The sequence below is a fragment of the Dipodomys merriami genome, unplaced genomic scaffold, assembly GCF_024711535.1.
Source record: "Dipodomys merriami isolate MVZ:Mamm:240054 unplaced genomic scaffold, mDipMer1.0.p SCAF_14, whole genome shotgun sequence".
Classification (NCBI taxonomy): domain Eukaryota; kingdom Metazoa; phylum Chordata; class Mammalia; order Rodentia; family Heteromyidae; genus Dipodomys; species Dipodomys merriami.
In genome coordinates, this window is record NW_027202715.1 from 34,715,880 (window position 1) to 34,830,835 (window position 114,956).

At 38.7% G+C, this 114,956-nt stretch overlaps 1 protein-coding gene, 1 non-coding gene and 1 pseudogene across 3 annotated transcripts; 2 read left to right on the forward strand and 1 right to left on the reverse strand.

Moving 5' to 3' along the window:
* Positions 1 to 24,931: 24,931 nt before the first annotated feature.
* Htr7 (5-hydroxytryptamine receptor 7) lies at positions 24,932 to 99,053 on the reverse strand. 2 transcript variants are annotated; one of them, XM_070021173.1, is made up of 3 exons: positions 98,384 to 99,053; positions 29,217 to 29,972; positions 24,932 to 26,574 (listed from the first exon to the last, which is right to left on the reverse strand). In XM_070021173.1, exons 1-3 carry the CDS (start codon positions 98,941 to 98,943, stop codon positions 26,532 to 26,534), a joined length of 1,359 nt encoding a protein of 452 aa, XP_069877274.1. In that variant the 5' UTR covers positions 98,944 to 99,053; the 3' UTR covers positions 24,932 to 26,531. The 2 variants fall into 2 exon arrangements, with proteins under 2 accessions (XP_069877274.1, XP_069877275.1); XM_070021174.1 differs by having other exon boundaries at positions 29,212 to 29,972.
* On the forward strand, positions 79,234 to 80,333 carry LOC138825791 (ATP-binding cassette sub-family F member 2 pseudogene; annotated as a pseudogene).
* Positions 87,015 to 87,151, forward strand: LOC138826251 (small nucleolar RNA SNORA46). The gene has a single exon (XR_011371606.1). It is a non-coding gene; the product is annotated as a small nucleolar RNA SNORA46 (small nucleolar RNA).
* Positions 99,054 to 114,956: the final 15,903 nt, after the last annotated feature.

The following is a 114,956-nucleotide window of genomic DNA, read 5'->3' on the forward strand; positions in this document are numbered from 1 at the left end:
AAGGTCTAGGGGAATGGCATTGCTGCTGCAATCTGCCAGACACAAGGTCACAGATGGGAGGGGACTTCATGCTTAGCTCTGAGAGCTGGCTGACAGGTCCTTTCTACATTGTGAGCAGGTGAACACAGCTGGCTGGCTCTTCTTCATGCTGCTACTAGTCAGATGGATTTCAGATGACAAATACAGTGTGTCTGTGATTGGTCTACTTTAGAGATGCCATTGCAGCCATTGCAATTTCCCCTGAATCATTTCAAGTGCTCCTGGTGAATGCCTGAAACCACAGATAATGCAGAACCACAAACAGACAATGCTTTTCTTTTCTTTTTATTGTGAAAATACCGTTCACAGGGGTTACAATTACATGAGCAAGGTAATGAGTACATTTCTTATCAAGCATTGTTGCCTCCTCCTTTGTTTCCCTTTCCCATCCCTTCCCAACTCCTCCCCCCACCTTCCCCCTTTCGACCCTCCCACCCCCCTACCCCCACCCCCCCACCAAATGTTTTTTTCTTTCTTTTGATTGTTTCTAGCATATCTATAAGATGATTTCTCTGTTGCTTTGTATGTCCTCCCCCACGGTATAACCCCTGTTTTCACTGTATTTGATGTTGGTATAATTTGTGAAGCGGAAGGGGGAAAACTTGTTTAAATAGGGATACAGGTGGACCCATTGCAACAATGAGATGTAGAAGACATTATGTCGAAAAACAAACTTTAAATGCTCTTATTTTCCTGCCCATATATCTATACCTATGGTAAAGGTTAACTTTAAAATCAGGCATCGTAAAAACTTCAAAGTAGCTCATCAAGAAATAAAGGAGAGTGTAACAATGCTCCATAGGAAATGGACTCATTACCTTGCTCAAGTAACTGTAACCCCTCTGTACAATATCTTTACAATTAAAAAATATATATTAAGAAAAAATTCTCAAAAAAGAATAGAACAACATAACAATACAGTGTAGCACAATTACTTAAAATTTCTGAATTTTGATGTCTAGAAATTTCCATTTAATATTTTTGGACTGAGCATGACTATAGTGACAAATCCCAAGGAGGGAAATTGTGTCTAGAGATCTCTGCTTTAAACTGGACCTTAGCAGAGAATTTCTCATATATCCAACTGAGTTCTGCCACAGCTGGGGATATCTACAAAGATTAAAAGTGTGGGCCAGATCTGCATTGTGAAGGGAATCTATAGACTCTGCTCTTGGGGGCCTCCCTCTTTGGGTAGAGAACACAGTTTTGAGGCAGGAATGCCTCATACTTTACAGGCCATTGGATTCTTTCCTTAAATATGAAGACATTAGTCTTTTTCCTGTTTTCTCTGACAAAGGTTCTTCTGTCCCTTGGAATAACATCTCTGAGATCAAATGGACCAAAAAGTGCTCTCCTCTTCTGAAATCATTTATGCCATGGGTGCAGTATGAATATTGTTCGGATGCATCCCCCAAGTACATGTGCTGGGGGTTTAGCCCCTCGCATAGTGATGTTTAGAGTGCACCTCTTTAGAGAATGGAGACTGTTAAGAGCTCCTCACTTACTGAGGATGGTGATCACAGAAGGAATTAAGAGAGTTCATATGGGACCTTAAGTTACTCAAAAAAGAGTTGCTGCAAAAATAAAAGCAAGCCCAGCCCTCTTTCAGGCTTCCTTTCTCAAGGTGTGATCTCTCCTCATACTCACACCTATGCCCTTCTGAAGCCACCTGCCACTAGGTCCTCACTACAGACGAGAACCTGCAAACATGTGAGGTAAATACACTTGTTTTCTTTATAATGTCAAACCACCTCGGGTCGTATAGTAAAAATATTTGTTATAGTAACAAATACTGACCAATACAGGCAATAAGTGATACCATTGCTGAGGCCATTTCTAAAAACAGCTGAGACCCTCTACCAACCACTCAGCTGATCATGTTTTCTATCAATTGACCACTCATAATTTTGCCTCAAAAAATAATTAGGATACACATCTAAATTCATGGCATCGAGGATATCATATTCATCATATTCAAAGCTGCTATCTTGTGATTTGATATAGTATCAAGAACATTTCAGTTTCTTATTTTCTTCTATACAGCAATCACTTAAATAATTGAAACAAATTTTCTAAGTCATATCCTTCCTTATTTATTCACAATTACCCAATCAATTGAAGTGCTTTCCTGTACTTTTCAACCATAATATAATAAGTGCTTTAATCAAATAAGCTTAAAGTTTAATCGATTCAGACTTCTATGACTATGGAAATGTTTTAATAATCTAAATTAAAAATCATATATAATAATTCAATTGGTCCTTCTAATGGCATTTGTTAGTTCTAGTAGAGTATTTGTCAAGGGGTTAACTTTCAGTGGTTTTGTATTATATTTAGCAATAGTCCTCTTCGTTAAACACAACATAAATTTTAACATCTATTTAGATTTCCATATCAACAAAAAAAAAGCACAGCCAATTTACTTATTATTGTAAATTTCAACAAAATTGTCTATTGTTAATAACTATTTCATTTCCTTATTGCAAGCATATGAGTTTGCTTATTTCAAAGTCATTTCAAAATTCTGTGGCTCTATTACAAAAGTGCGGTCCCTGTCATCAGTCTGTGGTTACACATGCACAATAAGGACTTTGGACTAACACACACTGCCATAAAAGTTTCAACTAGATAGTGTGTATGCACATTTGTGTATGTGTGTATGAGTACACACTTGTGTGTGCGAGTGCCCACATGTGTGAAGTAATGAATAACCTCTAAAATGTTTCAGAAAAGCAAACTACTATTTCTAGGTGGGAAAATAATTACAAATAGATAGTTTCAGGTACAGAAGGTTTTTGGAGGTTAAAAAAGCTAGGAAACCACTGCTCAGATCATATCTCAATTCATGGAGACATCAGATGGTATGAATTGAATGATCTTTTATCCTGATCACACATTCTATTAACCTTTGGAAAATCAATTTAAAAGTAAAAATAACTTGTGAGTCATGTTTACTATCAAAAATACACTTGTCATTAACATTTTGAAAGTATAGAAAAGTATAAAAAAGAAATTAAAACTACCTATAATGTCAGCAACCAGAGATTACTAATAAGCTCAGATTTAATCAGTGCAGGTCTTAATGCTTTGATTTGCATACATATACATAATATACAATCACATACAAGGTCATAAACATATAAATGTTTTTAAGTTAGGATTCTACTTTATATTTCCATTTCTACTTGGAGTTCTCCAATCAAATTTACAGCATTATTTCCTTTGTACATTATTAGTTATATTTTGGTTTTTGTTGTGTGTGTGTGTGTGTTTTAATTTTTTATTGTGGAAATACCGTACAGAGGGATTACAATTACAAGGGCAAGGTAATGAGTACATTTCTTATCAAGCATTGTTGCCTCCTCCTTTGTTTCCCCTTCCCATCCCTTCCTATCTCCTCCCCGCCCCACGCCCCACCCCCGTTCTGCCCCTCTCTCCTCTCTCCTCCTCTCCCCTTCCTTCCCCCCCCAAAGTTGTAAAGTTCGTTTTTTCAACACTACGACTTGTACATCTCATTGTTGCAATAGGTCCACCTGTATCCCTATATAAATGGTTTGTTTTTGCCCTTCCCCTCAACAAATTAGAGCAATGAAAGCAGGGGTTATACCGTGGGGGAGGGACATAAAAGCAACAAAGAAATCATCTTATAAATATGTTAGAAACAATCGCAAGAAAGAAAAAAACATTTGAATACTTATCTTGGGGTTCATTTCACCTAACATCAACTTATCTGACCTTTTCTGCTTGTCTCAGACATATACTAGTTATTCATTGCTATAAAACATTCGTTAGTCTATAAGCTCCATGAGCAAAGAAACTGCATCTGTCTTGTTCATTGTTTATTTAACCACTTTTCCATTGTTTGACATTGAAGTGTTTCCACTACCATAAACGGTCCATTATCACTTATTAACGTAAGGATTTTCTGACTTCCTCATTCTCTGACAGCTAACTAAAGTTTCTATTTTTCTAACCACAGTCTCAGGGGGAAAAATTCTGTTTTGCCTAAATAATTCTGGGAGTTTTGCAATGCAGACTAGGTAGGAAAGAGGTAAAGTTAAAGTCAAAGGACAAGAGGTATATTGTTTAGGATGAGAGGGAGAAATTCCTCATTATTGTGGAACCAAAATGTAAGAACATCTGTGTGAGAGAATAAGATGGGATAAAACTTCCTCACTGAGTTTTTTAAAATTAATTTTATTGTCAAGGTGATGTACAGAGGGGTTACGGTTACATATGTAAGGTAGGGAGTACATTTCTTGTCAAACTTGCTACCTCCTCCCTCATTTGTCTCCCACTTTCCCTTCCCCCAATGCTCCCTCCAGTTGTAAAGTTCATAGTTCATTCCCAACATGTTGTCTTGTGAAAATCACTGTTGCACTGGTTCTCCCTTAAATACATACTCAGAAACTGAAGCGGACACAGGAGTCTTTGCCTACCAGCCTCCATTCTTGAGTTTTAGGATAGTAAACTTCTGAAATAAAGATCCCTCAGGCTGGAGATGATGGTTCAAGAGGTCCACCCTCAGGCTGGAGATGGTTCAAGAGGTACAGTATCTGCCTAGCAAGTACAAGGCTCTGATTTCAATCTTCAGTACTGCCAAAAGCAAAAAACAAACAAACAAAAACAACAAACAACTTTCTGTGGCTTGACATCATTAGCTTCTTCCTCACTGTGACAGGTGTACAGTGAGTAAGCACTGCAAGATGGTGTAGGAAAGACAGCGCTCTCTGCATGGTAGACGTCCCACCTGCTGTCTGAGCCCAGCACTGTACTTTCATATCCTACCTGGAGAGGAGAAAGCAACAATTGGGAAGTCTTTGTGGGAGATTTATTCTCTCCCAACAATGTGGAAAACATTTTTAACCTATTTTCTTGCACCAAACTCATTCCCTATCTAGCTACAAAGAAACTGAGAAAAAAATGGATTTTGTGTGTCCCTATTTCTACTATCACTCCCTATTCTATGAAATCTTGGTAGAATATTTCCAGGGTATCATTATGTTTCCCTAGCAAAATGGTGGACATAAGGCCCACTTAGAGCTATTTGAAGTATCAGTCCCAGTATTGTAATCATGGACAAAGTGACAGAGGCTGCAGTTTATTCACCCTGACAGTCAAACATATAAAACCAAAACTTTATTTATTCCTGCATTTTGAACACCACTGGAGTCTGATAGGTCTTTTATATGAGTTGGATATTCAGCTTTTTCTTCCTATTCATGATCTATCCACCTGCTGCCTACACAGCCCTTTTTGCCTGTTACCCACTATTATTTTTTTATTACCGATAATCACAAGACCCTAACAGAATTTTAAATTACTTTGTGATTATGTTTGCTTGTGACTGGCTCAAACTATCAATTGTGGGGGATGGTTTACAAAAATACCATTAAGATAACTTGACTTGTACATAAACCTTTATCCTATTTTTATTATCTTGTTAGGCCAAATCCATAGATAAGTTACATATTTTAAAATATTGCAACACAAACTCAGTCTTTTAATTAATACAAAATTATTATCATATGATAATCATCTGATTTCGGCTTTAGAAAATAATGCTCTCAGAATTAAAAATAACGGCAAACACAAGAAAGCCCTCACTACCCAGTGTGGCATTAGTGGTAAAATTAGATGGAAGAAGCTAAGCATGGATAGATGAGAAAAATCCCAACAAGACTTATAAATGCTGTATTGAACTTCACTCATTGACAGCCTCAGCTGCAGGAGGAAGGAAAGAAGGAGACAGGGTTCCTACCATTGGTTCAGCCTTCTGTTGTTTATTTGGTTTCAGTTAGTTAGCTCAAATCTAGGTTTTAGTGGACACCAATCCTTCTACCTCCTACCTCTCCTGTGCTTATCTCTTTTTCTCTACATGGTGATGTCTCTGGGACTCCACAAAATAAACTATAAGTTTTACCCAAACCAACCCATAAAGCCTTTATAAAATTGTCTGTAAGGGTCTTGCTGTCAAAAGAGACAAATTCTCTCAGAGAGAGTTTGCTTATCTCCTTGCCTAAGGAAGGAAATAGGAAACTTAAAGAAAGAGAGATTTGTAGTGTTTACGGGGTAGAACAGCTTTCTTGTACTGTTATGGTTAGAATAATTTTTCTGCAGTAATATTTTCAACTATAAAAATGAAGTCGTTGCCATATTTAAAACTTTTCATTTCAGGTGCAGCTTACATCTCCAAGAACTTTGTTCTTATTCCTAATTATTGTATTGCTTTAGAAATACATTCTTGATGAAAATACTACCTTTTGTTAGCATTCAAAATTAAGGTACACAGAATTGGCCTTCCATATCTGTGGACTCCATTTGTGTGAATTCAACTAACCAATGGTTTAAAATATTTGTGAAAAGAATGTGTCACATATAGATTTTCCATGTCATTGTATCCGAAACAATGCAGTATAATGCTACTTACATGGCATTTGTGTTGTATTGGGTAGTAGAAGTAACCTAGTCATGATTTAAAGAACATACAAAAATCTGCCAGGTATATGCAAATACTATGCCATTTTATAGACGAAATTTGAATTGGCAGATTTGAGAATTCTTTCCCCTAGAACTGTATTGTGTAATGAGATGACTATATATGAAAGAAACAAAGGCACAAAATTGGCCAAAGAGAGGAACCTTACAGAGTAGTATAAAAGTATGAGAAAACACTTCTAATAAAAACAGAGTAAAAAGATTATCTTAATTTGACACCAGAGCCAAAAACAAATAAAACTGGTTTTAAAAAGCCACTTATGGAAGATAAATCTTGTGAGCAAATTATAAACAAACACTGTCTATTTAGTTAAATAAAACTTCTTTATTGAACCCTTACCAGTTTACAGAGAGAAGTGAAATATACCAAATATGTTTTATAAACATGACATTATTCTCAAATCTTATTTTTAAAAAAAACAAAGCTACTAACCAATCTGACTTAAGAATACTGACTCAAGAAATACTAAAAAAAAAAAATTAGGAAATAGAATTAAATTAGATTGAAAGAATATCATCATGAATAACTGTCATTCTAGTCCTAAAGGATAATTTTCTATTAGTAAGCAAATTAACATAATAGACTCCCTTAGCTACCCCAAACAATATTTAATTCCAAGTGTACTCTTAATTTTATAAAAGGAGGATAGGAAGGGGAAACAAAGGAGGAGGCTACAATGCTTGACAAGAAATGTACTCATTATCTTGCCCATGTAATTGTAACCCCTCTGTACAGTATTTTCACAATAAAAAAAGTTCTAAAAGGAAACAAATTGTAAAGCAGGCTTTGATAGGTACTGCAGGAATACTGTTACATATTTATTGTAAATCAAAGGCCAACATTACACTTAGTAGAGGAACAATGAAACATGTCCATTGAAGTTAGAAATAAGGTAAGAATGTCTTAGATCAGTACAATCATTTAATATTGTTCTGAATAATATTCAAGCCTATGTAATTGATCAAAGAAAAGATGACACTTGTAATCCCAGCACTTGGGAGCTAGAAGCAGAAAGATTAGAAGCCCCAGATCAGGTTGAGAGAGAGAAAGAAAGTGAGAAGGGGAGGAGTACTAAAGGAAGGAAAGGAGGGAGGGAGGGAAGGAAGGAAGGAAGGAAGGAAGGAAGGAAGGAAGGAAGGAAGGAAGGAAGGAAGGAAGGAAGGAAGGAAAGGAAAGGAAGGAAGGAGGGAAGGAAGGAAGGAAGGAAGGAAGGAAGGAAGGAAGGAAGGAAGGAAAGGAAAGGAAGGAAGGAAGGAAGGAGGGAAGGAAAGAAGGAAGGAAAGACAGAACGAAAAGAAAAAGGGAAAGGAGGGACTTCAAAATTACCATTATCTCCAAAATATAACGATAACACATTTTTAAATTTTCTGCAAATCCCAGGGGGAAAATATCTGAACATTTTTTAAACTATTAAGAGCATCAGTAAGGTAATTCGTTTTGAAATAAATACATGAAAATGAAATTTCTCGGGCTGGGAAGGTGGCTCAGTGGTAGAGCGCTTGCCTTGCATGCTCGAGGCCCTGAGTTCGATTCCTCAGCACCACATAAGAAAAAAGAAAAAAGCCGGAAGTGGCGCTGTGGCTCAAGTGGTAGAGCGCTAGCCTTGAGCTGAAGAGCTGAGGGACAGCGCCCAGGCCCAGAGTTCAGGCTCCACGACCGGACCCAAAAAAAAAAAAAAAAGAAAATGAAATTTCTCTCTTTCTCATGCCAGTGATAACCCATAAGAAAAAAAAAATCACATTTTCATAGCACAGTTAACAAAAACAACTGTAAGCTGCATATAAATCCCAAGCCGAATCTTAACTGAATTCTCTTAGAAGTTAAACAAAAAAAATCTGAACTAATATAAAAAATAACCAAAATTACTACAAGAGGACTAGGAGGAAGGATGTATCTTTTCCTTGTGTTTAGCACTGGTAGGAAAAACCGCAACAATATAAAAATCACATGGGAAGACATACTACCCAAACATACAGCAGACAATCTCAGAAACAGACTCACATATGAGAACTTAGTCCATACAAGACGTGGCATTTTAAATAACAAGTGAAAGAGTTCATTAAATAATTTGGGATAAAGTGACTAGTCTTAGTCTTATTAGGGGAAACAAATTTCATTATTTGCAGTTAGATTCACATTTCTGGTAAATATAAAAAGTAAAACAAATGTAGAAGGAAACACTTTTAATAACTAATAGAATAGAACAATACTTTCTTGACACCAACGTCAGAAAATTCAGAAAAATGAATTGACATACAATTTCCAGACAAAAAAAGACAAAATAGGGCAATTATGGTGTTTTAAATAAAGGAAAACAAGCAGGATAAATGATGGGTAAAGACTATTACCACTCCAAAGACTATTATTACTACAAAGAGCTCTTATAAATCTCTACCCAAAAGCAAAATTGTCACAGTATGAATAAGCCATTCCTGAAAGAAAATATAACAGACAAAAATGCAGAGTCCAGGTTTCTTCATTTTCTATCAGCAAACTGGAACAATAGTAAAGAAATCTTTTAAAACCCATAAAATTGGCATCATATATATGACAAAAACTGCACACAGGGAAAAGAGAAAGAAAATTAGTATAAGCTAAGATTGTTGATAAACTGAATGGTTTCAAACTTTCCAGGAAGCATTTTTTTCCATCTGTATCACAAATTTAAGTATTGTGATTTTTTTAGAATCTCATCCAACTTGACAATCTCGTCTCTAGAAATTCTCCACAAAGAGATAATTATACAATGGGGAATACATATGCTTACTGTTTTACTCATAAAAGCAAAAATGAAAAGATAAAGCAAAATGTCTATTGCTAAATGGTTGGTTAAGTAAATGTGATGCTCTGTACAGTTATAAAGCAAGAGCATAGCTTTTGTATATCAAAGTAGGAAAAACAATCTCAGCATGTATTTTGAACAGGGAGGAAAATAGCCTGCGGTGTAGGACAAACTTCTTTACAAAGCATTATGTTTATCTATACCTGTATGTATATCTCTTTGCAGTCAGCAATCTGCAGATTTATCTCTGGCAACAGCTCCATAGTTTTATTGTCTTATTAGTAATTTGTTTTATTTTGTTTTTAGGTTGCATTTGACTTTTTTTAGTCTTTGACATTTGTCATCTTAACTACAAAATATTAAACTTTTTGCAATGAATTTGCCTCTCCACCAAGTTTACAAAATCTCTTTATTGCCTTGGTTCTTTTAGCCCTATTAGTGCCGACATAACACATCAATCCTATATGGAGCAATTTTCCTTTTTTGTTTTTTTTATTGTTATTGTAGAGTTGAGACAGAGGAGTTACAGTTAGTTACATGAATCGAATCAGGTAATGAGTAATGAACACAATTCTTTTTGAACCATGTCTCCCCTTCCACCACTCTCTCCTGATTTTTTCCCTCCTGTCCCCATCCACAAGATATCTAGTTCATGCTCCACACAGTGTCTAGTGAGTACCACTGTTGTATTTGCTCATCCCTGCTCATCCCTGCCCTCCTTTACCCTCCCAAATACAAACAAACAGCAAAAAGAAAAGAAAAACAGCAACAATGGCAACTAAAAAATGTCTCTTGTTTCCTTTTCTTGGACTTCATTTCATAGAATATTATTTTATACGATCACCTGCACATAGCTTTTGAGACTTTGTCAAACACTCCTATACATATCCTTCTATGGCCTCGGGGTGTGAATGTCTAGAGTAGTATGTAATTTATCATGTCTATATGGCACAATTTTTTACATTTTCTTTCACCAAGATCTTAAAAATTGATGGCATTAGCCAGGTGCTGGTGGCTCACACTTGTTTAATCCTAGCCACTCAAGAGGCTGTGATCTGAAGAGTAAGGTTCAAAGGCAGCCAGGGCAAGAAAGTCCATGAGACCACCAGAAAACTAGAAGTGGTGCTGCGGCTCAAAGTAGTAGAGTGCTAGCCTTGAACAGCATTGCTAGGGATAGCTCCCAGGCCCTGAGTTCAAGCCCCACAGCCAACAAAATGAATAAATAAATAAATACATAAATGAATAGATAAATACATACATACATACATAAGTAGATGGCACCCACATTGCTGTAGGCTAAAGGGCTACTTGGACATGGTAGCATCAACTTTGCATATACAAACTTGTTCAGTTATTCACATTGTGTCAACTGTATTAATTACATGCATTGCTGGCACTGTATCTGTTGAATAAATTGTCATTTATGATTGCTTTGGTAACTAATAGCACATAACAAATCACCTCAAAGCTCAGTGACTTAAAGTAACAGCAACCATTTTCTTATCTCCTAGTTTCTGTAGGCCAGACCAGGCAGTCCTACTTAGAAAATCTCTCATGAGTCCACAGTTCCATTGTGGCTGGCACAGGAACAGTCAGACAAGTGGCAGGATCAGGCTGGGAATTGGCAGAGAATCTATATGCAGCTTCTCCATGTGCTGCTCCTGGAGCCAGGTCAGTCTGAGTATTCACACAGCATGGCAGTAACAGTATGCTGCAAATGCCAACACAGGGGCTCGGGGCTCTACAAGTGGCTGAAAGTTATCTTTTCGGACCTAACTTTGAAAGTCATATATCTGTCTGTTGCATCTTTTTGCTGACACGTCAATTGAAAGCTACCCTAGATTCAAATGGGATGAATTCAAACTTCCCCAATTCATGTAATAGTTGGAAAGATTTAGAAGCATGTATAGGACAAGAGATATAAAAAAAAATCTGCCACAAAATGTTTTTGCAAAGATCAGACCATTGTTCAGCATTGAAACATAAAGTTATTTAAAAGCCAGAAAGTTATTTCAAGATAAAAAATACTTGATTTTGTTATCTAATAGTTATTTCAAAATAAAATTCCCAAGTGATAACGGAACACTGTCTCACAGGTCCATCAGAAGAGTATTTTCTTAGCAGCTGCACAAGAGATGTCTTCGTTGCCTTTACAAACCTGCTTGCTTCGTTTCTCCTTGCGCGTCTGTCTTTTGGATGATGTAGACAAGTTCCTGTCTCTCTGGCTTTGAGTTATGCTGGGCTGGTGGAAAGACCTGGCAGGAAAGAAGAGGTAGAGAAGGAAGGAAGGAGGAGGACACCCACAGCCCTCTTTCATCCCTGTGAGCTTACCTGACCCAGGTAAGAATTGGAGCCTGCCCTTCCAGGTGTCTATAATGTCTTTTGTAGTTCGGTAATAACAGTCTCTCAGATGCCAGCCCCAGGTGTCTGCCCTTCCCTTTGTGGGTTTCCTACAACCTTCTAAATAAATCCCTGACTGGTAATGCAATGCAAAGAATAGTACCACAACATAGAACCAACTGTGCCTCAAGATAAAGTGCAGCTTTGGAACTGTCTCACTTTCCTTTGTGTTAGCAGGATGAACTGAGATGCTCTGTCCAGAGTGCGGGGTGTGCTGTGGACATCAAGAGGAAAGCTGAGAGGCATCAAGAAAAGCCCTTGTTATACAGCAGCACCAACATTAGTTCCTTAGGACAGGGCAAAGACCTGCTGTCATTTTTGCAATTTGTAAATACTAACTTCATTATAGAAATATAACTTGCAACAAAAATCACCCTTTCAAGGTAGTGATTTTAGTACAGCTGCAGAGTTGTACATCCCTTGCCACAGTCAACACTAGAAATATACTACCTTGAGCAGTCTGTGGGTTGTGCTGCATCTATTAGCCTCACCCCAATGTTCGCTGTTAAAAATTTCTTTGTTGGCTTGTTCTTTTGGTTTTCTTTTCCTTCAATTAACTTTTATTATATATATATATTACTTGGGCTTTTTTCAAATGTATTATTAAATAGCTTTACCAAGGAGTTTCCTTTTAACAAAGCAGTTTATGAATACAATATATCTTGATCAATGTCAACTCCTTTCAACAGTCTTACCCATTCCTCTCCTACCCACTCCTCCTCTCATTCTTCTCAATTTGGTAGGCTATACATTGGACCTTGACTGCATCGATTCCCTTATGCTACAAACATACCTTAAATGATGTTTTGTATTTCAATCTTACACCTGATCTTAAAGAATTTGAGCAAGACACTGAGCGCTGGTGGCTCACGCCTGTAATCCTAGCTACTCAGGAGGCTGAGGTCTGAGGGTCACGGTTCAAAGCCAGCCCAGGCAGCAAAGTCCATGAGACTCTTATCTCCAGTTAATCACCAGAAATCTGGAAGTGGCACTGTGGCTCAAGTGGTAGAGCACTGGCCTTGAGCTGAAGAGCTGAGGGCCAGAGCCCAGGCCCAGAGTTCAAGTCCCACAACCAACAAAAAAACAAATTGAGCAAGACTCAGATCTTTCCTTGTTGTGTATTAGAAATGGGGAACAAGAAGAAGACAGACAGACAGGAGTTACCAACAAGAGGTAGAAGAGCTGAGCATCAGTGACACAGTGACTCACATCTGAAATCCCATATACTTAGGAGGCTGAGATCTGATAATCACAATCTGAAGCCAGTCCAGGGTAGGAAAGTTCATGAGTCTCTCCAGTTAACCAACAAAATCCAGAAAAGAGCTGTGGTTCTCAAGTCGTAGAATGAAGACCTTGAGCAAAAAATATGGACAGCACCCAAGTTCCGAGTTTAAGCTGCAGTACAGGCATTAAAAAAAAGAGGTAGAGGGTAGTTAACCAGAAATCCAGCTGGGAGAGATGGTAACAAGTGTCATGGAATAGGACATGGGTTACTCCCAAAGCACCTGTGATCTCAGATATCTAGGGAGTAACAAAATAATGGGACTGCCTTTTGTCACATGTGACTGTCCCAAGAGAGAAGGAGACTACTGAATACCAGGACACCTGGTTTTCTTAGCCATTAAAGGTAGATTTCTTTATTGAGCACTTTTGTGCATGAGCCAATGTTAGCCACTTCTATGCATTTTAATGATGGGAGCAAGCCAGAACTTCCCAAATCATCTTTCAGTCTTAACAGTCTCAGCAATGTCAATAGTCCCAGTTATACCAAACATGTAACATATGGAAAATCAAACCTATTCTTTCTAGCTAGGATGGGTGAAGGGACATTTTCTGGTTTTCATCTGATAAACTGCCAATTCTTTTATAAGCAGTGAAAGAGAATATGCAGACTCCAACTGGAGGTTGGAAACTGCTTTAGAAAAGTGTAATTAGTCTGACTGTTCTTATCTCCTCCTCCTCCACCTCCTCCTCTACCTCCTTCTCCTTGCTGCTCCCCTTCTCCTCCTACTCCTCCTCACATCCTTCTGTTCCTCCTCCCCCTCCTCCTCCTCTGCATCCTCCTCCTCCTTCTTTCTTCTCTTTCTCCTCCTTCTTTTTTCTTGTCTTCCCCCTCTACTTCCTGTCTCTAATGATGTAGGTTGCTTTTCCATGCTTTCCCTGTCACAGCAGACTGACATCTCTGAACCCATAAGAAAAATTATTCTTCTCCCTTAAATTGCAGGTATTTTAGTCATGACACAAGGTAACTGGCACAGAAAGCTGGTGCTTTCAAGTACCTTCCAGTGGGATTGTTCCATCTGGTTTTTAAGCCTTTGGAACTTGTGGGAGGAATCTGGAAGAGTATAGCAAATCCTTTGAGTGCTGTAAACAGATATTAAATGGGACATTCTGGTAGGAACTCAGAAGACTGAAATTCCAGTAGATAGAAATGTATTCATTGCCTTACTCATGTAACTGTAACCCCTCTGTACAGCATCTTTACAATAAAATAAAATTTTAAAAAAGAAATGCAATAAAATGATATTCTAATAAACACCCTCACACTCAGTGTATCAAGCTAAAGAGAAAGATCAAAATGTGGAGCATGAAGACCAAGCTTGAGGTTTCAGGTGAGAATGAGGACTTTGCCCTAACTAGACTGGAAACAATTCATGCTACATTGTGACAAAGAATTTGGCTACATTTTACCCATGTCCAGAAACTTTTAATGAGGCTGAATCTTAAAGTAATGGATTAATTAATTAATCTGACAAAGGAAATGTCAGGACAGTACAACATACAGGCTGTGGCATGGTTATTACTCCCTGCTTTTAGCAAGATTTATCGTGAGAACAGGAAACAAAAGGCAGGGAAGAAGGTTTAGGGGGGAAAGAGAAGAGTGAAGACTTGCAGCATAGCCAGAAAAAAAGCAAAGTCAAAGTCATGGACATGAAGAAGTGCAGTTGTTAAATAAATTAGTGTCATTAAAAAAAGAAGCCAATACACATTGCAAAGTAGGACATATTGAAATACATATGAAAGTAGGCCAACAGAAAGCCAGGGTTGGATTCGGGAGGGATGAGGAGAATGTCAAAAGGGGTGATACTGATCAAGAGGCATTGTACTTGCAAGTTGATCTGTGGAATGGAAACCCCTTTGTACCACTACTTCAGGATAAGAACAAAGGGAAATAGACCTTAAGAACATCTCAAGAAACTAGCCAAACAGTACCCTTTTTGCAGCCTCAAGGGTATGAAAGCATAAACTCATTTGAAGGACTTACTCTTGAGAATTGAGTAGCATCCTGGCAAGCAGGGCAAACTAGGAACTAGTTTCACCATGGTTTATTTCACCATGCTCAGGCAGCCAGACATTCAGAGACAGCTACAGCCCTCCTCCTCTAAGGAGGCCTGGTTACCAATCAAGTGGCAGCCGTGGTTGACATCATCCAACATGCAGAATGCAAAACTTACGTGGTCACAGTAATGTAAAAGTAGCTAATAAAATTCACTACTGCTGCATAATAAGTAACCAAGTCGATAAAAATTCTAAGTATACTTTAAAATAATCTGGAAAAGAAATCCGTTAACTTTTAAAATAAAAGTGTTGTTTCAAAATGGCTGCCAAGTTAATGTCAACAAAAATGAATTACATCTTTTCTCAATAATTCCAGAATCTTCCTGGGCAAAATGAAAATAGATTGGGCTACCAAAAATAAAGAAAATAAGGGATTAAAAAGGATTACAAGGACAGCCAGAGATTGGCATTCTCTGTGCCAATCATGGGGGGGGGGGGGTCATGAAACTCTTCTATTCTTTCTCCTCTTCTTCCCTAGAATTTCTTTGACACACAAAGATTCTCCAGCTCTACAATATTTATTACTTACCATCTTTCACTTGGTATCTGTAATATCTCTTAAAGGTTGCCAAAGTATCCCACCTCCTTTTAATGGAAATGCCTTCAGTATAACAATTCTTAGTGTTTCTAATATAAGAATGCAATATATTTAAAATGAGGTCAACTTGGAAAAAAAACAATCCCCTTTTGAGGGCTTTTGACTTCATTTGCTAGTGGATAAATGAGCCTAGTTGTGGAAAATACAAACATAAATTTAATCTTTGTGTTATTTAGCCCCTGCCTACAGCCATGCAAGTAGGGAATGATTACCAGTAGCAACCCTGGGTAAATATTCCTATGAATTCCAATTGCCCATGTCTGATATATGAGGCACATACTGTGTCATAATTCCAAGGTTCAGAAATATAGAAGGTTATAACAGGTTAATAAAACAAAATGTTTACTCTGAAAAGCTGAACTTTGAGATTTAGACACAGAAAATCTGGAAGAGTCTTTGAACTATTCTTTCAGTAGAAGGTTCCTCTTTGGTACACGTAGAATTTTCTTGGTTAGTGGTGTCAGAAACCCACCTTGAATGAACAAAATAGAAATGTATTATTTCATATGACTGGGGAAGTGACTAGAAAGTTTGGGGTATTACACAATTGGATATGTGAGGACCAAGAAGAGAGATCAAATGATGAGCATGAAAAAATACCATTTCTGGTATTCTCCAGGAAATTTACCCTATTCCATAACCAAGTCCCATTTCAAAAGCTCAATGTATGACCATGCTCATGGGTCCAGAGTTCCTCACATTTCCAAGAATCACTGACTACTTCACAAAAGAACCTCTTGCTAAACAATGTGAAATTTAAATCAATTAATAGGGCCCTACGTTTTTAGTAAGGTAGAGAGTTGCTCTTTATATTTTTATACATTTATAGTACTGAGTCATAAATAAATGTAGCTCTTATTATACACTAGAAGGGCCAAACTGGTTTGATGCCTTCCATAGAATGGAAATTCAGCGGTTAACTTCTGTACATGAAATACTCTGGAAATATGTCAAAAGTAAGAATGTGTGGTGTAGAGAAATATTATTGGATAATTATAAGTTAGTTGGGAATCAGAAGAGTAAAAGAAATTCAAGAATGTTTCTCCCAAAATAAGTTGCAAACATGAAAATGTCATAAAAGTTAGTTCCCTACAATACAAATAAATACATAAGCAACTGAAAATTCAGTAAACCCATGAGCAGGCAATTCACAAAAGAGAAGATCCAAATGGCTCATAAACACATAAAGCATTCAGCTTCTTTAATAACAGAGGAAGTGCAAACTTAAAACTACAAAGTGATAGCATTTTACACCCTTTCTATAAGTGAAAATGTAAAACTTGATAATATGAAGTGTTTGAGAAAATGTGAAAATAAGATAGCTCTCATACACTGCTGTTGGAGTAAAACAAGGGAGTGGGACAGTCACTTGGAATTTGCAAGATCTAGTTAAGGACACACTCTCTCCCACATAACAAGCTCACTTTGGGCATACTACAAAACTGTTGGGCCTCTACATTTCTTGCACATGTACTCCATAAAAATGATTTTGGAAACTATGAGCCACTTGCAAATGTTTAAATATGTCTATATTTAAATTTTAGTCATAAAATTACTTGAAAAAGAAGGAATTTTGAAGTGTATAAATACACTCATCCCCAGCATTTTCAGGAGACTAGTTCCTGGATCCCTCAATGGTGTCAAATGCTGCAGATGTTCAAGTTCCTTATATAAAAGGTGTAGAGTTTCTATGTAACATATGCGCAGCTTTAAACCAATTCAAAGTTACTCATGATGCTTACTACAATACTGATGCTGCATAAATAATTGTGCTGCATTGGTTATTGAATAAACAACATATAAATTATACATCTACAATATGTACAGAAATATCTGTATATGTCTAATATTGATGCAACTGTTTCCCAAATATTTTTAATTTGCAATTGGATGAATTCACTGACATGCCACACACAGATATGGAGGACTGACAATACTGATATTTATGTAATAAAACTGCACTGTCAGTCTTTTAAAAATCTATTCAAACATGTATCAGAAAATCATTATCACATAGCTATTTGAATATATTAATATTTCTTAACAATTGACTTTTACCTATTTATGTTAACTTACATTTTTATTCTACATTACCCCTCAAGTTTATCCTATTGTACTGTTGTTTGAATGCCTTTTATTATCACTCTATTAAACGTCTGTTAGAGATAGGCATGCACAGTGAAAACTATTAAGATTTTATTTTCCTGTGACTTTAAAACTGAGTGTAAATCATTTCTCTGATTTAAAAACATTATCAATAAATTATTATTTTAAGTAGAAATCTAAGTATTACCAATTTGTGTTCAATTAATTACTACAAAATTACTATTGACCAAAGCTGAATGTATCATACATTTTGATAAGTATTAAATGTAAAACTTTATCAGAAATGAATATTTTCATGAAAATGCTAGGACAAGTGTTCTTTTCCACTTAGTTTATGTATCCAGAAATGGTTAGAGCTTGCTGGCAAAATAGAAGGATTCATTGTAAATTAATACCAACAAGAAAGGAAGGAGGTCCCTAGTAGAAAAAGCATTGTCAGGGGTTGGGAAGGTGGCTCAGTGGTAGAGTACTTGCCTTGCATGCCTGAGGCCCTGGGTTCAATTCCTCAGCACCACATAAGCAGAAAAAGCCAGAAGTGGTACTGTGGCTCAAGTGGTAGAGCACTAGCCTTGAGCTGAAGAGCTGAGGAACAGCGCGCAGGCCCAGAGTTCAGGTCCCACAACTGGACCCCAAAAAAAAAATTAAACGAAAAAGCATTGTCAGCAATAGATTGATAGGTGTATTGTTTACATAAAATCAACCACATATACTTGATAAGTTACACTAATCTATTAAGTACATGATAAGAATAAACAAATGAGATAAATTGGTTAGTGGTAACCATTATCAGGACACTTGAATCTAAATTTTAAAATGTATAATATATATAAGATAAAATGTATGTACACATATAGTATCCAATAATCTTTTGGCACAGGTAATGGAAATAATTCTTCTACATTTGTGAAAAATGTTCAAGAAAATATAAAACTTTGGCTTACTTCCAACATACATTTGTTTTACTGAAAGGTATAATGGTGATCAGCAGGAAATAAGTATGATATTTTTACCTGCTCCTCACTTAAACTTGCAAATAATGCAGGTGAACCAAAACAGAACCCAGGGAATAAGAATGGGCTTCTCATTTTAATTCCTCCATATGAGGAACTCAAGATCTGATACTCAACAGATTTGTGTTTGCCAGGATAAATAAATCAAATATATTAGTATCACTCTCTATGTGCGTGTGTGCTGTGGTGAAATGCAAATAAAAATATTTTACCTTGGTGTTTTAATAAATGGTAGTATGGGGTTTGAATTCAGGGCCTTGTTTGGCATGATCTCTACCACTTGAATTACACCTCAGCCCTTTTGTCTTAGTTTTTATTAGACAATTTTGCTGTGAAACTGCATGTGCCCCTAGAATTTATAATATTTTAAAAATATCCAAAAATCTGTGCTTTGAACAATCCAAATGGATGAATGGGAATTTTGCCAAGTCTTGCCTTCATTGATTTAATTAAATGAATCTAGTAAATTTTTTGTAGGTAAGTTAAGAGCCAATATTTAAAACCAAGCTGCAATTAAAGTCATAAGAGCCTGGACGATAAGCAGTATGAAGAGAAATCTCTGACTCATGCACTCAAAAAAATTTCAGGTGTTAATTTTAGCTCCTCTTCCAAAATATGGTCTAACATTTCAGACAAAAAAAAATTGATGAAGAATCTGATGGAACAATGAAATGACTTTAAATGTTCTTCACTGAAACTGCTCTCTTGGACTGCAAGAACAGCCGGCACTGTCTCACAGAAACAGATTTCTACAAAAGACCAGGAGCCGGGGGCGACTGGAACTCACCCTGACAAATCTCAGCTGTTAGCTAATTAGCCTCCCTCATTTTGTTTTAATATGCTAGGGAAATCCTTCAGTTCTCTGCTCAATGTTGGCAGGAAAGAGACCCAGCCCAAGTCCTGTAGGTGGGTTTGGATAACAAGTGCTTTAAGCTTCAGGGACCCCAAGGAAGTCCCTTAGTAACAAAACCACCATAAGGTTTTCAGCATCCTACTCAATGGAGAAGTGTACACCATGTGATCTGAGCTCCACCATGTGAGCTGTTATCTCTACTACCAATTTACCACACTGATCTGAAACTTCCTGCAGGAAATTGCTTGTCTCAAAATAACCATGTGCCTTTTTAAGAAGAGGATGTTGCCCTGTACTTGATTAATTGGGTGTTAGTTAAGAGACAGCAGAAGGTTGGATTTGATGATGAGTCTGTAATCCCAGGATCTCCTCCAGAGCCTGAGGCAAGAGGACCAAGAGTTTGAGGATAGCCTGGGCTATATATAGCAAGTCCTTGTCAAACAAGGAAAGAGGGTGGAGAGAAAAACCAAACAAGACAGCAGAATTAGAGAGAAATGGAACACACAAGGTAGATGTTTAAAGGAGTGAATAGAAAGGAATGCATTGTAAGTTGTATTAGAGTGATCGAGAGAAAGCAAACCAATAAGAGATCTACTGAAAAAAGTAGGTAAGAGAGAAGAGGAGAGGGGAGGGAAGGGGAGATTGGAAGAGGGAAGACCAGATTGAGAGATTATGAGGAATAATTCATGATTAAGAATGCTGAGAAATCCTGTGAAGAGCAAGAAATGTTCTTCTGTTTGGTTGGAAGCTAAAGCGCTTGAGTATCAATGGGCTAATGATCTCAGCTTACAGCTTTGCTCTCTTTCAAGAAGAGAGCAAAGTCAAGAAGGCAAATTCTCTCTCTCCTCACCTTTCTATTCAGCCCATGCACATAGTACACTCATGCAAATGCTTACCTTATCTGGAAACACTGTCACAGATACCCTGAAACCAAAAAAATTACCTATTACACACAGAAGTATTTCTTGCCAAGTATCTGCTACTTTGGATTACTACTTTCCCTCTCCACTAGTATAGTCACAATCCCTTTCTCTTCGCTTTCTGCAAAGTGCTGAGGACTCAATGTAACTGTTATCTACAAATTTTCCATTTTGTGTCAACCTCTTTCACTTTTCACATTAGCCAGAGTTCATATTGCTTTTACATTTGCATTGATCATCATATCTCTGTTAGCTTGTACTATATAAATAAAGGGGAAGAGTTGCTTAATATTTATTTAGCCTGGCAAGAACTTTAAGAGCAAAAATTTTATATCAAGTAACTAATTTCTCCAGAGAAAGTGTAAATGACACTGTCCAATTAAAGACACTTATGTCTCCCTGAGTTGGTTCTCAGTCTGCAAGTTCACACATAATGCCTAACAAGGTATTTCTCACTCAACGCTTAGAGTGAATAATGACATCACAATATGCATGGCTCTGAGTATTTTCCAAATGTGCTGACCCCCTGAGTTTCCAAATGGCTTCTTCGTGTGCTGTTAAGGACCATCTGGCTAGCTGTAGATAAACAAGTTTCAACATATGGGCCATAACACATACACAGCTCTGCTTCATTAGAGCAGAAAATTAAGAAAAGGTCACTCTCTTGATATAAGGGACTCATGCACAGAAGCAGTACTGTGTGGTGAAGGGCCAGGCCCAAAGTGTGTACAGAAGAGTTTAATTCTGATTTCTTCTGCCACTCTCTGGGCCCACCCCTTTGTTCAGGCCAAGTCTCCTCAGTTCCTCATACAAAGCTTAGGGGGAAAAAACATTTATAGATTCTAAATTGCTAGCCCATAGTCTAAGTACTTGGAAGGGGGAACAAAAGCAGACCATGGTTTAGGTTGCAGGGAGGGAGGAGTGTTCTGAGCTGGTGAAGAGAATAAAGGAAGTGGAATACTGTTCAAATAGATTATCTGGAACTTTGAAAAAGGAACTTTGAAACATGTTGGGGCTGATGTGGAGAATAGTAGGGGGAGTAATGGGGGTGTAATATTGATTGGTACAGAGTATAAACATGTAGAGATGTAACTATGAAATCTTCCCCACATAAATAAGGAAAAGGAGGGGTGGGGAGTTCACAAGACTCCACTCAACCAGGGGCTGGATGTGGTGATGTATGACTGTCATGCTGAGATACTTGAGAAACACAGTGGCGGGATGCAGTGGCATGTACCAGCCATCCCAATGACAAGGGGAAATATAAATAAGAGAATGACAGTCCAAACCAGCCTGACCATAAAAAGCAAGACCCGGTCTCAAAAATAACCAACCCAAAGCAGGGCTGGTGGGGTCACTCAAGTGGTAGAGTGCCTGGCTAGCAAGTACAAGGTCTTCAGTTCAAACCACAGTACTGCAAAATAAAGAAATAAATCACTGCCAAGTCAATTCTGAATTTCTGATACATACCTTCTCTCTTCCTTTTTCCACTTCATTTCCATCCTTCCTTTCTTCTATCTTTCCTCCCTCCCTTTTTTCCCCTCCGACCCTGACAGTGGCTCGTGCCCATAATCCTAGTATGAGATTGGGAAGACTGTTGTTCCAAGACCAGCTCTGACAGAAAATTCTGGAAGATTCCATTTTAACAGAAACAATTTGGGCATCGAGGGACATGCTTTTGTCATCTATGGTGAAGAATGGCAGATTGAGATCAGATGGAGTCCCACGCAAAAAATTGAGATCTTTTGGCAAAATGACTAGTGGAAAAAATGCCTAGAGGTATAACTCAGCAGTAGAGTACCTGCCTAGAATGTGCAAAGTCCTGAGTTCAAACTCCAATACCCAAAAAAGACAAAGGAAAAAGAAAATAAATATTATATATATATATATATATATATATATATATATATATATATATATAGTATGTGTGTGTGTGTGTGTGTGTTCCCAGCACAATGCCACGTAAATGAGGAAAACAATGATGAAGAGATGTTATCAAATAAATGAGAACAGGAAGAGTATCCCCAGATAGAGAAGGAAAACATGTGCAAAGGTCCTATAACAGTAAAGAACATCATCTATTTAAAACAACTCAACATTTGTTGTCCAGGTGTGTGGCTCATACCTGCAATCCCAGCTTCTTGAGACGTGGAGATCGAGTACAGTGGATTGAGGCCATTAAAGCAAGAAGTTAGCAAGAAGTTGCTAATGGATCAAGAAAATGTGGTATAAAATACACGACAGAAATTTACTCATAGCTCGAAAAGAATGATGTGATATCATTTACAAAAAAATGGAAGAACCTAGACAAATCATGTTAAATGAACCAAGTCAGGCCATGGAGAGACAAAGGATGCACATTCTCTCTCATAAATGGAAGCTAGAATTAATTTATAAATGTACAGGTAAAGACTCTGGGATGGTATACACGTTTACACAAATTTATTAACCAAAACATGTAGAGTCAGAGGCAATCGCAAATGGTATAATTCTTTAAAAAGGCTAACTTTCAGCCCAAAGAAAGAAACACCAGGAAACTGTTCATCAAAAGGGAGAAATCAAGAGAAGAGGGGAGAGAAATGAAGAGGAAGGGGGGAGGAATGCAGTCTTAAAATGCAATGCCTATTGTATAAAATTAAGAAAGTTGAGGGAAGGTGCAGGGTTGGGGGATGGGAGAGAATGATAAAAGGGTGACATTAATCAAGATGCATTCTCTGCATAAACTGCTTTGATGGGTGCCAATTCTTTTATATAGCTACTTAAAATAATAAAAATACATTTTTTAAAGTTAGCAAGCCCCTATCTCAATTAATATCCAGGAATGGTGATGTGCATTCAGAGGTGATTCCAGATACACAAGAGGCCATAGGTAGAATTGTGGTCTGAGGTTAACACTGGACAAAAGTTCTAGCCTTAGAAATGTTAAGCAGGGTCCAATACTAGACCTTACCTGAAAAATAACTAAGCAATGAAGGAGAGTGGCGTTAAGGGCATGGTGCCCATGGCGGAGCACCTGCCTAACAAGCATGAGGCCTTGACAGCAAAGCCCATGACCACACACAAAAAACTCGTGACTATTGATATGTAGTGAATTAAGGAGTCCGCTGATAATTCAAATGTTGCAAGGAAAAATTCCACCATCTCCAAATACTTACTATACTGGCATAAACTAGCCTGCATTTTAACATTTGTATTGAGTTCATTGCTACAACCAATTAATTGAACTATAAAAAATATGATCATCAGATATATATATCAATATATCAATATCTATATAACTATGTATAGCTAGATATAGATATAATAAGCATCTCAAGGACAGGACACCATACTAAATGCTTGGAGAGTTCTGAAACAGTTTCCAGAAAACTCAGGAACTCCATGGCAGGTGTAAGTTTAATATTTATAGAATAAAACTAATCACTAAGGCATCCATTGCTTGGTTACTATGTCTTACAAGTGCTCCACTTCCCAGTACTCAGCCTTGCCAGAACATGACAGCTGATACCCTAGAGTGAGAAAAGACATGAGTCATAGTAGTCCTTCTTGTCTGAACATTCACAAAATATATGTAAACTGTTTACTTCAATGACTTGTCTGGATTCTTAGTTAAAACAAGAACTGCACACACATATTACTACACAGGAATAACAGTATTAATTACTGGGTGTTTTTCTCACTCCTTTTCAATTGCTACCTTCTTTCATCTGCATGCCATATATGGAAAGCAGAATGTACACATGAGTTCCAGCCCTGAAGCCAGTATAAGCAAAGAACTCAATACTAAGTCACTCTCTTCAGGCAGGATAAAGAATCAATTTGAAAAATTAAAGTCCTCATCAAAAATTAAACATATTTGAAGCTCAAATTAATACAGTAAAATGTAAGGCTCTCTCTTATGTGACCAGAGATAAAAAGTTACTCATGGCAAGCTCCTGAAGTAGTTACCAACTGATGATCTAAGATCAGCCTGATGACAAATTCCTTATGTAACAGGAGCCCAATTAATATTCATTAATCAAATCAAGAAATGAATAGCCATCATTTAAAAAGTACAACATTACTAAAAGATGACTCCTCATGTTGGAACACAACTTAGTAGAGAAGTATCAACTACCTATTAAGGACTTGTTACTTTGTTTTGCTTTGTGTTTTGTTTAAGACAGGGCCTTGAGATATGGATCAGGCTGCCCTTGAACTTGAAATTCTTGTGCCTTAGCCTTCCAAGTTCTGGGATTATGAGCGTGCAGCACTACATTTGACTACTTGTTGAGATTTTTAGCAAACATATGGAGTGTGCGCCCTGCCATTCTTTGTAGAATAACATGCATGACATCAGACTTTTCATTGAAAACCATTACTTAAGTTGCTTTATTACCGCTACAAATAATCTTTATTTGATGTAATGTAATAAAACATTTTCAAATTTAACAACATGTATTTGACCATAATCATTTAAATTATGAGTTGTAAGTATACACTGTCACTTTAGCAAATCTGCAGTTCGGGAATTTGTACAAGCTTTGTCTGACAGAACAGTGTCCACCTCCCCTCGCAGGACAGGCAGCCCTGCCCAGCATGTGGCCAGGAGCAATGTCAATGACAGCTGGAAGAAGTCCATAGTCCACGCTGGAATTCCATTTAGTCCTCCAAGAGGACAGACGGACCTCTTCATGGTCGGAAAATAATACTCTCTTTCAATTCTCTTTTATAAAATAAATAGTTTGCCTTCCTTTTTTCCCTTATAGTTATGGAATTCTTTTTCTGATGTAAGTCTTTTCCTCTCTTCAGATCAGAGTTAGGACATGGTACCATTACAAAGGTAATGCTGGCCACAAAGGAACTCTGTTTCTTTCCCTGCCCTTAATGCCTACCACTTTGTATTGGAAGGAGGAGGGGTTGGGGGAGAGAATAAACCAGGCACACACATTTGATTTCAGATACAGAGGACATAAAAACAACTTCCCTTGATGATACCAAATGGTGTTCTGGGGCTATTCCTACAGTGGTCCAGGTGATGTCAAATTCACCCAATGATTGCACTTGAGTTAATGTGTTCCTACTCTGTCTCCAGAAGCACCTAACCATTCGTGGAAACCCAGTTATTGCCTTATGGATCTCACAAAGTCCGCAACACAAAGTTACGGACCTGCCCCAGGGGCTCACTGCACCCTTGTAGATGAGAGTGAACAACATGCCATAATCATGTTAATATACAATGTGGTTACGAAGCACTCACTCTTCATCCAAACTCCTCACAAAAGGAATCCCCTTGCCACTCAGGGCCTCTCTGAAGCAGGAGTGCACGAAATAGCTATTTTCAGATTTTTATGATTCTCTCCATCCTGAGATCTATTCCTGAGCTATACCATCACAATAAGGAAGTCCACAAAGAAAGTACATGGTGAGACGTCACAGAGACCCTGCAGAAAAGCCAAACGATTTGACGGAAGCTTTGAAACAAACACTGCTCTGAGGAATCATTTGTATTAGCTGATGACTGGGTTCTGTTTTCTAACATGACATGCAACATATTCAACACTACGCGTACCGCAGTTTGCTTGAAAAGAGACCCTTCTGTCAGAGCACAAAATATATTTTTTTTGTCTTATGAATGATTCCTGAATATTCATCACGATGCCTAGACTCAGAAGCCAGGGAAGTGTGCATTAGAACTTTCTCTCATTTGCATGGATGTGGACAGATGCAAAAGAAAGCACCAGAAACTGCTTCCCTTCTGGAACTCAGTTCTGTGAGTGTGCTTACTGCCGAGATGATCTGGCTGCCTTACACAATAGCACTGATCCACAGGGAAATAAAAAGGAGAAGCCACCACCTCCTCCATGAAACACTTTATACAACAGATCACCCCATGTGTCCCCACAAAGGACAGAAGCGGCATTCCGGTGCAGTCTTGGCAAATCATTTCATTCTGCTTCCACCTGTTCTGTCTTGTGTATTTCATCTCCATTATTCCAGTTTGGATTATGAATCATGACCTTTTTTTCTACAGTAGTCAGAGTTTTGTCTACAAGAGAGAGAGAGACAGAGAAAGAGACAGAGAAAGAAAGAAAGGGAGAAAGAGAAGAAACATTTTAACAAAACCATTCATATGAGATTTCTCTTTGAGGTGGGTGTTGAAGACATGCCCCAGGCTCCTTGTCCACCTCTATCCAAAGCTGTGGACCTCTGGTCATGTTGTCTCCTACTGTGAACCCTCCTTACCCCATCTCCCTACCTCCTCTTTTTACTAAAATCCTACCCTTTCTTCAAGACCCATTTCAAATACCACCTCCTTCCTAATTTCCACCATGATCTGCAAGGTTCATTTCTGTTGCATACCCCTCTGTATTGCCTGATTTTACATTGTGCTTGTTCTGTGTGTTATTTATTAGGAAAACAACAAGAAAAGTTAGATAGAGTAAAAGAGAGTAAGGTCAGGGTATAAATCAGTGGAAGAATGCATACTTAGCATAAGACTCTCTGGTCCCCAGCATAAAAAATAAATAAATAAATAAATAAATAAATAAATAAATAAATAATGGGTGGGGGGGGCATTATTTGCCTTTCCTACTTTAAAACTTTAAGGAGCCATTGCAAAGCTAAAATGTAGACAAAACATGGAACAAATAAGCTTATATTATTGCTTACTTTTTTTTAAAGTGCTGAATTTAAGCTAGTTAATGAGGAAAAATAACATTTGGGGATACTTTTATAAGTCCATAAAAAAAAGCCATTTGTCAGTTTCTTTAAGAGAGCAACCCATATCCAGTGTTTCAGGAAACTTGATCTTTCTTCCCAGTTTTCTCTGGGACCCATTTCATTTCATTTTTTTTCAAAAAAAAAAAAATGATTCCTGCAAAGGAAGTGTCCATGATGCTGATTCCCAAAAGCTTCAGCATAAACCCTGGGATGGCACATTGACAGAATTCACAGCAGAAACCCAAGGTTCTTCTGCTATGAGACACTGCTAAGTACCACCACAATCGACAGGGATTATAAAAGGCTCTTTGAAGAGAAAGACAATACAATCACAAAGGAGAAAAGGGGGAAATGAGAGAAAGAGCTACTTCAAAACAATTTCATGACATTGTTTTATATGGACGTATCTTAGAGACTACTTTTCAGTACCATTTATAAACGGTGTCAGAAATAAGTCATCACAATGTGACACACAAAAGCAATTTGTGGCAATTGAAATCCATCAATAAAGCCATCCCATTGAAAGGACAAAAAAGAATCTGGGCTTGTAACACATTGTTATGTTTGTTTGTATTATCAGTATCTGAACACTTAGTTTTTAAGTGGAAATGATTAAAATTGATAGTAGTGAGTTCAAATTACCAATACAAAAGTATTCACAACTTCCCCTCCCCCCCCCATTCACTCCATCACTCCAAGGAAAATTCTCCAGTGCCTGCTGGACTCCCAAGGTTCTGGTTATGCTGATCAAGAAACTAGGCAGAAATGGGTAAACATTTAGAAGTAGCAACATGCAGTCTGATAGACTGTTCACATAGGACAAGAAGAAAACTAGAGGGTAGAAGATAAAATGAAGCCCAAAAGTCAGAGCAAGAAGGAATACAACAGTAATGGAGACCAGAACTTCCACTTCCAAGCAACCAGAGGGAAAAAGAGCTGAAGAAATTGGAGGGAGAGCCCTGATTAGTCATCGGATGTGTGAGAGCTCAAGAAAAATAGGAGGATTGTAAAGTTTGCTGAGGACTATGGATTGGATGCCTTTTGTCATTCTTCCTGAGATGCCAGAGCAGAGACCGGTCCTATTATTCAGGCCCTATAGAGTGTAACTCAAAATAGTACCCAACCCAATGGTGCCAAAGAAGAAGTCTCCAAAGCATGACACTTAAAAAGTAATTTTTGGCAATTCAAATCCATAAGTAGTTGCTCAACTACCTGAATGCAACTATGCAGCGGGTGGACCTGATTGGGTCTTATTCTAGTTGTAAATCTTTTACTAGCCATCGCCTTCTACCTCAGCAGCCACTTCAGCCCGGTGGCCATAAGCTTCCAGGGGGAAAGACTTTCCCATGTTTAGTTTCCTATCCCCACCTTATCTGGTGCCATTTCTTATACATAGTAGGCCCTCAAATGTTTCTGAAGAAAAAGCCAATGAAGAGACTAATCCATCTAGCCTCCACCTTTTGATTCATCCCACTCGGTGGGATGATTTGGCTTTTGAAAGCTTACTGGGTAGAGGACCAGAGTCTACGCTATTCTGAATGTAAATAATCCATTCTGTGGAGCAGCAGCTAGCTACCGATTCAGAATGCTTTCTATGATGTGCTTTAAGAAGGTGCCTGAAGGCTTATCTTGGGGTTCGTTTCACCTAACATCAACTCATCTGACTGTTTCTGCTTGTCTCAGACATCCACTAGTTATTGCAAATAAGGGAAACCATGGGACCTATGTTTCTTTGGGCCTGGCTTACTTCACTTCATTATGATTTCTTCCAAGTCTTTCCATTTCCTAACAAATGGGGCGATGCCATTCTTTCTGATGGAGGCATAGCATTCCACTGTGTGTGTGTGTGTGTGTATATATATATATATATATATATATATATATATATACCACGTTTTCTTGATCCGTTCACCTACTGAGGGGCATCTGGGCTGGGGAGAAGAGGAAGAGAGTGATAAGTGACCTTACAGCACAAACTCGGGCCTCTCGGGCCTCTCGGCGAGCTTCAGGGCCTCGTGCATGCCCGCCGCCGAGAGCTTCCGGTTGATGTTCCGGTACTGGCACTGGAGCAGGCTGCGGTAGGTGGTCCGCAGGTCCCGGTTGAAGAAGGCATATATAAAAGGGTTAATGAGCGAGTTTGCGTAGCCCAGCCACAGGCATGTCCTTTCCACCCACAGCGGGATGCAGCTGCAGGCGGTGCCGCAGATGAAGGGCCTGGCAGTGGAGAGGAGGAAGAAGGGCAGCCAGCACACGGTGAAGGCCCCGACGATGATGCCCAGGGTGGTGGCTGCTTTCTGTTCCCGCTTAAAGATGGAGATGTTTTTCCTCTCGTGTTTGAGGAGTCTCGAGAGGTTGGCGCACTCCTCCACCTCCTTCTGGAGCCGCCCCATGCCGTTCAGCGAGACGATGCTCTCGGGCTGCACCCGGGGGAAGCCGGGGAACTTGTGCTTGGCGGCGCTCCTGCGCGCCGCCTTGTAGATCTGGTAGTACATGAACAGCATGACCGACATGGGGATGTAGAACGCCACGGCGGTGGAGTAGATGGTGTAGCCGAAGTCCTGGCTGATCAGGCACACCTTGTCGTCATTCACGTTCTGGGCCCACCCGAAGAGCGGCGGCAGGGTGATGGAGGCGGACAGCAGCCAGACCGACAGGATCATCTTTGCCATGCATCTCCCGTTCTGCCTCACCGGGTAGGTGAGCGGCCTCGTGATCCCCAGGTACCTGGGGGAGGAAGGGGAAAGGCACACACGGTGAAGACCGGGGAGGTTCCAGCCCGCCCTCACACCATGATTCCTGGGTGCAGACCGGGGCTCTGAGACGCCACCTCTGACACTGCCAAGAGGGGTCTGAGCCGGAACACCCCACCGTGACCTCAAACCACTCATCCGGCCACGCGCTGGTCACCCAGACCCCTCATCCTAGCTCCGGGGCAGGCTGAGATCTGAGGATCACCGTCCAGAGCCAGACAGAGGCAGGGAAGCCCACGAGATTTTTATCTCCAGTTGGCCAGAAAAGAAAAGCTGGACGTGGAGGTGTGGTTGAAACGGTAGAGCACCCGCCCTGAGCAAAAGAGCCAAGTGAATGTGGGGGCCCAAGTTCAAATTCCAGTCTGGACACAAAAACACATTAAAAAAGGTTTGTCCATGTCATCGCTGTTCCTTGTGGCCAGTCATGTTGTCAATGAACTACAACGTGACACCTGGCCTTCCTCCATGACCACGATCATGACTAAAATCAAGCAGGGGCAGGACATCGAGCCCAATCGGGAACGGTGTAACACATCCTCACAAATGACCAGCGTCTGTCACAATGGCATTATTTTCTCTCTGATCTCAGCAGCCTTAACTCAGGGCAGCTTTTAATTCATTTCAACTGCTTTACATCACATAGATTTGTAAGGTATTTTTTGGGTTTTTTTTTTTTAATCCTAGGATTTGGGACTGAAAATAGGAAGTGATTTTTTTAAATCTTCAGAGAATTCACTCACACCAGAAAAATACCAGAAAAAAAATCGTTAAAACCGAAACAACTTTTGCTTCTTTGCCCAGTCAGAAAGGGGGAAACGCTGAGAAATATCAGGCAAATTCAGTGTTTCCTCTGTGCTTAGTTCTACATAAAGAATAAATACTTCTTCATCTCTGTTCTAAAGAATTTATAGTGCAAAAGAAACACAACAAATAGATAATGTCTATATTGTAAAATATATGGTCAAAACCAGAATATTTTGCAGCTTTTCAATTTTGTTTTTTTCCCCTCATATTTAACAGTCTTACCTTCTTTGGGGAAGGATGCAGAAAGCACTTGAGAAACAAAAACATAAAAGCTCATCATTTTGTTGGATTTTTTTTACATTCTTTTAGTATAGCAAGGACATATTCTTGTTACATAAAAGAAAAGGTAGGGAGAGTTTCTAACTTGCCAACACCTCATTTTCTGAAAGCTGATCAACTAGGATGCTAAAATGTAAAATAATCCTTCTAAAAAATTGAAACTTAAACTATCACACAAAAATCTAAACCCAGGCTTCCACAATGAAAATTCAATAGAATACTTACAAAATAAAATTAAAATATAGAAAGAAAGAATATTCATGACTATTATCTCTTCATTCCCTCTACTAATATAGACATTTCTGTGTAACTGGTTCCAGTGACATACACACACACACATATACACACACACACACACACACACACACACACACACACACACAGAGAGATACCAAAATCTGTGGATATTCAAGTCACTGATATAAAATGGCATAGTATTTATACCTAACCTACACACATCTTACTATATGCTTTAAATCACATCTAGATTACTTATAATAGCTGACATGATGTAAGTACTATACACATAGTTGTAATACTATATTATCTATGGAATATTCTAAAAAAACAACAAACAAGTCTACATGTGTTCAGGACAGACATAGCCATAGTATGCCTAAGCATTACAACATTCTATCTGTGGTTGGTTGCATCTGAAGATGAACAACTCACAGATACAAAGGGCTGACTGTATTAAAAGAGCTCCTTTCACATGCTGGGAACTGTCCTAAATGTTGGAGGTATAGCAGTAGATGAAAGAGGCAAAATTTTGTGGAAATGGACACAAGAAGAAATCATGCGGAGGGGAAGGAAGGATTGAGCCCAGTAATATGAAGGCAACTTCTGCTCCCTTCCAAGAACTCTGGCATTCATGGCTTTACCACCTTCCCTTCCCCTTTTCTTGATGCAACTGACCCACCAACAGTAGCCTTAGGTTTACCCACTGAAGTTAGGATTATGTTTCAGCTCCAAAATTAAATAAAGAGTTGGGGGGGGGATACATGTTTTCTTGAGAATGCAAGAATAAGAGCTGATAAAAAAGTTACAAAAAGGAACTAGGAAGAACAGAGAAAAAGAAAAGTGGGAAAGAAAGGTGAAATCTGAACTAGGATTTGCTTTTTATGGAATTATCTGTTTAAAACTATGAGAACAACATATTTGGAAATTTTTCAGGTGAAAGAGAGAGAGAGAGAGAGAGAGAGAGAGAGAGAGAGAGAGAGAGAGAGAGAGAGAGAGAGAGAGAGAGAGAGAGAGAGAGAGAGGAAAGAAAGATGTTGGCACTGACTGGGGACTCACAAAGAAACTGATCCTAGCCAGGGCTCCATTCAGACATACCACCACAAAAGGAAATCTCCTTCCCTTGCTTTGCTTAAGACATCCTCTCAACTGTTTCCTGGAGAAAGCCCTTTACACATCCCTCTTGGATCTCGTCCTTGCCCTCTATGAGGTCCTGTGGACGTGGCCTGTTGGGATTTTTTCCTCTTGTGTCCTAGCTTCCTTTAACAGGCAATTTCCCAGAACTTAAGACTTTTATTCCCCTTCTCTCTGTGTCTATAGCTAAGACATCAAGGGTATGATTCTAATCTGGATTTGGATTGCAAAACACCAGCCAAATCTGAAGTCTCTGGTTCATGAACTAAGCAATCTGAGGTTAGTTCACATATTTCCCCAGGTGGCCACCAGGTGGCAATGGCAGACCACCTTACACCTACATAAGGGGAAAGGGGGTAACAAAATAGAACTACACAGGACACAAAATTATTTGTGGAGTTACCAAAAGAAACAAAAGTTAGCAAGCCTGGAATTCACAGCCCTGTAAACACCTATTTTTGTGGATGGCAATTCTGTTTTCCCTTACACTCTTTCGCATTTTCCATACTGGGAAGAGCAACATACCTTTGAGCTTGATTAAAAATTAAGCATTTCTCCTGCCTACATAAATGATACAGAACTAATCCTTAGATATTTATTAAGGGAGTCCTAAAAGATATCTCAGAATGTGGGGAAATCTCATAGTAAGAGCATCTTTACATGTGCTAGTACACTTATCAGATTCTATTTAATAGGCATGGGGTCTTATTCTCTCTGCATGAGTGTACAAATTACATTCCATAACACTGTTGTACTTTGACCCATTGTGTAACTATTTCAAGTTACATCCTACAATAAAGTTGTTACATTTACTTCTTTAGTCTACTGAGTGCCACTTCATTAAGACTTCAGAAAGCTAAAACCAACTGAAAGATTACTAGGGGAAAAAAATGTTCACTAAACTGTCTGGATTTAAAATAAAGTCAAGAACTTATGATTTGAAGGATTAAACATTTTCAAATATAATGGGGAAGTAATTTTTAACAATTCAAAACTAACTATCTAAGGAAAAGCTTTAAAAATGGTGAGGATCTATGTGAATAAAACACAAAAATGCTACTGAACTACATAAAATAATACCTGAATTCATGAAAAATAAATTTACTTTCTATAATGAGAAAAGTTCATTTTATAAAAGTACCAATCTTCCTTATTAATCATAACTAGCATTCAACCCGAACTGTAAACCTACATAGGACTACTAGTTTGATCAAATTATTTTAAGGTTCATCAAGTCAGCTTGTAAAAATGGACACAATCTGAAAGGAATACAGAAATTAAACTTAATCCCATAAAATAGTTCAAATCCAAAAAACTAAAAGCATAATAATAATATCTATTCAAAAACAGAAGAGGTCCAATAAATTAACTCAAATATTTAAGGGTATTTAAAATTACAGATATCTGTTTAAATCTGTTTAAATTATTCATGCATTCTGGCATCTATTTGTAATAAAAATAATCTTATCTTCTTGTCTTTTACCTTATTAAATATAAATCCTAGATAGATCAAAGATTACCATGAAAAATTAAAGCTTAAGATTACTGTGACAAAATATAAGTATTTCTTCAATCCTGAAATGACAAAGGCTGTTCTTAACTAGTATAAAAGTTTGACATTATAAAGTGACACAGTGACACATTTTACTGACAAAAATTTTTATGCATGAAAAGAAATAAATGATCATTTAATTTAAAAATCACTACAGACAGAGTTAAAAGTAAATCCAACCAACAATATTCCAGTACTGAACGGTCTCTCTTTCAGGTCAATAACAAAGATTACCATTCCAATAAAACAACTGAACAAAAACCAAAGACAAATACTAATAGCTAATATGTGGAATCGATCAATAATCAGAGATGAAAAATTTAACACAATGATGTACATTTCAATCATTTAGATTTTTAAGAAAGACAAAATCCAATACCGGGAAACTTCAGGACAAAAACCAGGCTCTCTATTACTTTGCTAGCAGAATTGCCAACAGAGATAACAACTCTACAGGATGTTTTAACAGTTGATATATATCAACACTCACTCTTTGGCTCAGCAAGCAGACTTTTCAGGATTTTGTAAAGGTCATTATGCAAATGCAAAATAGCTAGTATACAAAGAACACATTAGCAAAAAACATCCAAGAGGGGAAAAAGAGATGCAATCTAAGTAGATATAAATAGATTAAATACATAAAAGCATAGTATGAATTATACCCAGTAATGTACAGATGTGTTTGCAGGCGATGATTCAAAATTCTAATTTAGCCAGGTATAACGATACATTCCTATAATCTCAGCACTGAGAAGGCTGAAATAGGAGCTTGAGCTAGTGAGACTGTTTCAAAAGATCAACACCAAAAAAAAGAAAAGAAAAATCTAAAAACTCTAAACCCCAAAAACCAAAGTGATAATGTACATGTACGTTTCTTGACAGAAGAGTGGTAGAAAAATGGCACTTAGACTATAAAACATAAATAGAATATATCATAAAATATATGAAATATTTAACATAAAGTTGTGTGTATGAACTAATAATCTCCACAAGAATATCCACCAAAATTTCAATTGCAGTTTTATCTGAGTTGCAAGCCATTTGCCATTTCTCTTTATAACTTTCTATACATGAATATTTGTTTGTACCAGTCCTAGGGCTCAAACTCAGGGCCTAGGTGCTTTCCCTGAGCGTGTCTGCTCAAGGCTAGCACCTTAACACTTGAACCACAATTCCACTTATGGCTTATATGGTGCTTAATTGGAGATGGTTCTCAGAGACTTTCCTGCGAGGGCTGGCTTCAAACCACAATCCTTAGATCTCAGCCTCCTAAGTAGCTAAGATTACAGGAGAGCCACCAGCGCCCAGCTATGACAGCACTTAGGCCCTGAGTTTAAGCCCTATGATCAACTGAAAAAAAAAAAATGGGGTTTTAAAATTAAGAATAAAATGAGGGAGAGTCTGTGATTCCCAAATTATGTAAGTGGCTGACAGCAGAGACAATATGGTTCTCAAAAATCCTTAAAATCAAGAATTAAATCTTATATTGTTTTATGTATCTGTCAAAAGTGTTTATCATATTCATAAATTTGAATGAATAAGTGAAACTCATTGGTATTTGAAATCCTACAATTAACTATGTAAAGTAATACTGGCATTCAAGAAAGTGCTTATTCAAATTGTACATTCTCCCAAACCTTGTAGAGGACAAATCTTACCTTCAAGACAGAGAAAGGGAAAAAAAGGCCTAGATTATTTCTGAATATTACTTAATATGCATGGTTAATATTTATCACACTAAAATTTATGCTCACTATTAATTAGAAAGCAGGGTGCTTTTAAAGCCTTCCGACTTTAACATTAAAATGCATGGAAATGTATAAAGTAAATCTCTGAGACAAAGGAGAAAACGTACTATATAATTGAGAAATGTCTGCAATGCACATCAGGGGTTGTATAGAAGTAAGAATTAATTGAGAGAACAAGAGGATTAGGAACTATAATCTGCTCAGAAAGGGACTGGAAGCAAATTACCTCTGCTGCCTGTCTTCCATGCTAACTTCATAAAAATTGTAGAATATGGTTCTTTAATTAAATGGCTTCTCCTAATTTTTATTGCTATGGGATAAAAGAAACTGGGTGGAATTATTCTGAAATGCTGTGGCTCTCTAGGGGTACAGTTTAGAGGAGACCTCTTCCAGAAGATCTCTTCCTTTAGAGAAGGAAAAATTTACCAGACTTTGTGGACTACAGGAGTGGTTCCACAAACTGCTGAATTATCAGAATAACCAAAAAGCCATGGAAGCATGCTGATTCCCAAACCATCCTTCTCTTTCTATAAGGACTGAAGACTCAGGGTTGTGGATTTAAAGTTGTCTATTCTGGGTTTTTGTTCCACATGCTGTTGTCAAAAGTCATCTTCCTCCATTCATTTCCAAGAAATTGAAAGCAACCCTGTGAAGGGCTAATTCTTTTCTTTTATACATGTTCTGCTTCCAGTCTGGCCTGATAAAGACATCATAAATCACATTTTCATTACCTCCACTGAATAATTCTCTTACCCAGTACATGAAGGAGTCATGGCTTTTATGTCTTAAGGAGTAGATTTCTTTGTTAAAAAATATGTATATTATACAACAAGGTTTTGTAAACCATTTGGATCACGGCTCACTATATGAAATGAAACATTCAGCCTTTTTAAATGCTGGTCTTAATGCACAAAATTGATTATATAACCCAATAATGGATCATGGTGCGAAATTATTTATCTTCAATAAATATATGAGAAGGTAATCAACATCATGAGTCATTGGGGAAATGTAAATTAAAAGCATAGTGGGAGGTCCTGGCCATGAGACTAGTTAAAATTGATCATGAGGATGGTAAAATCTTTAAAATCAAGTGTTCTGTAATGACATGGCACAAGTATAATTCTCATAGGCTCCTGGTAGGACTGTAAACTGATGACATAGCTAACTGGAAAACTATTTTTAATATCTGCTAAAGCTGAGGGAAACATACTCTATGATTCAGCAATTCTTCTAGGTATAGACTGCATATTATATCCAAAATACAGGAATATTCATAGCAGCACAACTGGCAGTAACTCCTAGTGAAACAACTTATCCTGTAGAAGTGAAGTGAGTACCAATCTTCGATAGGAAAGTAGCATACAACCAGGGTGTGCTGATGTGATGGAATTCTAAGAAATGAGAATGAACTGTTACTGAGCCATTGCTATGGATGATTCTCATGAGCATGATGTTCAAAAACAGCAAAATTTACCTATGTACCAAAATAAGAATAGACGTTAACTGGAGAAAAGAGGAGGGCGTTAATGAATAAGAAAGTGTGAGGAAATATATGGAGTTCTGGAATGTCCTATTTCTTTATCTAGATGGGTATGCTTGCTTTTTAAAAATTAAACAAAATTGAGAATGGTGACACACATCTGTAATTCCAGTGCTCAGGAGGCTGAGTAAGAAGGATCATTAGGACTGAGTCCAACCCAAGTTATAAAGTAAGACCATGTCTCTCAAAGAAAAGAACATTAAACAAGCTGTTTAGTTCTAATTTGTGCAGTGTTCTAGATGCAGGTAACTTTATGTGTCTATTAAAAGTGAAATTTCAAAAATACAATTGACATCACTTGCCATTAACCTAGTTGTGGATCTGTTCTCTAAAACCATTATTACAATCGTGCTCAACTACGCTTTTAAGCCATTTTCATCTGTTTCCAAGCTGCAATTAAAGTTAAAGCTAAACAATCTAAATTCCTCATTCTAACATCAATATTGTGGCAGAAAGGTGGGCAGAACAGAGGAACAAAGCAAACAAGTCCAACATTGGAAATAGAACTTCAAAGCCTCTTTGAGAAAATATATCTTTATTTTATTGCACAGGTAATGTGCAGAGGGGTTACAGTTACGTAAGTAAGGAAATGATGACAATTCTTGTGGAACATTGGTACCCTCTGCCTCATTTTCTCCCACTTCCACTCCCCCTTGATTCCCCTGCCCCCAAATTGTAAAGTTAATTTCCAACATAGTGTCTTGTGAGTTTCGTTATTGCATTGGTATACCCTTTGTCTTCTGTCTCACCATTTCTGTGATTTCCCCTTCCCATCTCCAAGTTAGATAAACTCAAAGGGTACTGAAATCAAAAACAGTGGCAACAGGGGATAAAATAGAAAAAGAAGAGGAGAGGAGAGGAGAGGAAAAGAAAGTAGAAGAAAGGAGAGGAGAGGAACAAATAACTGCACATAGTACAGTCAAAAAAACCTCGTTTCCATATTTTGGAGTTCATTTCGATTAGCATCAATTTATATGGTTATATGAACATAGCTATTGAGTTATTTGATCTTCTGCTAGGGCTATCCTAGACATATACTCATTATTACAAATGAGGGGGCCTATGTTTCTTTGGGTCTGGCTTACTTCACTTGATAGGATTTTTTTCCAAGTTGATACCATTCTTTCTGACGAAAGCATAGAATTCTATTATGTACATAATACCACATTTTCTTGATCCATTCATTTACTAAGGGGCATCTTGACTGATTCCATTATCTCAGCTATGGTAAATAATGCTGCAATGAACATAGTTATGCTGATAGCTTTAGTGTGGCCTTGACCCAGAAATCTCACTCCTAGGCATTTACCAAAAATGTAATATTAATATAAAATAAGAAATTTAGAGTTTCCCTATCAAGAGCTAGACTCATTTAAACCTATAGATATTTAAAAAATTCATATCTGCATTAGCTTTCTGTTGCTTCATTAAAAGTCATAACTTGAAACAACAGCAATTTACTATATCACAATTCTGTAAAGTCAAGTGTCCAGCCACAGTTCAACTTGGATCCTCAACCTGAATCCTAACAGGCTGAATCAAGGTGTGGGCCAGGGCTGTGTTGCTATGAGACTCAGAGTCCTCCAAATATATGTGGTTGTTGGCAGAATTCACTTCCTTATAGCTGTAGAACTCATGAAGGTTACATCTTGAAGGTCACAGGAGAGCATCTGCTGTAGTTTCAAATCTCTTGGTCTCAGAGCTGGGAAGGTGGCTCAGTGGTAGAGTGCTTGCCTTGCTTGCATGAGGCCATGGGTTCATTTCCTCAGCACCACCTTAGCTGTAAAAGCCAGAAGTGGCGCTGTGGCTCAAGTGGTAAAGCACTAGCCTTGAGCTGAAGAACTGAGGGACAGTGCCCAGGCCCAGAGATCCGGCTCCATGACCAACACACACAACACAAAAATCTCTTGGACTTGCAGATTCTCCTTGAAAAGGGCTTACCTGATTAGATCAGGCCCACCATCATTCAAAGACAAGGGATTATACTAGGCATAAATAAGAACCAGAGTAGATAGGAAATGTACTCATTACCTTGCTCATGTAACTGTAACCCCTCTATACAGTATTTTTACAATAAAAAAAATTTGTAAAGAGCCATGGTAATGGAATCACTGGGTCATCTTAAATTTCTGCTACCACAAGCCCAATGTGATAGCAAAAGCCAAGAACATCATCTTCCACCAACAGGATCAAGCAAAGACCTACTTGACACCTGTGAAGTTGAGACAAGCCTTCCAATGAGACTAATCTTGTCTATACTCTCTCATTAGACAGTCATTTTTGTTGCATTTTTCTGTCATTCCATATTTCTCTAATTGTCAACTTGCAGGTTTTGCCTATCTAAGTTATATCTGAATTTACTGACTTTTCTGAATTTTCCCACCCAAGAAGTTAGCCTTTCATTTCCTCAGAGAAAAATATAAATAAATGAGAACAGATAATTAAAATTTTACCACCAAACACTAAAAGAAAGTAGTGTCATAAACCCTTGGCTAAAATGTCAAAATGTTATGGAAGAGATAAAATTTCTGTTTTACGATGTCATTGAGTGGCATACTGAAGAAGCTTTAGGGGTTTTTTTGACATAGTTGGAAAAAACTGATATAGAATGACAATCCACAAGACCTATTCCAATAAAATCAAGCCAAAAGGCAAGACATACTGCTGATCAAGTCCAATTTTAAGGACTTTTCCTGTAGGCATCCCTAAGAATTCTCACTTCCATCTCGTTGGACCATGTGATATGACCACCATAATGCTAATAGAGGCTCAGAGATAAGTATTTGATGATCTGAAAGCACTGTCATCCTGAGCAACGCAGGATCTGTTAAGAAAAATGAAAGAATTGCTTTGGAGAAGTCAAGCAGAAGTTGTGTGGAAGTGGATACATCACACAGTTAAGGAGAATAGGAAATTGGTTCCTATATCCGTGTGTTCATAGAACAATGGGAAGGGAGATGAAGATAGGATCAATAGGATTTATGCCGAGAATAACAATAACCTTCCCACCCACTATGCCAAATCACATATATATGCCTCTTCCTTTCTTCCTCCTCAATGTTGAAACTTCTTCCATGCACAGTTGCATTGGTAAATTTCCTACAATTTTTTTCCTCTTCCATTACTCTTGAAGATGGTTCTAACTAGCTGAACCATGTATCCCACAGGACAGGAAGGAAGACATAATTCTTTTCATTGAAGACATTCTGACATAGAGAATCCATTCCTGAACATAATGAGGCTCTTGATTAGTCTCCTAAAACAGAGACTCTGCAATTAAGTCTTAACTGCTTTCATGGCTCCTTCAAATACACTGGGCTTATACAGTATACAGTGGGTACTCACTCTCTACCTTTATAATTAATCCATACTTCTTCATACTTGCCAGCACTTACCATTTCTTTTTTTCAAATTTTATTTTATTGTAAATATGATGTACAGAGGGGTTATAGTTGCATGAGTAAGGCAATGAGTACATTTATTCATTACCATTTCTTATATTACACTTTCCTATCTATTCCACCATGAAACTAGGCTTCATACACTTAATACCATGTGGTCCCTTCCACCTGTTTCTCCCAACTCAAGCCTAAAATAATCACTTTTTTAGCTTTTTGGAGAGTGGCCCCACACCCTCCAAACACAACTTCAAAACATTCACCCTGCAAGACCTTAAACTAGTGCCATCGCCTCTGCTGGAGAAATGAACAAGTGCCCTTAACTTTCTACATAGTGTACTAGGTTGGGAGAAGCAACTGGGAAGAGTTGTAGGACATTTGCTTATGCAAGTGTACATAGAAGAATCTTCATCATTGACTGAAAGGGAGGGGATAATGCATCATATGTGATTTGGGGTGGTAGGTGGGGAGATGCCACTGCTATTTCTTGATACAAATTCAGAAAGAGTTGCTGCCCTGATTCTGGCTGGGAAGGCTGGTGAGCTACAAAACAGGGAGTGTACACAATATGCCACTTCATGAAGTTTCTTATATTGTCCCAGCAGCAATCCCTGAGAAAATCTGTGAGCCTGATGAAACTCTTTCAAAGATTTTCACATTTTTTTTTCTCCTTTGGAACACTTACAGCAAACAAAGAGAGGCCAACATGATCAGGAATCATACAATGAAACCCCATCTACTTCTAAATCTGCTAAGAAGTAAAATCTGATGAGACTTTGTGATGCAATCAGTGTTTTGTTGCAGGGAGAAAACAGCAAGAGACAGACAAGGCCCTCTCCTGCCTTTCACATCCACCTCCCTGCCTCTAGTTTTTTTCATTTCTCAAATACCATATCAGTCTAAAGAAGCTAGGTCTCTGTCTCGCTCTGTCTCTGTCTCTGTCTCTGTCTCTGACACACACACACACACACACACACACACACACACATCTATATATACAATTGCTTTCCACTCCTGTTAACTCTTCTCTCAGCCCAAGAGATGCTCCAGGCCAATTCTCAGTGAGATATCTACATAGCAGCCTTGTCTCTCATGTACCCAGAGGAAAAAAATTAGCAATATTGGAGAATATCTGACACATTATTTTCACCTAAATACTTTAGGGTAGTGAGACCCTCTGCCTGGATGACCTATAACCCTTTTCTTGATGAATCTCTATTCCAATCAGTCATTTTCCCCACTCCAGCTGTACCCAAGCCTAGAACTCTGATCCTAAAATGGCCCTGGTCACATTATGTTATTTGTCTACCTCACTCACAAAATTATAAGCTGCAAAAGATATATCTTTCTTTTTAAAATTTAAGTATGGAGTTCAGTGGGTGTCACATGGTAAGGAATTCAGAAATGTGTGATAACTGATTTAATAAATAATCACATAGAAGTCCAAGGAGTTCCAAGGGACAGTGAGCAATGGAACTGACCACCTTCAGTATCACGTCAACCTACAATAGGAATGGCAAAATGAAACAGATGCAATCTGTCCTCTTGTCTCAGCAATAGGAAACATTCCAGTGCCTGGAACACTGAAGGATTCCATATGCTTCAGTCTCCTGTCCCTTAGAAGTGTTCTATTGGTTTCAAGAAGATAATAGAGATAAACCAGACTCCATCACAAGGAATGGTAGGTTTCAACACGGAAATCTTTCTCACTTTTTAATGCTGAAAAACTGATAGATGACTAGAAAAAAATCTCAAATAATACAGAACTGAAAAGTGATGTTTCCCTCCTCCATTTCTACCCTAGATCTCCAATATGGCATTCTTCAACAGTGCATTCTTCCAGAAATTCTGTGTGCCTGCTGTATTCACATATTGAACAATAATCTTTGCCTATAAATGAGACCATATTCTTTCTATATGTTCTACATCTTGGTCTTTTCTCTTCACATTATATCTTAAGTACATAAAATTATACATATACATATATACGTGTGTATACATTTTTTGAGACAAGGTCTGACTATGTATTTCAGACTAACCTTTAGCTCATGATCCTCCGTTTTCAGTCTCCCAAGTGCTCGGACTCCACAGATGCACCTCCATGCCCTGCCAATCAATATGTCTTTATACATGCTAGTGAAGAGTTTCCATTTGATCTTGGGACTTCTGTTAAGAAACTGACTTAACTACTTTAGATTTTTATACTCTATTTTTTCTGAAGCCATCCCAAATGAGCTGTGAGGCAGTAGGAGGAAGTCAAAGAAGCAGAACCCATGAAAAATGAAATTGTTTTAGTAGTGTGCTTTTATCTTAATACTTTGGGTTTCATACAAGTTAATTTTTTCCAAAATACACCATTCTGTGTAAACAAGAAAGATGGTTGTACTAAAGAAATAGTCAATATTATTTGAAGTTCTCCAGAAATAATAAAATGTATGTGATTATAGGATGGTATTTATTAGAGTGCTTATAGGATTGCAAGCTAAATTGTCCCTCAATTCTGCAAGTTGGGAAGCTGGAGCAACTCAGTCCAAGAAGCTGGACAGCAGAAAGACCAATGGCGCAGCCCCAGTACCAAGCTGAAGACCTAGGAATTCCCCAGAGACTGGCTGCTACAATTTCACATTCAACAGCTGAAGAATGTGGTCCACAAGTGACAGCAGCAGAAGAAAAATATTGTGTCCAGTCTAGAAAGGTTGGGCATGTATGCCCACTGAAGCGTTCCCCTTCTGTTTCATTGTTCCATCCAGGCCCCTTCTTGTGCATTATCCCACCCACATTCAGGAGGGTCTTCCTCTCTCTGTTTGCTAACACACGTGTCCATCATCCCAGGAAACACCTTCACTGTTTCATAAAGAATTACACATTATCAACTTTCTACCAAACTTTCTCTAAACTCAGGTTCACAACCGACATTAACCATCACAATATAATTCTATTTATGCAATGTAGAAAAGAATATAGCTTTTATATTTTATATTCATATATAAACGTATTAGTTGTTGGGGTTTTTGAGACAGTGTCTCACTACATACCATCTGTATGTAGTCCATACCGATATGGAACTCAATATGTAGCCCAGGCTGACCTCAAACCCATAGTCCTTCAGCCTCAGCCCCCTAAGTACTAGAATACAGGCAAACCTTTGCACTTGATTTCATTTAGCTATATTTTCTTGCACATTTATCAGCATGAATTTCCTCATTTATAAAATAAGACTTAATAACAGGACATAATGCATGGACATGTACTTCATACGATATGAATATTAAGATATAATTCGTATCATATTTACTTAAATTTTTGATTGACATATACTAATTCAGTGTGCTACAGTTCCTTCATACAACATCAGCATGCATCACTTAAACCCTCCCTGCTCTATCCACTCCCTCCTTGCCTTCCACCTCTTGACCTCTAGAAATCACTACTCTACATTTATCTCAATGTGTTTTGCTTTGTTTTACTTCAACATATGAAAAGGAACACACAATACTTGGCTTTGTATGTCTAGCTTATCTCATTTAAAGAAATATATAAAAGCCCGACTTTGGTGGCTCACGCCTGTAATCCTAGCTACTCAGGAGGCTGAGATCTAAAGATCATGGTTCAAAGCCAGCCTGGGCAGGAAAGTCCATGAGACTCTTATCTCCAATAAACCAATAGAAAACCAGAAGTGGCACTGTGGCTTAAGCAGTAGAGCACTCGCCTTGAGCTGAAGAGCACAGGGACAGCACCCAAGCCCAGGGTTCAAGCCCCATGACTGACAAAAGAAAAAAAAAAGAAATATATAAAGGTACATTATTCCTTCTGTTGCAAATGACAGATTTGATTATTCTTTATTTTCTAAGTATTCTACCTTTGTACACACACACATATTCTTTATCCATTCATCCACCATAGGCACGTAAATTAATTCTGTATTTTAGCTATTATGAATGGTACCATCGTGAATGTGGGTGTGCAGGTTATCTCTCTGAAATGGCCTACATTCTTCTGGATACTATGCCAATGGCTCTGCTTCTCAGAGAGGGAATTGAGAAGCTTCCAGAGGCAATGAAGTTCAGGAAGGTGAGCTCCAAATCAAGCCCACTGGATTCAAACCCAACTTCTAACTCTTAAAACTACAAAGAGCAATTTAATCTCTAAGGTCTCATTACCTCATCTTTATCATAGGGTTAATAATAGTATTTATGTGCCAGGCTCCAGTGGCTCACACCTGTAATCCTAGCTACTCAGGATGCTGAGATCTGATGATCACTGTTGAAAGCCAGCCCTAGCAGGAAAGTCCGTGAAACTCTTATTTCCAATAAACTACCAGAAAACTGGAAATAGCGCTGTAGCTCAAGTGGTAGAGCACTAGCCTTGAGCTGAAGAGCTGAGAGACAGTGCTCAGGCACAGAGTTCAAGCCCCACGACCGACAAAAATAATAATAATGATAATAATAATAATAATAATAATAATAATAATAATAATAATAATAATACTTATGTAAGAAAATTATGATAAAGGAAAAAATCCTCATTTGGTACTCTATAATGCATAAAACACAGTAGACATGCTTTAATAAGCATAAATTGTGATGCTAGCTGCTATACTTTGGCTCTTCTGAAGGCCCCTATGTTAAAGGCTTGCTCTTCAGCTCCTGGTACTATTGGAAGGTGATAAAAACAAAGTGGTAGGGCCTAGTGGTAAGTTTTAGGTCACTGGGGAAGTGCTTCAAAGGGAATCCTGGACCCACACTCTTCCTTTTCTTTCATTCCTCAGCCATGAGATGAATGGTGTTGCTCTGTCACTCCCAATAGGAGTGCAGCCCCTCCACCAAGAGGCCTAAAACAGGTCTGCCAAGCATGGACTGGAACCTCTACAACTGTCAGCCAAAATAAACCTTTTATCTTCAGGAGTTAATTATCTCAGTTATTGCAGTAATGGAAAGCTGACTCACACAGTGTCAATGATGGAGCTTAACTTCTCCAAATGCCTTATAATTCCAGATTTGTTCTTATAAGGCCATCTCAATAAGATAGCCTTACTCCTTTCAGAGGAAAAGCATTCTTAAAATACTGTACCAGTGTTCTTTAATGGTCAACTAGATGGAGGCAAAATGTTTTAAAACCCTGTCCCATGGGAGTGCTTCTGAGGCTGGGCACTGTCCTTTACATTTTCACTCAAGGACGGTGCTCTACAATTGAGCCACAGTGCCACTTCTGGCTTTGGCTGGATAAATGGAAATAAGAGTCTCTTGTACTTTGCTGCCCAGACTGGCTTCGAACCACCATCCTCAGATCTCAGCCTCCTAAGTAGCTAGGATTGCAGGCAGGAGCCACTGGCATCCAGTTTAGCCTGCATTTTAAGCTGATGGTATAGTTTATTCAATATTTTACTTACTCCTTTACTTGACTGGTTTCTTTCTGCCTCTCCTAGTCATTGTCTTCAAGTACTATGATGTTCCTGCTGTACTTTTCTTGCTGTTGGTAGTGGTCATAGGGGTTGAACTCAACTCAGGGCCTGGATGTTGTCGCTGAGCTCTTTGCTCAAGGCTAGTGCTCTACCACTTTTAGCCATGCCTCTACTTCTAGTTTTCTGGTAGTCAAGTGGAGACAAGAGTCTCATAGCCTTTCATCATGATCCTCAAATCTCAGCCTCCTGGGTAGCTAGGATTACACGTGTGAGCCACCAGCACCCAGCTCCTGCTGTAATTTTTTTTTTTATTATGGCTTCAGTCTTTTTTTTTTCTTGTTCAAGCAGCCAGGCTGGTAGAGTGCCTGGAATTCTTTTTTTTTTTTTATTGTAAAGATACTATACAGAGGGTTACAGTTACATGAGTGAGGTAATGAGTACACTTCCTCTTGAACATTGTTACCCCCTCCATTGTTTTCCCCCTACCATCCCCTCCCTCCCTCCCTTCCCTGAGGTTCTTTTTTTTGTGTGTGTGATTAAGTGATTACATAATTTCCCAAATTTCACAGTATTGTGGAATAATGATGCTCATTTAAAGTCACAAGTTCATTCTAACTTTCCTGGAGCAAAATGTCTATCACAGTCTGTAACATATAACGGTGTTCACATGTTATATACCATATATGTGATCAGCAGCATGGGGATATTTAGTAGTGGTTCAACCAGATGAGTGGGAGTTCTTTGTTTCTTAAGTCCTGTTAGTTTTGTCGTATCACCTAACATTTTGGATTTAGCATCCACTTATCAGGGAGACCATGTACCATTTGTCTCTTTGCTCTTGGCTTACCTCGCTCAACATGATTCCTTCTAGCTCCATCCATTTCCCTGCAAATGCCATTATTTTGTCATTTCTAATGGCTGCATAATATTCCATTGTGTATAGATACCACAATTTTTGGATCCATTCATCTGTGGTGGGGCATCTGGGTTGTTTCCATATCCTAGCTATTGCAAACAGTGCTGCAATAAACATGGAGGTGCACGTGTCCTTGTAGATTGGTTCCTGTTGTTCAGGGTAGATGCCTAGAAGTGGTATGACGGGGTCGTAAGGGAGGACAATCTTTAGCTTTCTAAGGACCCTCCAGACTGCTTTCCAAAGTGGTTGTATAAGTGTACATTCCCACCAGCAGTGTAATAGGGTTCCTGTTTTTCCACATCCCCTCCAGCATTTGTCATTGGCTGATTTGTGGATGTGGGACATTCTGACTGGGGTAAGGTGGTATCTCAGGGTTGTCTTTATTTGCATTTCCTTCACCACCAGGGATGATGAACATTTCCTCATGTGTTTCTTTGCAATTTTAATTTCTTCATTTGAGAAGTCCCTCTTTAGTTCCCTTGCCCATTTAGTAATTGGTTTGTTAGATTTGGGAGGGATTAGTTTCTTGAGTTCCTGCTGTAATTTTAAGCCCTCAAACAATTCAGTTTTGAGTGAGTTTTTTCTTCTACTCTGTCATTCTATGGCTCTAGAAAATTTCTGCCCATAGGAGAAAAATTACTGTCTAATTGTTATTTTTAGTCTATGAATTCAAGCATAATTTCTAGAAAACACATTTCTTGACAGGTACGATAAAATTACCCTTGTCTTTTAAAGACAATTCAAATATAACTGGGCGCTGGTGGTTCACACCTGTAATCCTAGCTACTCAGGAGACTAAGATCTAAGGGTCTCAGTTCAAAGCCAGCCTGGGCAGGAAAGTCTGTGAGACTCTTATCTCCAATTAACTATCAGAAAACCAGAAGTGGCACTGTGGCTCAAGCGGTAGAGCACTTGTCTTGAGCTGAAGAACACAGGGACAGCACCTGAGTTCAAGCCCAGAGTTCAAGACCCATGACTGACAAAAAAAAAGACAAGTCATATTGAATAGTGATATGGAACAGTCTAGAAGTTATGCATTTTTTGTCATGAAATATACACATACAAAATTCTCTATCATGATGCCAGCCAGCTCAGAATAAAAAGCCACTTAGCTCTCCAAAATACTTTCAGTAGCTTCAAATTAATCACAACATTAATTTGAAATGATCAATGAGTAATTCCTCTGTCACATGCTAAATTATTCTTGACTAGGCTCAAAACCAAACAGCCTGGATGTGAATCCTAGCTCTGCTTCTGACTAATGAGAGGCAACGGGCAGATAGGCCTTCATCTCTTGGAGCCTCGGGTCTTCAAATGTCCAAGCAAAGTAACAGTTCCTCCCTTCCAGATGATGTCAGAATATATTTCTTATCATGGATCTTGAATTCAGGGCCACACATTCTCACTTTGCTTTTTCACTCAAGGCTGGTGATCTACTACTTGAACCACACAGCTCCAGTTCTGATGCTGTGAGTCTCCTTGACTTTTCTATCTGCCTCTGGATGGGCTCTGAATCGTGATCCTCAGGTCTCAGCCTCCTAAGTAGCTAGGACTACAGGTGTGAGCCACCAGCATTGGGCTCTATGTCAGGATTTAAATAAGAAGCTTTTTTAAACTTGTGCTACAGTGCCTGGCATGTATGTTATTCTCAATAAATGACAACTATAAGAGTGAATTCCATTAGTATTGAAGACAAAGTAGAACAGCTGTTACAGTGGCTGTATCATCATCACCAATCTGTACAGTGCTATATTCCTTCCTAATCCATTCAGCACCATTCACTGGCAGCTACTCTGGGAAAGACTCCAGCTCATGCCCATGATACAGGTGGCTCCCCTGCCTGGAGCACTCTAGTCTTCTTCAGGTTATGGCCTGTTCATTCTTTACATATGTGAATGCTACTTCCTCCAGAAAGACCCTCCAATCTCCATCAGCATTCTGCTCTGCATTCTCAACCTTCTCCTCCTGATCTGTTACACTGTAAGTAGAGGTTTGAATCCTCAATGATATAAGATGTATTAGGATGGAAACCATGCTTTACTATGATCAGTACTAAATAAAAATCCCAGTACAATGGCTGATCCGGTGGAGATAGAACATAACTAAATGGATGAATGAATGTAGCAAACACTTCTTTGTCCTACACAGGAAATTAAAAACATCAGAGGTGTTTGATCACTCAGACAGACCTAAATACTGAATTGACATAATCAAAACAGTGATCAATTTTGAACTCTGTCTTCTTAGTAAGAGCCAAGTAGAGCCTATGGGTGGGTAGGGGGTGGTTAGAATCCTAGAGGCAAATTCCGTTGCTGCCTTTGTAATGGTTCTCATCTATCCACCTGTTGCTCCCAGTTCTACGCACACACACACACACACACACACACACACACACACACACACACACACACACACACTCACCTCTATATAACACAAGACTCAGTACCTTGTAGACTGTCGTGAAAAAAAGTATTACCTAAGTGCTGAACAGCATGCCCTGCTTTTCCCCTATAGATAGCAACACTGCCTATGGCAAGAGCCTTTCACTCAGGAAATAGCACTGAATTGCAGCAGTTACAGTGAGCTCCCATTTGGTACTAGACTTTAAATAAATGCGGCTTGTTTCTATTATTTACTTAGTCCTTACAACTACACTGATTTGTTCCTCATTTCCACTACTTCTCAAATTACAGCCTCATACCTTCCAGACAAGGACCGACCCCAGAACGCAGCAATATACAACATCCTATAGACCATGACACCACAGCTTCCTGCTAAACATCCAGACATCAGGATGTCTCTGCTCCTAGAGTGTTTCCTGGTCAAACTCATGTGACCACAGGGAGGTGGCCTTTCTGCAAGGTGCTTTTGCATCACCAGCTTAACTACTGCTCATGCCAGGCATTTCTGGGAAAGAAACCAACTTCCATAGCACCTATTCCTGGGTTTCTCTGTGCCCTGGACCAGCCTATGCTTTCAGGAAACACACACACACACACACACACACACACACACACACACACACACACACACACACACACACACACACACACACACACACACACACACACACTTTAGAAGAATAGGCAGGTTAACACCTGATCTTTACTTAGCACTGCCAACCTCACACATTCCAGTAAGCAGCATAACCACCAGGGGGCCTTTAACACTGTGCAAATGCCAGGCTGCCCAAGGCGGACCTTGTGAAGGATGGTTCATCCACTTCAGCAGCAGGGAAGTGTTTGTGGTACCATGTACTGCTATATATCTCACTATAAAGGTTAGAAATTGTTTTTAAACCAAGCACGTCCTCTTGCAAATTTGAAGCTAATGAGGAACCCAGATGTTGTATCTTAATTAACATTTCCATGTGTGTGTTTTTTTTCCTGATATCTGAATACAGGTTCCAGAATGCTTCAACAGATGGGAAAGTGATAAGACCTAGGAAAAAGTGAGAAAACCTGTCAGAGTTTAACTTTCCTTTCTCTCCCAGTGATTACCTGAACTTTTATTTTTAAACTACAAAGACTTGAGACTCATGAATAATACAGAAAATCTATAAAAATGCCAGTTTTCAGCAATAAGCAGGACATTAAAATGTAAATTGCAGTTCCCCACACAGCCTTCCTGTGTGTGACAAATGAAGCCTTTTCTTGTTCCTAGTCTGACATTGGTCTTCAAGGTGTTTGTTCAATAGAGAGAGAAAGCACAGGGGGGAAGCAGGCTGGAAAAGTGGTTGCAACAGTCCCCACGAGGCTAGCCCTCAGGAAGAGGAACCCAAGACTGGGAGGTCTCACTGGAAACATTCCTTTCCAACACATTACATAGAAAACCATGCTCTGTATTGTTGCATTTTCTCAGAAAGAGCTTCTGAGGAAAACAGCACTCTTGAATGACAAAAGATCCCTGTTAAGAATAAACAGGACAGAGGAGACTGAGTGAGCTAAAAACTAGAGTCCATTAGGCCCAGGCATTTACCCTTTACACCCATGGCTGGATTCATACAGCCATCCTCCAACACTCCCTGCTCAAGGCCTGCTTCCTCTGACACCCACTTACTCACAACCCCAATGGTTCTTGTTTATGAGTACTCAATATGGTTTTTCTGTTTCTGTTATCTTAGTCGTTGCACAAGGGAGTTTTCATTCAACAAAGCAGCTTATGGACACAGTGCATCTTGATCAATGTCACCCCATTCAACATTCTCATCCATCCCTCCCACCCCACTCCTCTTCTCACTTTTCTTAATTTTATAGGACATGCACTGAAATATTGGTGATTTACTACTTTTTAAGTAGTTGTGTAAAGGAGTTGCCATTTAACAAAGCATTTATGAGTAAAGTGCACCTTTTTGAATATATGATTAAACTTTTCTTGCTAATTGCCCTTACCTTGAGCCTGAACTGCAACAGCAAGTATTAGCACCATCTAGTGGAAAGAGCCTGGCATTCTGAAGTGAGGGACAGCACAGCCAAGGGCAATCAGGGGTCACAGCAGTAGTAGATTCTACATGTAGATACCTTTGCCAGCACTCTACATACCTCAAACAGTTGATTGAGAACCCCTTCAAAGGGAGGGGGTAACAAGTTCGCCAAGAACTGTATTCGTGACCATATGTATGTAATTGTAACCCTTCTGTATATCACCATGACAATAAAATTAAATTTTAAAAAAGAACACCTTCAAGTTTACCAAATATTGTTTCTAATTGTATAAACAAGATTCCAAACTTCAAACAAATCATATGGTATTGTTAAAACATCAAATAAATAGAGCATTTTAAGCAGGACTCTTATAGGAAATCTGTGTTTGTGGTCTAAATACAACAGGGGAGACCTCAAACTTTCATATACATATCTATAAATAATTGTGCTGAAGTTGTAAAGCAAATAGACGACTCATTTGAAGAAAAAGAATTAGATTGAGCCCAAATATAAAGCCTGAAAATAGAACTGTTCCTGATCTCTATTTCTACAGGAACTCAACTCTCTTTGCACATTTTTTAACTAAATATTCACTGATTGTGGCACCAATGTATTGCATAAGGTTAAGTAAAGTCTATATCTATACTTGGCTTAGGGTAAAACAAAATAAAAACTCTTCTTAGAATCTCATGAAAAATAATAGAAAAAATAGGAGTGTTTTATTTCAGTGAGTCGTTCGTAGTTGCCTTTTTTTTCTTAGATAGGAAACAAAAGAGAAAAAGGAAAGGGAGGAAGTGAATGGAAAATATAGGGCAACACAAGAATATGCCAAAGTGGAGAGGTCTCAGGAGTTTGCACTTGGAGCTTGACATCATCTAGAAAACTCCTATTCACCCTTCCAGACCTTGCTAGCAGTCACCTCCACTCTCCTATTCCAATCTTCCCTCCTATGCCATTATTTTCCTCTCATTATTGAGATCCTACAGCATTTGATGCATAGCTCTATGGTACAACAGAACATCCCATTCTTTTGGCACTGATGTGTCCTTCCCCAGACACCACGAGGGCCCTCCCTGCGCTTCTCAGAACATCTGCCGGCTAAATGATGACTGCGACCAGATGTAAATAATGAACACTTCAAGCAAATACCATTTCCTCTTCCCTAAACTATGTTCACATTGTTATATAACAAAAAGCTCTTGAAAGTAACATGAAGACCCAGCAATTCTCAAAGCCTTTGTTCTGGCTCTTCTTTTTATGATTTTTTTTTCCTATATGGTCTTTTAAGACTAGTCTCCCCAGGCCACAAAATCAACAGTCATTGAAATGTAAAGTAGAAAACAAAATAACCAAGTGCTTTGATTTGAAATGCTATTTTCTTCTCTTTTGCCCATGATCAAACTGTAAGGAAGAAGGCTACACACATCAGTGCATCTGCCTGAACTGAAAAGCGTGCTGGAATGCTCCCTGGGAACACCAGTGCTCTGCATCAATCCACTGCCCAGGCATGACCTGTTTCTTTAAATGCTATTGGCAACTGTGCAGCAGAAGGTTAACAGACAATTCAGAACCGCTGCATTCCCACTGAAATGATACACAAAACAGAAAGATCCGCATAGCATGGCTGCATAAAATCTACTGCAATTAAACAAAAATAGATCCTTAGCACTGCATTTGCCAAGTGTCTTCTGTTGGCACAGTGGCTCATACCTCTAATCCCAGCTACTTAGGAGATGGAGTCTGGAAGGTTCATAGTTCAAAACCATCCTGGGATAAATGTTAGTGAGTCTGGACTGGACCAAGTGGCTCAAGCCCATAATCCTAGCTATTTGGAAGACAGAGATCAAGGGAAATCCCAGTTTGAGGCCAGTGCAGACATAAAATATCACAAGACTCCATTTCAACAAATGGCTAGACACATTGTCTATGCCTGCCATTCCAAACTACAAGGGAATGACAATGGCTGGGTTCAGTGGTGTACATTTGCAGAATTCTAGCAACGAAAAGAAACACAAATAAGAGGATCAGTTTAGCAAGCCTTGGCATAAAGCAGAACTTATCTTGATAAAAGCCAACTCATGAAAGGACTGGAAGAGTGGTTCAAGTGGTAAAGCATCTGCTTAATAAGTATAAAACCCAAACTCAAACTCAAACAACAGCAGCAAAAAATTAGTAAGATACCATTTGAACAAACAAGCTGGATATAGTGATATATATATATATATACATATAATATATATATATATATATATATATATATATATATGTAATCTCAGCCACACAAAAGACACAGGACAGCTCTGGGAAAATGTGAGACCCTGTGTGAAAAGAATAACTAAAGCATAAAAGGCTGAGAGAAGGGCTCAAGTGGTACGGTGTCTAAGGTGCCTCAGGCCCCAAGTTCAAACCACGGTACTGCCAAAAGATATGCAAACTAGATTTCAGAATTCAGACCCATGCTCTAAGGTGTCTATATAAATGGGACAGACGAGCACATGACATAAGCTTTTTGCCTCAGTTTTCTTCTCTGTAAAAAGGCTACCGTGGGTCTGTTATTAGCAGAGTGGAACACAGGAAATGACCAATAATGACTATCAGTTATCATTCCTCTTCTTCCCTTTTCTGATTAGTTGCTTGTTCCTCTCAGAAGATACATATTTAAACACACATCTAGTACTGTGCTAGAGAATGCACACTGTCCCAGTTTCCATCTTAAAAAAAAATGAAAGGCTTAGACACAATGAACCTTTGCCATGCCAGCATCCTTTTATACTAGTCAGGTAGGAATCAAGCATTGTTTCCAGGCTTCTGCAAACATTTCATTCAAATTTCATTTTAATTATCTTAAAAAGTATAATCGTGTGTGTGTGTGTGTGTGTGTGTGTGTGTGTGTGTGTGTGTGTGTGTGTGTGTGTGTGTGTGTGTGTGTGTGTGATCAGTACTAGAGCTTGAAATCAGGGCTCGGGCACTGTCCTTCAACATTTTTGCTCAAGACTGGTACTCTACCCTTTGAGCCCGGTTCCACTTCTGGTTTTTTGGTGGTTAACTGGAGATAAGCATCTTATATACTTTCCTGCCAAGGCTGGCTTCTCAGCCTCCTGAGTAGCTAGTCTCTATTTATTTTTGACATCATGGAGATCCCAAATGGGTTTATCTGTGCTACCTCATCTGTTCTACTTTTTTCTTAGGCTTTCATGATCAAGTTCCTCTGTGGACATATTTAGATTTCTTGGACACGTGATGATGAGTAAGAAAATTGTAGATCTCTTTTTTTAAAATTCACACCTGCACATGCCTACAACATAGTTTTACAAGAAAATACAATCAGATGACATTCACATGTTCCATTCACTCTAATGACAACATATATTCATGTGATATTTTCTGCAAATGATGACAATAAACTGGCTGAAGAATCCTTTTGTTGACTCATTAAACTGAGCCCGTTACAATTAATAACTGCATATAGTTGTTACTTGCTGTGATTTTAATTTCAAGCAAGCATTTCCCACTCTTTTGAGCCACTGCATCAGTTAGAGAGCAAGCTATTAAAAAATAGCAGGCAATAGAAAAGCACTGCTTTTTGCAGTGTGAATCCTGCTCTTATTGATATTAGGCAGAGAGAGAGAAAAACAAGAAGCAGAGGCAAAGTAAGGGAAGGTGATAATTAAATTAGATCCTTAGACTGATATGACTACAACCATCTTATAAACAGAAATTACATCTGAAGTTTATTAAATCAGCCTCATTGCTCTTCTGGATGACTCTTAAGAATAAAATATCACAAATTGTAGCTAATAAATTTTTTTAAATACTCCCATTAAAACAAAAGAAAGAGAAATTTTTTAAATCCCCTTAATATCTTCTACAATTTTTAAACTTTCCTGTCAATAGCTCATATTTTATACAGTTCAGGAAACCGTGCGTCTCATTAGTGAGCACCTGCCAGGATCGGTAACTGTTCCAGGTCCTACATAGGACACAAAGAACAGCAGCATCATGTGACTGTCTGTGAGAAAGTTTAAATTTAGGTAAAAAGAAAGATGTGTATATGTAGAATAGGCTATATATATATATATATATATATATATATATATATATATATAAAGACCATAAAGGTGTGTGTGTACACATACATAGAATGTGCATTCTATATACATACATATGTATATAAACCTAAAGTAGTGAAAAGGAAGTAGATTTGGGTATGTTTAATTCAACTGGGAAATTAAAGGCAAATCATATACCTAACTTAGCATTTAAGCTTCATATTGAATTCTGAAATAATCCACTAAGAGGATTAAAAGGAAAATACCAAGGAAAAATATCAGAGGTAAAAGATTCGGCAAATGGTCAAGAAAGATGAGTGTTCCAAGTGTACATGCTTCTGCTCATGTGCATTCAAAGGGTAAGAGGAAGAAAGAACTGTAGTGAATTCTCGTCATCTTGTGCTGCCCCAGCAACCAAGTAAAACCTACACTGGACTTTCTGATAAGTGCAGCCAGTCACTGCTGACAACATTTCCAGTTCTACACTCCCCACAGTTCCTCAATGTGGTCAACCCAAACACAACTGCCTCATACATCTGCTCCCTGGTGACCACTTCCCCATGTGACAGCTAGATGCAGTCTGTTTGACTGGCCCCATTAACCTTCATACGCTGCACAGACTTCCCAGATAAACCACAGTGGCTAATTCTCAGTCATGTTGCTTGCTATAAACCCAATTAAAGCTTCCTACAAGAAACTCTTTGGACAATGTTCTGGATCCACTGAAGATTTGGTCCTCAGGAGTCCCTCCCCTCCATTCCTCTTCTCTCCCCTCTGCTCCCTCCTTTTCTCTTCTCTCCCCTTTTTCCCCACCCCCCCATCCCTCTCTCTCCCTCTTCCTCTCTCTTCCTCCCCCCTCCCTTTCTCTCTCTCTTCCTCCCTTCCTCCTTTCCTTTCTGTCCTCCCTGGCTTCCATGAGTATAGCCTACCATTGTTTCATGTACACACCAGATTCTGTAAGTAAGAAAATCATCAACAGTATAGGAAATAAAGGTAGCATAAAGTAAGATATGTTATACTTACAATAAACATACACATTTTTGTATTGATCCTATCATCTGTCTAATGAGCCCAATTTCAAGTTAATTCTCTTGATGTTTGCTCTCAGATTTTCTTCCTTTACTCAAGCACACTGTTATAATTTCTAATAAGATCGAGTTCAATAATCCTCCTGTGTTGATTCTTTTACTTTTTTCTCATAAACATCAGAATGATTCCTTTAACAGGAGTTTTGGCACCTCAAACTGAAATAACCTGGTCACAGCAATTCCCTATAGTTATTTAGGATTTACCTAGAAATCTCAAAATCTCCTCAGAATCATACAAAAGACATATGAAATTAAAGAACTTTGGAAAGAAAAGGAACTATCAAAGCCATGTAGCTCAAACTCCCAGAAAGTCTAGGTGACCCTGTTAAAAGGATGAAGTGAAACACAATATGAAATGATCTCATAAAAACACCAAATTTTGTTTTTCATACAGGTTCATAATATAAGCTCTAAGTATGAGGACATGATCATGTTTCTATTATTCAAATTTTCAAATTTCTTGACATTCAACAAGGTACTGTGGGAGACCAAAAATAAGATAACATCAAGCCTCTGATTCTAAGACTTTAGTGTCTAACTGAGCAGATAAAGGACAAACTTCAAAAAGAGCAGTTTTTGTGTGTTTGCTTGTTTGTGGGATGGCTATTGTTTAATTTGTTTTTGGTTGCAGTGACATATGACAGGATTACTGTAATTCCTGACATAAAACATACATAACTCATAATAATACAATAAACACCATGAATATATCATACATCCCAAGAACTAGAATACACTCACTCCTGTGAGTCTCATCCCCTCCTCTGCCTTTCCATCATACTAGAGGTAGGCCACTTCCTGCTGTGATAATAAGGGATAACTCAAGAGAATTGATCAGATTTGAGCCAACAATGATTAGTACAATTTGGATAGATGGAAAATATGTTCACAAGTGAATAAAATCTTGAATAGTGTTCAAACATAAAAAAAACTCCAAGGAGCCTAGATTATGGGCATGATGGTAGAAAACTATAACCTTAGCACTCAGGAAGCTAAGGTAGGTGGCCAGTCTATACTACATAGTAAGACTTTATCAGAGATGTGCGAGGGGGGGGGGAGGAGGAGGAGGAGGAGGAGGAGGAGGAGGAGGAGAGAAAGATACAAAAAAACTGTGGGGATGGGCAGAGGAATTCAGCTGAAGTACTAATTTATGTAGGGGCTTCATACAGATAATAGAAGAGTTATGTGTGGATATAGTATACTAAATGCCACATGAGGTATTCTAAATTTATTCTGAGGGCAAGAAGAAGGCAGAGGAGAACTTTAAACAAAGAAATAATTAATCAAAGTAGTACTTGGGGATACATCAACAGGGTGGAAATAGGCAGAATAGTATTTAAGGAAAGAAATCAAAATCAGGTTTGAGCCTGGCACCAGTGGCTCCTGCTTATAATCTTAGCTATTCAGAAAACTGAGATCTGAGGATCATGGTTCAAAGCAGCCAAGGCAGACAAATCCTTTAGACTCTCATTTCTAATTAACCAGCAAGATAAGACCGAACTACAAGTGTTATCCAAAGGATACAGTGCCAGTCAAGGAGGGCTGAGGAGAAAAGCCAAGCAAGATTACGAGACCCCGAGTTCAAACCCAAGTACCAGCACAACAATAAATTAATTATTTTTTAAAACTTTTGTTTAGAAGTATACCAGAAATTCCACTAAAAATGATACCTGATAAAATTCCCAGTAAAATCTAACCCCAGCTTCTTACAAAAGAAAAAATCAAATTCAGAGCATTCATAAAATCTTTTTTACCTATAATCAAATGCCCTCAGAGTACCTTTCAAAGTAATCAACAGTTTAAGGAATGAATGTGGGGAACTAGATGTGGAGATAAGTAATAAGATGGTAGGGCACTCATTTTGTAAGCATGACACTGAGTACAGTCCTCAGTACCAAAAACACAAGACAACTTAAAATATGCACAAATACAAACATTATTAAAAAAAATGGAAGATGCTGAGATGCAGGCCAATGTTAAAGCACTTGCCTGGCACGCATGAGGTTCTAGTTCACACTCTAGAATAAATCTCCAGCAAAAAGTTGAAAACCAAACAAAAGTTTTTGAGAACAGCAGTTAGAAAAGACAGGTGAGGTGGGAGATGGGAAGGGATGGGAAGGGGAAACAAAGGAGGAAGCAACAATGCTTGATAAGAAATGTACTTATTACCTTGCCCATGTAATTGTAACTCCTCTATATGGTATTTTCACAATAAAAAGAAAGAAAAGACAGGTGGTCATATTAATGTATAATTCAGCTAATATGAAGTGAAAAAACACATTTACCCAAAGCAGTTTACTCTATAAATGGATGAATGAAAATAAAAGAAACAGAAATTTGTAAAAGTTCCTAGCAAAGTATAATAGCTCAAACCTGTAAACCAGAGTCGAGATTTGGAGAATAACAGGCCAGGTGGGCAAAAAGTTTGCAAGGATCAATTGCAACCAATAAAAAGCTGGGAATACAGACCCAAAGAAACATAGATTGCATGGTTCCCCTCATTTGTGATAACTAGAATGTGCCCATAAATCTACACATAAACACACTGGATCGTAAAAAGAAAAGAAAAAAAAACACTAGGACATGCTAAATTATACAGGTCTCTAGGCATTCACACAGAGTGAGACCAAAGGAGGATATTCTTAGAAGAGAATCACATAGACACAATAGCTATGCACACTGACCATATAAAATCATATTTATCAAAATGAACTCCAAGAAATGGAAACAAGAATTTTTGTTTTCACTTTGTTGCTCTTTTTTTTTTTTCATTTCCTTTTGTCTTGTTTGTTAGTTTATTTGTCTTTGGGAGGGAAAAAGGAGGGCACCGAAATGGTGGGACAAAAGGTAAGCAAAAGCAGCAATGGAGCTGGGCTCCAGTGGTTCACACTTGTAATCGTAGCTACTCAGGAGGCTGAGATCTGAGGATCACGGTTCAAAGCCAGCCAGGGCAGAAAAGTCCCTGAGACGCTGATCTCCAATAAACCACTAGAAAACTGGAAGTGGTGCTGTGGCTCAAGAGGTAGAGCGCTTGCCTTGAACTGAAGAGCACAGGGACAGCACCGAGGCCCAGAGTTCAAGCCCCACGACCGACCAAAAAAGAAAAAGCAGCAGTGGTACTCACTAGACACTATCGAAAATGAAATAAAAAACTTGTGAATGGGGATGGGAGGGAAAAATTGGAAAAGAGCAAGGGAAAGGGTGATATTGTTCATGTACTCTTGGACAAATGCCAGTGGCTCACGCCTATAATCCTAGCTACACAGGAGTCTGAGATCTGAGGATTGAGGTTCAAAGCCTGACAAGGCAGGAAAACCCATGAGCTCTATTTAACCACCAGAAAACCAGAAGTGGCACTATGGCTCAGCCTTAAGCAAAAAAGCTCAGGAATAGTGCCCAGGCCCTGAGTTCAAGCCCAAGAATGACAAAAAAAAGAAAGAAAGAAAATAAAAGAAATATACTTTTATCTGACTTATGTATCCGTAACCCCACTATACATCACCTTTACAATAACAATAAATAAGATGGGAAAGAAGCTGGGCGTTGTAGTATAAGCCTGTCATCTAGCTACATAGGGGGCATAAATAGGAAGATCAAGGTCCAACATGGCTCAGAAAAAGTAAGACTCTGTTTGAAAAATAGTGACAGCAAAAAGGGTTGGGAATGTCGTTCAAGTAGTAAAGTGCCTGCCTAGCAAGCTCAAGTCCCTGGGTTCAACCCCCAGAACTGAGAAAAACATAAATTAAAAATTCCAGAAAGCCAGGCACTGGTGGCTCACACCTATAATCCTAGCTACTCAAGAGGCTGTGAGCTGAGGATTGGGGTTCAAAGCCAGCCCTGGCAGGAAAGTCTGTGAGACTTATCTCCAATTAACGAGCAGAAAACCAGAAGTGGAGCTATGGTTCAAAGTGGTAGAGCACTAGTCTTGAGCAAAAGAGCTCAGAGACCCTGAGTTCACCCAGGCTCTGAGTTCAAGCCCTCAGACCAACTGAAAATTAAAAAAAAAAAAAATTCCAGAACTAGATGGGTTCACTAATTCATCCTAACATATCTACAATGCATACCAAATACAATGATATTGCAAGAAAACTAAAGTCTATATGCAAACAAAATTCACTAACACATTAAAAGAATTATGCACTATGACTGAGATTTATTCCTCAAATTCAAGGATGGGAAAATCACCAGTGATATGAAATTCAGTCACTGTAATACACCACATGTATAGAATAAAGGACAAAAGTCACATGATCATCTCACTATGCAGAAAAATTTTTGTCAAAGTTCAACACCATTTCATGATTTTTAAAAATTCCACAAATTATAAAGAAAAGAAAACCTCAATTTAATAAAAGCCAACTATGAAAAGCTATGAATAATATCATACTTGTTATGTTCCTATTGCTGAAACAAAAATAACTCCAAAAATCAAATTAAAGCAGGAAAGATTTCTATTTTGGCCCACAGTCCCAGTCCATGGCCAGCTGATTCCATTCTTTCTGAGAGCAGCAAGGCAGAATGTCATAACAGAAAGACATAGCAAAGGTGAGTTGCTCAACCAATAGAAGTCAAGAAGCAGAGTCAGAGACAAAGACAGTGACAGAAACAGAGACAGAGACAGAGATAGTGGCAATTCTGTAGTACTGGGGTTTGAACTTGGAGCCTTGTGTACTTACTAGACAAGTGTTCTACCACTTGATCCATACTGCCAGCATCTGAGAAAGGAAGGGAAGTCTAAGGACAACACATGCCCTTCAAATATCACATCTCAGTGAACTATTTCCTACCTCCTAATGGCCCATTTGGCTACAAATTTATCAATGGATTAATCACTGATGAAGTTAGTGCCCTAATAATGCTCTTTCCTCATGACCTTGGTGTTAGCAAAAATGTAATGGAACATTCACTCACTTCACCTTTCATAGGCTCTTTTAAATGGGGGTGACCTTCTGGATTACATGATATGTACCACAAATACAGTTATGTACCACCTAATGATATTTTGATCAATGATGAGCCACATACCTAATGGACTACATGTATAACAATGGAGCCATAAGAGTAAAATGAACCTGGACATTTCCTAATGTCTGGTGACACCATCCTAACATCCTTGTATAAAGTATCATCTACAGATCTGTGGTAATCCTGGCACAAATAAACCTATTATGCTGCCAGCTGAATAGAAAAGTATATCATGTGCAAGTTTGCAATACCTGATAATGATAATAATACTAACTACTTGTATGTATCTACCATACTATTTTCATTGCTATTCTAAAAAGTACCCCTACTTCCTAAGAAAGTTTACTTTAATAAATATGCCATGTTACAGCAAACTGCATTTATATCATGTCCTGATTTTTATGGATAGACTGCCTGGAGTGCTTGACCTAGACCTTGTTAGTTTTCATGGTACACTCTACGATATTCACACAATAATGGAATTGCCTGAGCATGCAAGTCTCAATGGTTGCCCCATTAATTGCTACATGGTTGTATGAAAAATAGACAAATTCTTATAATTCCACTTACAGAAGATTATTCCAAAAGAATAATCTAAGCTGAAATCAAGCATTTTCATATGATTAGTAACACCAGGAAACTAGAAACAATCCAAATATTTAAATAAGGGAAATTGTTGAGTAAAATATGGTAGACTAAGTCACAATTTTTGAAAAATAATTTAATGGCATAGCAATTGTCACTAATAAAATTTCCAGCTTTACTTAAGTATAATGGGCAAATAAAGTTGTGTATATTTAAGGTATACAACTTCAGTGATTTGATAAGTGTTTGTGTTGTACCATGACATCAATCAAGTTATTAACACATCCATTACCTTGCATAATTAGCTTTTCAGGGTGTGTATGTGTGTGTGTGCGTTGTGTGTGAAGATATTCAAAATCTACACTCTCAGTAGACTTCAAGCATACAAATATCTGATACAGTATTATTGAGTGGAGTCCCAGTGCTACACATTAGATCCTGCGAACTTATTCATCTTTATAATTGAAAGTTTTTAATAACACTTTGACCAACATCTCCCCATTCCTCATTGCTCTCCCAGCCCCTGACAACCAATATCCTTCTCTCTGTTTCTAAAAACTGGATATTTTAAGTCCACATATAGGTTAGATTGTGTTGTATTAATCTGTGTTTGACTTATAATGTCCTCCAGATTCACACACATTGCCTCAAATGACAAGATTCAATGCTAAGAATAGAAGGACAAAAAAAAAAATCTCGCCAATGTTATGTTTAGAACCTAGGAAGGAGAAATGCTTTGAGTTAATATAATAGAATAATGCAAAATACACCTATTTGAGTTGTTTTGTCAAGAAACAAAACAGGCATAAAACAATGAAGAATGTATCAAAAATATAGTTCTACAAGGTTAATTTTCTTATCAGTGAGTGTTTAAGCCATAACAATTTTGATACGCATTTTGAATATTTCTAAAGAATTTCTGAGTATTTCTAAAGTAATTTGGGTGATTTCTTGTATTCTAAAACAGCATCTGTTTAACAGAATTCCATCTCTTTCTCATGACTCACAAACATTACCACAAACATCAAATGATGTACCATCTATGACACAGTTGTGCCCTCAGGAGCCACTGTCTAGGAATAGCACACACACACACACACACACACACACACACACACACACACACACACACACACACACTGTCTAGGAATAGCACACACACACACACACACACACTGTCTAGGAATAGCACACACACACACACACATACACACACACACCACACACACACACACATACACACACACACACACACACACACACACACACACACACACACACACACACACACACAGTCCAAATTTCTAGGTATCGTTCTTATTTCTCCAGCTTTTCATAACCCTTATTTTAAACACACTGAACGTTAGACCTGGAAGAGACCAGAGATTAACCAGTTTCACCCATTCGTTTTATAGAGGAAATCTTTGCCTCTTCCACTGTGAAACTCTGGCTCCAACTCTTTGCTGTTTTAATGTGCCTACTGTGAACAACTCCCTTTTCTAATTTTCTGCTTCTAATCTGACAACTGGGAAACCAGATAAGCAACCTTGCCTGAATCGTACCAGAAATAACCATAATCGAAGTGAAAAACTATTCGAAGAAGACAGAGCAAGAATTTTAATTTAATTGTAATCGTTTTCTCTGGGGTTATATATTGTGAGAACTTGGAAGCCTATCTTCCTTCTTCCTGTTTTGAAAAGAATTTGCAATTCAACGTGAAAGTTTTCACATGAACAGTGCTAATACACTGAGATTGATAGGCTCTCCCTTATAGCCTGCGTGGTCTTCAGTAAACTAGACCCTACATCATCCTAAGCTTCAGTTTTCCCCCTCATAAAATGGGAATTAAACTCTACCTGGGAAGAGAGTCGATAAATTACAAGAGGAAACATGCCTCGAAGAATGCTTGAACAATGAGAGATGCTTTCTCTCCACTTAGTTGTTAAAAAGAGTGAAATGCCATTTGCTGGAAAATTGATGAAACTGAAGATCACCAAGCTAAGTAAAAAAAGCCAGTCCCCACAAACATAAATATCTTGTGTTTTCTCTCATTTGTGGACATTAGAGAAAAAACAAACACAAGGTCAAGAAAAAAATGCTGACTATTAGGGAGGTAAAAAGGAAAAGGGGAATATAGTACGAGAGAGCAATTGAGGTGTGAATATAATCAAAGCATGAACATATGGAAATGACATAATGAAATCACTTACTATATACAACTAATACACACGAAAAATAATAAAGATCAAAGTCTGAAGCCACCCTTGGTCTCTATCTCCCAAAGATCCAGTAAAAAGCCAAGCTAAAGACATGGTTCAACTGGTAGGGCACCAGCCAAACAAGCAAAAGCAGAGGAAATGGGATCAACAAATAAGAAGAAGAAAAGGAAGTGTAAGAAGAAAGAAGAGAAGAAAGAGGAGGAAGAGGAGGAGGGGGAAGAGGAGGAAAATAAAGAATTATTATTGGTTTTTAAGACCCTAGAAGATTATACCTTAACTCAGATAGTCTGATTTAATTTGTCTAGGTTGGGAATCGTGAATAGGTGTTTTTTAAAGAACTCCCTGTCATTCTCATAAATGTGTGAGTTTGAACCAATTTTCAGAGGAAGACCTGACCTATGTTGAGCCTCCTCCATACCTATCAACATCAGGACAACATCCTTCACAGCCCAAATGTCCAGTGGTAAAACTCTAGATTCGATTGTTTTTGTTTCAACACTGGCACTTCTGTATTTGCCTGACTGAACTCCAATATCCCTCAAAGTGTTAAGCAATGTGAGGGATAATAGGCTCATGAGCTTGTATAATGGGACCAGTAGGTTAAATGTTCTAGTATTTCCATACTAGCTGACAAACAGGTATATCTCCACACTCTCTAAAGCACCTCCACCTCCGGGCCATGCAGCCCTGACACATGCCCATTCTAATTGGTCAGTGATACTAAATATTTTAGTACTACTCCTAGTCTTCAAAATCTTGGGTTTTTCCTCTCCACAGCACATAAATTTAGAAGGTGAAAATATTTTAAGTAATGGTTTTTTAATAAGTTTTTTATTGTGAAAATACTGTACAGAGGGGTTACAGTTGCATGAGCAAGGTCATGAGTACATTTCTTATCAAGCGTTGTTGCCTCCTCCTTTGTTTTTCCCCTACCATCTCTTCCCTCCCACCTCCACAACTACACTCCCCCTTCTCCCCTCCACCCCCACCTAAATAGTAAAGTTCATTTTTCAATATAGTATCTTGTTAAGTAATGGTTTTATGTGATAATGGATGGAAGAAAGTATCAGCAAATCATATAAAAAGATGTGATAAATCATATAAAACTTTTCTATTAGGGGCTGGGAAGGTAGCTCAGTGGTAGAGTACTTGCCTTGCATGCATGAGGCCCTAGGTTCAATTCCTCAGCACTACATAAGCAGAAAAAGCCCAAAGTGGCACTATGGCTCGAATGGTAGAGTGCTAGCCTTGAACTGAAGAGCTGAGGGACAGCGCCCAGGCCCAAAGTTCAGGCCCCACAACCGACATAAAAAAAGGGGGAGGGGGAAGCATGGAACCTATGTTTCTATGACCATATAAGATGATGCTAAGTGAAATGAACCCCAAGATAGGAACATAAGTGGTTTTTTCTTTCTTGCTATTATTTCTATGTATTTATAATGTACCATGTGATTTTTTTTTGTTTCTTTGTATGTTCCTCCCCCACAGTAAAACCCCTGTTTTCACTGTATTTGATGTTGGTGCCCTGCATCTTGTATATACATTTTTCTACTTTGGGGAGGGTAATAGAAAAAACAAAATGCTTAAATAGGGATACAGGTTGGAAGTGGTGCTGTGGCTCAAGTGGTAGAGTGCTCAGCCTTGAGCTGAAGAGCTGAGGACAGCGCCCAGGCCCAGAGTTCAAGCCCCATGATCAACTAAAAAAAAAAAAAATACACAGGGCAAATAGGGATACATGTTGACCCATTGTAACAATGAAATGTACAAGACACTATGTTGAAAACGAACTTTACAACTTTGGCAGGGGTGGGGGGTGAGGGGGTGGAGGGGTAGTTGTGGAGGTGGGAGGGAAGGGATGGTAGGGGAAAAACAAAGGAGGAGGCAACGATGCTCCATAGGAAATGTACTCATTACCTTGCTCATGTAATTGTAACCCCTCTGTACAGTATTCTTACAATAAAAAATACAAGAAAAGCAAAAAAAACTTGCTATTAAAGGACTTAAAAGAAAGTCTTACAAATCCATAATAAAGCCACAAGCAATCTAGTTTAAAGAATGAAAGTCTGAATACATGTCATACTAATAAGGATACACAATTGGCTCAGATACTCAACATCATTAGTACGTAGGCTTTACAAATACAAATGACAATGAAATTCTATTAAAGGTTCACTAGTATCTATAACCAAGTATTGCTATGAATGTGGGGACAAAACTGAAACTCTCTTACCCTGATTTGGGGAATGTACAATCACCTTCGAAACAATGAATTATTATTATTATATATTATTTTGTTTTATTTATATAAAATTTCCAATCCGGGCAACCTGTGGGTCACATCTGTAATCCTAGAAACTCAAGAGGTGGAAATCTGAGGACTGTGGTTCAAAGCCAGCCTGGGCAGGAAAGTCCATGAGACTCTTACCTCCAATAAATCAGAAAAGACCAGAGGTAGCCCTGTAGCTCAAGTGGCAGAGCACTAACCTGGGGCTAAAGAAGCTCAGTGCCAGTGCCTAGACGGTGCCCAGTCAAGCCTCAGGACTGGCAAAAAAAATCCAAAAAAAGATAACCCTATAAAAACAAAAAGCAGATGAATGGTTGCATTGACTAGAGGAAAGGAATGAGTGAAGAACTGGCACTGGGAACTTCAGGGTGAACTGGAAATGTTCCATAACTAGCCTGGATGATAGATCCCAGTTTACAAATCTACTCGGAATCATTAGTCTACATACCATATTCTAATTGTATGTAGTAACTTTTATGATACATGTTATTTGCAAATGAAGCTATGAAAAACATAAAAAATCAGATTGATATATTAAATCTTCACTTACTCCTCCCCAGAACTTTCCCTTCCCCCTTATCACTAAGCTGCCTCTTGATCCATTATGTCTAGGGTGAAGATCCAGGTCAACAGGCCAGTTTTGGGAACTTCTGTTTCAACAGAGCATTCCAACTCTCTTGACTTCTAAACATGCATTGATTTGTTGGTAATTTATTAGTATTAGAACTCAAACTCCCTTGTGAAGGTTTAGTCTTGATATTTGGTTTCTTGGTTCCTGAGCTCACTTTCTCTATGACACTACTCTTTGTTAAGCATCATCCTCAAGGCTTAAACCTGACACAAAAGCCAAAACACCATCCTAGACTGCAGGCCATTTAGAACCCCATTTATACTGGCACCAGCTAGCTAGCTTTATGCTAGCTCTGCTGAGGGATGGAGTTCAAGAAATAATCGCACAAGCTAAAAGGCTTATCCAGATTCCCATTCTTAAAAAGAAAAAAATAAAAGAGGACCCCTTTTCAATGTCAAAACATTTTCAAACCTACACTTAATAATAATTATGCTTTCTGTATCAGTTGATTGAAAAAATACAGAATGGCAGAAAGCCTCTGTGACAGCTTAAATGTTCTCAAGTGAATTTGCACTTTATTAATCATAACCACATCTATATTTATCAGAAGGAAAGTCTGCTATTTGGAAACAAGAGAAATCCTTTCAAGTTGCTTCTGCATTCTGAGAGAGTGTAGAGTTTGCCTGAGAATAAGTCTTTTTTTTTTTTTTTTTTTTTTTTTGCTGTTTGGGATGAAACAGCCCTTAGGCTGTGTACAGTTAGGCTCTCCATTGGTCTGATGAGTAAGTGGGGTCAGACTGAAGGGAAATAAGTTGTGCACAATGAAATATTACCAAGAAAAAAAAAGACTTTTTAGGGTTATCCCTTGGTGGTTTAAGAAAATGATGCATTTGGGGTTTTATTTTACTTTTTTGTTGTTGGTAAGGAAGGGACAGGAAGTACATGAACACACAGAAAGATGTGTGAGGATAAGAAGTTTTGTCAGGGGAGTGGTTCGACATGAATTCATACCAGTACTACTGCTTGGTGCCAAGGTCTAGAGGATGCCAGAGATCCTATCTACAAGATCCGCTGGGCTGCTAAGAGAAATGTGGTCTCTGATCATTTTCTTGAGTTATCTCTTCAAACTCCTAAGAACAAGTGAGCTTGATACTGAGTTTTAAGCAGCTGAGCACAGAACCTAAGTTTCCCTGAGTGTCAATTCATAGGCCATTTGTAATACCCCAACACTTTGGCATAAACTATTAGTTCTTCACACCTGACCCATACAAAACAAAACAAAACAAAAAACCTCTTTTGCATGGATAGACCCTTGGTATCCATGGCTGTATGGTTCCATGAAGACAATCATTAACAAAAAAAAAAATACATGAGTGCTCAAGAGGCATAGAGTTCAGTGCTCTGAACCTATACTTTACCTATTCTGAGCAAACAGTGGTTCTGAGTACCCATGATGTGCAACTGGATGGAGTAGGTAGGCTACATTACTGTCACAACAATTACCGTTGTACACATTAATATTGTTTACTAAAAACTCAATCTCATGTTATCTCAAATACTAGAGTTACTCAGTTCATTTTTCTCATAGCAGCACCCTGTTGCTGCTAAAGCTATGCTGCCTTTCAACAAATCTAAAATTTCTCACGTAATCACATTATGTGCTCCTTTTGACTTAGGAAGATTACTGCAACTTTCCCTTTGCTTTTTAGACATCATTTTCTCTTAGTGAGGCGTATTTTCACAAAATTAAGTGCAAAGAAACAATCAGAAGATCACACAACTTGTTTAAATACAATTGACAAGACTCCAGGACTAACTGAAAGCATCTCCGTATTTGTAGATTTTGCTCACTAGATACTATGTTGAAAGTGAACCATACAACTTGTAGGTGGGAATGGGAGGGAAACATTGGGAGAGAGGGAGGGAAGGGATGACACTGTCCAAAAAGAAATGTTCTCTTTATCTGATTTATGTAACTGTAACTCCTCTGTACATCACCTCTATAATAACATTTTTTAAATTTTGAATTGGAGATTTTGGAATTTTTCTTATTTTATGTTAATTTACATTATATTGTATATATTGTTATATTTACTATTATGTGTTATAAATTATATTTGTACTCTATTACATTTATATTATATTCATTATTTAGTGATTGTTTTTGGTCCAAACCATGTATAATAAACCCATGAGCAAGGCAGGCTGTACATTTTTATACTTTTTCTTTGTAAAATCCTGTGAGAATAATATCAACTGGCTTTACATTGTAGAAACTGAAGCTCACAAAGAGTAACTTAATAAGGAAATCTCTGAATCAGAACTAACAATAGCAGGGCCCTCAGATTTTACATGCAGCACTCTCTTACCTTATCACAAGTATAGAAGAATAAATTAAAAAGAAAGCAAAATCAACCTATCAACTAAGTTCTGGTTAATGACATTAATTTTCAATATTCCAACTGGGAATGCTGATTATCAAAGAAGTAAACACTACTTTCTACAGTATGTACACTACTACTTTTAAACCACTATTTCTAATGCATCAAGAACATGAATATTCATTCACTCCCTCATTCACCAAATATTTATTGGCTGTTTATCTTGTGCTAGTGCCAACAGCTGGTTTCAGTAACCCAAACTTGAACACTACCAATAAACAGTGCAATGATGGTCTTTTCTTGGCAGTAAGATACTGATTTGCTGCCACTTTGGTTTATGAGTATGACTAAACAGATTAATACCTTGCATTTCTTCAAGAACAAAACTGCAAGGCGTTAATTACATTCATAAACAAATTATCTGCCTGTGCAGCTTTTAAATTTGTAACCAGATACATACAAAGAAAAAGTCAGCTCCAAAACCACCTAAGCACAGCTGAGCTATGACCTGGATAAAAATCATTATGGGAAGCTTTGGTCCTGTGGAGATCTTCACCAACAAAAACAATAAAGAAGTGATTCACCCCAACTAATGAGCCATTCACTGCCTTCACTCACTGGGGTATGCAGGGGGATCTCTATACATGAAGGCAGCTGTATGCTTTCTCAGGTCTGCTTCTGCCACTCAGCAATTGCTGCAAACAGGCTGGCTCTCTCTCCCTTTCTTTCTCTCCTTCCCTCACTCTCTTCTCCCCCCTCCCCTTTCTCTTTATCTCTCTCCTCATTTCTCTTTATTGAATGTGAAGGGTAGACTATACGATCTTCAAAATTCTCCATCACAAAGAGTCGTACCTAGAAATTGCCTACATACTCAAATTATGATAATTCAAGGAGACTGAGTACAAAGGAATGGGCCAGAGTAGAGAGAAACAAAAACACAAGAGAACAATTGCTATCTCAGTCCTGAGGGTGAAGGGAAGGCACTAGTGCAGAGCCCAGAAGGAAGGAGTCATGCAGTGGTGGTCACCTTGAAAGGACCCTCAGTCAAGAGGCAATAGGATATCAGCTGGAGTTACTCACCTTTCTCTCATCCTGATATCCTCTGGGCTCTCCATTGGCTTCATCCAACCAGAAGCCAGAGAACATGTCAGGTTTCCAAGAAGCAAATGGGTTGGAGACAAGTGCAAATGAAGATGTGAACTAAGAAGAGTCCTGTCCTGGTAGTTGTAGGAAACTACTTTATCTCTAGCAAGCAAGCCTGGAACTTCTGGACAACTAAAAATAGCTATGTGCCCACAGACACACCAAAGTCATACTCTAGCCTCTCACTCTCAAGAATGTTTCGAGCAAAGAGAGATAAGTGAGAAGTGAGGCCTTCATGCCCCTCCATGACTAGATACTTGTTACTTGATTTTCATCTTTACAAAGGACATCATGTGACTTACCTGAATGAATAAGGCTTTCCATCCCCTTCTCTGGGAATCTTAGGGATTAAGACACCAGCTCTGAAGTTAGACACATCCAGGTTGGATTCCTGGTTCCAGGTTTCCCTGGATTAAATTTGCATTTGGAAAATAGAAATAACAGAACCAACTAAGGGCTACTGTTCAGTTTCAACGAGATATTCAGCATACAGTACACAGTTTGCCTAGTAAATTGCACTGCTTATTATTTATTCCTCACTGGGCACTATTTAACAAGTCTTAGAAGTCTGTTAATGGTTTTTGCCTGAGGTACCTTCTTTTTCTTTCATTCTGTCTCTGGGAACTTCTTTGACATGTCTTCTTGGTTTCCCCAAATGCAACAAACTAATCAGCAATTTTCACTGAAGCCACCTATTAAATAAATTTGCTCAAAGACTTATCACCTTAGATAACATCAAGTTAATAGCTTTTAGTGGAAACAATCTTCATTTTGAAGATATGAATCTTTTGTATTGGGAATGAAATCTAAATAAGATTAAAAAAATCAATCATCATATCCATTTGAGAAGCAAAATTTCAAAAAAGGAAACTTGGACTCTTGTCAGAAGACTTTATTTTGGCTGGTGTCTTCTATGACTGCATAATCCTACTTCTTAAAAAAATTTGGGGGACTTTGCCATGAACTATAGATACACAAAGATATTATAGGCATGAGCAAGAGGTGCTATAACTTCAAAGGAGAATGTGAAATTCTCAAAAATTCTCAAAAAGGGGCTGTTTGTGACACAGAATCCAAGATTCAGACATCAAAATTGAGCTGCACACATTCATTTGGGCCATCTACATTCCCAGAGTGCATTTTGTTGCCTGCTACACCTTAGTGGACAAATCCTTTTCTCCCTCCAGACACTGTTCTTACCCTTAGATTATCCAGGAGAAGCAAACTTCATCCAGAGAACCTGGAGGACATTGTGCTATAATCTGAACAAATCAGTAGAACATAATTTCAGGAGAGACAATAGTGAGTTTCATGACTTTCATCAGTTACCAGTTACCTCTATGGCTAAACTACAGCCATTTGTTCAGATTGCTATTCTGCAAATCATGTAAGCTGTATGGTCCAGGCAGGTACAATTCATCTCAGCTGGATTTTCTTGTGCATTTGTGGTCAGATGATAGATCTTCTAGTGTCTGAATCATTTATGATAACTTCATTCACCTGACTGGCAACTGGCAGCTAATGAAATAGGCCATGGGTCTTTCATTATCCACACTGGGATTTTTCCAAAGATAGGTAGCAGTCATGGGATACCTAAAAGCAGCAAAAGAAGGCAAACTTTAATGTACCTAACTTTTGAAGTCTCTCCTCAAATCATGTTTTCCAAAATCCCACCTGTCCAAAAAGGCTGTAAAGCCCAATGTTCATAAGGGAAGAGCAGAAAAGTCATGCTTCAAAGCACTGTACATAAATGAAAAGAATTTGGGACCATTTTTACAGTATTATCACAAGATTTCATACAAGTCATATTTGAAGAAAATATAATGAAAGCCTCCTAGTAATTTGCTAGGCTAGAAAATAGTACCTGGAAAAGGAATCAAGACAGGAACCAGTGTGAAAATATCAAAATGCTTCCACCTCAGTAATGGAATGTGTGCACTGTGTAAGATTCTGGTGGTAAGATTAGAGTTCATTGTATAATTTCCAGTATTGTCTAGCTATATTTGAAGTATTGGATCCCATCTTACTATTCCATTGTTTAGCTGTGTTGCCTTTGGGGCTTGAAAGCTAACCCAATAAGCCTTCTGGGATGTTCATGTAATGAGCTATGTAGGTAAAACCCGTTACACTGATCACCCTTACAAGAAGATCTTAATGACTCAGCATCCTGGGAATTAAATCAGCAATGTCTTCATAAATTATGTGAAGCAGAACTGTGCTTTCAAAGTCACAGAACAACTGCTTCTAGCAACTATGATGAGCTCTCCACTTAGAGAGGAAGAAAACAAATCATTAATTACAGGCCTTCCATGTCTTTGTTTCTTTTCCCCTGGCCCACATATTTCATACCCTAAGACCCACTTAATTGCTTTTTGCTTATTTATCACATTCATTCCTTTCTTCAATCATTTGCTTACCCAACAAATATTTATTAAGTACCTTTCATATATCAATAGCAGCTAGGAGAGAAAAGAGAGATGAATAAAATGCTCCAGCCCACAAGAGCAGTAGCATTTAGTGATGGAAGGGAAGACAAAAAAGTAGAAACAATTACAATTTATTTTAGTGATCAAAAAGAAGGAAGCTCAGGATACTACAGGATGACCTAAGAGGGGCACTAACACAGACCATGACACATGTACTGAAACTCAAAGAATGTTTAGAAAGTAGATAGACAGAGGAATAGCATTATAGATAGAAGAAACATCTTTACAAGATCCATAGAGGGCAGGTTCATAAAGTATGGTTAAGAGTAGAATCGGGGTGGGGGGGGGGGGGACTGGGAAGGTGGCTCAGTAGTAGAGTGCTTGCCTTGCATGCCCTGGGTTCGATTCCTCAGCACCACATAAGCAGAAAAAGCTGGAAGTGACACTGTGGCTCAAGTGGTAGAGCGCTAGCCTTGAGCTGAAGAGCTGAGGGACAGCACCCAGGCCCAGAGTTCCAGTCCCACAGCCAAAAAAAAAAAAAAAAAGAGTAGAATCAGAGACATGAGTTCCTATCAACAAACTTTCTTGGGAGAGTTAATTCTAGTTCTTGTCACTTTTTTCCCTCTCATTTTTCTCACCTTATGCCACCTGGGTTTCTGTCTTCCTGCTTCACTAAAAATGCTCTTCACAAAATCATCAATGACATCTAACTGATCATTTTGTTAACATCCCATTTTTGTCAAAGCATTTCACCCTTAATTTCCATGGCAGCATAGGTCTCTAGCATTCATGTGCCATTCACCAGCTCCTTTAAAACTTTGCAGTCTCTTCCTCTTTTCTTAGCTCCTAAACATTTAATCTCCCAAGGCCTTTCCCATCTATTCTTTCCCATACCATTGCTTTGTGTATCATTCACAATGACACCCAAATTAATACCTTTAACCTTAACTTCTCTTTAAAATTCTAGATTCCTATATTCAGATGTCTAATGATACCAAGTGTTATCATTTAAATCACAATTCATTATTACTACTATTTCTACTCCTCATGCATCTCAGTCACAGTATAACCAGCTACTGAACTGCTTCAGCCAAAAACATCAGAATCACAAGCACCACATCCAATATTTTAACATGTCCTACCAATTCTCCTAGACAAATCAAATGCCTCCAACTATCTCCATCTTCACTACTCCCAACCTAGTCTAATCTGCCTTGACTATTGCAGAAGCCTTCTAATGGGTCTTGAATGTTTCCTTCTTAACCCCTCTGCATTTCATTATCTACAAAGAAAGCACAGTGATAAACCTGATGATGCTACCATAGGCTTCAACCATCAGTGGCTCTATTGCACTTAGAATAAAATGTAAACTCTTGACCTGACCTTCATGCCAATATAATTTGTGACTCCTTTTCTAATCTCATCTCTTTCTAGATTTCCTTGGGTTTCTCCACTCCAATCACAGTGACCCATGGTCTTCACACCAGCCGCTTGCCTTTGCCTAGAAGGTTCTTCCTCCACATCCTTACACACACAGGCCCTTCACGTTATTACATCTCAAGTTATATGTTACCCCCTCAGAAAGATTTTCATCATCACCCACCCACTCTGTTTTAATTCTGTGTAGCATTTTGTACTAATGAATTTATGTGTTTTCAAATTATCTGCTTATCACCTGTTTTCTTACTAAAATACAAAATCCAAAAGAGCAAGTACCATCTTTGCTTCCTCTAAGATATGGAAGAGTAACTAACACAGATTAAAGAATCAATAAATGCTTAAGTATTAAATCAATTAATCCCATGTAATTCCCATAACAAGAAAAGGTAATATTAATATGTTGAGAAGTGGATACAAGACTTTCATCCTTCTGACCTAGAGAGAAAGTCAGAATGGTAAGAGGCCTGCAGTATCAATAAAACTCTTAACTATGAAACCACTTGGCAATCCATTCATCAGCAGGAAGAATTCTGAAAGACTTCTCTTGAGACTGGGAGAGACAGTTAAGCCAAACATATAGATGTCTTAAAACAAAATTCTGCAGTATTCAGGAAGCTGAACCAGATTGCTTATGGCTGGATTAGGGGCCTGCCCTTTAAATCTCCCTATGATTCACCATAAATATTGATACCCTCTTTTAGGTAGATAGTTCTGCCTAATGTTCCAGATGAAAGAACTATCCAGCTGCCTCTGTTTCAAAGAGTGGGAAATATGATCAGAGTGCTCAGAAATATAGAATGCTCAGGAATTTGAATCACAACAGAGGCCATGATGAAAATGATAATGCAAATGGCTAAATGGGCAATAATAACACTCTCCAAATAGAAGTGCTAGAGATGTTCCCCAAAGGCCCACAGCTGCTCAGCCTAAGATTGGCATCCATAACTTAAACACACGTCAGAAAAGTGAATGCTTGATGTCTGGCCTAGAGGCCATCCTTTTGTAGCAGTCCTTAAGAATCCTTCAGGCTCAGAAAGGCTGCTTGAAAACAGACCACAAAATACTAGTTTTTATTGATGGAAGAGCTAAAGCATCCCAATTGTTTGCAACCAGAAGCTAAATGACTCATAATGCCTTCAAGAAAGGTCAAATCATACAGCAATTATCTGCAAAGTAATATCTATAAATGAGCATTTTAAAGCTCCAAATTTTCTGATATATGAATAAAAGAATCCTAATTTACCCTTAACTAGGTAACATTCTGAAAACGATGAGGTTGTGTCTTTATTCACCTTTGTATCCACAACAAATAATAAGAATTTGCCTGTTTTCTCACTATCTTATCTCACTCATGCCCACAAATAAATCCCTTTTGCTTTCTCCTAGCCTGCCCTCTGCCACATACAACCAGATACCACCACCCTTACTCTGCCCCTCTCTCCCTCTCCTCCCTCACTCTCTCTTTTTCTCTCTCTCTCTCTCTGTCTCACACACACACACACACACACACACACACACACACACACACACACACACACACACACACACACACACACACTCCAGCATGAGCATGATCTATGTATTAGAGCTCATTATACAACTGAACCTTAAAGGTATGAAGTAGTGGATCAGATCTTTCATAATGACCTTAACTTAACTCTCACCCAAGCTAACTAATATACCTGAATGAGAACTAGTCCAGATCCACACAAGAGCTGGCACCCAGATGATCAAATAGATTCTCTCCTTTCTACTGCCCCTACACAAACATATGCCAAAAACCTGGGATACAAGTATCCTGAATATCCAACCCTTACAACAGCCACTGAAACAAAGAGAAAGGAACCCTGATGACAGAGCATGGAGTTTATCCTACAAATTCTACTCCCTACAAGATTCAACTTATAAGATATGTTCATGTTTTTCTTGCAGGGATTCACCTCCTCTGTGTAAAGAAATAGATTGCTTACTGAATAGAATAGTACAATAATACAGTAATAATACTAAAATTGTAATGGTTCGCGTTTATCAGCATCCAGTATAGACAAAGCATGCAGTGAACGATTTTCCACATGCTATCCTATTTAGCGATCACAAACATATGAAGAAGGCTTAGTATTATCTCTTGTATAGATGAATGTCCTGTATCTCAAGAAGTTTAGTGAATGTTCATGACTATAGTTCAATGACAGAGCAATCAGCAACTATGCACAAGGCCATGGGTTCAACTTCTAGCACTTCAAAAAAGTAAGGAGGGAAGGAGAGGGGAGGGAAGGGAAGGGGAACTTGGGTTTGTTGACTATGTAGCACCTGGGAGGTATTCATCTTTAACTTGTACATCCTTATCTCCAGTGCTAGGGACCATCGTTAGTTACTGGTCAGACACAAGCTTCAAATCTGAAAAACAGTAAGTGCTTGAAGTCAGTCTGAGAATAAGAACACAGACCTGAAAGTAAAAGTCAGATTTAGCTTTCAGTCTAGGATTGCCCTTTATTAAATCTATGACCTGAGCAATATTTGTTAACCTGTCTGAATTTCTCATCTGTGAAAAAGGAGATAATAAAAATTCTTTCACACACACTATTTCAAGGACTAAATGAATTTAGCACAGGAACTAATCCATGTTTAAAATAAAACACAGATCCACAATTCTCATCCATAAATCTGAAACCCAAAGAGCTCTGAAATCAAACCTTTTCCTTAAACAAGTTCAATTCGTTTCCTATTACTATTATAACAAATTACCATAAACTTAGCTGCTAAACACAATGTCAGAGTCTGATACGAGTATCCCTGTTAACATCAATCAATCTGGAGACTCCAGGGAGAACCCATGTCTTCCCCATTTTGTGCCTCAGACCCTAGTAGAGATGTTTCTTTTATTATAATAAAATGCCACATCGTGAATAATGTATAATAAACCATAGAAATTTGTTTCTCAGAATTCTAAAGTGGAAGGGTTCAAGATCAAGGCACTAGGGTCTGATGGGGGGCATTCTCTATGGGGCTGGAAATAAGTATTTTTAGTCTAATATAGAGGTTAGAAAGCCAATTCCAGAACCCCTAAAACTGATTGAAGACACCTTTAAAATTCTGTTCCTCTAGAACAACTCCCTTATCTGTATTAGTCAGAATTCATCACAGACAGATCCAATAAAGAAAAGAGGAAAGGAGATATCAAGGAAGCCAGTGGTATAACTCTTTGCCAAGGCCAAAGGACTGGGTTCCCAGCGGTCACTGGTACACATCCCAGAGTCCAAAAGACAAGAAATGCAGAGTTTAGGTATCCCAAGATAGGAAAAGAAGGGTGGTCTAGCACCTGAAGAGACAGACAATAAAGTCTGGGTATTCTATTGGGAATGATTGGATGGTGCTTGCCCACACTGAATGAGAACAGAAATGCCATCTGCTCAAATGCCAGTCTCTTCTAGAAACACCTTCATAGATGTACCCAGCAAAAACTGCTAGCAAGGTGGGCATCCCTTAATAAGATCAATTTAGCACATAAAGTTAACCATTACAGGTGCTATATCATGTATATGTACAACACAATCACATTTCTAAAATCCAAGAAGTTCTAAATTCTGAAACACATCTTGACCTCAAGGGTTTTACATATAAGACCATGAAGTTAAATGAATATCATCATAACAAATATTATTAACATCAGTATCCCCTCTAAAAGGCAGGAGACATGCTTGGCAGGATTTACAAAGTTGGGACCAAAAAAACTGAAAAAGTTTTTTTTTTTGTTTTTTGTTTTTTTTTTTTTACTTTTTGCTTATGTGGTGCTGAGGAATCGAACCCAGGGCCTCATGCATGCAAGGCAAGCGTTCTACCACTGAGCCACTTTCCCAGCCCAAAACTGAAAAAGTTTTAAGCAATCAAAGCCAGAAGCAATCAAAGCCGGAGCATCCCAACCCCAATCAAATTTGATTTTGCATGTCCCAGACATATACTAGTTAATGCAAGTACGGGAAACCATGGTACCTATATTTCTTTGGGCCTGGCTTACTTCACTTAATATAGTTTTTTCCCAAAAAAGGGGCAAAAAGGTCAAAAGCTATGTACATATGACTAGATAAGATGATGTTAAGCAAAATGAACCCCAAGATAGGGACACAAGTGGTTTTTTCTTTCTTGCTATTGTTTCTAATGTATTTATATTGTACCTTGTGATTTTTTTTTGCTTCTTTGTATGTTCCTCTTCCATGGTATAACCCCTATTTTCACTATATTTGATGTCATTGCCCTGCATCTTGAATATACACTTCTCTAATTTGGGGAGGGGAAGGGAAAAAACAAAATGCTTAAACAGGGATACAGGTTGACCTATTCTAACAATGAGATGTACAAGACACTATGTTGAAAAATGAACTTTACAGTTTAGGAGGGAGAGTGGAGTTGTGGAGTTGTGGAGGAGGGAGGGAAAGGATGGTAGGGGAGAAACAAAAGAGAAGGTAACAATGCTTGATAGGAAATGTTCTCCTTATCTTGCTCATGTAACTGTAATTCCTCTGTACAGTATTTTTGCGATAAAAATGTATTTTAAAAAAGAAAAATAAGGAGCAGCTCTATTGAGATAGAGGCCAAGCGGCGCGGCCCTACCGCATGCAGGAACAGTAACCTACCCCTGTAGTTCAACACCATGCCCTCCGACCTGGCCAAGAAGAAGGCAGCTAAAAACAAGGAAGCTGCCAAAGCTCGACAGTGGCCCAAAAAGGGGCATGAAGAAAACAGAGAAGCCATCACAGAACTACAGGTGGCAGAAGAGAAGAAGGAGGCCAATGGCAGAGATACCACAGAAGTGGATTTGCTGACCAAGGAGCTAGAGGACTTTGAGATGAAGAAAGCTACTGCTCGAGCTATCACTGGCATCCTGGCTTTTCACCCCAATAGTACCAACGTCCACATCATCAGCCTCTCACTCACCTTCCATGGTCAGGAGCTGCTCAGCAACACCAAACTGGAACTACATTCTGGCCGTTATTATGGCCTCATTGGCTTAAATGGAATCGGGAAGTCCATGCTGCTGTCTGCAATCGGGAAGCATGAAGTGGCCATCCCTGAGCACATGGACATCTACCATCTGACCTGTGAGATGCCCCCTAGTGACAAGACCCCCTCTAGTAACAAGACTCCCTTGCAGTGTGTGATGGAAGTGGACACAGGGCATGCCATGCTGGAGAGGGAGGCTGAGCAGTTGGCTCACAAGGATGCGGAGTGTGAGAAGCTCATGGAACTATACGAGCGCCGGAGGAGCTGGATACCAACAAGGCAGAGATGAGGGCCTTACCCATTTGGCATGGACTTGGTTTCACACCTGCTATGCAGCACAAGAAGGTAAAAGACATCAGTGGGGGCTGGAGGATGAGGGTTGCCTTAGCCAGAGCCCTCTTCATCCGACCATTCATGCTGCTTCTGGACAAACCCACCAAACACTTGGACCTAGATGCTTGTGTGTGGTTGGAAGAAGAACTAAAGACTTTTAAGCATATCCTGGTCCTCGCGTCACATTCTCAGGATTTATTGAATGGTGTCTGCACCAATATCATCCATATGCACAACAAGAAACTCGAGTATTATAGGGGTAATTATGATCAGTATGTGAAGACACGGCTGGAGCTGGAGGAAAACCAGATGAAGGAGTTTCACTGGGAGCAAGACCAGATTGTACATATGAAGAACTATATTGCTAGATTTGATCATGGGTCCACCAAGTTGGTCCGGCAGGCCCAGAGCAAATAAAAACCTTCCATAGCAAAGAAAAACTGCAACAATATATTTCCACCAAACCAGCCCTACAAAATATACTTAAAGATGTCCTACACATAGAAAACCAAGAGACCAATAAAGGCCAAGAAACCACAGCCAAACTGAGAATCCAAGAACCATAGGAAGAACCCAGTTGCCACAGCCCCCAAGAAGGTGGATAACATGGCAGGAACTCCCAAATACCTCTCAGTTCTATCTCTCAACATTAACGGACTTAACTCTCCAATTAAGCAACATAGACTGCCTAGTTGGATTAAAAAGCAAGATCCTTCTATTTGCTGCCTTCAGGAGTCACACCTTGCCCATAAAAACAAACACATTTTGAAAGTGAAAGGCTGGAACAAAAATCTACCAAGCAAATGGCCCCCATAAACAGGCAGGAATTGCAATCCTAATAAAATGGACTTCAAATTAAAATTAGTGAGAAGAGATAAAGAAGGTCCCTACATACTAATTAAGGGATCTCTCTTTCAGGAGGATATTACAATTCTAAATATCTATTTGCCAAACAATGGAGCACCCAAATTTATCCAAGAAACACCACTTTCCCTCAAATCCCACATAGATCCAAAGACATTCATTGTTGGGGACTTTAACACACCACTATCCACATTAGATAGATCAACTTGGCAAAAACTCAACAGAGAAACCGCATATCTAAACAACTGCATAGATCAACTAGATTTAACAGACATCTACTGGATATTTCACCCAGCAGCATCAGAATACACATTTTTCTTAGCAGCACATGGAACGTTTTCCAAAATAGACCACATTTTAGGTCACAAAGCAAATTTGTCCAAATTCAGAAACACTGAAGTTATACCTTGCATTCTCTCAGACCACAATGGAATAAAATTAGAACTCAACACCAAAAGCCATCACAGAAAGTCCTGTAACACATGGAGGCTGAACAACACTGTTAAATCACCAATGGGTCATGGAAGAGATTAGAAAGGAAATTCAAATGTTCATAATATTCAACAAAAATGAACACACAAATTACCAGCTCCTCTGGGACACAGCAAAGGCAGTATTCAGAGGCAAGTTTATAGCTTTGAGTTCTTACATCAACAAATTGGAGAATCTGAAACCAACAATTTAACGAGACATCTGAGCCTCATTGAAAAAGAGCAGCAAGATAAACCCCAATCCAGTAGACAGAAAGAAATAATTAAAATTAAATCAGAATTAAATGAATTAGAATCCAAAAAAAACCATATAAAGAATCAACAAAACAAAGAGTTGGTTCTTCAAAAAAATTAACAAATTTGACAGACACTTAGCAAATCTTATCAGAAAAAGAAGAGAACACACCCAAATAAATAAACTCAGAGATAAGAATGGAAATATCACCACAGAAACAACCAAGATTCAGAATACTTCTCAAGGGAATACTTCTCAAACTTTTATGCTATTAAGTTTGAGAACTTGGCAGAAAGGGACCTTTTCCTAGCAAATATTGACGTGCCAAAACTAAACCAAGATGAGTTAAACCATCTTAACAGGCCCATATCAAGCAGGAAATAGAAACAGCAATAAGAGACCTCCCAGCTAAGAAAAGTCCAGGACCAGATGGTTTTACAGCTGAATTTTACAAGGCCTTCAAAGCAGAGCTCACACCAATACTCCTCCAACTCTTCAATGAAATTGAAAGAGAAAGTTCACTACCGAACTCATTCTATGAAGGCCATCATGACCCTCATCCCAAAACCAGGCAGGAACTCATCAAAGAATGAGAACTATAGACCCATTTCTTTGATGAACATTGATACAAAACTTCTCAACAAAATTTTGGCCAATCAACTTCAACAATTCATCCAAAAAATCATACACCATGATCAAACAGGATTCATTTCAGGGATGCAAAGCTGGTTCAATATATGCAAATCAATTAGTATAATTCATCACATCAACAAGAGCAAGCATAAGAACCACATGGTTATTTCAATAGATGCAGAAAAAGCATTTGACAAGATCCAACACCCCTTTATGATGACGGTTCTGGAAATATTAGGAATCCATGGAACATTCCTCAATACAATAAAGGCATATATGACAAACCTACAGCCAGCATTATACTTAATGGTGAAAAACTAAAGCCATTTCCTTGTAACCCAGAAATGTCCACTCTCTCCATTTCTCTTAAACTTAATATTAGAATGCCTAGCTACAATGGTAAGACAAGATGCAAACATAAAAGGAATCCAAATAGGGAAAAATGAAGTAAAACTCTCCTTTTTTGCAGAGGACATGATCTTGTAGTTAAAGAATCCCACAGACTCCACTCCCAAATTACTGATTCAAAACTTTGGCAAAGTAGCAGGGTATAAAATTAACCCTCAAAAATCAATAGCTAAGATATGGAACCAACCCAGATGCCCCTCAGTAGATGAGTGGATCAAGAAAATGTGGTATATATACAAAATGGAATTCTATGCCTCTATCAGAAAGAATGACATTGCCCCATTTGTTAGGAAATGGAAAGACTTGGAAAAAACTATATTAAGTGAAGTAAGCCAGGCCGAAAGAAACATAGGTCCCATGGTTTGCCTTATTTGCAATAACTAGTATATGTCTGAGACAAGCAGAAAAGGTCAGATAAGTTGATGTTAGGTGAAATGAACCCCAAGGTAAGTATTCAAATGTTTTTTTCTTTCATGCAATTGTTTCTAACATATTTATGATTTCTTTGTTGCTTTGTATGTCCCTCCCCCATGGTATAACCCCTGTTTTCACTGTATTTGGTGTTGGTATAATTTGTGGAGAAGGGAAAAACAAATAATTTAAATAGGGATACAGGTGGACCCATTGCAACAAATCTTTATGTTGAAAAATGAACTTTACAACTTTAGCAGTGGGGGGGGTGGAGGAGAGGGGGGAGATGGGAAGAGATGGGAACAAAGGAGAAGGCAACAATGCTTGATAAGAAATGTACTCATTCATTATCTTGCCCATGTAATTGTAACCCCTGTCCATTGTATTTTCACAATAAAAAAGGAAGAAAGGAAGAAAGAAAGAGAGAGAGAGAAAGAAACTGCCACTTCCAACAATTAATAACCGTTAATAAAATAACAAAATATTTGATTCTGCTTCTTTACTGTGTTCCTGAATAAGTTATTAGAGACCTCTATCTGCCTTCTAGTCCTTACTATGCAGGCATAAGACCCATCCAGAGTCATGAAGATTAGCTAAAATGAATCAATATAAAGCCCTTTATACTGGGCCTGACACATAGTACACAATCAGTGAATCGTATCATTCCTTACAGTTATGCTCCTTACTTGAGTTTTGCCTTTGTACCTGACACTCTGGCTTTCCTTCTTGGATGCATGAGCTTCATCAAAAAATGTGTTTATTCACTGAAGGAAAAAGAGCTGTGAGGTTTTTTTTTTTTTTTTTCATTTAATTTTGGCTGCGTTTTCATCCTGTTCCAAGGCACAACTATGAAGATAAGAGCTGATTCCTGGCTGAAACCTCCTAATGCTTTCACACCATTGGCAACTTTGTTAAGGCCAGTGTTGTGCACACGTGTAGAAAGCAGCAAATGTCTCACCAATTAACAATTGACAATGGTACCATTCCTTGGGTTTAATCCCACTGCCTACACCTTGCTTCCGTTTTCACCAGACAGTCTCCTGATGCTAATTTATCTTCCCAAGTAAATTCTCCAGTGTCACCAAGTGGAGTATTTTGTAGAGTAAGAAGGTAAGGTGTAATGTATAGATTTGGGATCTGCATCACTGTTTCTTCTTTCTTCTCCCCTTTCCTTTCCTTTCCAAAGTTAACTCACAAAGACAACTGGACACTTACTACATGCCAGGTACTCTCCTGTTGGCTAACAGTCTCCAACCAGACAGGCCATGGCTCAGCCCTGTAGATTATATAGATAATCCCACGAATCATGAATTCATTACAGTTAATTTCACAATCCATTAATTACAAATTGAGGTGATTGCTGGGAAGAAAAAGTACAGGGTGTTATAAGACTGTTTAAGATAGTCTGGGGATTCCAGGAATGCTCCCACAAAATGGTAACATCTAATGGAGGACCTGCTTGAAGAGCCATAAGAATTAATAGCCAAAGAGGCAGAAAAATATCCCACAGGGGAAACGAAGAGATCTGTGAAGGTCCTTAATATAAAAATGTCCAGGAAGTGAAAGATCAGAGTTGCCAAAACATGAAAGAAGAAGTAGGTTGGTAGGGGGAATAAGAATTGAATCTAGGGTAAAAGTTCACAAATAACAAGGCCAAATCAGTTTTTGTTTCGGCCTCCCAGTTAAGGATTTTTTTTATGTTTTAAAATAACTGAGAAGATAAAAAATAATATTATTTCTTAATATGGTAAAAAGTCATAGTAAATTCCAACTTCAGTCTACATAAAGTTTGATTAGAACACAGTAACCCATACACTGACAGATATGGCTACTTTCATGCCATAATGGCAGAGCTGAGGACTTATAACCAAGACTATACAACCCATAAGCCTGAAATATTTAGTATCTAGCTCCTTATGGAAGCAAAAGTTTGCCACCTCTGCTTCAGTGAGATGGCCAAACGCTTAGGTCATGTGATACTTTGGAGGCTCAATGAAAATTTAGGATCTTATACCAAGAGAGCATAGGAACCCATCAAGGAGTGTGATTCAGGAGAGTAGAATAATCTAATAGTGCCCTACTTCAGAGACCATGAATTGAGTACAGCCAAAGTTTGCTTGTTTGGAGGCAAAAGAGAAATCACAGGTGATTATAATACGTGCATAAGTTCAACAACTATGGGTACATTTTCATACTTAAATGACTATCCTATCTCAGGGATTTCTCTCTGGATACACACTAAAATCAACTGGGGGACATTTTCAAACATACCAATGCCCAGGTCCACCTAGACCAATTAGGATCTCAAAAGCAGGGCCTCAACTATACTTGTCCAAGTCACTTTGCTATATAGAAAATATTATAAACTCCACATTAAGTGTCTAAGGAAAAAGACAGAGAAATGCCCTAATAGGCTACTCTGAATGGCCCAGCCAAAAGACAATGGGGACTTGAGTTGAGCTGGGGGAAATGATGGGGATATGATGAAGAAAAGAGCATTGGGACTTGGTGGTTGCATAAGTATGTTGTTTTGGTGGGAAGTTTTGAAAATGACACTCAAATGTCTAGTACAGTAACTAGATACCAATATTGGGATGGGAGCCATGGAAGAGGAAAAAAGATGGAAGCATCAACCATGAAGGGTTCCTTAAAGAGAATGACACAGTGATAGCCATGCATGTGCTCTGTCAGACAGACAAACACATAAGGAAAATGCAGATCCTGAGGTTTTGTAGATGGCACTGAACTCAGCTACACATGATAAAAACAAATGGTTTTTGTTCAACAGTAAAATCTCAAGATTCCGATAAGCCTTTCTCCAGCATCCAGACTACCCTCTTCCTCCTTCCTACTACACTCTTCCTCCTTTCTAATAATGGAACTTGTTATCCATTTGGATGAGGATGGCCATAGCTTTAGTCATCTGTTTATATTTCACAAGATGGAAAGACAAAAAAAGAAGAATACACACACAAGTGTCTTGAAGGAAGCTTCAGAAAGCCAAAATACTGTATCTCTACTATCATCTCTTGGACCAAAACTTAGTAATATGACCACATCTAACTTCAAGGGTTACTAGGAAATACTTTACTCCCAGCAACCACATCCCCAGTCAAAAGCAGAAAATCCTGCTAATTTCACATGCTACAGGAAGAATCAAGAGGTTTTAGTTTATGTACAAGATAGCATTAAGAATCTATTAGTGACAACCATTTTCCTAAGGTATTACTTCCTGTTACTTAACATAAGAAGACATATTAAAGTGTTGTCTTCCCAAAATACAGTCATAAGACATGTTTCTTCTCCTCCCTCTCACCTTCCCTCAGCAAATACCAAAGAGGATTTGTTCAATTCCTAAAATGTACCAACAAGCTGCGAATTAATATTAGAGATGAGCAGAGATGATTTCTTTCGAAGAGCAAGGTGATCTGGAGAAGCCAGAATGCCTCTGCACTGCTGATCACAGCAGAATAAAAGCCTACAGAAAAACTACAGATCATTGAAGGGAGTGAGTCACTGTATCTGGCAAAGAAGCAGAGTTTCATCCAGACACCAGTCAGAACTAAACATTATGGCCCTTGGAAATAAACCCGATGAGTTCCTGTAACTGTGAACCACCCAAAGCTGATCCCTTCCCTCACGCATGAAGCTAAACATAAATGGCTGATGATACCATTGAAGCAATAACTGCATTGGCTCAGATCAATCACACATCTGATATAGATCCAGATACACTTCAAGAGATGTCATCAAACAAATACTTTTGTCTCTCAGTACATAACAAAATGTTTATGATGAAAAGTGTCTAAGATGTACACAGGTGCTAAAACAATCATTTTAAAGTAACCCCTCATGTAATTAACTCCCTGATCATGAACAGAGCATTGAGCCAGCTCAGAAACATGTCTCTGATCACTAGAAATAATCATTTTCCTCATTCTAATGATGCACATTTCCTTCCCTTTTTCTTTTATTGTCGTTCTTGCACACCCTTTTGTCTCTTGCACATCGTTTGTCCACTTCAACATTTCATATGTATAGAATTGCATGTATTTCAGCACTATATTTAAACCTATTATTGGATTTTCCAGATTTTTGGTTATGCTGTAGTACAAAAGAATTCCTTGCTCTTTGTGTTGCACAGCTGATACATGGCATTCAGTTGCTGCAGTATAGAGTCAACATGAAAAAAAAAAGCATTTCATGTATGTATTCTCTTGCACTTCATTCTTTCTCTTCAGCATTATGTTTGTGACCCCAAAAGTATTTATTGGTGAAATTATACAACATCTGGATTTGATAATATAGCATTATATATTATACAAACTATATGATATCTAAATTTGATTTAATAAGCTCTCCAAGAAGTTTGGTGCATGACTCAAGTTTAACAGCCAGCCCTGAATAGTTAATTTATTCTGTAAATGTATCACAACTTATTTACCTACTGGATTGTTGATACATGCATTTATGATTTCAAATTTATGTTCTCCATCTGGTGAATAATTATATTCTTTGGGGGGGGGTCAGTTGTGGGGCTTGAACTCAGGGCCCGGCCACTGTCTTTGAGCTCATTTTTTGTTCAAGGCTAGTAGGCTAGTGCTCTACTAGTTACAGCCTCACCTCCACTTCCAGTTTTTGAGTGGTTAATTGGAGATAAGAGGCTCATAGGGACTTTTATACCTAGGCTGGCTTTGAACTATGATCCTTGAGCTCAGTCTCCTGAGTAGTTAGGACTACAGGTGTGAGCCACCAGTTCCTGGATTATAAATATTCTTGTAGAAGGTTTTTGGTGGACTAGAGTCTCTCTAATATATACCCATCAGGAAAATGACAAAAGCAAGAGATGTAAATGTGTCCACAATAATACATGATGAAACTATTCTAGAGTGGTTTACCAGTTTACAATCCCACTAGTAAAGTATGAAATTTCTCTACTATACATCCTTGCCAACACTTCCTATTTTTCAGACATTTTTATTGTTGTCAATCTTGAAGGTTAAAACATTTTTGTTTCTCAACTTGGAATCATAAATCACCCACTTCTGGGTGTTGTGACACACACCTTTATTATCATAACATTAGATAAACTGAGGGAAGAGAAGGAGGAGAATTTTGAAGCTGGCCTGGGCTCTAGAGCAAGTTCCAAGCCATTATAGACTATATATTGAGACTTCATCTCAACAAAACAACAAAAAAGTCACCTATTAGCAAAAAGACCTTCAGCATGAAATTAGTTTCAAAAATACTATCAACCGGGATTGCTTACCAACAGGCATTCGGATAAATTCTGCAAAATGCATTACTAGATGATTCAGTCACTGTGTGAACATTGCATCACATATACAAACTAAGATGGCTCAAACTTTATTAGATGGTAGAATGGGACCACTATTATACATATAGTCAAATATTGACTGTAACAAATAACTGTATAGTACTTGATGGGTTTTCATACAGAAGGAATAGGGCTGATTCAGGAAAGTTCTTGAAATGATAGAGAAAGTTTTAAAAAAAAAGTCAATATGGCCAAAATGTAGACATAAAGACAGTATACAAAATGTTGAAGACTAAGGCAAGAACAATCCAAGGACCCTATAAGACATGCTAGAGTTTGAATTTTATTCCAACTGAAAAGCCAGTGACTTGAAGCAGAAAATATATGTCAATTTTTGTATACTTAAAATACTTCAGGCACCCATTCACTTTTAGCTATATTAAGGTTTGGCACTTCAGAACAACGTTTTCACTGAAAACAATTTAAAAGGCTATATATAATACAAGTACACATACACAATACACACATACACTGTTGATAGGCTTCATAGAGTTGATGATACAACTAAGAATTCAGGGGAAAAAAGTCTTAGAAAAGACAGAAAGGTCAGCCAAAATTCCACTATCCCCTTGAGTCATGTGCCTTTGGGGTAAACACTGGGGGATCCAAGCAAAGCGTCTCAACAGAAAGTTGCTGAAAGAAGTTTAGAAAAACACCAGCAGAGCTTTGAGAAGTTTTTTGGGACTAGAAAGACAAGAATGAGAGATCTGGTCAACAGAAAGCCCACAGATTGGGAGAAGATCTTTACTGACTATACATCAGTCAAGGGCCTCATATCTAAAATATACTTAAAACCAAAAAAATTAAACCCCTCAAAAACAAATCCTCAAAGAAATGACAACCCCATTAATAAGTGGACTACAGACTTAAGGAGAAACTTCTCCAAAGAAGAAATAAGAATGGCCAATAGACACATTAAAAAACATTCAACATCCTTTGCCATAAAAGAAATGCAAATCAAAACAATATTGAGGTTCGACCTCACCCAAGTTAGAATGGCCATTATCAAGAAAACTAATCATAATAGATGCTGGTGAAAATGTGGCCAAAAGAAACACTGCTACACTGTTGGTGGGAATGTAAACTTGTTCAACCACTCTGGAAAGCAGTATGGAGGTTCTTCAAAAGACTAAACACAGAGCTCCCCTATAACCCAGCAATCCCACTTTTTGGTATTTTCCCAAAGGATCACAAACAAGGCTACACTAAAACTACCAGCACAACCATGTTCACTGCAGCATTATTTACCCTAGCTAAGATATAGAAGCAACCCAAACGCCCCTCAGTAGATGAATGGATCAAGAAAATGTGTTATATATACACAATGGAATTCTGTGCTTCCATCAGAAAGAATGGCATTGCCCCATTCGTTAAGATATGGAAAGACTTGAAAAAAATTCTATTAGGCAAAGGTAAGGCAGACTGAAAGAAGCACAGGCTGTATGGTTTCCCTCAGCCGTAATAACTAGAATATATCTAAGATAGTCTTAGCAGAATATCACAATGGCTTACTGTCTATGTACATATGATCATATAAAATGATGCTTATCAACATGAACTCCAAGAAATGGAAACAAGGCTTTTTTAGTGTAGTGTTTGCAGTTATTCCTTTTTTCTTTTTTCCACTTTGGTTTATTCCCTGTTGACAACGTTTTTTATTTCTGTATCCACTGTCTTGTATGTAAGTTTATCTGATTTGGGGAAGGGAAGGGGAATTACAGAAATGGTGGGACAAAGGGTGAGCCAATGCAGCAGTGACAATCTCGAGACACTATGTTGGAAATGAACTTTATGACTTGGGAGGGAAGGGAGCCAGGCAGCAGGGGAGTGGAAAAAATGAAGGAGGGGGGTAACATTGTTCAAAAAGAAATGTACTCATTACCTTACTTAGTAACTATAACCCTTCTGTACATCACATTTACCACACACACACACACACACACACACACACACACACACACACACACACACACACACACACACACATTTCTTGGTTAGTCGTAGGGCTTGAACTCTGGGCTTGGGTGCTGTCCCTGTGCTCTTCAGCTCAAAGCGAGCTGTTCTATCGCTTGAGCCACAGCGCCACTTCCGGTTTTCTGGTGGTTTATTGGAGATAAGAGTCTCATGGACTTTCCTGCTGGGCTGGCTTTGAACTGCAATCCTCAGATCTCAGCCTCCTGCGTAGCTAGGATTACAGGTGTGAGACACCGGTGCCCTGCGTAGCTAGGATTACAGGTGTGAGACACCGGTGCCCAGCTTTACCATAAAATTTTTTTAAAGAATAAGAAATCCAAGAGAGATCCCAGTGAGAAGAGAGGAGCAGAAAACTAAGCCTACCACTTGTCTGGTATTTCCCAAGACATTTCTTAAGTTTTGAAACAATGTAGGACAGGTGGCTAAAAAGCTGTAAAGAAAGCTCCCAGAGAAAAAATTTTCAGTGGGAGTTTTGACAGTTCATAGTTATGAAACAAGAAACATAAGATATCTCTACTAACCAGAGGGGCAAGTCACTGAGAATACCCTAGGCTCTTAGCTAAAATCCCAAGAAACTACATCCTAGAAAGAGACATCTACGTATAAAACATAGCTTACATAGGGACAAGTCAGTCTCTAATTGGATTAAAATAACAGTTATTCAATATGCTTGCCTAATGACAATTTCCCTAAAAGAAAATACCATCCACACCATCTACAATGTTTCATTCAAAATATAGAGTACACAGTCAAAATTTATCAGGAATTCTAAAACATAGACCAAAAATCCAAAGGATAGGAAACAGATCACACAAAAAAAAACCACAGTAATACATATTTTAAATTGGTAAAGAATTTGACTATAAACTAAAACTATAAAAAGAGGAGATACTATATAAAAGGTTGGATATGTTCACCATGATTTAGAATACACTTTTTTAAGTATCAAATGGCATTTTTAGAACTGTAAAATACAATTACTGAAGAACTCAATATATTTTAAAAGGGTTGAACAACAGGTTAGATATAGTAGAAATGACTGATAAATTAGAAGGCAGGTCAAAAATCTTTCAAAACCAAAGTACCAAGAAAACAGGAAAATGGAATCCTCAGCAAGGCACAAGGCTTAAGCCTATAATCCAGTTCTTTGGAAGGTGGGGGGAGGGGCGCAAAAAGTTCATAGGAATACATCTCAATCAATGGCCAGGTGAGGAAGTGCATGCCTGTCATATCAGCTACAGGAGAAGCACAATGGCTGGGCACAGTAGTGCATGCCTGTGTGGGAAAGTACAAATAGGAGGACAACTGCTCAAGCCATCCCAGACATAAAGCAAGACCCCATCTAGAAAATAACCAAAACACACAACAAAGGAGGCCTACGGAGTGGCTCAAGTGATACAGTACATGCTTAGCAAATACAAGACACTGAGTTCAAAACCCAATACCGCAAAAAAACAAAGATGAAAGAAAAAATAAGGAAATAAAGAAGGGAAGGGAAGGAAAGGAAATATGTATGACATATAAGAGGTGCAAAATACATATACTTAAAAGCACAGAAGAGATTTTTAAAAATGGAACAGTGGGCTGGGAAGGTGGCTCAGTGGTAGAGCGCTTGCCTTACATGCCTGAGACCCTGGGTTCGATTCCTCAGCACCACATAAGCAAGAAGAAAAAAGCCGGAAGTGGCACTGTGGCTCAAGTGGTAGAGTGTTAGCCTTGAGTTGAAGAGCTGAGGGACAGCATCCAGTCCCAGAGTTCAGGCCCCACTCCGGACCCAAAAAAAAAAAAAAATGGAACAGTATTTGACGAGATAAGAGCAAACTCATATGGATGTTGAGTGGGGAAAGATGGAAGAAAATGATGGAAGGGGTATGATGACCAGATGCATTGAACTAATAACTGATTTGTTGAAGTGAAACCACTGTGTACAACTAGATAATTTATTAGGTGAAGGCTAACTAAATGAATGAATGCACAAATACAAAAATTACTAGAAACTCTGAACAGGATTAGCTGTAAATAAACAATATAACCCAAAAAAATGACAACAAAAACAAATTACTTCCAGGCCTAGGGAAACCATAGAAAAACTGATTTTTAAAAAGTAAAATCAAAGAGAAAATCCAATGAGGTATGTTAGAACAACACATCTCAAACCCCAGCACTGCGGAAGTGGAGACAGGAGGATCACAAATCTGAGAACAGCCTGAACTACACAATGAAAACTTCCCTCACCTAAACAACAAGGAAAGGGAGAGGGAAAGGGAGCAGGGAAGGAGAAGGGGAGAAAAAAAAAGGGAAGAGGGAAGAGGAGAGGAGGTGGAGAAGAGGGGGATGGATGAAGAAAGAGAGGAGATAGAGAGAGAGATGGAGAGAGAGGGGGAAGGAATGTGAGAGAGAGGGAAGAAAACTTTCCCATTAGAGAGAAATATACATTACCATCCAAAGAAGAAGAAGAATGTTGACTAATGGCTGATTTTTCAACAAAAATTATGGAAGTCTGAAGATAATGGAATAAAGTTGTAAACCACTGGAGAGAAAACTACAAATTATTTTAAAATACTCAAAAAATGAAAGTAAGATTAAGACATTTTCAGAAAAGTAATGACAGAATTTGTCATCACCAAAACTTCTTAAAAAAAAAAAAACTAATGGAATTTAACTGAGCATAAGAAAATTATCCCAGATGAAGCATGGTAAAAAAAAAAAAAAAAAAAACTAAAATCTGCCAGAAAAGGATACATGTTGGTAAATGTAAATAAGTATTCACTATTTTAACAATAGTGAAACACGAGTTCTAAAAATCTATAAACTATAAAAGCATTATAATAGCCAGAAACTAGGAGGAACTCTAATATCCACCTACAGATAAATTGAGAGACTAATTATAGCAATGGAATTTATACAATGAAATACAGTTCAGCAACACGTCAAAGCTAGCCCAGGCAGAAAAGTCCATGAGACTCTTATCTCCAATTAACCACCAGAAAACTAGAAGGGGAACTGTGATTTAAAGGGGTAGAGTGCTAGCCTTGAGCAAAATTGCTCAGGGATAGCACCCAGAATCTGAGTTCAAGCCCCATGACCAAACCAAACCAAAGGGGAGGGGGAATAACCACAAGTAGGCTAAAATCTATAGATGAACTTCACAGATATTACCTTTAACAAAACAAGCTAGATTTTTTAATGTTCAAGCAAAAGTACAGTTTATGATGTTACAAGAACAAAGGCTATGTTTGAGGTGTGGAGTTTGAAATGGTCTACTTCTTTATAGGGTGAATAATAATATGTTGCATTTGTGGAATTTCATCAAGCTCCACCCTTAGGATTCTCTAGTTTTCTATATTTGCCTTTTTTAAGTTTAAATATATATATATATATATATATATATATGAGACACACACACAAAAAATAAAGAGTAAGACTGTATCTATCAACAAGACTAAAACACAAAGCATTCCTAATAGATGTGTACTGACCCCAAATAACACCTTCACCAGAATAACTATTCTCCTGGCTCCAATTTGTATCATTCATTCTCCTGCACTATTTAATGCTTCTACTTTTTCTTTTCAGTACTATGGTTTGAACTCAGGGCTTTGTGACATGCTAAGGAAGTTTTCTACCACATAAGCATCTCTACCCTTTTGTGGGTTGTTACTTTCGAGAAATGGTCTCACTTTATGCCTGGGTCCAGCCTGAATTACAAGCCTCCTATGATTCTGCTGTCACTGTGATGACAAGGCATATGCCACTGGGCCCAACCACTGTGTTTCTTCCCACATAGGTAGGATGACAGGAACTGACCACCTTACCTACTCATTGGTTAAGGTGGAATATTATGAATGTTTATGCCAGACTTGAATCAATATCTACTAATCTCTCTCCCAAATAGCAAAGATTACAAGCATGGACCACTATGCTGGGTTTACTTGAGGGTTTTTTTTTTAATCTACAAGCTTCTCTTGGGACTAGAAATGTGGCTTAGTGGTAGAATAGTTGATTAGCATGCATGAAGCCCTGGGCTTGGTTCCTCAGTACCACATAAACAGAAAAAGCTGAATGTGATGCTGGCCCAGAGTTCAAGTCCCAGGACTGGCAAAAAAAAAAAAAGCCTTCTCTAAATAACTCTTATACCTATTTTTGTGTGTTTTTAAACTATATACAGAAGGTAATTTGAGTTATAGTTTTAAAACATCATTCTAAGAGGAACATGAAGGAACATTCTGGAAGGACAAAAATACTCCAAACCTCAACTGCAGCATTCGTTATATGGGTTGAACATGTGGGCATTTTGTTATGTCTAAAGTTAATCTTCTTTAAGAAATTTTAAATAGCTCATGTTAACTTCTTCATACAAAATAGGTAGGGATGGACAGAAGTGGAACTGAAGACATTTCAAATAATACTGCAGCAGACCTGGTAAGCGTCACACTCATCTACTGAGAGTAAGGAATGACAGACAGGACACAGGCACAGTTCTTTGCACTTTCCTGTGAACTGCAGCAAGTGGAGGGAAAAAAATAGGCCAAAGGGGGGGATACATAAGGAAAGGCGAGTAAACCTGGCTTAGAAGAAAGGAAAAGCTGAAGACACACCAGAGATGAGGAAATCAGTAAAGAAACAAAGTCCCTGTGACGGTAAAAGGAAAGAATGTAAAGCCCAAGTGTTTTGGTGTCTGCAAGGATACAATATCTTCTTAGGTTTTGTTTTGTTTTGGTTTTGGTTTTTTGTTTTGTTTTGTTTTGTCAGTTGTGGGGCCTGAACACTGGGCCTGGGCACTGTCCCTCAGCTCTTCAGCTCAAGGCTAGCGCTCTACCACTTGAGCCACAGCACCACTTCTGGCTTTTTCTGCTTATGCGGTGCTGAGGAATTGAACCCAGGGCCTCATGCATGCAAGGCAAACACTCTACTACTGAGCCACCTTCCCAGCCCCTTTCTTAGTTTTTAACTGGAAGGAAATTTTTAAAACATTACAGACATGAGGGAGATTAGTAGTTCCATGGTGGAAGGTAAGGGAGTTCCTAGCCTTTTCCAATGAACTCAATCATTCTCTGAAAAGAGAAGGGAGAAGAGGGGAAAATGGGAATTTTAAAACCTATGAAGAACAATATGGCTGGGAAAGCATCTCAGTATAGAAGGGAGTCATTAAGAAAAAGCAGATGGGGGGCTGGGAAGGTGGCTCAGTGGTAGACTGCTTGCCTTACATGCATTAGGCCCTGGGTTCGATTCTTCAGCACCACGTAAGCAAAAAAAGCCAAAAGTGGTGCTATGGCTCAAGTGGTACAGCAGCACCAGCCTTGAGCTGAAGAGCTGAGGAGCAGTGCCTAGGCCCAGAGTTCAGGCCCCATGACCGACCAAAAGAAAAAAAAAAGAAAAAGAAAAGTAGAGGTTTCATTCTGGTCATGTTAAACACCCAATAGACACTCCAAATTCTTGCAATGTAGTAGTATGAGCATACAAGTAGAAATATTATTTTTCTCATCTTTGCTCTGCACAAAATACAATGTAACTTATATTTGATATGTAAAAGGAAATTAATAAGGAAACGAATGAAAATTAATTTTTTGTGTGCTGGTCCTGGGTCTTGAACTCAGGGCCTGGGCACTCTCTGAACTTTTTTGCACACTAGTGCTTTACCACTTGAGCTCTACTTCTAGTTTTTGGTGGTTAACTGAAGGTAAGAGTCTCATTCATGGCCTTTCCTGCCCAGCCTGGTTTCAAACCACAATCTTCAGATCTAGGGTCCTGGATAGCTAGGATTACAGACATAAGCCACCAGCACCCACCTGAAGCTTAAATGTTTTCCACCTCTTAATAGCACAGTTTATATCATCTGGTATGTTGTATATTAAAAGTGAAGAAAGCACTACTTTCAGAACTATTCATCTCAGATACATCTTTTTTCTCATTTGTACTTGTGTGTGTTCTTAGAAGAAAATCAATGTTTCTTCCCATTTAATCAACTCTTCATTTATTCTAAAGAAATGATATGCTGATCTCCTAAAATTGTTTTAGGCAGAATTCACTAATAGGACAATTTTCATAGAGGAACAAAAACAGGATATGTATGTCTATATTAACACAATTTGTGATAGTCAAAAATATACAGTCAATAAAGAAATTAGAAAGTCTTGCCAAGAAGAATTTACCTCTGTCCTATATTCAGGACATCCCTACCAGTACTAAATCACACTTGTCCAGTGGGTGAAGGATGTTTTAGCTTAAGTACAGAAACCACAGTGTGACCTCAGCCAAACATGAATATGCCCAGATGAACAGTAACTCTATTTGCCTGAGGAGACAAATTAGCACAATGTACTATTTATTTATCACTTACCAATTATGAAATGTAAAACCAAAAAGGCTACAAATGCATTATTCGCATCACAGATTGTTATTTTTTTACACTAATTCCCATTTACAAGAACTCATTCATTGAAGTAGCACCGTTTTTTGGTTGGTTGAGCAGTCAGATTTCTGCACTTGTGGTTCATGTATATACTTATTATGTATACTGAGTGCATTCTCCTAATTCCTGTTGCCAAAGCCAGACTGTAAATGCATATGTTTTTGTCATTCTTAACTACAGTAATTCAGAACCTCAGCTGCCAAGTTGGGTGCCAATATCTCACATATGCACTTCAAGCTCTGCTCTTAAAATAATTCTTTGCTTGCTGTCAGAAGCTCCAATCATGACGTATAAAATGGCAGTATCATTTTTTAAATCAAAATCACTAAACGCAAATAAAATGTATTCTTTTACTTGAAAATATGCCCTCTCCTATCGTCCCCTTTATTTCCTAATTATAAACCTTGGTCACGTCACAAAACAGCAGAATATTTCAAATATCAACAAACCACAAAGAGCAATATTTTCAAAGAGATGAATAAAAAGGGAAATCTCAGGTTCATGCTGGACCATCCTTTGAGACACTATCATTTTATGTGTGGAGGCATCAATTAGTTCTCCCATGTTGAAAGGTCTGCACATTTAAAGGTTCTGTAGGGCCACTAAGAAAATAAGCAACTATTTCTCTGTATCATTAAACACAACAGGATTCTTGGTCCTGGGCTGGTTTTCAAACAGCAGCATTCTGAGTGCAAATATTAAGGTTTAAATATTTCAAGTGACACAGAACTGTTCTACCACCTAAGAGCACTGCAAGACCATACTTCGACTTGTCAACTACATATTGATTTCCAGGCCAAAACAGATCAGCTCCATTTCAAAAATCTCACACTCTTACAGTCAAAAAAAACAAAAACCAAAAGCCCTGGAGAAGAGTGAGCCTCTTAGTATAATAAATCACCCCCAAAGCAGCAAGCCCCCCCCCATAATTCCTGGCATATGATCGGTCTCTATTTCAATTCCTCCACTGGAGCTCTCCAGAGCAGGTTTCCAAGGGATATGACGAAAGACCAAACCTTTCACGCAAGGAGTAAACTCTGGAAACCGACAGCGTTGCCAAACACTGAAACCAGACTTCACAAGAAGGAGATTCAGAATTAGCAATCATAACAAGACATGGAGTCGTGTCCCCCCACCCCGCCCCCGCCCCTCCCTCCTTCCCTTCCTCCCTCCCTCCCTCCCATCCCAGTTCTGGGATTCATCCAAAAACCTTTCCTCCGTTGGCCTAGAGAATAGCGCTCCTACAATCCAAGATCGAGGCAGCTTTATTCGGACAGATTTCTCAAAGCAAGAAATGACACTAGACCTCACAAACCATGGTCTGTCTGCCTAGCCCAGAGAGAACATCAAACCTGGTCCTTCGGGAGAGCAAGCCGAGGGACCCCCTGGTGGAATTATGACTCGAGCTTTAAATACTCAAAACTCGGGTCTGAAACCCGTCACTAGGGTGAACCGGAGGCACCTTTCAGGATGTTCTTTGAGAGATGGTTACAGGGCTCTGTCACTGAAGTTGTCTGGTTGGTGTGCTGGTTGTATCTGAAGCTCAGCCCTCCATCCCTGCCTTGAAATCGGGCTTGATCCTCTCAGGTTTAAAAAAGAAAGAAAGAAAAAGAAAAGTAAAGTAAAATAAAGCGAGCTCTCGGGTCCCCCACACAGCCGGGACCCCCAGGACGGGGCGTCCCGGGGCTCCTTACCTCTTACCTGTCTATGCTGATCACGCACAGGGTCATGATCGAGGCCGTGCAGCACATGACGTCCATGGCGATGAAGACATTGCAGAAGAAGTGTCCGAAGATCCACTTGCCCCCGATGAGGTCGGTGACGCTGACGAAGGGCATGACCGCCACGGCCACGGAGAGGTCGGCCAGCGCCAGGGACACGATCAGGTAGTTGGAGGGCTGGCGGAGCTTCTTGACGAAGCACACGGAGATCACCACCAGGCAGTTGCCCGCGATCGTCAGCAGCGTGATGAGCGTCAGGATGGAGCCGATCACAACTTTCTCGGCTCGGCCGTAGTTGATCTGCTCCCCGCACCCCGAGACATTGTCCGGCGGCGCGTCCCAGGTGGGCGCGGGGCTGGCGGTCGCCTCGGGGAAGCCGCTCAGCAGGTGCGGCGTCCAGGAGCTCGCCACTGGGTCCGCGCCCCCGTCGTCGTCGGGGCTCAGGTCGGGGAACCCGCGCCCCACCTCCGGCAGGATGAAAGAACGCAGGTGGCTGTAGAGGTCCGGGCGGCCGCTGCTGTTAACGTCCATCATCATCATCCTCGCGCCGCTGTGCGCCGCTGCCCATGGAGCCGGCGCCCCCGCCACGCGCTCCGGCTGCGGGGCCCCGGGGCTTCACCTCGCCGGTTCCGCTCCGCCTGGCCCAGCCATGGGGGTGTCGAGGTGGAGGGGAGGGCGAAGGGGGGGGAATCCACGCCGGCCGCTGGGGGGCGCCTGGCTCGGCCTCGCGGCCCCGCACGTCCCAGGCCCCCCAGTCGTTACGGGTACCGCGGGGGTGTGGGGGGGGTGCGGCCACACGCGCGCGGGGGTGCCGGGGACGGGACTCCCCTGCAGGAGGTGCCGCTGCACCCGACGGACGCCTCGGCGGACGCGCGGGCTCGTCAGCCGGGCTCCGAGACCCGCACCGCAACCCGCGGCCCCGCGACCCGCAGCAGCGCGCGACTCCGCCGGCCGAGTGCGCCGGGCAGCGGCGGCACAACTTGCGGAGTGCGCCCCGCCCCTCGCGCCCGCCGCCGCCGCCGCCGCCGCCGCCGCCGCTCCCCTGCGGCAGCCGCGCCGCGTCCCCGCCGCCGCCGCCAGCGCCCCTCGCGCGCCCGCACGGGCTTCCCCGGCCGCGCAGGACCTCCTCACCGTGCGGGCCGGGCGCGCGTCCCGCCCCCTCCCCGCTGGCCCGGGATCCCCGAATGCCTTCGCAGACCCAGCGGGCACACCCCCACCTCCTCCCCGCGGCCGACCACCCTGCGATGGGCTGTGTTTTCATGATTGTTCTCTGGTTTTTACAAGGAGGAAGGGGAGGGCCGGGAACGCCAGGAGGAGTTCGAACCCGAGCTTGCTCCAAGGGACTGTTTTCCAACCCTTAATCACACACACACACACACACACACACACACACACACACACACACACACTACCGAGCACCACAGCCAAGGGACTGTTTTCCAACCCTTAATCACACACACACACACACACACACACACACACACACACACACACACACACACACACACACACACACACACACACTACCGAGCACCACAGCCAACAACAAACAGACACTTCCGTTTCCCATTCTGACCACTTCTCGGGGAAAGCGAAGGAGAAGCAAAGCCAACGTGGGGTGGGAGCCGGAGCTGAGACGAGGGCCAGGAAGAAAAGAAGCGCAGGGAGCGAGGTCCCCGGCCCTGGCCCCGAGGGGGCGCTGGGGGCTCCGGGCACGGGTCTCCAGGGGGCTCGGACCCTTCCCGCTCTCCCTCCAGGCCGCGAGAAGCGGGCCTGTCCGCTCCGAAAGTCCATCCTGGCTGCCTTCATATTCAGACTCCAGAGCCCAGTACATTGAAATGCGGATTCAGTTCCCTCTAACAGGCTGGAGACCTTGTAAGCAAGAGGAGAAATGGCCAGTTTGAAGGTTCGCAGGTAGAATCTGGAGTTGATTTAATCTCTGTTGCCTAAAATCCCCTTTGGTATTCAAGCCCTGTCACAATAGCTGCTTTCTTTCAAAACAAAACAACAATATATATATATATATGTATATGTATATCTACACATATACATATATATATATATATATATATCTTGTGAGACTTGCTTCATTCTATTTTATTTAAAAGTTTTATTGGAAGCCAGCAGTGATTTCTTAAAGACTCCAAAAATAATCAAAATTGTTTTCTAGTAAAGTTCTAACGGATTGGAAATACAAAGAAAAAGAAAAAAACTCAAAAATGTATCCATCTGAGTACTGAGTGATACTTAGGTTCCTCAAGGTGATTGGGAACCCTGTTTTTTGCAGAAAAGCAAAATAGATTGCAGCTGATAAGCATTACACTTCAGACCCAGGCTTAATCTAATTATATGCCTATATTCTTCCCTCTATACACTCAGAAACAAGATTGAGAGGTAGAAAAGATCCTCTAAATAATGAGCCAATGTCTATAGGAAATGTACTCATTACCTTGCTCATGTAACTGTAACCCCTCTGTACAGTATCTTTACAAAAAAATAATAATAATGAGCCAATGTTCATAGCTTCTTCAGGAAGATCAAGAGTTAAGCCCTTCCCGCCCCCTATGCAAAACAATCCATGAGTCAAAGGAAGAATGCAGGGTAATTTCCAGGCCACAAACCATACTACTTAAGGAAGTGCGAAAAGGAATTTCTTCAACTTCACTGATGGTCATAATTTATTATCAAACGAAAGAAAAATAATTTGTATCTGGAAGACATCTAAGAAATCATTGGTTCATCCCTCTCTATAGATGAAGAAGTAGAGTTTGGAAGAAGTGTAAATTGTTTCAACATCATACATGATGACCTTGAAACATCTCAACTATTAGTCTTGAGACTTAGTATTACTGCACCTTAAAAATTCTTTCAAGTACTGTATTTCCAACATACTTCTGACTTTTAACATTTTATTTCACTTCAGCTTTTCTCATTTATTTTTGTTTGTGTCCTTGAGTACCCTGATTGGTTTGGGATACACACTCTTTCAAATATTATCTACAGTAATGGATTATGGAAACATTTGGAAAATAATAGTTTTATTTTTATTTGAATCTATAATCATCATCATTTTCTACCTGCCCTCTTACAATATTTCATAAGCGTTTCTGATTCTTCCTTTGTATGGCTTTAGTCCATTGGGTCTTCCATAACAAAGATACTGGGTAGGTTTACCGACAAATATTTATTAATCACAGTTCTGGGGGCTGAAGAGTCCAAGATCCAAACCCAGGCAGATTCAGTGCTTGACAAGTTCTCATTTCCTAGTTCAGAGACAGCCACCTTGCTGTGTCTCACAGCAGAGCAGGTGAGAGCTTTCTGGGGTCTCTTAAGAAAGGCCTAGCCGGTGGCTCATGCCTGTCATCCTAGATACTCAGGAGGGTAAGATCTGAGGATCACGGTTCAAAGCCAGCACAGGCAGGAAAGTCCATGAGACTCTTAGCTCCAATAAACCACCAGAAAACCGGAAGCAGCACTGTGGCTCAAGTGGTAGATCGTTAGCCTTGAGCTGAAGAGCTCAAGTGCCCAGGCCCAGAGTTCAAGCCTCACTACTGACAAAAAAAATAAAAGGCCTACAACCCATTCAAGGAGGATCTACCCTCCCCACTCCCTACCTAATCACTTTCTAAATACCATCCCAGTAGGCAGTAGAGCTTCTACATATGAATTTGAGAAGGGAAAAAAATGTTCAGACAATAAAAATGTTTCGATTGCATGACATATAAATGCACCAAACCATTAAGTGCTATTTTCAAAATTACTTTTCCATAGCACACAGTCCAAACTCCCCTTTTTAACACAACAGTCACCTCTATTATAGTATCCCCAGCAATGGCTGAGTGTACTTAAGAGTTGCTAGATTTTTAATTTAGAAGCTGTCACAATGCATAAACATGGTTATTGAAAGAAAAATCTTGGTTTCTGCAGCATTACCTTGCTTATGTTGACTAAATATCATCTATCATTGTATTATCCTGAAACCCTCAACAGAACAATCTGGAATTCTTTCAGTTGCTCTCTAGCTTATACTAACAAATAATGGTATACTATCGAAGATGCTAAAAGCTTTCCTTTAAAGAAAACCTAAAGTGTTTGCTTCATAAAATATTCACAAAATATAGAAGTAAATGTTTGTTTTTGCCTTGTGTTTCAAAATTTTACATCAAGGTGTTGCTTTTGTTCTCCTCTTCCTGCTTCTCCCCTGCAAGTTATACAAGAGAGCTGGAGTGAAGTGTTGACATTCAATCAAATCATGTCCCTAGTTTTTAATCCCTTTTTATTTCTTTGGGTTTTGTTGTTGTTGTTGTTCTTAAATCTGCCGTAAAAAGTATAAATTATCACCTAGACTCTCATTGCCTATAACAACATTCTCATAAAACTGTCATTCAGAGCACCTAAGAATACAGCTTTCTGATATTGCAACTGGCAATCTCCTCCTCTCAAAACTGCTCTGGGGGCGTGCAGAAGAGCAGCAGAGTCCTACAACATGAATTATCATCTTTTGTTTGTTTGTTTTTTCTTTTTTTGGTACTGGGGATCAAACCCAGGACATTGCACTTGCTAGGCAAGTGCTTTGCCACAGTGTTATATCCTAGCCCATGAATTATCATCTTTTATAAGCCCATCTTCCCTCCAGGAATTTATCTAGCTCATCCATATGCATACATTTTATCATAGCTATGCAAACCCACACATGCCATCCATAGGACATAAGCTTAGGACAGTTTATTTTCCCATAAACAAACACAGTCTGACAATTTAGATTTACTCAAGTACCATAAGTAAAATAAAGCTTCCCATGCATGAGCTCACTAACAGCTCACTCGTCAGATGAAGCATGCTGTTGTCAGGACTACAAGAGTCCCAGTCACTTCCCATGCCCAATGCAACAGACTTCATACCCTACTTCTCCAAATTCTTTTCCATCTCTTATTTTAATATCCCATATCTTCAGTCAACTAAACTCATTATCTGGTGCCCCTTGACTCCAGCATTGGGTGAGGAAAAGACTAGGGCCTGTAAAATTCTTAGATGAATATAACATAGGTTGTACCATATAAAGGACACAAAGTTTATAGGATGTAGTTTATATCCAAAAAATAACATAGTACCCTTGGTGTGGAATGCTTGCAACCAAAAAAAAAAAGGTTTCTTATTTCAACGCTTTTCAAATTTTTGAACTATATCTGTATACATAATGAAAAGCCATACCTGATCCATTCATTTAGTCGTTCAATAATCATGCACCTGCTACCTAGTAACATGCACCGTGTTCCCTGCCAGACGTGGACAGTGCCTCTCTGTATTAGAGATTATTCCAGATTTTGAGATATCTGTAAATACATCATGAGATGTCTTAGGAACGAGATCTAAGTCTAACTACGATATTCAATTCATGTCCCACATAAACCTTCCATACATAATCTGAAGGTAATCTCATATAATACTTTTAATACATCTGCACTGTGACTATGACCTGTCACATAAGGCCAGTAGTAGAAGTTCCCAATTGTGACATAATTGTAGGCACTCAAATGTTTACAGATTCTGAAGCATTTAGGACTTCGGACTTTTTTTAATTAAGGATATGAAACCTGTACTAAGATTATTGTGCATAAATATCCAAACTTCCCCCAAACTAGCTTATAGAGCAGTAGTACAGAACACAATGCATGCCCTGGAGACAAGGACATAGATCTGTCAGCAGAGGCTTTTTGAGGCTTAGTTGGGATAAAAGCAGTCTGGGACACAAAAATGTCTTCTTCTCTTTAACAATCCCTGTCACCATAGCTCGATTTTTTCCCCTAGGCTCTTAGAACACTTCGTTCATATTTATTACAGCACCTGTTGTTGTATTATGCCTTTTTCTTTACAGGACAGTCTTCTGCATTAGACCATGAACCCCTAAACAAGAGGAATATTGTCTCATTCCTGCCACATTAAGGTATTCAATAAACACATTTCAAATGAATTGAGTGTAGAATAATATCTATAATCAAAAATCATTTGTGTTTTAAAATAATGCCTTTGCCCATCCTATGTTTCATGTTCATTAGATATATGAATATAATCATGCTGCTTTTGTTTATTTTCATTAGCCTGAGTTAAACTCAGGGCCTGGGCACTGTCCCTTAGTGTTTCCCTTGGCTGGTGATCTACCACTTCAGCCATATCTCTACTTCTGGCTTTTTGGTGGTTAATTGGAGATAAGAGTCTCATGGACTTTCTGTCTTGGCTGGCTTTGAATTGCAGTCCTCAAATCTCAGCCTCCTGAGTAGCGAGGATTACAGGTGTGAGCCACTATCACCAGATTTCATGGAGTCTTTTTAAGAATGCACTTTTTTTTCATGTTTCTATTTAGAAATTTTTCACTCTCCTAACAAAATAATTGTAACCTTTACATTTTTTTCTGACAAAGATGAATAGAAAAACAGTAAGGAACAGATACCTCCAAGAGCATCTATCTGTTTTATTAATTACTTGGGCTTTTTTCGCTTCTATTTTGAATATATAAGCGATGCATGCACGCCCTCTAGTGGGGAAATCACTCAGCAGCCAATATCATGGAGAATTTGCATGACAAGCCCAGGAACCCATGTCAAAGGACAAATTGAACATTGTCACATTCCATAGTCTCACCCAACCTGAGACTTCTAATGAAAAGAGAAAATAAGTTCCTCAATTTAAAGAGGGAATAAACAGTCCTACGGAATTATGGCACAAGTGATAAGAGTACCTGCCATCCAAGTTTGAAATCTTGAGTTTAAACTGATATATCAAAAAATAAAATAAAGTAAAATGGGCTTTAATATAGGCTCATTGATTGGGTCAACCTTAATCACTGTGTGTATTGTTTTATGAATTCTTCTTTGTAAAGGACACAATGTGACATCCTGTTGCCTCTGTAGGTGGAGATATAAACTAGGTAGGTACAAATTCAAGAGAAGAGATCTTAAGAAGAAAAAAATATAAGAAAAGAGGCCTGAGAATTTAATGGGAGGATGATCAAATATCCTGAAATCAGGAAGAGGAAAAGAAACTGAGCCAAAGCCAATGAGTGAGAAGAACTAAAAGAAATTAAATGTGCCTAAACTCAGGGAAGAGAATGATTCCAAGGAGCAAATTGTCAAGCCGGCAAGAACTAGTTCAGTGGAGTGGTCAGGATACAAGCAGACTGGGATGAAATCTAGAAATGAGGAGAAAATGACAATCTGCTGGATAAACAATGCTTAGAGTGGCTTTCCTCAGAAGTCTAAGCAGAAGCAAAAGGGATATATAGTAAAGGTAGCCAAAACAGAAAAAAAGAAAGAAAGAAAGGCTAGAATACATCACTGAAAAATAAAGCTACATCATTTTCATGCTGCTGTTGATGTTGTTTGTATGTTTGCTATTTAAGACAAGTTCTCACTATTTGGAACTGACTAAAACAAGGTTATCCTGGTCCCAAATGTCAGTAATGCTAAGGAGATAAAACATGTCAGGGATTACATTTTAAATTGAAAATGCATATCGTAAGAAATAGAATGCTTAGCCAGGCACCGGTGGCTCACGCCTGTAATCCTAGCCACTCAGGAGGCTGAGATCTGAGGATTGCAGTTTAAAGCCATCCCAGGCATGAAAGTCCGAGAGAACCTTATCTCCAGTTAACCACCAGAAAACTGGAGTGACTCTGTGGCTTAAGTGGTAGAGCAAAAGACTTGAGCTGAAGAGCTCAAGGACCTCGCCCAAGCCCAGAATTCAAGACCCACGACTGACAAAGAAAAAAGAAAGAAAGAAAGAAAGAAAGAAAGAAAGAAAGAAAGAAAGAAAGAAAGAAAGAAAGAAAGAAAGAAAGAAAGAAAGAAAGAAAGAAAGAAAGGAAGGAAGGAAGAAAGGAAGGAAGGAAGGAAGGAAGGAAGGAAGGAAGGAAGGAGAATGTTTAGCTAATTTTTAAAGTAATCCATTACTTCTTTGAATTAGACTTAAAAAGGAAAAAAAATGTTTTATCCTGAATCACAATGAAGTTCAGTTTGTTTGATTTTGTTGCTAATTATTAGCATTATTATTTTTACCCTTATTGTTTTGCAAAACTATGCGCAGTACAGAATTCTGCCTTGATTCCTGCAACTGGAGGTTAATATTTAGTTTGATTCGGGGCCATAACCAAAGAATTGTCTAGAAATATATTTTTGAAAATAGACTTTTGCATAATGGTTTTATATTAAAGATAATTCTCAATAGATAAGACTGCAAACTCATTGTGTGTGTCTGTGTGTCTGTGTGTCTGTGTGTCTGTGTCTGTGTGTCTGTGTGTGTGTGTGGCTGTTCTAGGGCTTGAACTCCAGGCCTTGGTACTGTCTCTGAGCTTTTTCACTTGAAGCTGGTGCTCTATTACTTGAGGCTTTGGGGTAGCTAATTGGATATAAGAAACTCATGGACTTTCCTGCTGAGGCTGGTTTTGAACCATGATCTTCAGATCTCAGCCTTGTGAGTAGTTTGGATCATAGCCCAAACTATTTTTAAATAAAACATTTTTTAAAGTTCTCTTCATTATTTTGCATCAAATTTGTGAGTAATATGATATATCCTTTTAATTAGAAGTGAACCCAATTCTACAATAAGCAGAAATAAGAATGATAAGTGAGAATTAATTTTAAGTATGTGCATACTACTTGAACATCATTGTATCAAAAGCACAACTTGTTGTCTTCATTACTCTTTTTTTTTTTTTTTTGGCAGTCATGAGGCTTGAACTCTGGGCCTGGGTGCTGTCCCTGAGCTCTTCAGCTCAAGGTGAGCGCTCTACCAATTGAGCCACAGCGCCACTTCTGGTTTTCTGAGTGGATTATTGGAGATAAGAGTCTCACGGACTTTCCTGCCCAGGCTGGCTTTGAATTGTGATCTTCAGATCTCAGTCTCCTGAGTAGCTAGGATTACAGGCATGAGCCACCTGCACCTGGCAGTCTGCATTAAATTCTAATAAACATGTTCAACTTTAAGATAATTAAATGTTATCGGTACTGTTCATTTGAATGCAGTATTTTGAAGGATCAAGTAAGTGTGTATGCACACACATACTTGCATATACATTACTTGTATATTTTATACAGCCACTAACTTAAACTAATATTAGATTATCTATTTGGTAGTATATATCAATAGTGATATATATATATATGTGCATATATGGGAAACACATATGCATACACACATATATTACCATGAGTATGACCATTTCAGGTATGCTGCATTACCAGCCCAAATAACATGGGCAATTTTGCCAAATTTTGCCATGTTTGATACATACGATTTTCTGAAATGACCAACAGCTTCTATAATTTTTTTGTGATTCTGATCAACTATTAGAGTTCCAAGCAAAGTAAAGATCATAACTTTACTGGACAATTCTGTGCTTACTAAAATGTAAAAATGTTACTGTGCATTTATATATAAAATAAAAAGGTATGTCCTAGAGTCTGATGATAATAGTAGGTGAATGTCTAGCAAAACATTTTAATACAAAATGATGGGTAAGTATTCCTTGTGTGACTGTTTCCCAAATGTCAAAAGATGGATTGCATCCCTGACCATTTCCTCTCAAAACCTAATATCACCAATTCACCACACTGCTCAGTTACTGTGACAACAATAACACTGTGACAAGCAAAAATATGGCTACATAAATCTTCAACTGCCTTCCTGCTGAGTCTATGGGAAGAGAAACTATTAATGCTGTGGTAGAACATTGATTCACAGCAGAGTTCAGCAGACATTTTCTGTGAAGTATGTATTTATATTGCATATAAAATGATTATATATAAGCTAGTGATAGAAACTATTTTAGGATTTTCAGCCTATGATGCAAAATAGAGGTTCTTGTTTTAGGTGTTAAATGATGAAACAGGCAACACTTAAAACAAAATTTTAATAAAATTCAAAATATAATGACAGTCAATTATAGTTTTTGTAATATAGACATTAATAAAAATGGAATTTGCTCAAAAGGCCTAACAATTTGCTTAATTGGTGTTCTGTCATCAAAGTAATTGAAAATGCTCATTTCTTAATGATGCTCTATAATGAGATTTTATGTGTTTCATCTCTGAAAAAGTTTTATCACACAGAAAAGTCCTGCCAAATGCTGATACCAGCCCACAAGAATTTGAGTTTTATTGACCTAAAATTTATACAACATAGCATTAACTATGTTGTAAATTCAATGTTTTTTTTAAAGATAATCGTCATCACTAGGTAAAGCTAACACTGAACATTTTCAATATACTAAACAAAAACATGTTAAACAGTCACTAGCTATTTCCTTCTCCCCAGCCCCACTAATTTACTTCCTGCTTCTATGGATTTGCTGATTCTGGATGTTTTGTATAAATGGAATGATTCCATATGAGGCCTTAAAGTCTGACTTCTTTCACATGACAAAACGTTTTCAAGATTTTTCCATCTTGAGGGCTGGGAAGATGGCTCAGTGATAGAGCACTTGCCTTGTATGCATGAGGCCTTGGGTTCAATTCCTCAGTACCACATAAGCAGAAAAAAAAAGCCGGAAGTGGCACTGTGGCTCAAGTGGTAGAGCGCTAGCCTTGAGCTGAAGAGCTGAGGGACATCCCCCAGGCCCACAGTTCAGGCCCCACAACTGGATCCCCCCCCCAAAAAAAAGATTTTTCCATTTTGAAGCATGCAATCATACAAATAAATTCCCACTGTATAGCTATACCATCTTTATTCATCAGTTGGTGGACATTTGGATTGTTTACACATTTTGACTACTAGTAAGTAATGCTGCTATGAAAATTCTTCTGGTATGTTTTCAACTAAATATTGATGAAGTTATACCTACACTGGAATTGCTGGATTATGTGGTACATCTCTGCTTACCTGGTTAAATTTTTTTCAAAACATTTTCCATAGTAGCTACATTCTTTTACATACCATAAGAACGTAGAAAGCTTTCAATTTGCTTACTTCTTCAACTCTTGTTGTTTTTCTCCTCTGGTAGCAGTACCTGAAGGGGAATGTAGTCTGGGCTTGTTTCTCTGGTGCTACTACAAAGCTAAGGAAACAATACATGGGATCAAGGGGCTTGAACTGCCACCACACTTCCTTGTTCTTACCCACATTCCATTCGTTTTTCCTCATGAAGGGAGCAATCAATAAGTAATAAATCAACAGAAGTTTCAGAAACAAAAAAAATGTGAATTCCCACATGCACATTACACATCCCAGCTGATGAAGAAAAGCTCTCAGTCAGTACCTGAGTTATTGTCAGTAATTGCTGTGCTATCTACATGCTTCCCTGCTTCTTAATATGTAAAAATATGCCTTAAAATAAGCAAAGAGTTAAGGGAAAAGAAGCACAAAGTAGGCTTAATTGAGAACATGAGAATTTTAAATTTGTTGCATGGTACTGCATGGCTTGAACAAAAGGAAAAATGAATTAAGCATCTGCAGAACATTACTGAACTCTTTGTATGCATAGTTTTCCCTCAATAACATCTACTGTTCTAGCTGATTTACACAACTTTTTGTCAACCATTTAAAAATGTAAGGATGGGCCACATGCTGGTGGCTCACACCTGTAATCCTAGTTACTCAGGAGGCTGAGATCTGAATGTTGCACTTCAAAGCCAGATCAGGCAGGAAAGTCCATGGGACTCTTCTCTCCACTTAACTACCAAAATTCTGACCAACTATTAGAACTAGAATGGAGCTGTGGCTCAAAATGGGAGGCATGGACAGTGCTCAGACCATGAATTCAGGCTCCAGGACCAGGACTAAATAAATAAATAAATAAATAATTGTGTTAGAATAATTACTGGCTTGTAGACTATAGAAAAACAGGTATCAAAGTGAATATTGCCTCCGAGCCACAGCTTGCTAGCCTTCAATTTAGGCTAACTATATAAGATATTTGCTAAATTCTACTGTTCCAATCTTATTATTTTTATGCCCTACAGTTAACAACTTCCCTTTGTAAATTTCATTTGAACTATTACTAAGTGAAAAGCAAAAATAAGCAATATGATCATGAAATGTAAAGGTGGGTTTTTTTTGTTTTTTTTTGTTGTTGTTGTTGTTGTTGTTGGTCATGGAGCTTGAACTCTGGGCCTGGGTGCTGTCCCTCAGCTCTTCAGCTCAAGGCGAGTGCTCTACCACTTGAGCTACAGCGCCACTTCTGAAATGTAAAAGTTTAAATGAGAAGTCTTTGGGGACCATAATCTTCTATTGCATAATTTGGAGGTGCCATATGAAGTCCATTCATAATTTTCATATCTGGAAACCAGTTGCAGTACAGAAAATAGATGAGATCATTTCTAGCCAGATGAGTTTTCCAATGGAACACTTTTGCTATTTATGAACCAATCAGTTTCTATGTTTTTCTTATGAAAGAAGTATTCAAAGTATTTAAAGGGGTTATTTGTTATCAACTAAAGAAGCAAATCTGGTCTTCACTGATGAGCTGAGATCGATATTTCAGCTTGATGACATTTGTGAGTGAGTCTTACTTTACTGCTCAGAATCCCTCACAATTCACTACAGATACACAGACCATGAATTGTGTGGGAACCATTGTCGAGACCTTAGCTCTGTGTGTGTGTGTGTGTGTGTGTGTGTGTGTGTGTGTGTGTGTGTGTGTGTGTGTGTGTGTATGTGTGTGTGTGTTCAATTTAAAGCCCAAGGTGGATTCTTCTGGTCAATAGTATAATAAATTGGCCTAAATTCTGTGTCTCAATAAAATCCTGTCACATTGTGCTTATGTTTTCTAAGTCTGATGTGCACACTGACCCCTGTAGGAATTCCATCTGTAGTCATGGTTACCGACTCTGAGGAAGCTACTTTTAAATTCTCAAAAAATCTTCTCCCTACACAAAAATAAGCCATTTCTAATCTTGTGCCCTTTTTTTGAGTACCATTTCCAAAAGATTTCTAGTTGTGTCAAAATTCTCAACAACACAAATAGCTTTTGGGTATCTACTCACTTGTCAACTGTAATGAAAAAAATGTCAGAAATAAATTCATTTTTATGTAATTCGATCTGCAGATTCCAAACCATACTGCAACATGCTGAGTAATAGAACTTATAAGTACTACATTTATAAGTGCTAGTTTCTGCTGAGACACTGCTTTTTTGTTTGTCTTCAACAAACAATGTTTGTAAGCTTGACTGTGATATTAAGTTTTGTTGTGTGAGTGATTTTTTTGTTTATCAGCATGCAACAGCATCACTGGTTGGCTAATTTTATTTGTCAACTTGACAGGTGCATGGACAGGAGCATATATTTGGTCAAGTATTTTTCTAGGTGACTGTGAGTGCATTTCAGGATGAGATTAATATTCTAATAAATAGACTGAAGAGAACAGACTGCGCTCCATAAGGTAGGTGTTTTTTTTTTCCGGTCATTTCAGCATGGAATGAAAAATAGAAGCAGAGAAGCTCTCAAGTCAGTCCTGTATTTAAGTTGTGTGACCTGCTATTTCCTCGCCCTTAATATAGTGAAAATATGCCTCCAAAAAAAAGAAAATGCTCATAAAGCAAGATAAAAGTTAATGTGCTGGGTACCAGAGGTTTACTGCAGTCAGCCTAGCTATTCAGAAGGCTGAGATCGGAGAATCACAGCTCAATACCAGCATGGGCAGGAAAGACCATGAGAGGTGTGGCGCAAGTAGTAGAGTAGTAGAGTGGTAGCCTTGAGTAAAACAGCTATGATCAGTGCCCAGGTCCAAACGTCAAGCCCCAGAACACACACACACACACACACACACACACACACACACACACACACACACATATACACACACAGAGTTACTGTGTTTAACTTAAATAGTACACTGAAAAGGCTGTAAGTCTTCAGCAGAAGTTGGGTGATGGTATGAGGAAAATGAACTAAGCATCCCCAGTAGCTCTTGAATCCTGTGCATCTTGAGCATTCTTGGTTTTATCTCAACTGCAATCTCCTTTGAACCAAATATTCAGATAGCAAGGATCTGCTGTACAGAAATTGAAAACATGTAGAAGGATTTTTTAGCACATTGGCATTATCTTCATCTATGATCTCTGATATGAGGACTTTTCTATTTACTTTTGTAAAGATGCATTTTTTTCCTTACCATGTGATGACAGAGTGTTGGTGAATTGCATGGGGCTGGAGCTGCTTATTGGGTAATGCTAGGGGACATGTCAGCTAAGAACCGCTGGTAGTGAGGAAAGGAAACTACCCTTTCTTAGTGCGCAGTTTGAGCAACACTGGGGTGCTTCTTCCACTCTACAGTAATCCTACAATTTTATGTTATCGCATAATTCAAGAGTTCATTTATATAATGTTCAAAAAGTGGAAACATCAAATGAGTGGAATGTACACCACTTGCATATTTCTCAGAAGACTAAAACACTTCAATGTTGCTCTTTGTCAAATCCCTTTCCTAAACCAAGGTGTGAGCTAACCGCTCATCTTCGAGAGAGCCCTGCCACCTTGTGGTTGGCGATGTTACCTGCAACAGATACCGCATCCGATCTTAATGGGGAAAGACCCACAGAGAAGAGCAAGTGAATGCAGCAGTTTGCCAGTTCCTACTGTGGAAAGAAAAGGAAAAGAAGAGAGGAGAGGGGAAGAGAAGACAGGAGAGGAGAGAAGGGGAGGAGGAGAAAAAAAGAAAGAACGAAAAGAGAAAGAAAGAAAGAAAGAAAGAAAGAAAGAAAGAAAGAAAGAAAGAAAGAAAGAAAGAAAGAGAGAGAGAGAGAGAAAGGGAGGGAGAGAAAAGGAGGGAGGGAGAAAGAGAGAAAAAGCGAGAAAGCGAGAGGGAGGGAGGGAGGGAAGGAAGGAAAGAAAGAAAGAGAAAGAAAGAAAGAAAGAAAGAAAGAAAGAAAGAAAGAAAGAAAGAAAGAAAGAAAGAAAGAAAAGAAAGAAAGGGGGAATCATAGAAACTGTGGGACAAAGGGTGAACCAACGCAACAGCGATAGTCACTAGACACCTTAATGGAAATGAACTTTACATCTTGTGTGGGAGGGGAGTGGGGGAGGAAAACGAGGTGGGAGGGGGAATGGGGGGGTAACACTTCAAAAAAGAAATGTACTCATTACCTTATTTATGTAACTGTAAACCTTCTGTACATCATCTTTACAATAAAATAAAATTTAAAAATTACTAAAAAGATATATTAACCACTTGAAAAGAGAGAGAGAAAGGAAAGAAAGAGGAGAGAAAGAGAAAGGGAAAGAAAGAAAATGAAAGAGAGAGAAAGGAAAGGAAGGAAAAGAAATCGATTTATTGCAATAATAGAGTTAAATACATTCTCCAAAAGAAATATCAGAACCAAAGCCCTTATCCCCAATTTTTGCTTCCCTCTCCCTCTTTCACTGTCAATCTCATTCCAAACTCAGTAGCTCCCTAAAACTCTAGCCACTGCTTTGATTTCTATTTCCCCTAAATTTCCTGCCATTATAGATTACCTTTTAGACATCAGTATATATTTCAATGCATTGAACTGACGGCTAAAAGGTATATTCAGATGGTTTTAAACATTATAGCTTACATAAAACCACCCTAATTGTTTTTTTCACTCATGTTGCGGTGATTTACTGTATTACAACACTTATCACAGTCTGAGTTTATTTTGCTTATTATATTGCCTTCCAAATTATTAGCCACAAGAGAATTAACATTTTACACATACTGTAACTATAGTCTGGAAAATTGTAAGTGATCCATAAAGATTTATTGAGTAAATTTATTGCAAACCAAAATGCACCTTGTGTATATCCACAAATGTTTTGAATTTGTTCTTAATATGTTTCAAAATTAACAACTTACACATTAATTACATCAGGAAAGTCTTACAAAAATCAAAATAAGTAACAAAACAACCCAACTAGCAGCAGGGAGATGAGGACACCACACAGACACTTTTCTACAGTATTTCAGGTGCCTACCACATGGGAAACCTTAAAGAAAACCAGTTTCTAGAAGCCTCTGTTACCTCTTGTTTACAATTTAGATAGATAGATAGATAGATAGATAGATAGATAGATAGATAGATAGATAGATAGATAGATAGATAGATAGATAGATGAGATATATATAAGGTACTGTTAACTACTGTAAAAATCAAAATAAGTAAGTGCAATAAGCATTAAACTCAAACCCAATGTCTTCGTGTTTATGACAAGTATTGTATTATTGCGCCATGATTCATATACTTGGCTCAGAGCTACTTTGATTGCAAATGCTAATATAAATAGTTTGAAATGGGATAATGTTACAGATCTCTGGATTGAAACATGCGAACATTTTTAAGTAGTCTATGCTGACTACCTGAATTAATTTGACTCGATTAATTTTTAATTAGATGTGAGTATAAAAAGTGATGTCTATCCAGACACTGGTGGTTCACACTTGTAATCCTATTCACGAATCTAAGATCATAGGAATTCAAGGGGTAAAAAAAAGAAAAAGAAAAAGAAACAAAGAGGAGGGGAGAGGGAGAAGGGAGAAGAGAGAAGACACAACTTTTACCGGGCAGTTGGGTTGAGGTCTTAAAGTGGATCACATACTCCTTCTTG

Coding starts and splice junctions, on each gene's coding strand:
- Htr7 (XM_070021173.1), bottom strand. CDS start 98,943: ATGATGATGATGGACGTTAACAGCAGCGGCCGCCCGGACCTCTACAGC. Junction 29,973..98,383: donor TGCGTGATCAGCATAGACAG/GTAAGAGGTAAG, acceptor TTCCTCCCCCAG/GTACCTGGGGATCACGAGGC. Junction 26,575..29,216: donor GAGAGGCCCGAGTTTGTGCT/GTAAGGTCACTT, acceptor TCTCTCTTGTAG/ACAAAACTCTGACTACTGTA.